Here is a 127,637-nt window from a genome sequence, read left to right as displayed (position 1 = left end):
AAATTAATTGCAGTGGGGAAGTAGAATAACAAAATGGTGCCTGCCTTTAATGCTTTGATAGATGTTTGAGGGTACTGTTAATTTTCTATGTCAGTTTGAACTGAAGAGCATAGGAAAAGTGTTTTGAATATGTGGTATACGAGTCTACTTGATCTCCTTAAGCTTTGAGTTCCTTTAGTTCTGAGTGCCCCAGAATGGTGTCTTCAGAAGTGCTCATGAATGAGCTAGTTGAGACTAATTGAGCTTTATTATCCAGAGGGTGTGGAATAAAAGTAGGTGTTTTACACTGGTTGAATAACCTGCAGGATTGTGTTCAGGTTTTCTTTTTCTTCTGAGAATGTCCCTTTCTTCTCCCTCTCTGTCTTGGGGTTCCTTGCAAGAGTGAAACAGATATGACTCTTGCACAAAACCACAGTTCTAACATAGAACAGGAACTCGAAATTTTTTCCTGGGCCCCACACATCTTCCAGACTAAGGGAGCCAAAGGCCCATTGGTGCTCTTGCAGCCTATTGTTTCTTTTCCTTCAGCCAGAGTAACTGAGGTTTGGCATAGGCTGTTCAGGAAGATCTGACGACTTCATCACTTCCCTGAAGTCAAATAGTAGGTGGCACAAAAAAGCTGTGAACTTCTCTCACTTGTCCTGATGTGAGCTGGTTACTTTCTGTTTCATCTGTGCTGCATTAATGTAATTTCTAAGTTTTCCCTTTTTCTGGTGTGACATAGTTAAGTGGAAGATGTGACACGCAAGTTGCATTGGGTTTCCCCCTACCAACTGTAAATTAGGTAATGAAGTGTAAATTACAAGCCTTGGGCAGATGTTTCTGAACCATTCTGCCAAATCTGAAATTTGTGCTGTCGTCATTCTTGCTGCAACTCTCAAATGTCAGCCCCAGAAAGACCCAGCTGCAGGACAGGTAGCGAGTTAATGACTGTAACTGATGGATTCATCAGTTCCAGGAGGTGATTGGATGGATGTCAGCCTGTGGCCAGAAAGTTGGGCAGGGCTGGAGACCCGATTCCTGAGATTCCAAGTTGCAAAGGCCCATGACAAGGTACCATGGATACTTGTAATGCCCCATGATATGACTGCTATGTGTAATGCATTGTAATGGTTGAGTTCTGGGGGGTGTCTCAAAGCTCACTCTTCAGGTATCCAGTTACCCAGACCAGGAGATGCAGATTTTGTAGATTTTAGTAATCTGTGGAGGTACCTGGAATCAGCTACTCTCTGAGCCATACTTTTGAGTTAAAAGGGCTCCTGCTCTGCTCTGACCTGGCACCACCATGATGCCACAGAATCATGTAACCTCCAGCACAGCAGTAGCTCTGAACACCACACTACCTGAGGAAGATAGGTCTGGGTTCAAATGTTCATCCTTTGTTTATTTTCTTGGTCTTTTTTTTTTGTGTGTTTGTTTTCTTTGATCAAGAAAAAAGTTTTTTCTTTTGGACCTGATAGAATAGATCCAGTTTTCATAGGGAGCAGAACATCAAACAGCTCAGTCATCCCGGGCCCTGAGCTGCAGGGCCCACCTGAAAGGAATATGAAATGAGTTTTTGGCTGTAACTATTATGTCTGTTTGAGAGGCCTTAAGCAGATCTTATCCCAGGAGAAGGTTTCCAACTATCCATGGCCTGTGCTCTACAGTGGAATAGCCATGTCCCTTTGTTACTCTATTCCTTATGGAACAGCTGGACCTCTTGGCAGGTTGGCCCTGTCTAGATGCCTGGTGCTGCTCTATCACTTCCCCTCACAGATGGGCAGGGGAGAGAAAACATAAGGAAAGGCTCAGGAGCTGAGATAACAACAGAGAGAGATCACTCACTGCTTACCATCGCCAGCAAAACAGACTTCACTTGGGTTGAATTTACTAGCAATCAAAATCAGAGCAGGATAATATGTAAAACAAATCCTAAAAACACCTTCTCCCTACCCCTCCTACCTTCCCGAGCTAAACTTTATTCCCAACTCTCTATCTCCTCCCACAAGTGGTGCAGGGAGTTGACGATTGGGGGTTAATGGTGAGTGCATCACACATTATTTCTCATGCTGCTCTCTCCTCAGGGAGAGGAGTCCTTCCCCTGCTCCACTGTGGGTCCCCACAGGGTCACAAGTCCTACTAGAAACTGCTCCAGCATGGGCTCTTCTCTCCATGGGTCTGCAGCTCCCTGCCAGGACCCTGCTCCAGCAGGGGCCTCCCAAGGGGTCACAGCCGCCTCTCAGGCATCCAATTATTCCAGTGTGGGGAATGTCAGTCCTGGCACCTGGAGGACCTCTTTCCTCACCTTCTCTCAATGTCTGCACAGTTGTTCCTCGCACATATTCTCACTCCTCTCTTCTCTGGCCATAGTTAATGTTTCACAAGAACTTTTCTCCTGTTTCAGAGGAAAACAGAGTCATTACTACCATCTCTGACTTGACCTTGGCCAGCAGAGGGTCCATCCAGGAGCCATCTGGCATTGGCTCTGTTGGACGTGGGAGAGGCTTCTGGTAGCTCCTCACAGAAGCCATCTCTGTAGTGCCCCCATTACCAGAACCTTGCCATGTAAACCAAATACAACTGCCCAATGCCCTGGGATTCCTGATGCTTATAGAGAGTTGCAAAGAGAACTTTTTCTTCCTTTGCACCCTGTTTCCACCCTTTCTTTATGCCTGAGCTCTCCTTTGGTGCCTCCCACTCACTGCACTTCTCTAACCCTAACAGTGCATCTCCATCTGCTGCCTCAGGCTGCAGCTGGCAGCCTTCCCAGCTCCCCTCCCTCCCTCTTTGCCTTCCCTGCCCAGGTGTGTGTAGGCACTTTGCTGTGCAGCAAACCGAATACACCCTCCTGAGGAGAGGACAGAGGGAGTGCATACCAGGTTATCCTCCACGGTTTCACCTGTCAGTGTGCAGAAGCAGAAAATCTCAGATGCCAACTAATAAACTGACCAACAAGGGCAGCTGTAGAAGGGAGGGAGCCTTTGCCTAAGGTGAGTGTCATGAGCCTGCAGGTTCAGCACAGCCTTGCTTCCCTGGGCTGGGCAGGGCAAGGGTAAAGCCACAGCAAGAATGTGGTCTTAAAACTATGTGGGCTTTGTGGATTTGCCCCTTGGTTCTAAGGAGATCTTGGATCTCCCTGCTTTTTGGGTTCTGTGTTTAGCCGGCTTAAATAGGGGAGAAAATGAAGGAAAATCCCAGACAGAAAATTACACAAAATTGAGACTAATGTAAATACTTTGGGGTAAAACACCAGCATGGAGAGACTTGTTGCTATTCTTCAAAACACTCTTTAGAAAACCCAAAACTTGAAGGCAATTAAAAAGCACAACAGAGGTGCCAGATTGCCTCTGCTGGTTTTTTTTTTTTTTTTTTTTTTTTTTTTTTGCCTGTTTTGCCACAGGCCAAAGCTCTCCAGCATTTGCCGTTCAGATTTAGTAAGAGTTGACTGGGAAGGAACGTATTCCAGTATCTTTCTCTCATCAGTGTAACCTTTTGAGGGGCAATGGAGATTTAACTCCACGTGCTGGTCAGCTTGGTGGATCTCAGGAAATTAACAACTCTTCCTTCTCAACTATATTGTCTCTGTTACAATGCAGCTGTGGGTGTTGGACAAAATGCTTTCTTAATGACTATTCTGAAGCCTGTTTCCAGGCCACCTGAGAGCACACACTGTGGGTAAAGACAAACCCAGCCACAACCAGTTGTACAAATGACTGGACATCTCATTATGCCACGAACACCTTGAACCATCAATACCCCCTAGGATCACCTCTTGCCTTTCTAAGGTGCTGAAGTCTCACTGGTTGCAGATTCTGGAGATTTTAAGGGACATTTTTGCCCATGGGTGGCAGTTTGGGAACAGCTACGCGGGCTTTCCTGTGCCTGTGCAGCTGTGGCTCTGACAGCATGACTCACAACAAGCTTTTCCCAATGCCTTACCAGTTAATTCTTTCAGTTTCTTTAAATGAGACACAGGGCAAATGTGACTCATTGTCATTTCTGGAAATGACAGACTTGCAAAGTGAGGCCCAGGGAAGTGTCTGCCTTGTGCCATGCAGCTGGGATCAATGGGCAATTGCCTCCTGACCTCACTCCCTTTCCCTTCTACTTTCAAAATTAGCATTCCTACTTGAGTTTTGACAGCCAATACCAGGAAAGACTTTCTGTTTTTCTCTGTTGACTTTGCGTGAAGTTAATGTTCTTGGTAGAAAGAAAGACAAATTGCTTGAATGGAAGAACTTGTCAAATTTTGTGCTGGTGTTTCTTTATTAAAACCACATACTTTGATTTATCTCTGCACACACCAGCCTTGCCAGGAAGGCAGATCTCTTCTTGGATAGATCCATGGCTGTTAGAACTGGTCACTGTGGTGCTGGCAGCTGGGCTAGTGCATGGTGTGTACCATTTTGTACTGTTTCTGACTGCTCCATGGCACTGCAGCAGCCCCTCCCTGGAGCAGGCACCCACAGCAGAACGTGTCCATCTGGCTTGCTGCTGGTACAGCAGCTGCAGCCTGACCTTTTGGTGTGTGGCTCTTCCCTGGTACTTCCCAAATTAAAAGCGTGTGGGCCTTCTGCAAAGCTGCTGCTTCACTCTAACAGTCCTCATGATCTACATTAGCACTGGTGTTAGTCCTGCCTAAACTTCTCCAGATGCAGAGCAAGCCATCTTTGCTATCAGGACACATAGAGAGCCCTTTAGGAATCTTTGCCCCACTGCTGTGTAACACAAAGGGTCAGGCAGCACTTTTGAGCTTTTTGGGCTGTGAGCTTAGGAGAGGTGAACAAAAAAGTAAAGAGAACAGAACACAACAGGGAACTTCATTTTATTCTTGCTCCTTAAGGTCTAAGTCAGGGCTTGCCCAGCTATGTGGTACCCAGCCAAACTGGACACACCACTGAGAGAATCACCAGAAGGATGAACCTGCATCTACCTTAACTAGACAATTTTGCACTGACAAGAAGACCTAGGTGGCTTTCCAGGCTGTTTCATGCACAGCCCTCTCCATGGTCACAGCTAATAATTTTATGTGGTGTGCATGTTCTTACGGGAACACAGCCCAGTGGAAAAAGACTGCCCACATAATTAAATGTAGCCCTCCCAAGTGACTGCTCTGCTTGCAAGGCACCTGCAGCTGGGTGAAAAAGATGAAACTTCAAGCCTCCACACATCTGGACTTGCAGCAGACTGTAGTCACTGCAGACTTAGACACAGGAGCTTAGCATATACAGAGGTTCACGAAAAGCAGGCGTGGTGTCTGCCCCCTCTCTTCACCTCCTGGTGCTTGCTGGTGGGCTGGGCATAGCTGGCACACCCTTTGGAAAGACTGCAGGTGGGTTTGGCAGCCTGGACGTCTCTGCATGTTTGCCAGTGCTGGGGAAGGAGGATGCAAAGGGCAGCAGTGCACACAAAGCTGTGTCCTCGTAACTTGGTCACCCCAGGGTGTGGGTGGAGTAAGCACAATGTTCAAGGCGCTGAAGTGGGAACCTGGGCAAACAGCAGTGAGGTAGTGTCTGAGACCACAGAGCAAATATTTGCCTGCAATGCATTAAGGGAGATAACTGAAAGGCAGCCAACAAAGGGTGGAGGAGTCTGGTGGAGACAAGGCCCTGCTTGTTTGCCCAGCAGTGCCAAGGACATAAATGCAAAATCAGGGCCATTTGGACCTCTCAAGAAGCTGTAAAAGGTGAAAAACAAGAGGGGGCCTGTTACAGCCCGTCTCCACGTGCCTAAATGCCCTCTGAGCCCTGGTTGCTCACCTGCCTCTCATCTGCTGGCTTGTACCTCTGAGAAGCAGCTTTCCAGGCAGGGACAGGGAGGTTAAAGGCTTTTCCTGTGCTGTCTCTCTTGCTCCACACCTGCAGAAGGAGCTGAGCTTTGCCTGGGAAGATGGAGGTGGGGGGTTGAGCGCAGCTGGCACCAGCTCCTGATCCCATCTTGAACTTCCAAATCTCACAGTTTGCATGGTCAAACAAACTGCATCTACCTCCTGCTGGATCTGTGGCATTAAGTTTTTCATGATCCACTCAGTTAGGAATCTTTGTTACCTGATTAGGATGCAGGAGCAGGATGCAAGAGTAGATCATGGACTTACCACCAAGGCAGAATTAGAGCCCCTTATGTTCAAGGAATTAGATTTTAAAAGGCAGAAAATATTTTTTGTGATGCTTTATTCTGAGCAGCAGCAAAACTCAGGCTCTGTCTGGACCAGACAGATGTTTGGGTTGGTGCCAAGTTGGTGACATCATTTTTTTAGTACCTGGTTTTGCTGTTCAACAATTCCATGTGTATCCTGCTTTCTCAGACAGATTTGGTAGCACAGGGAAGGCTTCATCCCGGTGGTGACAGCTGCCTTGGCCCCAGAAGTGGGAGTTTTGATGTAACTGTGTCTTCCTCAACATCACTGGAGCAAGAAGTCCTGGCTCCTGGCAAGGCAGAGATCACAAGGGCATCTCCTTTCACCCCGCTGCCCCTCTCCCAGAGCACTTTGGATGGTTTTCTTTCAGGTTTCTTCCACTTTTTTGCTATGAAAATCCTTGTTGAGTCAGACATCACCTTCATGTTCAGAGGTGAAAAACTGCTCATGTACTGCTCTACCCTTCAAGTGAAGCCTCCTGGCCTCTTTGGAAATGAAGAGGTGCTGGATGATACACTCCAACACCTGAAAAGAAAGAGTTATGTTCCCGAGGAATAATCAATTATGTCCCTGAGGAATGGTTAATCTTCCATGCCTGGACTGGATAACGCTTCCTTCCTTCAGTAACTGTTATGGGCAGAGGTAGGTAGCCCTGGTGAAGGGGCCAGCCACCAGAACCTGCCCTGCTCTCTGTGTCGTTGCATTTCTCCCCATCTCTGGGCTTCATGTAGGGGCTGTGCCCCCTGGGGAAAAGCCTGCCCTTCAAAGGCATCTACCTCACACCCATCCAAGAGAAACCTGGGAAAGAAGGGCTGATGGTAGTGTGGGAATTATGATTATTTTCTCAACTGATTTGGGTTGTTTTGCACTCCCTTTTTGTCCCAAAACTGTTGCAAGCTGGAAACATGGTACCAGGTTCTGCAAAACTGCTTGCTCAAGGACAGTGAGACTGTGGAGCCATTTGACACAGCTCCCTGGCTGACGGCAGCAGACACCTCAGAAAAGAGTATGATAAAATACCTTCCTTCAGCTACTGCTGATAAGCATTTGGGAACTTTTGGATGGAAAGGTTGTTCTGGGGCTTCCATGTTTATCAGTTCTCATGGAACTAATGTCACAGGTTTGTTTAGAAGCTTTGTGGAGCTGTAGAAACTCTTAACACCTCCGGTTCTGTCAGCAGAGGGTAACTGTGTGTCCTGTGGAGCAGCTCATCCTTTTGCTGAATTTAGAAACTATTCTCTGCTAACTCCCTCTGGTGTGACCCACACCTGCTGGTATCAGAAGAGGTGAGTAGTGGTTTTCCTGTCACATCTCCCATCAGAGTCCTGGTTTAAGATCTCTGCTGTACCTTCTCTGTTTGGCAGGTGAAGCATTCTAGTACCTTTGCTGTGTCCAGGCAGAGAACTGTGCTTTACTTCCAGTTTCCCAGAGTCTGCCCTCTCTTGTCACTGGACCCATCTTGAGATGGGGGGACCAGAACTAGCTGGAGGGCTCACAGTGAAGAAGAGTAAGAATTCTCTAGTCACATATACCAGAAGATTAAATTACCTTTATTACCTCTCTCATAATTCTCAGCCTTTTATTTGCTTTTCTAACCACCGCTGAGCACACCAAAACCTTCACAGCAGCTCTTGGGTCTCTTCCTGAGTGGCAACAGCTGACATGGAGTTCATCAGTCAGCACCCACGGAAAGGATTGCTTTTGTCCCGTGCCCACTACTTTGTGTTCATCAAAGCTGCATTTCATCTGCTAATTTATTGCCCAATTATTCTAACATTGTGGGCACATTCTGATGTTGTTAAGTAAAGAGACAGAGCTTGTTAGACTCTTGTCTGCCAGGTAAACCTTGGGAATATGAGTAAGGAGAGCAGGATCCTTGGCCTTGCAAAGCATCTGAAATAAGAGTGTAAAGGTATAACTTACCCTGTCCTCAATGAAGCTAATATTGCTACTTGTCAGAAAAACAGAGATCAAAGATTGATATATAGAGATCTACCAATCCACTCTGGTTTGAGTTGTTTTTCTTTTGGGTCAGCCTTTGGATCTGGTTATGCCTTTGGAAAACCTAAGGCTGCTCCAAATGCTGGATTGCACTTCAGCACCCAGTGTTGTTGCTGGGGAGTGGTGACTTTCCCCACAGCAGATGGAGCGCTCATGTGACACTTCGTACACTATGTATCATCTATTTACATCTTTTTTTACATTAGCAGCAGATGGCTTGGCATAATTATATTTTTTAAATTAGGGGGAATATGTATCTAAAACTTCACACATTTTCTAGAGCCTATTTTACTATTCCTTTTTACTTTTGCAGCAACAGCGCTGAGGTCTTAAGGAAGGACCTCCCTTGTCCTTCCATCACCTTCTGTGAAGAGGTGTCACACTAAACAGGCAGGTAGATACAGTATAGCAGTAAGCCAGCAGAAACTCCCCTGGTCCTGCAAAGGGAGAGGAAAAGGCAGCTTGGAAGGGAGCAACACAAAAGGGAGAAGAAACAGAATTATGGGCAGTAGTGGGAGGGAAGGGGAAAAAGAGAAGCACCAGGAGTGACAAAATATACCTTCAAAAGCTAATTGAACTCAAGCCCTACAAAAGCATAACCTTGCTTCAGAAATACAAAACCTAGCAAAACCTGAGTTCAGCAGTTAGTTTCTTCATGGTCCCTTTTTTTGGCATTTAAGGCTGTAAGCGTGGGGTCTCTGATACTGAATTTTTCTCAGGAAATATGAGACTTCTCGTGAAGAAGGGTTAATGTAAACCAGGACTTTTCCATGCTCATGTGACTCTCAAAGCTGGGGCTGTAAGCAGGGTGCCAAGGCTGCTTTGGTTTAGCAGTGCTGATGGTGTTAGAAGAAAATAAGAGGCACTTGTTAAGACTATGGGAAGAGATACAGCATAGACCATGAGCAGCCAAGATTCTGAAATCTCTTTATCAGACCACATTTGCCTGGAAAGTAAAAGGTCCTTGAACAACGAGGAGTGAAATCCATCCTCAACATTGCCAAATGAATCATCATTCTTGTGCACAATGTCAAACCTTGAACACCTGGCAATGCTCAAACTGCTGCCTTTTGTTGGGAAGGGACTGGGGTTTAGTGGGAGTGGGCCTTCAGAGAAGGGCAGGAGAATGCAATCGGGACAGCGCAGGTTTAATCTGCATTCTTTACTGCAAAGGGCTGTGTCAGAGGGAAAGGAGATCCACGGGGGAGCACATCTGTCCATCATTGCCAGAGTGCTGTCCATAGGCAAGTACATGATTTTTCTGGTGCCAAGAGGAAGAATTAGAGTACAGCTCTGGATGGAAACATCTCTCAGGCAATGGCCCATGGGCAGTACCAAGATCTGCAGACAGAGCTCTGGGCAAAGGCTGTGGTACCCCTTGGTGACCAGCAGGCTATGTGTTTGTAAGTAGATCTTTCCCAGCTCAGGCATGCACACCTGCTGAGATGTCATTCTTTTGCCAGATTACTTTGACCCATGCACCTTTGCTGCAGTGTATCAGATGATGTGCCTACTGGTTCTTGCTTGGTGTTTCTCAGCAAGCAAACATGGTATGGTGGGTGGATGCAAACCTAGTTTACATTTTTACACTACTTTTACTCCTCTGTAAATCCTACTCAGTAATGACTAATTCCCAAGCTGATTCCCCTTTCCCATTCGGATTATTTTATTTTTGCTAAATTTCTGTACTTGATAAAATTTAACCCTTTAGGGTCTTCTTGTTTTGATTTTTCACATGCTATATGGAAAAGTGGTTTGCTCTAAAGCAGTACCCCAATGGAGATTAAAGGACATATCCCTTCCAGGAAAGGATAAGTACCCAACAAGAATGTACAGAAAGTGCAGATTGAAAAAGAAACTATGGCAGATACCTACAAGGAGTCAGGTGAGGTATCTGGGTATAGGTGTACTTTCCAGAGGAGCCCACCTGTCCTGTGTCTGTTCCTGAATCTTCCCATGATGTCAGGGACAGCTTGGGCTATGCAGTCTCTACTTACCTGCCCTCATCTTTAAGATTGACACACACAGGAGTCACTGGGTAGTGACTGGCTGAAGCAAACAGTGCAGAAGGACAGAAGCAAGCTCATGTTAAGCTTCTCTGAAAAGCGTTGTGCAACCAATTCATTCCTGCTGGGCTCTGGACACTGTACCTGCAGCAGCTCAAAGAAGAAACAGATACCCTGAGAAGCCAGGTGGCGCCCAAAAAAGTTGGAAAGCCCTGCTGCAAGATGAAGGAGCACAGTGTGAGGACAACCCCACCAACTCACAGGGGTGAGGGCCAGCTGCCACCTCCAGCTCAGCCCTGTCTCTGGGGAATGGCTTTCCTCTGCAGTGTACAGCGAAGCTGCTCTGCAGTGCTGAGGGAGCAGTGGGGTGCGCCTTGCTTTGCTGCAGCACCCCTCCATTGGCTCACCAATGCTGAGGGCCAATGCCCAGCCCGCAGCTTCATCCTGGCCCTGCTTTTTGTCTGCCTCACCCTCCTCATGAGATCACCATGGGCCTCTGTTAGGATCTGACCTCACTACCCCTATACCTTGCTGGGAGCTGTTGTTTAGGGATTTCCTGGCCAGCTAGTGCTCCCCTGACTCCCTCTCTCTTTCAAAGGGTAAAGATCTCCCTGCTTTCTTCTTCCATTCCTGGCAATGAAACATCAGCAATTGGGGATTATGGGATGTTTCAGCTATCCCCTACACCCCTTTGCCCCAGATCTACCACTGCAGTGCCCCTGTGAGTCACTGAGGCCGTCACTGAGGGCAGCAGCCCACAGTGAGCAGGAGAACAGGAGGTAAGACAGAAGTTCTGCCAGGGCTGGGGCAGTGTGGCTAATTCTGCTGCTGATCTAACATCTCTAAAAAAATATTATCAATAACCTGTTTCTTCCAAGCAAAGTGAATCAAAAGGGAAAATCTGAATTCAGTGAAGGGTTTGCCCAGCAGCTCAGTATGGGAAATTCATGGGATTTCCAGAGAAGCGGCTTTGTTGGCACCATGTTGCCAGTCCTTGTGATTTTAATCAAGTATCTTACACGGTTGGTTTCTTTCCTAGGGTTCTTGCAGTTGCAGTATGATTACTGAGTTTTCTCTTCTTCTTTTCATATTGAGGCAATCTTTACTTGTGGGAGCTGTGAAAGAAATCATGAGAACAAGAAGCCCAGGGGCCCAAAATACCTATATGTAAATAAAGGTTAACACCACAGAGATTATTTTCAAAGCAATGCTTTGTTTTTCATCAAGAAAAGACTTGTACCTGACAACCTCAACAACAGAGAAAACCAGTCTCTCCAGATGTGACTGAAACTGAATGCAACTGCTCCTTAGTATGTGGGCTCTTCTCCAGCCTCCCAGGCGCAAACACAGCCTGCTTAAATAGGAGGTCTGTGTGATGCCTTGTTCCTTCTGGTGCTTCACTCTCCACTTGCAGCTACCAGACCAGGGAAGTTATAGGTGTAAGGAAAAAGTCTGCTGGACTTCAGATCCTGCACCTTTTTTTGGAAAAGGCACTGACCCAGAATGCCTAGCTGCTTGCACGGACAGGAGGCAGAACCACGGAGCTGTAGCAAACTGTCTTCAGGTTGCTGCATGAGGAGTTTTGCCCTTTAACAACAGACACATCTAGCTTCCCTCCATGCCTGTGAGATGCAAAAGCACTAAGGGGTTGGCTGGAATGGATATTCAGGGGTAAGGTGGGAACTGTTGCAGTGTATAAGCAAGCGATTCATCAAAATTTGTTTTGTGATCTTCATTTTGATCCTTACAGAGAACAGTAAGAAAGTAGGAGGGGAATGAACAAAACAGCCAAACCCTGCAAGGAAAAGAGAAATTAAACTGGAGCAGCTTCAGGTCACATTGGTCGGATGCTGAAGACCATAGACAAACCGTCATAAGCTAGCAAAATGATGAGGCATATTTTGGGTCAGCCTGCATTAAACTCATTACCATGACCCTCCTTAGAGCCCACACATAATAGCAACCACATCAGACAGCATCAAGTCCTGGCAACTAGACAGTAAAGAAGGCTGGAAGATAAAAATGTGACCTGCTCTGGAGAGTAAGGACACATCCCATGCAATGATGGGAAGCCTAACCCTGAAAAAGGTGGTTTACCAAGTGGTTCTTGACTGCCCTGTATAAAGTGTGGATTATTTTCAGGTTTTGCTTTATCCCCATCTTGGTAAAAGAAGAAATGAGTTTCCAGAATGAAGGCAAAAGGGGGAAGGGATAGAAAACAATTCTTGACTGTGAAGCACAGCATATGCTAGTGTGAAGATGAACAGCTTTCCATGAAACATATTCTAGCCAAGCTATTACTAACACCTGATACACCCATGGTCCCCCATCAGTTGCCTGCCAGCAGTGAGCAATGGACTCAATATTATCAATTTTGTTCCTTTCCCCTCTCCTTCTCTCCCACCAATTAATCATCTGTTAATCATGAGAAACAATCCTCTACTTGGAAAATATCGGACAAACAAGGAGTTTTGCCAATAAAATGGAATATCATAGTAAATAATCTTAGAGGTGTCCTGAAATAAGGTGCAGCCATATTGTTACGCCATAGATTTTAAACACTGCTATTAAGTAAAATTCCTGGGAAATGGTAAGCTGGTCAGGTCTGCCAGCTGATGCAGACAGGTAATGTGTGTCAGAAACACCATGACCAATAAATGATGAGATCAAGCTTCTTTGGTCTCACATCTACTAAGGCCCAGACAAGCTAGCTTGAAAGCAGCCACCTTTTCATTGTCCTGCCCTTTCCCCAGGCAGGACTAGCTGTGCAAAAAACAGTCCCTACAGGTGTCAGCCTGCCTTCAGAGGCCTCCCAGGAGAGGTTCCACAACACAAAATCTCCTCCCCAATCACTTTGGCAAATTTGTTCTAGTCAAAGTCTCATTTGCTATCATTCAAACTCTGGCCATATGGGTTTCTCCAGTCCTACATAACACAGAAAATACAATCTTGTTTTAACATAAATAAAGACTCATATCTTCATCAGTCTATCCAGCAGTCAAAATACCAGTTTCTTCAACCCTTATTTCTGGATTTATTTTATAGTCTTGTCACAATTCTTGCGCCTTCCATCTAGCATTAGCATAAACAAAGAGAGACAAGATATTCACATGTCCTCATATGAGGCCACGCAGTACCATGAGGGCCATACATACCAATGAGAGTATATTACACAGTTAGAAATTTACTTTAGGAGGACCCTTTACTTTAGGAGGACACCCCAACCTGCCACACCCTTTGATTTCACCTGTTCAGTAGAGCAGCCCTAACATTTGACATGAAGGTTGTGATAGAAATCCCATGGCAAGATCTGAGATTACTTATATCCTTTTATGTGGATGCCAAGGTGACAAACAGATAAGGCAGCATGGTACAGATGGGGCATACTAAGAGGCTGAATCCAAGCTGTAGAATATGAAATTGAGCTCTAAACTCCTGCTCTTTTCCCCTGCTTTAGCACTATTAATTATTTATTATTTGGATAGACTTCTCATGCCCTGAATGAAAAAAATTCTCACCTTACAGAAAGCACCTCTACTTACCACAGTGTCTAACGATGTGCTGTCCATATGGGAGTAGGACCTCGAGACCCAGGGCTGCTCTAATCCTCTATAAATCCCTAAGTTGAATAAGACTGAAATTCAGCAGCTTCTTCCCTAGTTTAAAAATTCAGCACGCACAACAGGGAAGAAGGCAACCTACTAGGACACCTAATCTCATAGAAATAGGGACAGTAAGACTTACTGCTCTGTCTCCATGGAATAAATGCCCATGTAGCTTTCAGTATGGGCGACTAACAGGCAGTTTTCTGTTTGGCTGACAGCTGGAAGCAGAAAAGCTACCCAAAACTGCAACAATACAACAGACCTCCTAAAAAATCCATGTCCTTTGGCAGCCTTGGCTGAGGAACTTTCAAGCGTTAAGATGAGCTTTTGCAAGCACATGGGCATCAGGTGTCAGGACAAGTGTAGCACGTTCATTCATCAAACATTCAACCTGATTTACAGCATCTTACCAGTTATTCAATTACACATTTTCTGTAAACACTGGAATTGTGTACAAAAGCAGGCTACAAAGTTAACAAAAGACTTGGCCCAACTTGGCACTGGACTTCCCAGCTATGATTTGTTAAGGCATTTCTTAGCAGAATGGATCATGTCTTCCTGATGCCTTAATTCTGGAAACTCATTTCTTCTTTTACCAAGATGGGGATAAAGCAAAACCTGAAAATAATCCACACTTTATACAGGGCAGTCAAGAACCACTTGGTAAACCACCGTTTTCAGGGATAGGCTTCCCATCATTGCATGGGATGTGTCATTACTCTCCAGAGCAGAAGGTCACATTTTTATCTTCCAGCCTTCTTTACTGTCTAGTTGCCAGGACTTGATGCTGTCTGATGTGGTTGCTATTATGTGTGGGCTCTAAGGAGGGTCATGGTAATGAGTTTAATGCAGGCTGACCCAAAATATGCCTCATCATTTTGCTAGCTTATGACGGTTTGTCTATGGTCTTCAGCATCCGACCAACGTGACCTGAAGCTGCTCTAGTTTAATTTCTCTTTTCCTTGCAGGGTTTGGCTGTTTTGTTCATTCCCCTCCTACTTTCTTACTGTTCTCTGTAAGGATCAAAATGAAGATCACAAAACAAATTTTGATGAATCGCTTGCTTATACACTGCAACAGTTCCCACCTTACCCCTGAATATCCATTCCAGCCAACCCCTTAGTGCTTTTGCATCTCGTGACATGAATTAAGAAAAGCTCAGGACTGCAGCACAGAGAAGGCACATCCAGTTCTTCCAAGCCCAATCTTCATCTTCCTATAAACTTATAGAGACTATTTTCTGTTTGCTTACAGTCTCATACACCTGGCTTTATGCTTGAGGATTGTTATGTGAAGGTGCTAACTGATCATCTGTACTGGTTTATCAGCCTGAAACCTCAGTGCTCATGGATCTGATGGAATGGGTTGGACTGCTAGGGAAGGACATCTGACGCACAATACGCTTCTGGGACTAAGATCTTAGAAACTTTGTAATCTTTATTTTGGCAATCATAAAGACGAAAACCACTGAGGTAACTCTAAACATCCTGACCACAGACACTACAACAAAAACAGATCACAACTGCAGAAAAGTTACTGCCTGTAGAATCCTAGGAGACAAGAGGGCTAATGTGTATGTCTCAAAAAGTGATAGCCAGATGGAGCTATGGATTGTTGGTGATAACAGCCAGGAATTATTGGTAATAATACACTGAGAAAGAACAGGATGTGGCTGGAGAAGAGGCCATAAGGAGGTAGAGCAGCACATTTCTGGGACAAACATTTTAGTTCTGGCTCCTGGAGATGAGCACAACACAGCACAAGTGCAGGGATGAGGCTGAGAAGTGGGCATGGACTGTAAGAGGGGATTGAGACCACCAAAGATCCCCAAAGCCATCCCCAACCCATTTCCAGAAAAGTCTAGAGGAATGGACTGCACAGGGTTGCTAATTTGCATAGAAAGTGAGACACTTATCTCCAAGGTGGGGACATTTATTTGTAAAAGGTATTCCAACCAAGCCCACATGTGTGGACATCCCCAGGACACCCTAGATGGATCAATGTTGGAGCTAGGACTGATGATCTCTCTTTCCCTCTCTCCTTTCTTCTCTTTCTCGCACTTTAATTAATTTCTCTCTTTCTCTCTCCCCTTTCACCGTATCCCTCTGTTCAAAACCCACTGCCATGTGTTCATAGAGGAGATAAGGTCCTAACTTATACCAATTTCCATGCCAAGTATGTAATTTACTAATAGAACTTTTAAAGTTTTTGTGGACCCTCTGACTTTTGTCATTCCTTTTGACCATGGGCACCTACAAATCTTGAGTACTCCCTTCCCCTCAAGGGTGGGACACCACACTTACAACTTTAATGCATGGAAGTGGAAAAAGGGGAAATAAAACAATATTGCATCCAGATAGTCAATAAAATAAAATAATTCAAGAGAATCTCTTTAACAGTAATTTATTATCATTAAAAGTAACAATAAGTAGTTTTAAATTCTTTTGTCTTAAAAATCTAGAGTAACATACTGCTACAGTTCTATGAAACTTACGGCAAAATTGTATCCCCAAACCACACTGCTGTGCCTGATCCTCACAGACATCAATGGTGTGGCACACAAATAGCACAGAAATGGATCGCTCTATACAGCGATGATCACTAGGCCTCAAGATGCTACAAGTTATTTTGTAAGAGCTATTAAGTATAATTTTTGTTTTCCTCTCTGTTAATATTGCTAGAACAATCAAATATTTCACATAGCTTTTGGTGCCCATGTAGTCTTTTAAGAACTGTGTTTTATCCCCATACATCTTCATGCTATAGTTTTCCTTTTTAACATTTTCCTCCCTTAGTGACATGCCTGCCCCACCACAGGAGACAAAACCACAGCAATGTTTGCAGTCACTCTGCACACAGCATCACATATTTCCTTCACATTCTGAAACCAGTGTTCAGCCCTAACCCTTACCTTTCACACTGCTGCCAGAACAACTAAGCAGCACACAGTTCAGGAATACTACATGCTCATATTTTAATCTCCAGCTTCTTGGGAGTTCTAGAGCTTAGGTTAAGCTCAAGCTAAGCACCCAAGACAGCTAACTTATAGCTATTTCAGATTTGTGGAAAGGATTAGCGGCCAAACATTGCAGGGCAGATGCATCTTTGCATTACACAAAAAGGCCTGAACAAGTCATAATACTGTTTATAATTGGCTTGCAGGACCAAAAAAGAACAGCCACAGGCAAGCACGCGTATCGCTGAAAAGAACAGTTATAATTCTGTCAAGCATTTAATGTGCTGAATTTAAGATTACAATGTTACTCAATACTCAAAAGCAAGCAGAAGCCTCTGAGTGAAACCCTTCTGGCTATCAGAAATGTACTGAAGAAAAAGAACATGGGGAAACTTCATATAGTCTTTCAGATGTGGTTTGTGTACGATTTCAGATACACAGGATCCCCTTAGATGGGATAGGAAATTTCCACATGAACTTCACAGTAGTGCATGGAATTGGGAAATTCAAAGACAACCAATCAGTAAGCAGCTTCATGTGCATCTATATCCACTCTGGATTTAGAGAGTCATGGGAAAATTATAATCATAGGGTAAAAGTATGGATGAAGTAGTAGATCAACAAACTCCATGAAGAAACTCTAATTACTCTACAAGAGCAGTTCACACTCTTCTCTAAGCAAACCTACAACTTGAACTCCAGGAGAAAAGAGGGTGTTAAATTTACTCAATCAAAAAAGAATTTTGGGGTTTGTTTTCAGCTAGATTTCTTGAGAAAGAAAATCCCCAAACCAAAAACAACACTTACAGTAAAACTGTGAAATCCTGTCTTACATAATATCCTAAACTACTGTCTTGCTTTGTAAATGAACCTAACAGCTTATGAATTTCTCATTCTTACTCAATAACACCTTAAAGAGCTTTAACTGAGGTAGCCACTAAAACATCACCATACATTAGCAATGCCAATACAAGGTGAAAAGCTCAACCAAGATGCTCAAGAAAAGTCAGCTAGCATTGCTTCCAAAAATGTAATTTTCTCTCTCACTCTTTTCTTCCAAATCTTACTTTACTTCCCTTTTCTCTTCTTGCCCATCTCTAACAAACAGCAACAAAGAAAAGTTTAGCTTTCCAGTTCATTTGTAAAATGTCCTCGGATTTCCAAAATGAAATTTTCAAATGAAGAATAGGTGAATTTAGTTTTAAATAAATGTCATTTAGAACACTGACACTGAAGGACAATCTGCACTCTCAATGACTGACACCTGATGTCTCAGCTCTAGCATCTTCCTGCACATGCTTAAGTTCTAGAAGCTGTAGAAAGACACCTGCAAGGGGAAAACACAGAAGCAGTGAAAAGGTCCCTTTTGTTTTAAGTCTCACCTATATATGTAAACACACAAAGAATCACCTATTAATTCCCTGTCTTTCAAGTACTCAGGAAGTTAAATTGCAATTATCAGTCCTCTAGCTAAAAAGTACAATGACCTGTCATATCCTGGACCTTTATAGTCACAATCATTGTTCAAAATGAAAGCATTTTCAAATTACTTGTACAGCTATGGTAGCCTATGCTCAAATTCAACATAAAAAACAACCAGCTTTAAGGATAATTAATATCCTGGTATTCTTGAAAACACTTTCAAGAATTTTTTACGGTCCTTTATCACAGACTATTTTTCAAAGTAATTCAGAACCTCGTCTATCAACGTCCAAATCAAAGAACCAACCAAACAAGAAAACTCCAACTGAAAATCACCCCAATATCTATGTTGTTTAGTACACATATATTGCAGAATGTACATGTGGGTAAACATCTACACTGTACACATACAAGTACATGTACTGTAAACATCCAGTTCTGACTTCTTTTTTTCAACCACTATTTGGAATTTGAGTGTCCTCTCCAATTGGCAGAATGTTTTAATGCATATATAGAAATGCAAAGTTACATTTCAGCCATATTGCATTGACCCAAAGCAGCCCAAAACCTCTGGTTCTAAGATATATACTTGCCAAATGAAAAAGTCTGAAGAGAAAAACCATGCTCTCGCTTAAAAAAATAGAGCACTAATGAGTGTGACGTGCCTAATACTGGTTTCTCAGTGTAGAGCAGATATTGTGTATATATTCCCAAATATAAAAATAAAATGGTACAAATTGCATGCAACTGTACATAGTGCAGTTCAAGCAATATCAAGGTATTATCCTTATTTTCTGAAGCATGTGGACAACAGCAAACTGCAAGGTGATAATTGTAATGTGGTCCTTGGGTTTCTTCTTCCACAGAGACAAAAAAGAGCAATTTTTATTTCAAAAAACTCTAGTCCACAACAGGGAGACATCAAACAATTTGACCATGATAACTGTACTGTGAAGAATTTCTGAATTTTCTTACACATCTAGATTATGCAAAGGGCTTATTGTTTGAAGTACTTTGCTAGAACTCCTTTTTCACAAACCACAACACGCCAAAGAAAGTGTTTCCTGCTTTCATTACACTCAGTTGTTAATCAGGTGGAAGTAGACGAAGGTGGTTTATTACAACATTATAAAAATAACCTCAACCTTATGAAGCATATGTAATGCACAAATTAAAGATTCCAGTTAAGCATCACCATATACTAACCCTTTATATTTGTATAACATAACCAGCTAAGAAATTGTTACTACTGAAATCATACACAGGCACATTGCTATATCATACTTACTTTATAGTTTTCTTTTTAAAACATTCCACAACTGACTTGGCTTTTAGGTCACTTTTGTCCATTTCATCTATTTAGACGCTGTGTTACCACTTCTCTGTACATGATAGAGATATATATCAGCAGCAGAAAAATGACAAAGAAATCATCCAAGAACCCCAGAATTCCAAACAAAGCTTCAGGAAGAAAATCCAGAGGTGAAGCCAGGTACAGCAAGGCTCCAATCAAGCAGAGGAATATCCTGATGCGAAACATCCAGAAGAGGCCCCCTACAGAAAACATCTCCCTGAAAGCATGTCGCAATAAAGTGGGGAGATCCATAATTCTTTCCAAAATCTATAAAGAAAGAATTTAAAAGTTAGTATTTTGCTTTAGCAACTCATCCATGCTAAACTGAAGTTTCTACTACTACATTACATCTTCGATTCTGTTAGTTTATAGGAATTAAAACAAAATCCGGGAAGAGTTATTGAGTTTAGTTTCACCAGGTAGAAAGGCATTAGAATATATATGTTTTCAAGAAACAGTTAAACTGTGTTATTCTACAATGAAAAGCATACACTTAATATACATTACGAGAAAATATACTGGCATCTATTATGAAGGAAAATAATAGAGGAAAACAAATGATTGGGAAAGTAAGAAACAGCAAACAGGTTAACTGGAGTAAAATATTGATCAGAATGCAAGACAAACCAGGATTGTGAGAAAAAACCTAATAGGCAAAGTAGAATAGGTTACAGTTTTTCAGAAACACAATACCCCCTCTCCTAGTTTATAACCAGTGATTCACACAAGTTTCCAAAGGATGGATGAAGCTTCAAAGTAAACTAAAGAAGCTTTAAATAAATCCATTCCTGCCTCCTTTCCATTTTGCTACTATGATTCTGCCAGCTTAGCAAGAGACTGCTCAGAAGAAAATATTCAGGTTTTTGTTGTGATGAGCAGGGAGGGGTGACCTTTAAAACTTCTTTTATACTGGCTCCCTTCTATGGTACACAATTTCTACACAGAGCTGTTAAACTCTAAATAGACTGACTTAGTGCCACAGCTGAAAAAGTTTTTGAGAAAGAAATTTTGTATGTGGTAACATTGTATAAATCAAAGACAATTTATCTAGTACAATTAGGGCTTTAGTGCAGATTTCTGGCATGACCTCAGACAGGTTACTGGGGACTAGACACAGCTCGCAGAGAGGTCTAATGGAGCCTGAAAGGCAGTTTCAACCTCTTCTGGACAAAACCCATACACTTTGCGGTTTAGAAAAATACTCCTCCCTCTTCTGTCTCTTTGTAATGTACATTTTTCTTTTAATGTCTTTTTACTATATCCAAATCCCATTACAAATGAAGACAAGCAGGGAGGTTACTAGTATGCGTGTGTGTGCATTTCACCTTGCGAAACAGGACACGCACACAGGAGATGGGCTCACAAGGCTGACTTTCTAACATTTGTAGAACTTTGAGCACCCCTCTTAGCTATTTACAGAAGAAAAATTATTTTTTCCTACACTCAGAAAGGAGAAAAAAGACTGTAATATAGGCTAGGGAAAAAAATCAAGACAACATACAGCTGTCTGAGGAGAAAGGCACAGAGTAGAACTTCATATTCTTCTTTAATCAGTGTAAAAAGACCAATGAAGTGAATATTCTTCCTTGCATGTAATTTATTTCATTAAGTATTTTTACTGACTAATTATCGATCCTTTCAAAATAATGACTCATATCTAAAAACCAACTTAACACATGAATACTTGAGAAAACTCAAGACTTTTTAGATTCTCACTTAAAAGAAAAAAGTAAGTTTCCCTACATTTTCATAAATGACAAATATATAATTTTGGGTTTGGCCTAACCATTTCAATATAAGTTTCCTAAAGAAAAGTTGCCTAGGCCCTAAGCATCAGGAAGAGAAAATCCATATCCCAGGGAAAGGAAAAAAAAGAAGGGGGGAAAAACCAAAAAAAATTGCTCTCAAACTCTCCTGACACCATTGACTTCCTAAATTTACCCAAAACTTACCGATCTGGGCTGTCCTGAAAATCTTCGATTGTAATCATTAACATCTTGAAACACTTGGGCTGCACCCTGCTGATCTTCACCGAAGAGTGGTAAGAATAGTGTTACCTAGGCACAGCAGGGAGATTATGTTACACATGCAAATGTAAAATAGTCATCTTTAGTTAACTATATAAACAAAAATATTTTGGTTTAGTTGAATAGTTAATAGGAGAATAACCTGAAAATTACTAGCATGGGTACTGCTATTAGATTTTAACTAATTAATTCCTTACAGCTCCTTACAGAATATTAATTTTTAAAGAGATTGTTAAAAAAAAAAAGCACAAAATAACCTTCCTTTTAAGAGAGGCTTCCTAAACACCTAAATGCTTTATGTTTCATAAGTGGGACAAATGATTTGGAGAACAAAGCTAATTAACCAAATTAATCTAATTTTCTTTTCTAAATTGGAAATAGAATAAAGCAATCAATGAGGCCTTTCTTTTCCTATTTTTAGGATTGCTTTGCATAACAACAAACATGCAGCAAAACTCATGGTTTCGCATATGGATCTTCATACCAAGACGAATTAAGAAAAATATATTAACCTTCAACTATTTTGTATGGACAGAGAACTTTGCTCTGTTCTTGGGTTAACTTTCATGCAAACATAGAGAAATAAGACATATGTGAGTATGACCTTACTCACATATATGTTATCTTTCTACATAGACGTTGCTGAGACTTCTATTTGGAAGCAATGTACAGGTAAAAAATGCAGATTATCAGGGGAAACATGGAAGGCATAGTGCTTTAAATTCTTATAGTCTTCAGAAGCTTCCTCTGTAACTGGCAACTAAATATAAATCTGTGTGGCAGTCACATTCAGAAACGAAAGCATGAGAAGATCTACATTCAACTTCTGGTCCTGCCACAAAGATCTACATTCAACTTCTGGTCCTGTTGTATGACTCATGTTCATGTATACATCTTTCCCTTCACCATTTAAAAATCAGGGTTAGAACGAATACATAACCATGCAAACAGTGCCACCTAATATACCTGTTACTCAGAAAAACATAAATGAAAATATACATAAGGAAAGACAATAAAGAAAATAACTTATTTTCCCCTTTTCCACACCTTCCCCACCTATTATTTGTGTCTTTTTCTTCACTGGCTACACTCTAAACCTATTCATTCTCCTTCCAGTCACATCTATTTTTTTTTCCTTCAACTGTCTTCTTACAGTCATTTGTCCTGCTGATACACACAATCAAAGTAGGATACAATGGAGGGACAAGGGCATGAGTTACATAATTCATTAGAAGTTACTAGCTCTGTAGTTTGTGCACTGTTAAAACAAAGATGTACTTTTGTTAAAACATACAGTATGAGACTCAGAGATCCTAAGCCTTAATGAGTTGCAGGAACATATTTCAAACTGACAATGTAAGTAAGTTGCGTAGGAAGTAAGTTAGTGCTTGCTCTACAAAGAATAAATTAAGAATACATACAAGTTAAAAATAAGACCAAAATAAGAAATTGACATGGATAGGTCTTTTGGTAGGGACAGAGGGAAGAGAGAGCATATTTCTCAGGAACCAGTAGTGTGCAGCCAAGCCTTTCAGATGCAAATTCTGGTAAAAGAAGTTAATAACATCTTCAACAGAAAGCATGAAAGGATCATAGTTTAAATCTTACAATTTTCTGTTTTCATATAGTCTTTACAGAAAAATAGCTGAGTTATCAGCTATTGCAGAACAACCTGAATTTTTGGAGCCATCTGTCAAAGCAAGAAGTTCAGAAAAACTGAATGTCGACCATTCCCGTCTCGCATATCCCTCTGTACTTTTTCGGTTTCTCAGACTTCTTTATCTGCCAGCCTCACTATTGCAGCTCACATGTAAGTGCCTTTTGGCAGGCTATCCTAGACAAAACTGACAGGTCGATGATGATTTAAAATATTACCGTCTGTCTGCAGATCGGACAGCGGATGGCACCCAGCCATGAGCCATACCTCCAGTAGGCAATAATGCAGGAACCTAGTGAAGGTAAGGTACACACACATTTAAACTCCTCAGATGAAAAATGCATCACCTGAAATAATACATTTAATGGCAAAGGAAACAACAAAAAGTGTATATAAGCAGTTAGGTTAAATCTACAGTTTCTGATGTGATTTTGTGTACAGCATTCACTGAAGATACCAAGAACTAAAGTCTTCAAATTCAATGCTATTAATGAGAAAACTTCTGAACAGGTTTCACATGAATCAGTAATTTTAAGGCATTATTTCTGGGAAACACAACAAATTTTTATTCATTAAGTGAAGAAGCAAATAATAAAAATTTTTGCCAGTTTAAAATGTAGAAGTCACAAAAATGTCATGAGATGTAAAATTTATCCTAAAAACTTGGCTTTATCGTCATCAGTTTCAACAGATGAAGACAAATATAAAAATGTAAGTATTTTATCTGTTTTCCAAACTTGCTTGTTTTTCATTTAAACAACTGGGCATGGTATATGCTATATACTTCAAAAAAAAACAGATGGAAGAATTCTACTGGGAACCTGAAGGAGAAGAAGCAAAATGCTACACAGGGTGTCAGTGAAATAAATATAGCCTCAACAAACCACAAAACCAAACACTTTAATCAATTTTGCACTTACTTATAATTCTGCAGAACTTCCAAGAAAAAATATTTTGTGAAATAAAGAATATTTTATTATTTCTAAAACAGTTTTTAAAAAAATGGTACATTCCCAAATGTTCTTCAACATCTTGAGTTTTTTACTAAACTGGAAACAAATTATACTCTTCAACATTTTAAAATTAAACAGTTTCATTCCTGATAGCATAGAAAACAATGCTGCACACTCCTAAAGTAATTGTTTATTTCTAAATGTATTTTCTCAACTATTTATAAAAAATTATTTATTTTGCAGATGCAATGATAAACAGTTAGAAGGAAACAAAGTTTTGATTTAGGATGCCTGAGCTAGTGCCAAAAATTTGTACTTCTGTTCTGTTTTTAACTTTGGTGCTAGGAGCTTTTCTTGCTTACCACAGAAGAGATGTCCACAGTTTGTTTCTATAGGAAACGTAGCCTGTTGCAAACAGACTGGACACGACATATCTGTATAGAAGCGATGCCGATCACCAGCAGAAGCATCCTGCTGGAACAGCAGGAAAACACAAAGTGTTGGAGATACTATGTTATATAAGTCTACTGAGTTCTAAAAAATAATAAATTGGTGTTCATTCACTATAAGTCAAACAGAACTATGTGAAATGAGAAATATATTTAAATGTAAAAATTAAACATAGTTAAATGCATTGATTCAATAAGCACGTTCTTGTGACAGGACCATTATTTTCCCTTCATCTGTTAAATAAGTGTGTGCTTCAAACCAGTTAAAGACCACAAAGAAGGAACCTCCTTTTGGTCCTTCACAATGAGTCAGGTTATACATGCTAGAGCATGAATAACAAACTTGGATCTATATTGTTGCTTCATTATCCTAAGTAGTTCTGTCCAGAGCCAGGTAACCAAACTGCGTTGCTTACTACCAGTTGCAGCACTTAGTGTTTCCAAGCCCAAACACAGATATCAACTTGCGTATGTCACTGTCATGAAACCATTTTTCTCCTCATTTTGCCATATTTGTCTTCCATATAAATATGCACTGTCATTATTTCAAGACATATCATGATACAAGACTTTTCAATATTCTCCAAAAGTATGGCATAGACTCTACCTGTTTAACTGGATGCTGTCACAGAACCATTGAATGGTCAGAGCTGGAAGGGCCTTTAAAGATCACTAAGTTCCAACTGTCCTGCCATAAGTAGGGACATCGTCCACCAGACCAGGCTGCTCAGAGCCCCATCCAACCCCGCCTTGAACATTTCCAGGGATGGGGCATTCATAACTTCTCTGGGCAGCCTGTCCCCAGTGCTTCACAGAAAAGAATTTCTTCCTTGCATCCCCCTAGCTTCTTTCAGTTTAAAACCACTACTCTCTGTCCTGTGACTAAAGGCTTTGCTAAAAAGTTCCTCTCTGTCAGTCTGTGCCTGGCTCCTGTTGCTGTGCCATTGTTCTGCTACACACTGCTTATCAGTCTAAACATCTATCCCTGTCCTCTCTCAGCAAACTGTACTCCAGATTTCCTTTCCTTTACCCTAAAGTTCCCAGGAACATTCCAGGAAGCACACAGCATACTCTAACATACTCCACCTTGTGGCAAAAGCTTATTTGAAAAAAGAACCAGCCAAAATTTAGTTTTAATTCCTTGATGCATCCATTAAAAAAGGGTACATTATCCCACTACTTGATGGATTTTAAGGATGCCTCTGTACAGTAAGTAAGCTCCCATAACTTTCAAGATCATCTTCTTCCAGAACCTCAGAGAAGACTGCAGCATCCCACATCAGAGAGCTGAATGATGCCAACGCTTGGTACAGCACCTGATCAGTCTGAAGCTGCTGACGAAGAGCTCGCACTAGCTCTTGATTTTCTGGGTGTATGTTCTGATGTTCATTTCTGTGAAAGGAAATACAAGCAATAAAAAGCCCTGTGATCCCACATTGAAAAATAACTCACTGAAACAAATATGAAACCTGAACAAAGGGCAAAAAAACATTATTTCCTGCTATAAAGGATTTTAAAGGAAGTACACAAATAATAAAGGAAACAGGAATTTATTCTGGATCCTAAAGTTACCTTGGACACTTAAAGCTGTACAGCAGCAGAATTTTTCAAAGACTCCCCAACCAATTACTAATCATGTTAAAATTAGATTTTAATCTGAGAAAAAAATTAAGCTTTGAACCTAAAAAAATGAAGTAGCTTGAAAGCTTTTTAATTAAAGACGCGTTTTTGTCTCCATTGCTAGTTTCTTATTTGTTGGTCTACTCAACAAATTACTCAATAAATTACTAGTTTTTCACTCACTGTCTAAGTCACAGAGTTGGAACCTCCTAATTACTTCAATTTTATCTGCTACATGACATTTGCATAAGAAGGGGTAGACAAACTTACATTTAGAATATTGAATTTATGTAACTATCAGCAGACTGGATATAAAAAGAACCCACTCTTTTAAAATCACTCTTTTTTAAAAAAAGAGGATTCTACAGGCAGGCAAACTGCAGGTTAGATATGCCAAGAGGAATCATTGGGAAGGGTCACACTGAAGAAGGAAGGATGGATATATTACAAATTTGAAATTCAAAAGCATAATGGGAGAGATTTGAAATTAAAAATGTGCTGACAGCAATCAGAGGTGTTGAGCTACAATAAATATGAGTCAATAGCATATGAATTTTTATGCTTTATTAATTCATATGGATTTGAATGATGATACATTCTGCTGAGCACTCTTGAGGTCTCAGCTGGATTCTGTTCACCATTTTGGGCTAAATGCATAGAAACACATAGAGAAGTTGAAGAAAGTTCAGAAGATAATAAGAACTACTGCCCACATTTTTTATACATTAGAGAAAGACTTAAGAAATGTCAGTGTATATAGAAGACTGTTCATGGAGTAAAAAGGGGACAGAAAAAGTCTTTCATTCTAAAAATATGAGCAATTATTTCCCACAGTTATCTAAGGCTTGTAGAAACACATTTCTAACTACATAATGTACAAAATCAGACAAGATTACTTTAGGCTACTTAGATTCATCCCTGACTAAAAGTTAAATCAAAAAACAGGTTGCAATGCTTCCAGGGATATTGAGGTAAGCTGACCATCTGTCAGAGATGAGGGCTGGACTGGCTGAACTTTCAGGACATTTTCTGGTTGCAGTTATATTATATAATTTCCTCAATGGCTCTAGAAGCTTCTGCAATATTTCCCTTCAGTTAATGTGGGCAATCATAATATTGCATTATTGCTCAAATGTTTATTGTGTTACTGCTAAAATGTTTAACATTTTGTCTGCCTCATTCTTTATACAAAGAAAAATAGACAAGTCCCATATTTTTCATGCTAATATTTACATGACTATCTGTAAAAAGAAAATTTATTTAATGCTAATGTGGGTGACCTATGAAAGTTATATGATAGAAAGCCTGTATGAAAACCCTTCTTATGCACCCTTGGTCTCCATGAATCAGATTTTGTGGATGTTGTCTGCCATGCATATTATATGTATAGAAGTATTTTTCTGTTTAGATGCTACAAAATAAATGTATTTCACATCTTCAGCTTGCCAGAATGTATGATATATATTGAAGTCCAATTTGATTCACACACAAGCGCAAGGCATGAATTGTAAGACAGTTTATTCTGATTTCTCCAAAAACAACTAAATTAGCAATAGCAAATTTGCTACTGCAAGTGTTCATTTACATGACCTTACCCTGGTATAACATACTATGCCAAAATCATGAGAGCATTTGCAGAGCTGTAGGGGTACACCATGTACAGTCACTTATGCATAAGACAGTGATGTAGCTGAAAACCATGCAATGTTCAAGAAGGGACAGGCAGAGTTCAAGGCATATCAAATTTATAACTTCTGTTATGCAATTAGTGTAAGAAGATAACTGAAATAAATGAAAACCAATATGGTGCCATGTCATTAGAGGCATTATCAAACACAAGCTAGAAAGAAATAAAGTTAGATGCAAAGGCCTTTTATTTCCCTATTTCTGACAGCTAGCACGCCAAAACTTGAGGGAAAAGGTCCCATGATGTGGAAAGATTTGTATTATGTACCACAGAGGGCCCAGCCAAACTATGATTGGAAGGAAGAAGACTCATTCAGTGTGCAGTCTCACACAAGGAAATAGAGGGACAGTACTTAAGGGGACTGGCACATCACTGTGCAGTGATGGACACTGTTAAATTCTAAGGACTAAGATCTCACTTCTGCTGAAAATAGTGACTTGCTCCTATAATCATACCATATGATGGATAGAAAAATTAGATGAAAAAATCTAAACCTGTAGGCCCATAAACATGGAACAGTTAAGTCATCTAGGTCAAATCCCTTGTAGGGAATGAAAGGATCAGGATTCCTTTAATTTGCTGAATACACTGAATTTTCACAATCTCATATGTAATGCGACAACCTACTCACCAGTTTAAAAGATGATGGAAAAAATCTGGCTTCATTTTATCAAAATTTATAACTCAAAAGCATACAGGCATCACAAAAGTATCATATAGTGCCTGAACTACATATCTGCAACTTGTTACAAATGTTAATTATGGCTTTTAAGTTTCTCCGCAAGAAGCATAAATGAAGCCTTGATGCGATGCTTCATTGACTTCTTTCACCTGGAAACAAGTACAACAATTATATCCCTTAACAGTTCTTTCCATATTCTGCTTCTGCCCCCTAAAATCTACTGCAACACATACTCCTTGCTGCTTATTTCCCTTTTGATTCAGCTCCTGCAGCTACTCATCACCTTGTAAACTTTCCTTCCTGTATACTTACCCATGACCTGTTCCAACTTAAGTATTTCAGTTCTGTTGATACAGAAGCATGAAAGGCAAGAAAAAAAACTGGGGTAATGAACACCATATAAGCAACACAAAGACCACTGTACTGTCTAAGGTAACTAGAGAAGAAAAAGAAAATACTCTTTTTCCTCCTCACTTCCCCCTCTCTGCTAAATAAATTAAAAGTACTATAATTTTTGTACTGTACAGATTTTCTATCATACTATGCAGATTTTGAGGGCAACAATACAAAGGAGAGAGATGAAGAGTGCTCCTGAATAGACACAATTTCAAAAGGTACCAGAAGGCAGAGCAGGGAGCTAAGAGGGAAAAGATAAGTCTTTCAGTTGTCAGTCATAGAATCACAGTCACAGAATATGCTGAGTTGGAAGGGGCCCATCAGCATCACTGAGTTAAACTCCTACGTGGACTGCTCAAGACATATATGCATGAGAGTATACATATGTATATAATATATAACATATATATATATACACATAGTATACATACATACATATATACATATACATATACATATAACACGAAGATGTGTTGCCCAAACACATTTTCAACTCTATCAGGCTGGTGCTGTGACTTCCCTGGGGAGCCTGCTCAACCTTCTGGGTGAAAAACTTTTTTCTGGTATTGTAACCTAAATCTTCTCTAACTCAGCTTCAAGTGTTTCCTCAAGTCCTGTCACTGGCCACAAATCATACAATGCAGACCTCCAAAGTCTGGAAGCTTTGTGTTTTCAGTTTGTTTGCCTCTCCAGAAAATAAACCATCAAGGCATGTAACAGGATTCACAGTCAACTTTTTACCTACCTCATTACTCTGCAGAGGCAGTCGATAAGTAGCGTTATCTTCCTCCCTAAGTAACTCCTCATAATTGACGCATCATCTCCTGAACTTAATTCTGACTGAACTCCTGCTACTCTTGTCCACTCTGACAACTGCTGACCCTTGTTCCACTCACTTTTTGTTTAATATTTCTTACTTGCCTTTCTAGAGTTCAAAAATAAAGTGTTAACTTTTAAACTAAAAGTCACAAATGCCAAAAATGTCAATATAAAGGATAGAGAAATCATAACAGAGCAGATAAAAAAGAGGCATTATTAAAGCAATCTGAGTAACTGAAACGGCATCGGGAAAAAAAAAGGCAAAGTGAAGTGAATGCCTTTCTTAAGATTCTTTTGTGATCTCCTGGTCCTTACAGCAGCACTGCCTTGCAGTCCAACCAAGTTTTTCTACTTATAGCTTATTTAGTAGCTTGCTCTCAAGTAACCCTGCCTTAGCAATATTTCTCACATGGACATATCTTCTTCAAGTTCCATGATGCCACTGTGTCACTAAAACTGAGTTCCCTTGATTTTGAAAACTGTTCTCTATTCAGAGGTTTACATACATCAATAATAAAATAAAATAAAATAAAATAAAATAAAATAAAATAAAATAAAATAAAATAAAATAAAATAAAATAAAATAAAATAAAATAAAATAAAATAAAATAAAATAAAATAAAATAAAGCCAATCTGAAGCTCATTTTCCCAAAACACATAGGCTAAGATGTTTGTTCGGATGCAAAGAAAAACTCTGAAATAAAAATAAGCTTTGATGACTTCATCATTAACGTTACTGAATTCTGAACTTAACATTTTCCTGTATGGAATGCACATCGCAGTCCACTGTTGTACAGCATACTCATTTGAAAAAAAAAATTAGTCAATTTATTTGGATTTGGGCTGTTGTTTGTTTGCTTTCTTGGAAGGAGACTTCAGCTAGAACATACATTGGAGGAATATATCCAATTTTAATCTTGGAGTCGTTGACAAACCTGTACTTTTTAACCAAATACAACAGAGCTGCCATACAGACTGTGAATTTAATCATTTTCAGTCTTAATGAACAATGAACACTACTAAGTTTGATTATCTGAAGATATGGAAGAGTTAAACTCCACTTTTGATTTTAGCTGTACCAACCAATTAGTTAAATATAGTAAGCAATCAAACAACCACTTCCTTACTATCACAAAATCACAGTTTTTATGTACCAATGCACACAATTGTGAAGAAAGTTAGGATTTTTATAAAAAAGGAATAATTCCTCTCAACACATTCTCACCTTAAAAGCGTATATACCAGAGCAGCAATGAAAGTGAAACTGAGCACAACTGCCACCAGTACCTGGTCACTTACTCCTTCTATAACTGAATCATTATCTAGCTTCAAACTCTGAACTTCTGCTTGGTGACTGGCCATCACAGCTCTAAAATGCAAAAAAAAAAAAGATAAATATACATATATTAAAATGTATGTGTCATGTCTTTTTATGTGCACAGATATTTTAAACACAGTTACAAACAATATGTAAACAGAATAGTCATTGTTGGGAGAAAAGAGTGGTACAAAAAGAAGGAATGTATCCATTTTTAACAAACACTGAGTTTGCTGTAGAGGTCTTATGCAGTAGCAAACAAATCTTAAATGTGTTATGTGTTATGATTTAAACATTAAAAAAATAGATAGTTTACCTTGAAATCTTTATAAGATAAATTGCATAGGAATAGGTCATTACTGAGCTGGCCATGTTCTAAGGACTGTCTATTGAAAAAAAATTTAAAAGACTGCATTACCAAGAATTTTAGCTGTTACACACCTCATCACTCCTGGTAGACTAAGCCAACACAGAAGCTTAATTTTCACCACTTACATGAATGAAGAAACAAGGACATCTTGGTTTTAGTGTTAAATGCTCATTTCGATACACAGGAATCACCCACTACATTTTAAACTTCATTTCCGTTTTCTGTGCATTACCAACCTTTAGCTGGAAACATGGGGAAAACTTGCAAGAAAAATAGTATTATCCTTAGTTAGACTCACTTGTTTTACATTTGTTTCATATTTGTAGCCATCAGTGACTAAGGTTAACATTTATTAACCCACAGCACTAACCTACAGCTGGAGACGTGAAATAAAATAGTTTCCAACCCACTGCTGAATCATTGCTGTTGCAATCAGGAAGTGAAATGAACTATGGCTATGAATTTTACGAAATCAGAACAGGGAAACTAACTCTGTCAAATGACACGAGAAGTTACATTGAAGCTCTGTCCATGTACAATTGAAGTATTTCCCATGAAGCTGTCATAAAATCCCACTAATGGTTTCTGAAGGCATCAAGACTGGTATCTTTTTCTGTTTCCTAGTCCAGCTTGCAAGCTTTCATCAATGTTTCACTACACTCCACAGCTCCTGTGTAATTTTTAATTTAAACCTCGCTGTCTAGAAAATATTACCAAACACCCTCTGGCCCTGAATTAATTGCAAAACTGAAATGGAGTACAAGTCATCAGGATTTTAGTGGATACCTGTAATGACTACCCTGACAAAATTTCAGCATGTCAGTCTATTGCTAATAAAAAAGCATAATTTTTCCCTAAGACAGCTACTCTCACCCTCCACATTTTTTCTAGTATGAGCAGTGGAGCTTTTTTCAAGCTTCCTTACGTTGGTGGCAGCGGCCTTCTGTAGCAGGAATACAAGGGAAGTTGATACATTCTAAGAGTATTGTTAAGAAGTGTAAGTGGTATAAGTAAGTACCATAAGACCAGAGCAAACTTGCGGAGAACAAGGGGAGATTTCATTAATTGTTGTATTTCTGGGCTTTCCCTGTGAAAGCTAAAATGGAATAATGAAGCATATATGAAGAGAAACAATAAACTAAGTTATCCTAAGTGTGCCAACCTGAACTGAGACTACTATTTCTGTAAGTATAGTCAAGTTTTTGCTAATTACAGCTTTCAACAAGCAACTGTGTCACAGTATTTGGAAAGAGTAACTTCTTTCAAAGGTGGAACACCAGTGACTCATAGAAAGGCATGTTTAAAGTAGGTCAGTGTTTACACACATTTCATATATACTAACAAATGAAAGACCGGATCTTCGTGGAAAGGTCTTACATAGGAACATAGGCCTACACAAGGAGTTAGAGCATTTCTCTGCATAGCTAGTTGCACAATTACATTCCTATAGCTAAAGCCACGAGGTTAAGATGTGAAATTTTTCTGATCAGTGGTTCCCTGGTGCTGAGGATCTGGACTGGCAGGTGTGCTGTGATGCCTCCCTAACCCAACATTACCTGCCTATATACTTAAGTTCTTTGCATATCCTGTCCTGAAGAAGCTTCTCTTTCTTACACTGCATCATTCTGAGACAGCCATTTTCCACAACTGTGCATGCTAATATCTTCCATTTCTGTTTTTCCTCCTTAAGTATCATTATCAGTTGGCTAATTTTTTACTCTGTCCCACTGTTTTTTTTCCAGGTTGACCACTCAGAACAAAATCAGACATAAATGCCAAGGAACTGGTATAATTCCTCCCTTGCTCCACATCAGTTCTGTTAGAATACGCCAACATGCCAATGACAACTACATCCCATTAAGTATTGCCCAGGGTTTTGGGTTTGGGTTTCTTTTCAAAAACGCCTATTGTGTCAGAGACATACAGACAATTTAACTGTACCTTTGGAAGGCAAATATTTCTTATATTAACACCTGAACTTCCTCTGTCACTGCATGCTTGCTGCACTTTGAAAACAACACCAAGATTATCAATATCAAACTAATTTAAATCAGTTTCCCTCAACAGCCTTCAAGACATCTACTTCAGCTCTTCCTTTTCTGTATGTTCCTTGCAACAACACTCCAAATTCTTATCTGCCTACCATCAATAGCATTCACTGCATCTGCTTGCCTTAATTTCTGCTCACTCATCTTTCCTGAAATACCAAACTAAGGTGCCAAAGTTAGCATCAGAACATGAAAACGAAGTACACAGATCCTCACTTTGTCTTCCTTCTTGCACATAATGCCAGTTACTTATATCTACTTCAGTCCTTCATTTTGAAATATATATGACTTTCCCAATAACCTTTTTGACATAAGCATAGTGTATAAGAAATATTATTGCACAGTCTTTCTCTCTGCATAAACACCCTGAGACACTTTGTCTTTACTTATGTATCAATACTGCAAAGACTATATAGAGGAGGAGTGGAATCTGCCTCAGTCTCATTCTCAGCTGCTTCTATCACTGAATTCTAGAGAAGACAAACTATCAATGCTTAATGCCCATGTTGTTCATATTTTAATTTACTTGCTGTTTCTGGACAGCTGACAAGTGCTCTGTATATTTTTCTTATTACTTCCAACACTTTCTCTCAATAAGATCATTGCACAGGAGAGCTGACAAGACTTGTGTTGACTAGGTACTACAAAACAGAGGCTATCACTTCAAAAGAACCAATACATACTTTCTCTGAATTCATGCCTCAGTAGAGACAGTACAAATCTCCTCCTCCTCCTCCTACCTCTAAGATAGCATGTTAAAAATGCAATGTGTACAAAGAAAATGTTAACATACACTAATAGAAAAAATGTCTGAAAGAGGAAGGAATTTTGTGAGTTCAAGGCTATCTTGAATGATTTCAAAAAAACCACCCAGAACTGGAGGCTTGCAGTTCATGTTTCTTCAAGTGCAACTACAACAGCCAAAGAGTGATCTGCAGTGGTTTGAATGTATGGTAACTAAAAACAGCTTCTAAGAAATCTTGCCTCACTGTGTGTGCGTTCAGCAATTGTTGCTCTTTCAGGTGGTGCAACTAAGAAGCAAGCTATAGGACATTTAAATAATGTAATGAAGACTCAGTCTTTGAAGACAGCCAGCCTTGATAAAGACCAAGTGTGTGTCAGAGAAACCTTCCAGAACCAGATTTTATTACATATATCTAACCACTCCTAAAATAGTCACTGTTAATAATTTGATGCAATTCAAGAGTGAGTTAGTATGGCTCATACTAAATTCCATCCATTGATTCATTACATTTTTCCAGTTATGAAAAAATGACAGCATTTCATCAACCTTTTCCTCAGATAATTATTTTCAGATCTGGGTTCTACATCACAGGCTTTTCAGACATTAAATTATTTTAAAAGTTTTCTTTCTTTCTTTTCTGTAGGTTACCTTGTTTCTTTCTAAAACTGCAAAGAAGGTTTGAATTATTTTCATTTCTCTGTTTCTATTTTTTAATACAATAAATTAATTCCTGTCTACACTAGGTCTGAGAAAAGTACCAACTGTATAAGATTACTTCAGTGGAAAAAAGGCAGTAATTGAAAATATATTAAATTCGGATAAATGATTTCTGGTTATACTTAAGACTTTTCCACTTTTGAGCCATTTCATAAAGATGGCTTTCTTAAATGCAAGCATAACTCCAGCCCATGAGAGGATGAAAACCATGAAACATCTAATAATACTCACATCAAAACTGGAATTCATACAACTAACTTCAGAATTTTAAAAATATCAATCGCAAACTTAAAAACTGACAAAAATGCTGGGCCTTTTTCCTACTTCAAAAGCAACACCACCAAAGCCCAAATCTTAAATTCCAGGTTTATTTAATCTTCAGACTACTGGCACTTGCTTCAAGTAAAACAACACAGAAAACGGGGAAAAAGACAAGGATTTACTCCTCCATTTGATTTGGGCTAGCTAAGTTACAGCCTGACATTGCATCCCAGACTGGGATCCTGTTCATTTCCATGAGAGTTCTGGATGGCTAGAGAGTATAAACAACCTCAGAGTAAATTCTCCACAAAAGGTTTTGCAATAGAAAGGAATGCAATTTACTGTTTGTAAAATCATACAGTTTTATTTGTAAATCTGCCAGTAATTAATCATCTGTACAGAAAATCATCTTGTTTATTGCAAGTTTTTCTCAGAGTGATCACTGACAGAAGGTAATACTAATTTATTTTTTTTTTACATTTCAAGAGTCTACAGACCTTTTTAAAGTTACATTTTCCCCTCTGTGGTTATGTATGAACAATGCACGCAGATTTAAGCAAAAAAAAAATGAGAACTATAATGAGCAATACTGCAAGTACAATGGCTTTTATTCTTGAAAATTCATACAGAACACATTGAAGTGTGAGGGAATTAAGACATATACTAGTGTGGATGTATTATTTCTTAATTTTTCAGATCTGAAAAGTATTATTAGGACTTTCAATGTTCAACATAAAGCACCGCTACAACAATACCCTATGCCATGACTCATAAAAACAATCCAGTCTTTACCATGATATGTTAAACAGCTGTCATCTATCCAAAGTCAGAACTTTTCCCATAGTTTTCTGAAGTATTTAAACTTTTCTGAGTTTATCAGGGAAGCACCATATGATAATATACTGTTAAAACCACAGAGATTTTTAGGACCCACTACCAAAGGAATGTGCCAGCACAGTGAAAAAGAAATACGAGGCTCTCTTGATGTCTGAGAAGTAAAAAATGAGGTAACACACAAGCAATACTGATGTGAGATACAAGTTATTAACCTTACTGTATTGACTTTGTGAGCATGGTACAATTTGCTCAACATCTGAAAGGTAATTTGGATAACAATGTGTCCTTTACGGGATGGGCTGGGAGTGAACTGGATAAGAAAAATAGAGTTTTGGATTTTCATTTATTTCAGTTTTATTTTGAGTGTTTTTCTCTAGATGCAGTACAGCCACCATCGGTTCTTCAAAAAATTATAAGTTAATTATAAAGTGATGGTGGGCCAGCGTGCAAGCCAGAACCTGTAATTCCTTCTGTCAGTTGCCTTTTATTAGCAAAAGCATCCCTCCCACCCTTTGAAAAAGCTGCTTAATTTGTAGAGGTTGTGTGTTTTCCAGGATAAGTTAATTCATCTCCAACTAGTCAAACACCACAAGTCACACTTTCTTAAGAACAAAAAGGCTTTAACTCCTCAAAATTTTCTTCTATGTAAGATAAACAAACAAAAAATTGGTTTCATTTTATAAAAAAGTTTCTAATAAGATTGTCCTGTTTCAGACAATATAAACCAACTTTTAAGAATTTGAGCATATTAAAATAGAGCATGCTTATTCTGTAATCTACCCCCTGAACACATATTAGCTTATGTTGAAATATCTATAGGGACAAATTTAGCACATTTTATTTAAGAGAAAAGCAGGCAAAAATTCCCAAAATAAAGACAAACTCTTAAATGTAGAGCAAAAATTGAGACCTGTCTCATCAGAAACTATCTAATTACTTCCTGTTCCAGTGCAGTACCAGGTCATGGTCCCCCTCTGTCATTGACAATGGGACTTTGGGAATGGACTTGACTCAGTGAACTGAATCCTATAGTTATTTGTGCATTCTGTCTTTAAGAGTCCAAAGATATGCCCAGACTGCATTCAGAAACAATTAACAACAGCAGGCACGAACTACACATCATGAACAGTGGAAGTGTTGAAGACTCTCTGAGTTTACTAGCCTAAATCCTGAGGTGATAGATTTTATCCACATTCCTTGGTGTACTAAAGTCAGGCTTTGAAGAAGCGGTGTAGACAAATATAACTTTATAGAACAGAAATAATGGAAATGATTGATGGCATACTTAGAAAAAGTGTTTCTTGAGGAAACAGGATTTATTAGCCTTTCATTTTTGTGAGCACAGTCATACTTGAATAAAGCACCAACAACAATCTCTAGTACTAAGTATCCCCCTACACTGTAAAAATCAGTGGGAGAAAATCCAAAGGGCACATTTACTAATGGAAATTTAAAAAAGTCTATAATATAGCAACATATAAATTGATGAGATATATATTCTGTGACAAGGCTGTCAAAACTGACTTGAGATTATCCTATTAGAATTTCATGCAGTCTGCTAATGCATCATTATCATGAGTTTGCATCAACTTTGGGTTTACAAATAAGTTCAGCTGGTACAAGAAATACAGCCAAACTCAGCTGTATAATATTTAGTTACATGCTTACCATGAACCACCTTTGCTTTCAGGACTGTGCTGACTGCATTCAAGTGTATGCATACCCTTTGCAAAAGAGAATGGTTAAGGTCTGAACAGTCTTGCTAAGAGAGGGGAGAGGGCAATTTCAGTAGGCAAACAATGATTTTGTTGAGTATATGTTACAAACTGACCAACTGAGACACTTGCCTGATAAAGCAGGTTTCTGCAGGGTATGAGGTCAGCAGTCTCTGAGGCACATTTTTTCCTAAAGAGAAAAAAAACCAAAAGAAGAAAAAAGAAAGTAGATATTCTACTTTTGCTGATGGAATCATGTTTTGCAAATTAAAAGTAATGCAGCTGCAAACAACAGGTGCAAGGCTGTGAGGGAAAATAATCCAAAATTAATATACCATTCTACTAGGAAAACAAAATATCTCAAATAGTTTTTCTCCTGAGTCCAAAACCACATGAATGACTTGAAGCAAGAAGACATGCAATGCCCTGTTTAGCATTACTATTCTGAATATCTGCCTGGGCGATGTATGACTTGTGTAAAACAATTCCTAACAAAGTTTTCCACCACTTTGTAAGGCAAAACCATACTGAAAGGTACAGAGTTCTGAACAAACCAGAGGGTGGAACTGAATTCATATGCAGATAGGAGCATGAGAAAGAGCCTGCGTTATGCCTTCAGCTTGGATACCTGACTTTCCTGGTCAGGCAGGAAGAAAAAGAAAATACTGTCACTTCTTTATAATAATGTTTAGTGGAATATGGTAGTACTTCAGCTAAGCATGAGGAGGCTTCAGATCTCTCTTAGGAAAGGTGCCCAGTGATTCCTTGTTGTAGAAAGCGCTACCTCCATACACAACCTCAAATCTGAAACAGACAGCAAGGCAAAAAAGTAATACAGCATTTGTTTGCGTCAACAAAATACAAGCTACACCTCGTGGCAATGGGCAAAGCAGAGTGGGAAATGAGGCACAGAGGAAGATATGATAGAAAAGCTTAAACCATGCAATGTACCTGTGAAAGCTGTCAAAAGTACCAAACATGTTGCTTAAAGCACACATTAAAACTTGGAATGGAAAGTTGGTAGTTGTGCAGTTCTGTAAAACTTTAAATTCATCCTGAAACTGAAAGTTACCTTTAAATGAAAACAGATTTTGTTTATAACTTACAGAGCAGATTATACAATGAGATCAGTAAGAAAGTACTTTCCTGGGAAAACTTGAAACTTTTCATAGCTCCTGCAATACTCTACAGTTCAAAAGAAGCTCACATAAAGGGAGCATTTAGCTTTTCTCCATGTTACTAATTCATTAAATGGAAAAAATGTGAGAAAAGAGGGAAAACAGTGGCAGTTTCGCATCTGTGACCCTTCCTGTTTATACGGCCCTCCACTGTTATCAGAGCTTTGTGCCTGCTCGTCCATGTCATTGCATGCCAGGCTCGTTGTTAACTGATAGGGAACTGCAGAACTTATCACAATGCCACACACTCTCATTGCAAACTTCAAATAGTCCAAAATCCAACACACTACTGTGTGAGAGAGAAAGAGTTGCTTGAACTCCTTAGGCAACCCATTTGCAGCATGATGGAGAGTTCCTCTGGTTGGAGCACGGCAAGGATGTAGGGGCACCCTGGCCACAGACAGACTCCTTGTTTTTGAGATAAAAAATTAATTAAATCACCTGAAGAATCACACAGAACCAACTAGACTGGAAAAACCACTGAGATCATCAAGTCCAATGTAAGACTGAACACCTCCCTGTTAACCACACCATGACACCAAGTGTCATGTCCAGTCTTTCCTTGAACACCCACTGGGATGGTGACTCCACCACCTCCACGGGCAGCCCATTTCAGTATCTAATCATCCTTCTTCCTAGTCACCACTTGCTACTAGTTCTAAGCAAGTAAGTCATAGAATTGTAGAATGTTAAGAGATTGGAAAGAACCTTAAAGATGATCCAGACCCAACATCCTGATGCCACAGACAGGGACACCTCTCACTAGACTAGGTTGCTCAAGTCTTATCCAAACTGGTTTTGAACAGTGCCAGGGGTGGGGCATCCACAACCACCTTTGACAACTTGTTCCAGCACCTCAACACCCCTGACAGTAAAAAACTCCTTCCTGCTACCTAGCCTAAATTTCCCTTCTTTAAGTTTAAACCCACTACTCCTTGTCACTACAGTTCCTAACAAAGCGTCTCTCTCTGACTTCCCTGCTGGTAGGCTGCCTGTTCATTAAATTTACTACAGCAGAGCTTCGTTGAAAAGAAGCTAACAAGTCGTTGTCTTGTCCAAAAACAGAGGAGAACGTCGTCAAGGCTGCTCCATACACAAGCCAAGCCACACTAGATACTAAGACTATGATATGTCTGTGAGTGCAGGGTCATTTCCCACTCCAAAAGGAGGAAAACTTTGTAGGGGCTGCTCCAGTCACAAACAGAAGGAAGTCTGCGGGTGAAAGGTCATTTTTCTACTCCAAAAAGAGAGAAAAACCTTGTAGGGGTCACTCCACCCAGAAGCCAAGCCACATTCCACACCAACGTGGATAACGCCTGTGGTACACCATCCTCACAAACCCACACTGCCAGCCCCGCCGGACACTCTCCTGAGCAGCTCCTCTGCGCCAAGACACACACACACACACAGACACACACACAGACACACAAACACACACACAAACACGCACACAAACACACACACACACAAACACGCACACACACAAACACACAAACACACACACACATGGAGCCGGGGAAGCACTGCACACCCCTCCTACCCCGAGGGCCCGGCGGCTTACGAGACGGCTCGGCGGGCACGCAACGGAGGGACTCGCGTCTCCCGGACCCTCCCCAGTGCCCCCTGGCCGGCTGCGAGGGGCGGACAGCCCAGCCCGGTGCGCTGCGGCCCCGCCCGCGCCCCCGCGGTACCTCAGCCGCCGCTCGCCGCCGGCCTCGCGGCCCCGCCCCGTCCCCCCGACGCCGCCGGGTCGCGCCGCGTCCCCCGCCCCGCCCCGCGGCTGCCGGGCGCAGGCGCGCGCGGCCGGTCCGTCAGGGCGCGGTGACGTGTCGGCGCCACCGCCCGGCCCGGGACGGGGCGGGGCGGGACCGGCGGTACCGACCCGGCCGCGGCCCCGCAGTCCCGCCATGTTCAACGTGGAGAGCCTGGAGCGCGCCGAGCTCGGCGAGAGCCTGCTCACCTGGGTGAGTGCGCGCTGCCCGCCCGCACCGAGTTGGGTTGCGGCTCAGGGCCGCGGCGCCGGGCGCCTCCCGCCGCGCCGCGGCTCCGTTCCGGTGATGGAGGCCCCGCGGCCCGCACCCCGGCCGGGCCGGGCCGGGCCCGGTCGGCGGAGCCCCGGCGGTTCGGTCTTGCTTTGTTTATGTCTTATCTTGGCGCATCGGGGGTGCCTGGGCAGGGCCGTGCTCCGCCTCAACGCTGCCCGTGCAGCGGGGGAACAAAGGCCCGGGGGTCCGGCGCGGGAGCGCCCCCAGGTGCGCCCGGGCTGGGCTGGCGAGCTGCAGGCCGGGGCTCGCGTCCCTCCTGTGCCGTCGGTATGGCAGTACTCCGTTGTTCGTACCTGCCTGTCTCCCTCTGACCAGCAAGGCCGCCTTTCTGACCGGAAACTTGCATTTCCGCCTGTTTATTTTTCTGTTTTTTAAGCAGAGGTTAAGTCTCGAGAGACAGAATTCACCGATGAGGCCGAGGATTTTACAGTATCAACCTAAGTGGTGATATATTTATTCCTGGAGGTGTTCAAGGCCGGGTTGGATGGGGCTCTGAGTAACCTGATCTAGCTGAAGGTGTCCCTGCTCATGGCAGGGGCATTGGAACCAGATGATTTACAAGGTTCTTTTCCAGGCCAAACCCTTTTATGGTTCTATGATCTTATGATAAAAATTACTTTATACTACTTTAATGTTTGTAGTTTTTTCCGTAAATGTCTTTTGGTTATGCTGTCACTCAAAGAGCAGCCAAAGTATGGTGGACATTAAACCTGGCTTTGCAGCTACCTGTAGTCTGATCAGTGACCGTAACACAGACGTGGAACTTAACTTTCTGTAGTAGCTGAGTTATAATTGGTCAATTGTTTGAAACCTCTGGATTTTTGTTTGAGGCTGGTTTGGATTTTTTCCCTTCTATACTCAGAATTGCCAAGTAAATACCTAGAATATGAAACTCTACAATACAACTGATTGTTAACTAGAAACAGAAATTTTCAGATATTTTTTTCTATGAGAAGCCAGAGCTGACTGAAGCTCTGATGGTGATGAGTAAGTTCCTGGGGAATAACAGGTTAGATTTCTCAATGAAAGTCAGAAAGGATGAGCAAGGGAAATAAATTATTGTTAGAGGTGAGCACATGGCCTGAAAAGTATAGAAGATGACAGTTTTGGGGAAGAGGTTTTCAGAGAAGTGCTTCACATAGGTCTGCAATAAGTCACTGAGTTTCACTTTCCTTCACATTCCTGCCAGCTTTTCCATATTTGTTATGAACAAGTGTTGGCCCCTTATTTTGCTTTGGGCTTTCCATGCTTTCTCTTTCAGGTGTGGGGAATAAAAAGTCCCAATATGAGTAAGTTGATACATGTTAATATTGGCAAAGAAAAGTTGAGTGAGAGGCTCAGTCTTTATAATCTGCAGTCCTGAAGCTGTGTGTACCCCGTGCAGCCTGGTCCTGTCTCTAGAAATGGTCCACACAGGTGCCTTTATGCTTCTCAAATATTGAGCTAATGAGGAGACTAGCTGCATCTCTTTTGGTTAGCAGAAATAAATAATCTTAAACAGCATTTGAATGGATCAGCTTTATTCTGAGATGAATGTATGAAGTTACAGGTTATTTTACAGTTTTGTCATTTATGTGGGAATGTGGCTTTGAAACAGATTCAGTAATAAAAAAATGAAGAAAGGTGACTTTACTTTATTCCAGCATACATGAAACTTGCAGAAGAGGCGGTGAAGTTTTTTGTTCCTCAGTGAAACTGACTGTGTATAAAGAAGATGCTTTTTTTGTTTGGCTTTCTCACAAGTCCCCTAATGATTCTTGGGAAACGGTTCATTTAGATTGGAGGGTAGAGCTGTCTTAATAACAGTGTATGCACATCTGGGAAGGGCAGTCATTTTCCATTATGCCAGGGAAGCTGGCTGTTTAGAACTGGTTTTGCCTCCCAGATTGCTTGCTTAACATTCATACAGAAGTACTTAAACTGGTTTGTCTGTGTTTTGAATAGATAAGGATTTCTCCAAGTCTGAGAACCTGTTTGGCCTAAAATGACTGTTTGCTCAGATGGATATAGGGTGAGAAGAAAGTGTTCCTCCCTCTACCAACTAATGATTTTAATTAAGGAGAATATCACTTAGGCTTTTTATCCTACATACCTGTGATTTCTCCTCTGCTGTCTTTAAGCTGGAGCAAGCTGCCTACCTCTGAATATGTTTTGGTTTATTTTTTAATATTCTGCCAATACCCATTTTTGTTGTTAGGCTTTGGCTCTAGCTAACTTCTTGTTTATTTTTCACCTCTCTGACAATGTCATCAAATGGCTTCCTAAGTAATTTTTGTTCAGGATTTTAAATAGCTGGATGAGTTTTGACTTAATACCTCTTTAGCAGGTGACCGTGATATTGTTTTGAGACAGCCACAGTAGTGGCAACTTGAGGAAAACTGAACGAAGGACTGGAGGCCAAGTACTGACCTCTCAAAACTGGTATTTGCACTTTGGCAGTGTTAGCAACTTACTATAATTGTAGAATTGTTGCTCTACCAAAAATCTCCCACAAAGCTCCCTTTTGAGACTATCCTATGCACTATAGGATTATTATCCAAGATGCAGTTCAGCCGAGATAGTTTATAAAAATGCAGCTGTGAGGTAAACTGCAGTAATACTAAAGTTGTTTCAATGTATCTAACAGAGATTGACAACTTCTTTTTCTGTTTAAAAGTTAAGACTGGTTTATATATGAACACATTGGGTTTTGGTGTTTGGTTTGGGTTGTTTTTGTGTGTGTGTAGTGCCAGGAGCACTCTCAACTTAGATACATAGCTGAGGCATTTCATAAAATGTGGAGAGCTGCCAAACATGGCTGTGCCAATTACACTTTAATGTGTATGAAATCATTGTGATAGCTACAGGCTTTTGCTGTGTAACCTGAGAAGTTTTCTTTTCTAGCGTAGAACTAAGATATGATACTGAAAAGATTGCTTAGCATTGGGATGTAAACAAAAAGGCTGCTGCTAAGTGGTTGTAAGTACTAAGTTGGTGGAGATGTCATAAACTTTCTTTCATTGTGATAAATATCACTTATTTTAGTATGTGCTGCCTCCACCAAACTGCATCTTGCCTGCTTTCTTTCTTTTCCAACCCTCAAGGCCAAATAGAGTTTCTGTTAAAACTTTAGTGATAAGTGAGAACTTTCTGAACATTGCAAGTCTCCTGTTTCAGCGTCCTCCACCTTTTAAGCACTTTGGTTATTTATATTGACCTTTCTCTCTTTTTGGCTGAAAAATTTCCTCAGTACAGTGTATCTCTGTCTTCTGTGTCATGGCCTATCCCCAACTGTAAGGATTTATCTGTAGTAGTATGAAGTATAGAGACCAACTACGTGTGACCAACTACTGAAACAGATTCCTCAGGACGGCTGCTTGCAAATGCTTGATAGGCACTCTAGTCAAAGAGGAATTACTAGGGGAGTCTACTGGGAAGGCTGTTTTTCCTCGCCATCCAGTTATATTCTTTTTAGATTACGCCATTATGCTGTTCTTCATCCTTGTGCATTTGCACTTTTAAGTAATTTTCTGGTTTCTTGTAGATGCCAAGATTGTAGGCAACTTGCTGTCCCTGTTTAAATTGTTTCTTCTTCCACTCCTTGGCCATTGACCACAAAGTTGTAGAGTTTCATTTACTTCTGATAATATAATTGCATCAACATGTCTTACCTCTTGAAAAAAAATATTTTAGGAGAGGTTGATTGTGCTGATGATGACAGGGAATCAAGAAAACTATTCTTTTGAATACAATGTGTTGTTGTTCAGAGGGCAAAACCACTTGAGCTTGTCTGCAATCGTGGAATATGGCTTGAGGAACCTTGCAGATCACAGCCCTTGCAACTAATATGAAAGACCAGTAAGCTGAGCAACCTTTTTTTATATTTTATGACCTCTCACTAAGATAGTCAAGAATCTGTTGCTTCAGCTTTTAAAGGGATAGTTGTCTAAGAATGTAATATTCTGCGTGTAACATTCATCATGTTTGAAGGAGCTGGAATGTCTAGCACCATTATTAGATAAGAGTGATTTTTTTAACATATTGCTGAGAAGTCAGGCAGAAACAGGAATTTCTCTTCAAGATTATATTGAAGAGCAAGTGATAGAAGGCTGATGATATAGAAATATAATAATTAAAGGTGATAGGGTATGGTTTGTATATGTTCCCTGCCATCGTCCCCCCAATTTTTAAGTCAGTCTGACTGAACAAAGAATCTGGAGGTGCTGGCATCATTCATCATGCATGCATTTTGACACTGTTAGATTTTCATTCTTTGGGGCCTTGTCCCACATTCTGCTTTTTTTCTTGTTTTCTCCTTCCTGAAGAGCTGTTCTGTACAGTATATATTTACAGTAAGTTCTCTGAAGAAAAAAGACATTTCCATGGGATTTAGTATGTGCTCAATTTCAGCTTCCAATTCTGCCCCCTCATCTTTTGGTGAGGGGTTGTGAGATGTTGGTGGAAAAGAAACAGACTTTGCTGCTGGGAACTATGAACCTTAGAGAGTGTAAAGGAAACAAGTTTTCTGTTAGCTTGTTAATCTCAAAGTGGGAGGTGTGGAGAGAAATCTGTTTCTGTCTTCTCTGAAATACTTAAACAGAGATGTTTTAAAGAGATCAAGTTAAACTGTGAATTTTGCACAACTCTCTGTCTTAATTGTGGTATTCTGGGGCTTGTAAACGTTGAGATTATCTTCTGTCCTTCTGTTCTTCACGGACGCTAGAAATCTTTGCTACAGAGTGTAGACATTCAAGTTGAGCCTTGGGTGTCTCCTCTCTCCCCTGCTACACAATTGCGCTTTCTGTTTTGGCTGACTCTTTCGCGTGGTCGTTTAGAAAGGTGTTTGCCTAAATTCACCTTTTTAAGTGCCCCAGCTTCAGAACCTAAGTCTGGGGTTTTAAAATCAATTTAATTTGCAAGTCCTAGCGATTAATTAGGAGAAAAACCCCAAACAACAGCGAGGTTATCTGTCACATGGCAACCAACAATAGCACAAGGCTGCAGCAGGAATGCATGGTTGAAAGTGAGGGGAAGAGAGTAGTAGTGTCCTTGTGGCTTTTCTTGCCAACAGCCTGGCAGGTCCTGCCATACAGGAAAGCGAGAAGGATTAACTCTTTCTTTATCCACTGGTAGTGGTTTCCTGCACTGCAGAGTATGCTTGTATTGTTTTTCTCTCTGCATTTGCCATGCCTAACTTAGACCATTCCCCCCTGTGAGTTCCTTAGTACTGCTCATTCAGAGCAGAGAACAAAGAGACAGCATGGAAAGGAGAAGGGTTTCAGTGAGGGGAAAAGCTCTCTGAGGTTAAGGGTGGGGGAGTCCAGCCAGTGCTCTGCTCCTGCCTGTGTCACGCAGAAGCTTCTGAATGGATACAAAGCTGGAGTTGTGTTTCAGTGGACTAGCTGGGGCCACAAAGGGATGGGATCTTTTCAAAGGGAGCACACAGGAAGTGGTACAGGTAGTGGAGCAAGTATTGCACAAGAAGATGCATTGTAAATCTGATGATAATGTGCTTTAGCCAAGGGATTCCTAGGACTCTTTCATGCCATTAAGCTGCAAGTTTCTTTGCAAAAGTGTGTCAAGCTGTAAGTGTAGTATTGCTTTGTATCCCTTGTGGACCTCCCATTTAAGCTGTCTCTCAAGGTAGCTAAGTTAAAATATTAAACAAGAAATGTGTATTTAACCACATGATTTATGCTTTGGGGACAACAGGTCAGGGAAATGAGCATCTGTAATTTATTCCGTGCAGTGTTGCTAAGTATTAAATGAATTATGACCTTTCTACATTTCAGGATTACATAAGATGAATCTTTAAGTGAATTTGTTTGCTATGGCAGCAATGTATCCATAGTTTCACTTCAGTGTAGGAATAAGTAGAAATAAGTGTGTGATTAACTGCAACAGAATTTATGTGTGGGTTTTTTGTTTCTTGATTTATTTTTGTGTGTTTTTCGTGTGCATGTTTGGTTTTGACTTTATAAATTCTACTGCCCCATTTGTGGTTAGAAAAAAAGCCCAGCATGGCTTGATCCCTCTGGCAGGGGTAATGATTAAATTTTATGGTCAATGTCAGAAGATGGCTGCCTGTTACATGGTAGCTACTGCCTTTTTTTATGGAATTTGGTCAGCCTCTGAAAAATCTTATTCTGTAGAAAATTCCACGAAGTTCAGGTAATTGTTTGTTAAAATATAAATAAAGAAAAGGAAAAGACTTAAACTAGGCAAGATATGCTAATTTTACAGATTACAGATACATCTGTTACCAGTCCTAGAATCTGTTGTCAGAAATTTCTTAACCTGCTGAAAATTTAGTGCCAGCTTTTTCTTAATCCTATCTTTTAGCTGCTAAATCTTTCTTACTCATGTGATCCTGTGAAAGTCTGTGTTTCCCCACGGGTCAGAAAGTTTATGCAGATGATATTTCAGTAGAACTTAGTGTTCTTGGATTCATGTTCTGTGCTTTTCAGGGAAGAGAGGTATTTCTCTCATCTGTCAATAGAGACTGTTTCTCATCTGTATTATAGGTGCAAAGTTTGGAACGATGGGCTTTAAATAGTTGTTCTTCTGTATTTCGCAAGGGGAAGGCTGTAATCTATTTTTTATTATTTGTTGGTTTGGCTTTGTTTATTTTTTTTTTCTTTTTTGGGGGAGGTTGATTTGTTCTGGTGTTTTTTGGTTTGTTTTCTTGTTTTGTTGTGTTGTAGTTTTTGTGGGTTTTTGTTTGGTTTTGTTTGGTTTTTTGTTTGTTTAAGTAACGTTAGAAATATGTATAAATTTCTACAGTTTTTCTAGCTAGCCACTAGCCAAGAAGTAAACTGACTTTTCTTGGCCGTGTACCCTTACAAAAATGCTGTATCTTGCTGCCTGGTACTTACTTTAGTCTGGATCTGTTTGGGCACATTTGCCTGATGTTGTTCAGATTTTACTAGCTTAGCCATCTTAATTCAGAATAGAAAGATTTTCACTCTTTCGTTCATTGAGCGCTGTTCTGCTATTTTTATTGAACACATACTTTTACAGAAAAGTTTCATTATCCTTTGGTGAGACTTCAGGTGTCCCAGTTCTGTGGGCTGGATTACTGTCTGGGCTTCTGTGAGTCAGAGTGCCAAAGGTAGAAGATATTCTACTTCTGTGTTTAATATGACATCATTATAAGTGTATTATTTTGTCTCTTCTGGGCAGTAGAGATGGAAAATTTTGTACATTGGTTAGCAAAGGAAGCTACTGGTTCCTGGAAAGCCTATCATTTGTGTTTTGGATATTTTTTGGGTTTTTTTTTTTCCCAAAAAAGAAAAGAAGATACTTCTAGTCTTAAAGGCACTTTTGAAGCTTTCTAAAATTCATTGGTGCTTGGTGCAGTGTGAATGTATGTATACCATAAATGTGGGTCTATTGATTTAATGTTTGGCAATTTTGCACTTTATTAGTGGCTTTTATTTTGAAAATTGACTGATACATATTACTTTTAAATAAAATGTGATTAAATTGATGAAGGCTTGAAAAGAACTGTTGGTTTATGTTGCTGTTTTAGGCCTTTTTTATGTATTATATATCTTCATTTTATCTTCATTACAAATGCTGTTTAGAATTCTTTTTCATCAGTTGGCTCATCTGGCTTTCAACTGAAAGTATGTATTCCTGAAAACAGGAATACATTAATTTTTACCACAGGAGTGGGTAGGTTAGATTGTGTTTTCATTAATGTTTCTGAAATGGTTAAACCAAAAACCATTCAGACTTGAGACTGTTCAGTGTATCTTAATAATATCTTAATAATTTGTCATACTTGAAGACGTCAGTTAGCAGCAATTTAGTGGCAATGCCAGGACAGTGTGGTAGTAGCTGGTTTTTGCTGTCATGGCTCTCCGGCTCTCTTATCTCTTAAATCCTTTAGTAAGTAAGCTTTAGTCAAGCTGTGTCTTCTGCTTTCTGCACTGTGTTTCTGCAAATGAAATATTTAATAACTGAAAAAGCATCATTTTGAATAAATACTTTGGTTGAGATATTTCATGGCTTTGGCCTATTCAGATATTTGGGTTTAAACACAATATATATTAAATGAGAGGCAAATTAATAAAAAAATAATATTCAAATTCTTCCCTAGAAGAATCCCCACCCTGAACAGTAATGTTAAAACCTTGTCATTTCATTGTTGGGCTAATTGAGTGTAGCTAACATTACAGCTGGATCACAAGTAACTTTTGAGATTGTAGTAATGAAGGTCTGACAACCTGAAAATCAGTGGAAACATTCACAAATTCATATCTTGGAATAAAGCTGCTGCTTGTTAGAGAATCTGTTTCCCCATTGTTTGTTTCACACAGTCTGCTGTTACCTTGGAAAGCATGAAAAAACAGCTTATGCCATGACCATGCAGGCAGAAGATTGCAGTGCTACGAACTGTGAGGAGAAAAATGGGCAAAGAAATCCTCAAGTTATCCTAAAGGACAAGATATGCTTTTAGGATGAAAATCCGCTTCTAATTTGAAAAGACTGTCTTAATACAAGAATTTTACATCTGAGGAAAAACAACTGTGTCTATCACTTAATTATCTCGCTGTTGTGCGGAGAATTATTCTGGTTTCCTCCAGGCAATGAAGCTAAGTAAATGTTTTAGTGAGATTCTTGCGGATCTTGTGAGTAATACAGGATACAGGATTAATGACAGAATTGTCCAGCTCACCTAATTCGTCTCTGCCAATGTGCTAATTGCATCCAACTAGTGAAGCTGGTTCCTTTCATGTCTCCTTTCACAGCCACTTCTCCCTGTCTTGTCTCTGTGATTTGTTTCGTCTGTACTAGTGTGGCATTGTTCATGGCTCTGCATAGCAACCAGCTGTAAGCTTGCATGGTCAGTTCCACAGATATAGGGAAATAGTGGATGAATAATTCTAAATTGGTGGTGCCATGGCTAAATCCTTGTTGGGAATTAAGGATCATACAATTTACTCGTTCTGCCACTGATTCCCCTGCGAAAGTGGAAGAAGAGGAATGGAAAAGAAAAGGTAAACCTTGCAGGTTGACATAAGAAAAATTTAGTCATTGAAATAAAATAACACAACAACAACAATAATAATAGGCTAGACATAACATAAATACAGAATAGTTCCAATAATTAATATAACATAGTACTAAATATGCTAATAACAACAACAATAATAATAATTGTTAATAATAGTTATAATGGTAAGGAGAGGGAAAGAGAGTGGTAAAACCTGACAGAAACAAGCAGGTTGGTCAGAATCTGTTGGCTTATGCTCAGTTTGTCCTCCACCTGTGACTGGGGAGTGCTTTGCTTGGATAAATTGGAAACTGGATGTTGCTGTTTGTTGTGTTTGGGCTTAAGGTAACCAGTCAGAGTTTTATATGCTAAGAACCACTAATAAGAATTTCAGGTATTATTCCAAAAGAATATTTAAGAGGTTTGTTATGTAACTCCATCATTAATAGAAAACAAGCCGTGTATATAATCACTGTGCAAAGAGCAAGTCTTTCATTATCCCTTAATGTTGAGAAGGAAAAGGTCATTGAGAATGTTTTTTGTCTTTGAGGTAGAATTAGTTTGCTTTGTTTGTTTTTTTACTTTTTTTCTTTTTCTCATTAAGTTTCATGGGATGCTGGATTCCCCATTACATTTTTATCCTGGTTTTCACCTAATGTCTTTGACAACTGAGTGTTTGTCCAGTTCACTGACCTTAATGTCAAAAGTATTTTTCATAAAATACATTTTCGCATCCTATCCCTAGTAGCTAACAAATCCTAACTAGTCATATATGTAACCAGGAATTCTTAACTCAAATTTTCTAAGATATTGTCTTCCTGAAGCAATTATTTAGTCCCCAGTGATAACCTCCTTTGCATTGTAACTGTAACCTGTTAATTCTTATTCTAAGGTTTTTATAAAATTTGACTCTCTGTGTCCATGTGGATCAGAGATCTGGATTAATATTCAGTAAAATTAATACCTTTTCTCTCATTGCAGGATAGTTGATGGAAAGTATGAAGGCCTATTAGACCTAGTGATTAAGTCAAGTGGCTGAGGTTTTTCCCTTTACCCCTTTCTTTTCCTCAGAGTCTTATGTGATAGGATCATAGTATAGTTTGTGTTGTAAGGGACCTTTAAATGTCACGTAGTCCAACCTTACCCTGCCCCTTTCCCCGGCTTTGAGCAGGAATGTGTTCAACTAGATCAGGTTGTACAGAGCCTAGCCCAGCCTTACTGGGGATAGGGCATCTACCACTTGTCTGATCCAGTGTTTCACCACCCTCTTCGTAGAATAATTCTTCCTTATCTACTCTGAATCTATGATTTTTCAATTTAAAACAGTTACTGCTTTTCTGTTTGCTACAGGGCCGATTTATAAGTGTGCCCTCATCTTCCCTTAGAGTACTGAAAGGCCACAGTGAGGTTTCACTGAAGCCTTCTCTTCTTGAGGCTGAACAACCCCAACTCTCCCAGCCTTTCATCATAGGAAGAAAGTCCTGCTCAGGGCCTGCTCAAACTTGTCTGTGTCTTCCTTGTACGAAGGACCCTAGAGCTGGCTGTAGCACTGAGAGTCATGGGGTCTCGTGAGAGAGTAGTAGAGGGTAAAAATCACCTTTAACCTGCTGACTATGCATATTTCTGACTAATGTTCAGCCTCACCCACCAACACCCCCAACTCCTTCTTGGCAGGGCTGCTCTCAATCTGTTCTTCCCCCAGCCTGTGTTGGTAGGGGAGGTTGCCCCAGCTCAGATGCAGTACTTGGCCTTGATCTTCATGAGATTCATGTGTGCCCACAGACATGACATACAGGCTCTGTGCAGCAGTTCAGGAAATGGGGGGAAAGCCCCAATAATCATAACAGCAAACAGAAATTATTTTTCAGTGTTGTGGAGCTAACGATGAGAACTGCCCTGCGAGCACTGAAGAAGTAGGAGCAGAGGAGCAGCTGGTACAGGAAGGGAGAGTAGTCTTCCAGGAGGAGACACATCACAATGCACAGGAAGAGCACTGTTTTAACAGCTGTTACTGAATAGCTGTTTAGAGGCACGCACACACAATTTGCTTGTCTCAATAGCTGGAACTCTGTGTCTTGCCACATTCCTATCATTTGCCACATTCTTATAATTTTCTCCCTTCTGGAAAGTGAATTCTTACTTTCCCTAGAGGGAAAGTGAACATATTGCCTTACTGAAGTTTAGCATATTGTAGAACTGGCAATGGTATAGGAGTTTAACTTTGATGTAAATTTGAAAAGCTATTTTGTGTAAAGTTTTTTGAAACTTTTGAAACATATCTCTGAAGGATATGAAAAGCATATAGTTCTTTATTTTTTAAGATTTGTGTAAATGTTTTGCAGTATAAATTTGGCACAATTGAAATCTGAAAACTAAATTTATAGTTTTTTTAACTGAACCTAAATATAAAAAATAAGTAAACTAAATGTAAAATTAAATTTCATTTATTATGAAATGTAAATGTTTATACAGATAAAAGACACATCAGTTTCTTTCTTTTCTTTGATGCCTAACTATGAGAAACATTATTTTCCTCCATGGAAATTTTACATGTATGTCTATGGGAGGAAGAAAGAGTTCAGATAGGTTAACTGAATCTTAATGGTAGTTTAGACCTTTTTTCTATGTAAAGTGTTAGGGAAGTATGATGATAAAATTATACAAAAAATAACAGAAAATGTGCATCATTGTCCTCTGTGTTTTGGAAATAGACTTGCTTATCTTTCTTTGACTTGCTCGTCTTTCAGTGTAGTGGTATCATCTACATACCCTTTTATTTAGTCAAGGAAGTGTTGTGTATATCAAGTTACAAAATAAATCTAAAACACCCTGGTTAGTTTGCACTCTGTAAATCTTAATTATGTTGCTATTGCTTGTTTGAAAAGAATATTTAACCTTGTCTACTTCTGGAAAACTGTATCAGTAGTAGTTCTTAAGGGATTTTTTGATTTGAGTCTTGTGCAGCAAAATTATTTCAATTTTCATCATTTAAATGTATAATACACAAAATTAGAAAAAAAGTTTTCATTGTCCGTGCTTGATAATTTTATCTTTTTAGCGTCTTAAACTTCTTCAAGCATGAGTATCCACAATGTTTTTGCAGATCTTATTGTTGTAGCTCTAAACTATTATATATTGTTTAATATTTTGCTGAATTGGGGACTCAGAGTTGTCTCTGTATTCCTTCAACATTGTTGCCACAAATCAGAAACTACTGGTAAATTCAATTTTCTGGCAAAATAGTAATTCAGTGTTGTATCCTGTTATGTTGTACTTTCATGCGTGGGTTTTTTTCCTCACCCACCCACTCTGATTTTCATCTAGTGTCCTGACAACCTATGATGGCTTCTTGATTTCTGGGGAGGCAGCTGTGGGGTTTTTTCAGGTAGTTCAGACCATGCTGTAAGAAAATCTGAATCAGAAGTGCAGAAGTCACTTTTGTCTGTCTTATATGCCACTCAGTAATTATTAATGTACTTTTGGAACATGGAGACATCATTCATTATTACTGACTGGTCACAGTTGACCAGGAAACATGCTCTGAGAGCTCAATTTTTGACTCTTCATTCATATAATGGCTTTTTTTTTCCTACTTGAGTATTAGTTTTTTTCTCCAGAATACAGGGAAAAAAGGAAAATTCACCTAGGTGCCTGTACTCCAAATTAATGTTAAATGGCATTGCTAGAATGTCTGCATTACTAATGTACCTTACATGACCTAGAGTTCTTATACCAAAGGTATAATAATTTACTCTTCCAAAGGTGTAAGGAGAATCTGGCTATTGTGCACTTGATTTTCTGAGAGCCTTCTCAGAGGAAGACCTCCAGAATTTCCCACTGAAACATGAATTATCTTTTATTGTAATACACACATATAAAGGGTATTTATTGGGAAATGACTAACAACTATTACTCTTCCAAATGCCACTAAAGCATGAATGGTTGCACATTATGTTCAGAAAAAAAATGATTGATTGTATGTAACATTTATGCACTCTGAAACTGCAAGTGCTTTTGTTGACTGCTTTATCCCTTGTGCATATGAAAAAATTTGCTTTCTACAAATAAGCCCAAGTTTCCTGTAGGAGGAGGATAGTAGCAGAGAGCACTAGACAGATACCCTCCAAATAGTACCATAAAAATTGTTGCAAACTCATTCACATCATTTAAAAATAATGTTATTTTAAAGTAAATTATCAAGTAACTTAAACCAGTTAAAAAGATCGTCCTGAAGTGGACTGATTCTTCTCATCAAGAGAGCAGGGAAGAAAAGAGCTTTGTGCGGACTGTGGTGCATGTCACTGGTGTTAGTACGTTAGCGTGAAATATTCAGAATTCTAGTAGTATATAGAGCAATCAGGGTTTAGCAATATTGTGTTCTTCTCTTCCATCTGATAGTAGGGATTAATCAAGTTTGGAATATGTATATCAATCTACATTTCATCTTGTCATTGTGGGGAGCTGAGCATTCTGTGGGATCACTGTTCCTTCTAAAACTTGAGTTTATTTTGTTGATTGAGAGGGTGTACTTGAATTGTACAAGATTATATGGAAGTACTTGAATGCACTGATGACTTTCAGTAAGTAGAAAATGCAGTAGAAAGTTTGCCTTTTGGAGAATGTAATACTGTTTTTTGTAGCAGTTTATTGAGAAAACAAGGATAAGAAGACAAGATGTTTGTGTCTTTGACTATTAAATATAAAGCTTTTTAAAACAAACGTGTATGCTAAATATGTGGAGTTTATTATTTTTGCTATTTGGTAGTATTTTTTTTCAAACCTTTGAGAATTCCTTTACATTGAAGGAAATAAGGATAACTTTTTCCTTTCTCACATAGATCCAGACATTTAATGTTGAGGCACCATGCCAGACCGTGGAAGATTTAACGAGTGGGGTTGTGATGGCCCAGGTTCTTCAAAAAATGTAAGTAATTGTTTGCTTAATGAATTAAATACAGAGGTTTTTTATATCTGTACATTTTTGTGTATTTACATGTGTTTTACCTTGGCTGGTATTCCCTAAGGATGTGGCTCACATGGTACTTTAAAGTGAAACATGACTAATGATTTTTTCCTCTGTAGTTTACAGATAACTATCTTAAATGAAAAAAAAAACCCAATTGTTTTAGAGAAGAGTTCATTCAAGTGTGAATTTACTGGAAAGTAACCTGAATTAAAACTAGACATACAGATTCACGCTTAAAATTGAAATCAGTGCAAGGTAAGATAATTGGCCCTGATTGTTGTTTGCAACTATAGTCAGTAGTGTTAGAAGTAGTTTAATGCAATAAAGTTTCAATGATGAACTGAATGGAACTGTCAGTTTAGTTTTTTGCAGTTGGAAGTACTTTTCAGTTTGTTTCCACTACCCCTTGTCTGTTAACCAGACACCACTGAGATTATGTGAGGGTATGAAGAAGAAGCCATCGGGTTATTTATACACAGGATTGATAAGATCTTACTGAGCCTTTTCTTCTTGAGGCGAAACAAACACAGCTCACTCAGTCTCACCTCACTTGACAGAAACTGCAGTCTGTTAATCATCTTAATTGCCCTTTGCTGAACTTCCGTGTATGTCCAAGTGTCTCTTACTGGGGAGGCCTGGATGCAGCAGCTCAGATGCGGTTTTAACAGATCTGAGCAGTACCTCCCTTGGCCTGCCGGCAGCCATCTTCCCAACACAGCCCAGGTTTTGGTTTGCTTTCTCTGCTGCAAGGACACATTGCTGGAGTGTGTTCCACTTGGTTTCTGCCTGGTTTCTTGTCTGCAAAGCTGTTTTCCAACCACTTACCCTCCTTATATACTGGTGAATAGGGTTTGTTGCATTTAACTTTTCTGAAATGTGTAAGGTTACTCTCAGCTTGTTTTTCCAGCTTGTCAAATTTCTCCTAAATGGCAATGCAGCTATCAGGTGTGTCAAACATGCCTTCCATTTTTATATTATATGAAAAATTGCTCTCTGTCCCTTCATCTAGGTTCCTACTAGAGACATTTAATACTCTTGACCCCTTGGATATGCTGCTAGTGAATCCAGCTGGATTTCATGCTTCTGAAACCTTTGAGCCTAGCATTTCAGCCATTTTCCAGCCCACCTTGCTATCCAGTTACCCCTGTAATGCTTCATCAGTTCTATGAGGATGTCATCCTGATTAGGCAGTCTATAGCAGGAATCTGTAGCAGTGTCACTCATGTTGATCTGCTTAGTCATTCTGACTAGTAATCTCTCAGCTGGCTCAAACCCGTCCTAAGGCAGGGCTCATTCATTCCCTTTGGTCTGTTGCAGAAAGGGCATCTTTCTGTCACTGCCTTCTTAGCTTGTTCTTCCTAAGGAGCCTGTATATGTTCATGTCAGCAGCTTTGGCATGTGAGCTATCTGTGACTTCATGATCCCAGTGGGTCTGTGACCTTGCAACTACATATAGAACTCTGTTTATTCCTATTTGTTCTCCATGCTGCCTGCATTAGTGCACAAGCACTCCACATATGCATCCAGCTGTAGACGTGATTTTCTGTAGCGATATTTTCTGAAAAACCTCTTTGCTAGGATTTTTCTCCTGAGAAGCTGAGAGGCCTCAGGAACAAAATGTAAACAATAATTATCTGCTGCTGTGGAATGCAACAGGTGGATTTTTAATTGGTCTCATGTGGTTGTTTCTAATTAATGGCCAGTCACAGTCCAGCTGTATTGGACTCTCTGGTCAGACACAGGATTTTGTTATCATTCCATCCTCTGCTTTCTTTGCTAGCCTTCTGATGAAATCCTTCCTTCTATTCTTTTAGTATAGTTTTAATATAATATGTATCATGAAATAATTAATCAAGCTTTCTGAAACATGGAGTCAGATCCTCATCTCTTCCCTCTTCCTGGGACCTCTGTGAACACCACCACATCCAGTCTTTCTGATTCCCAAGAATGAAGCTTTCCCCAGAGTGTTCTTCTTTAGGCCTTTCTATATTTATGTGCATATGCTTGGAGTGATCTCACTTTACCCATACCTGTTTTGTTGACTATGAGGTGTCTTTTGTTCATATAATTCCTCACCCCTAATTGTTCAACAGAGTTCACTACTTTGTAACTTAATGTTCACTTTTTATTTTTTGTATAAAACTGTTCTTACCACCTTGGCCAGCCTGTTCATGAAGATGCATCTGTCCACCATAGCCTGGTGGATCCCGTCTCTTCTAAGCAGTCCTTATTCTCAAAAGGGTTTAATGGTTATCAAAACTAAAACTTTATTGCCAACACTATCTCACAGGTGGTTGCTGACCTGCAGGGTTTATCTGCTGCTCAAACCTCTACTTCACTAACTGTTGCAACAGCGAAGAACACCACTTGAGCCTTGACCATACCTTCCAAAGCTGCATAACCACATTTGGTACTTTGCAGGTTTCCCTTCCTGTACAGCTCGTGCCCAGGTGTAAGAGCTGAAGAAATAATAATGTGAGGGCTGGACACGCTTCAGCAGTCTTTCAACAATGCCCGGAATTCAAACCCTGAGCAAACAACAGCCTTTCTTGATATCAGTCAGAAGATGAGGGTCCTCCATCCTGTTTGAGTGTTTAGCACTTCCCTCTTATGCTGCTGTGTGGCTCAGGTTTACTGAACACAGCTGATTTGTTTGACAGAGCTCCTAGGGCTCTAACTGCTTGAGGGAACTGAGTCTCTTGTTTAGTTGCAGATTCTCAGGAGCAGGAGCCTTCCTCCTAGTGAGAGAAGGAACTGCCAGATCACAGAAAGAACAAAAAAGGGGAAAAGGGAAATCTCAGAGCAGTCAAATATTTCAAAGCAAGACTTTTTAGCATGTGGTTCTGAGATACTGTTTTCAGCTGATGAACTGAACTTTAAAAATAAATATGCAGTACAAAAATTGCATTTCTGTATCATGATTTTAAAATATGTAAATATCTCCTAGACAATTTATAATTCTTTCTTTATGTCCTATATAATAATTTGAACATGCCAAAATTAGTGTTTAATTATCTTACTTTATGGTAGTTATGCTTCAGATTTAACATTTAGCATACTTATGTAATGAACAGACATATTCTCATCCTGAAATTTAGCAACAGTATTGCTAAATCTTGACTGCATTCCTGTTGAGCAGCAGCAATCTGATCTTGGATTGTACAACAGGAATGATAACATGAACAATCTTTGAGAGAAAATACTGCTTTTTTGTTTGTTTGTTTGTTTGTTTTAAATAGAATAAACAGAAGGTAAGTAGTATAAGATAAGAGGTGTAACAGAAGATTAGTCTAATGGATTTTTGAAGTAGAAACCAGGGATTGTAGAATAGCCAAATATTTTCTCTTTCCCTGGACATGATAGTGGAATATAGGTCAAATATAAGGATCAGCATTTGTGTAGCTGACTCGAAAACTAATCAGGAGCATGTTGGCAAAGCCATTTTAAATATTCTTTCTTGAAAATAAACCCAAATTCAACACTGTTGGTCCTTTGAACAAAGACAACAGGAAGACTACTTCACTGCGAGTTAGGGCATGTTCAACAATGCGAAGCAAGTCTAGAGCAGGCTTTTTTGCCTTTTTCTTTTTATATTAGCAACACGGGTTCCCCCTCTGCCCCAAGAAAGATAATAATATAGAATACAGTTTTTGCAGAAAGACAGCTGTATGCTTAAGGTTACTTGGAAAAGTCTTGCAGTAATGTTAAATAGCAAGGAGCAAGCCTGAAAGCATCAGGTCACTGCAAACATATCATTTGCAGTGAAAACTTGAATAGTTGCATTTGACATAAAAATCTCTCCAAAAGTTAATCTTCAAAGGAAAAATGTGTTGTTTTGACTGTAGACACAACTTAAATGCCATTACTCTTATTCTATTGAGAAGGATAAACCACTGTTTTTGTAATTTTCCAAGGAAGAAAAAAAACCAGGTGTTTCTAGTCTAGGTGCTTGTTAAAGGTTCGTTTAAGTGTGTGTTCTTTGAGCCTTTACCTGATTAGGTAAAGGTAGGGAGGGGAAGGTTCTGGCAACTTTGTGTGAATCAGGATTTTACTATAGTAAATTAATTAATGTTTTAAAATTTTAAAGAGCAAATTAATATATCCAGTAAAGAAGAGCATTGATGAAAATTTAAAGGTGTTGGAGTGGACTAATGTTCTGGATATAGTTCCAGATAGGGGAGTAAGGATAGCATTTCTTCCAAAAAATTAAAGGTTTAATAGTGAGTTCTATTATTTCTATTTTTTTTCCTTACATCTGCCTTCTTAGGAAAAGTCCACTGGTACTTATGAGGGTGGGAGATAGTAGGTCATGATGAGGAGCAGTTTTTGAGAGATCCCTGGCTCAGGAAGTTAGTTGTTTTAGACAAAATTTGCATAAAACAGAACTGTAGGATTTAGTCAGAAAAAGAAAGAAAAGAGGAAAGAGAAGAGGAAGAACATTGCTTGCTCATCAGCTGACAAAAGCCAGCTGTGCCTTGTACCAAGTGGAGGGGGCTGACAGTTTCTTCTATGGTTCTTAATTTTTCGTACATCATGCTTAATATTTTTTACATTCACAGTAGCAGCCCATTTGTAGGTAAGACATCAAAACAGATGCAGCAGAATTTTCTTTAACAAAACTGCTGGAATAAGCTGTGAGAAGAAAAGGTTGCAGAGGAAATTACTGACACCTTCAGAAGGTTTTTGCTATTGATGTAGTGTGTGACAGCAAATACCAGAAACATGTTCTATGTAACCAAGCATGAAAATTTTGCTTGCAGTCTCAGCTGTTAAAAAACAGGTGCTGTCAAATTCCTGAGGACATTTTCTTCCTTTATATCATTAAAACTTTATCTTTGAATTTCAGCTAAAAATACCATTTAATGTAATTCTCTAGTGCTAACTGTGTTATCTTGGAGGAAGAAACTCAGCCTATGTTTTAGTTTAACTTTTGTGTATTATTCTGTAAGATTCATTGTTTCTATTCAGATGTGGTAATCCCTCTGACTAGCATTGATATGAAGTACAGTAAGAAGAAATGCCTGTACACTTTCAGTGTTGATGATTATTTTAAAGAATGTTGTACTGCAGGAGTAAAGAGTGGAAGCAAAATAAAATGTTTGATTTTTTATGAGTAGACTGTTGGCCTAAAGTTGTAGCTTATGCTGGTACGAGTGCCATAGCTTGCTTCTGAATCACATCCTTTTTTTTTTTTTATAGCTTGCAATGATTTTACTTATGTTTTCACTGTCCACTGATATCCCTGTAATAGCAGGATTTCCTGTTTTAAAATTTTCCTTTCATCCCACTCTGGAGACTGTTTAGTGCCAGGTGTCCCTCTTGTTTTGATTCTTTCTTCCTCTGTCATACTGGCCTTGGTAAATGTAAGAATTTGTATATATTTTCTTCTGTCATCTCTGCATTGTGCCCCTCTCAGTGAATTATTCATTTGTTCTATTATACATTGCAACACAATGTATGCATTTTGACACATGCAAAACACAAAAGCCATGCTTTTGTATATCACTGAGGGAGGGAAATTTTTTGTAAACACATTTTTTGATGCAGCTTACTGTACCACTGTTATAATGAGTAATCATCATGAGTTATACTACATGCTCTGTGGGTTGGTTTTCTTTAGAAGAGTATTTCTGTCTCTTGGCATCTGTGATGGAGAGAGATGATTGCTTAAATAAAGGAAAATTTGCATACAAAATAAGATGGAGATGGTATAAATAAGCACTGCTGAAAACATCACATGAAGTGATAGAGCATTAGCAACAGCATAAGTATCTTCTGCTCTGAAGAAAAGTCCCAGTTATCTGCAGTACTACTGAGGTAGTAGGCAGCAATCAACTGATACACAAATACCTTTCTAATCCTCAAAGTTAGCCAGTTTGGGTCTAGGCTCAGGAACTTAGTGAATTCAAAATACTTAGTTCATGTATGAGTTGTCTCATGGCAATGAAGATGCTCCAGTTAATTTTCTAATAGTATAGCTGCTCACTTCTCAGCCACACATTTTTGTATTTGCTTAGGTGGTGCTTTTTCAAACACTGTAAGAAGAATGCTGTTGCTTCTAAATGAAATGGCCTAAGATGACCTGAATTTGATTGAATTATGGTTCCCAGAAATATAGCAAAAGGAGACTTTTTTGCAGCAAGGGCTGTGAATGATCTAACATCTGGAAACCCCTTTTTAAAAGTATGTTTAGAAGTAACTGTGGAAAAATTTCAGGTTTGATTTCCAATAGTTTGTTATATAGAGAGAGCATTGCAGTTGTTACTAGTAATGAACTTCAATGAGACTTTTGAAGAGAAAGAAAATTATAATGGTGATGAGGTTGAGGAAAGGATGATCATTCTAGATTTGATTAGTGTTGATACCCAACCTTTTGCTTTTCTGCTTATTGTGTTCCTGGCAAAGTGTTTTTGCAGTGTGTTATTAATTATTGTGTAACCTGTATGACGCTTCTCTAAAAAAACTGTTGGTGCTACTTTGACCATTGTTACATGATACTGATTTCAACTGGATTGCTTATCAGCTGCTGGACCCTTGGATGCTTCCATGAGGTTTGTATACATACAAATGAAAAAGCAAATGGATCTGTGGAAGAGGACTACCACAGTGAGTTTAGATGTATTTCTCAGGGACCTTCCTTAAGTATGTCTGATGATGTATATCAGGGTTTAGGTAGCCTATGACTTTCATCAGAACTGTAAAAGACAATTGCTGATCCCTGTGTTCCTTTTATTACAGTAGTAGCTGAGAAAAGCTGCTTAGTTTCTGCTGAATTTCAGGCTTTCAGAGTGAAGTAAGATGGACCTAACTCTGAAGTCTTGTTAGCGTTCCTCAGCTGATTCGCTTACTGGTGCTGTTATTGTTGAAAACTGGATCTTCAATATCTGCTACCCAGTCTGTCCAAATATAATTTTGCTTATGGGATGTTGTTTATACCTGCTCATGTTGTTTCCTAGAACCATGAAAATGGTATGTCAAGGATTGATATATTTATGGCACTACAGCCTTGAAGCAGCTAAAGATGTTAGTGGCCAAGTGCAACCCTTAAAATTTTAAGATTCCTTAAGGAAGCCCTGTTGTTTTTTTTTTTTTTTTATGAGGAAGCACTGGTCATACCTGCTTAATCTCTCAGCTGCATAAATACTTTATAATTGTGAGTCTCTTGTTAAGCTAGCTTATTTGTGTATCGGCAATTCTCAGAAGACCTATTTGACAGTCATTAGCGTATTTTTTGAACCACACACCTAAAATGGATTTGAACTGTCGTTCTTTTCATTAGTGTCCAGATGATTTTGTTGTGATTGGGTGGAAATTAGGCAAATGAAGGATTTTTAATTAAGGCTTTTTGCAAGGAGAGCTATTTGTTTCATGTAAAAGCTGAATGTAAACTTTTTTCATGTGTCAGAGATCTTACATGTACTTGAATCAATGTCATTCTTAAGTTTACCTGTCTTCTTGTGGCGGAGAGGCCATTTGAAAGCTATTTGAAAATATATATTTCAAAACCAGTGATAGTCTGGATAAGACATTACTTTTCTATTTTGTAATTTAAGCTTCTGTCATCTATGCTAGAACTGTACTGTTTTTGAATGGAAGTAATTTGGAGTCATCAACTTAACTAGTAATTAAAGCTGTTCTTCCAGATATATGTTTGCAGGTGCAATGACAAGGAAACGAAATATGCTGTAATCTTCACCAGAGTCTGTAACAAAGTGTGAAAAAATAGCAATGAAAATGTGTCAGTAGAGAAACATTGCTATTTATGATCTTCCTCCATTGCTGTGTATTGTAGTTGCAGTACAGCTTGCAGACTTTAATGCATGGTGAAGACGCTGTGGAGAAGATGAAACACAGCATGTACTGTGCATCAGATGCAAAGTGTGGCTGCAAAGTTTGTGCTCTAATAAAAGTTCTGATGTAGTTGCTGGTTTACAGTATATATGATACGGATGTTATTTGACTCTCCAGGCATATTCAGAGTTCTCTTGAAATTTTGCCATAAGATCTCATGGCGCCTTGCCCTTGAAAAAAGAAATCAGTCCAGAACACTTCTATGTGTAGAAGGTGCAGCAGTAAATCTAATAAGTAATCAGTGGCAAATGCAGCAGTCCAGAAAATAGAGTACTTCACCTGAAACTGTAACACAAACACTTAAGAGCATTTTGCTAACAATAAAAAGGTGGTTTTTTCATTCTGGCTGTATTGACTTCATATGTTGGATGAAATAGAAACCTTTCCTTGTGTTTTCCTACTCCTTTAAAACCAGTTATATATAGTACATTATTTCTTCTTAATTCTGATCATAGCATTTTCAAAATTCCCTATAATAAAGGGAAAATTTGAATTGAGCAGTAGAAAATGTTAGCCTTTTAGATGATCTTTGAGTTTGGTAGCAGGAGAGAGAATCTCAGGAGGTGTCTTGAAGAAGCAGCTTGTGGAAGATGCTTTGAGAAAAATTAATAGGAAGAAGTTATGCATAGAAATAGTTCTTTGTTCTTTTTCTTGATTGCCTTGTCAAAAGTGCAGAGAATAGAAAAGCTTCTAAGGAAGGGTGTTCACAAAAAGATTTGTGTAGGGTTACTGTGAAAAGAGGATTTAAAAAACTGATAGTGTTTGGTAGATCAAATAGTGAAGTGTGTTCTTAGGCATAAAAACTTCAGTGATGTTTCCTAGCTCTTCTCACTCTATCAAGACAGCATGTGTATTGTTTAGTTTCAGGCTTTTATTTTAGCAGCTGAATAGTTGTAAGCAGTGTGCAATGGTAGGGATGCATAATGTGTGGAAAAGTAATAATTTTTAATATTTTTAAGAAATGCAAGTAAATATTGCTGCAACACCAAAGAAGTTAAGAGGTAGGACTTATGGAGGGAAAACTGGCAAAATGCATTCAAAATACAAAGATGCTTCCTCAAAAGCATAAGCTCCTCATGGCACACAGATGAACCTGTGCTGTCAATAGGGTGAAAGTTCTTAGAAAAATGAGTAGTAACAGGTTTCTGAACTACTGCATTCAGGCCATGTGTCAGATGCAAGAGGTAGTCATTTAAATTAACTCAAACCTGAGATGGGAGCTTAATGATGAATGCGTACTCAAAATTTCTGTAATTGTGTTTTTAATAAATGCACTTTTTATTTTTCAGAGATCCAGCTTATTTTGATGAAAATTGGCTGAACAGAATCAAAACAGAAGTGGGAGATAATTGGAGGCTAAAGGTATTTGACTTACTTTGCGTGTCTGTGAGTCTGTATTTCAGTACTTAATACAATATTGTGTCTAAATATTCTCACATTTCTGGATTAGGATCTTGCTTTATAGATAGCATTTTGAATTTTGTATCGTTTTAATTACACTTGCTTTTTTTAATGTTGTATTGTCCTGCACAATTTTAGCAAAGACATTTTGAATTTGTGAACAGGTTTTTAACGATTTAAAAGGAAAATATTCAAGTAAATGTTATACATTAATTACCTTTTGTTTTTCAAATATTGAATGAGAGATTTTTTTTTTTAATGTACAGTGTGAAAGCAGCTTTTAAAAAAGCAGCTTTTTTGAGAAACAACTGCCTAAAAATAGGAACATAAACAATATGTTTAAAGAAAAATGGCAACATGTTGCTTCCTTTTACTTTGTCAGCTCTGCAGAGCTACTGAGTTTTAAGGGAGGAAGTCATGTTTTTTCTGTGTTTCTACTCAGGATGATTTTTAATCACAGTCTGTTTGCTGGGTTGTTTGTATCACTTGGCATTCTAGCACTTCTCTGCAAACCTGAAGGAAACAGAATTTTCAAGAACTATGAATGAGGAATATTTTGCTTTAGAATGTGAAAAACACAGTCTCACATGCAGATGTTAGTGTAGTTTTTGAGTAGTTTTCTTCAGTGAATGATCTATGTGCTTTTTTAAATTTCCATTTTCAGCCTGACTAATTTGGGGGAAGAAAAATAGTTAAGAATTTACTGTTAGTTCTTGTTTCCTGTAAAACCATTTTGTTCCAGCCACCAAAACTCATTCTGAGCATCTGGGGAAGGACTAAAACTGTGAAATGCTGTAGTACTTACAGGCTTCTCTACATCAATTTCTGAATTGCAGGGACACTCAGAGACAGAATGCTGCCTGAAACAACAAAAAAGATGGAGCACACCACTGCTGTTTATGTTTTGACTTGACCAGGAAACATGTATCAGCATAGTTTCTGCTGTCTGACCAGCTCTGTGAAGTCTGGAATGTTTTAGAGTGTTTTGTCTACCAGGGCTGCCAGCAAAAAGTGAGGGTACATTGATGAGGATATATTGAGTGATTGCTGAATAAGAGACATCATCCCTAAAAAACATTTAGGACTCCTTTGGCGTCTGTTGAATGTAGAGCACTTAATTTATATTAACTTCTCAAAGAATTGTATGGAATTGCAAGCGAACAGCTGGATACAAGATCTTACTTTTCTGTAAAATATTTTTTGGGTTTTTCCCCTAAGGAATATTGAAATCTTGGCTGTTAAATGTGGAGGATAACAAACTGAGAACTGTTGGTTATATTAGCATTTCAGCTGATTGAATGTGGAGCAGCAGCTTCTATAACTATCTTATGGAGTTTGAGGAATAAATATTTTATTTTTATGTCTTGCACTAATTTGGCAGATGTAAAAAAGAAACACCTTCCTAGTAGATGTGAAAAAAAAAAAAGCTGAGCAATCTAGTAACTTCCTTATGTGACTTAGGTTGGCAAAACATCAGGTCAAATTTCAGTTTCTTGCTGATGTCATTCCATCTTGTTTTTCAAGTGTCCATGTGAAGAACAACTAAAGACTGATTTTTTTGTTGTGTTTTGTTTAAGAAGTACGTATAATTCGGCTTTTTGTATACATTTTTATAGACCACTTCCCTTTTCATGAAGATTCTAAAAGGCACATGTGTGATACTTCAACTCTTGTTTTTTAATCTGTAAGTGATCTTATACCTTGCCAACTGTTCTTTATGTGAGTAAACATTATTAGTAGTCTAGTTTTCCAAATGTCTATCATCCAGTCCTTCATTTAAAGTCTGGCTTGTAGGAACACTTCAATCTGTGCATTTCTATGAATAGAATTGTTCAGCTTGGAAAAGACTTAAGATCAAGTTAACTCTACTAGGTCCACACTAAACGATGTGCTGAGCTCCACATGTACACTTCTTTTAAATGCTTTCAGGGATAGTAACTCGGCTGTTTCCCTGGGCAGCCTTTTCCAATGCTTGACAAAGCCTTTGGTGAAGAAATTTTTCATAATTCCCAATTTTAACTCCTCATGGGCCATTTCCTCTTGTCCTGTCACTTGCTTACTGGGAGAAGAGACTGACCCCCACCTCACTACAATCTCCTTTTAGAAATATATTCATTACTGGATTTAAGATGTGGGCATCATATTTGCATGATTCTAGAGTATATCTTTCCCTTTGTACATTAGGAAGTGCCATGAGAAGTGATAATTGAATTATCTCATGTGTTGTGGTAATGAGCTACATAATTTTCTTGTTGCTAAACATGGTCACTCTTTGATGCCATCAGAACCATCTGGTGTAACAGTCATCACTTGTATAAACTCTTGGTATCATGAACCACATAAAGGAGCTGGTCTAGAAGGGGAAATACAGAAAGACAATATAAATGTAATGTGTAGGAAGTTTTGTGAAACAGTGGGGGCTGGTAGAGATTAGTGTAGGTCTTGTACAGCCCACCTAACCACTGTTCATGGAAGTACTCCGAAAATGATAGAATCATAGAGTTGTTAAGTTTGGGAAACACCTTTAAGATTGAGTCCAGCTATCAACCTAGCACCACCACTGTGTTCACCGCAACCCATTATGTCACCAAGTGGCATATCTGCCCATTTTTTAACACTTCCATGGGCAATGACTCTATTATTTTGCTAGGCAGTGTGTTCCAATGCTCTACAACACTTTCTGTGAAAATCTTTTACCTAACATTTAGCCTAAAACTTATCTGATGCCACTTGAGACAGTTTCTCATTGTTCTGTCACTTGTTACCTGAGAACAAGGGAGAAGGTAATGAGTGGTGTAATTGTTAATTTTGAATTGTGTGTTGTCCTCTTTGGAGAAGAAGCAAGAACATAAGGCTGAGATTTTTTTGGGGAGGAGGCGGGAGGGAGATGCACAGGTTTGGTTAGTTTGGTTTTTTTAGCATTTTGCTTTCTAATAACTGCAATGTTTTTGCTGTTGCTATACCATTTGAAAAAAAACTCGCTGGGATGTTTTTAAATTCTTGGTTACAGGGCAGGTTGCCGGACTTGAGAAATTGAGCAATGCACAGGAGAGAAAAAGGGAAATGCTAAAACTTGGGGAGCTTGGAAAATAGAAACTATTCAGCAAGCATTATGGTTCTTAGAGTTAACCATATCTTTGTCTACTCTACTGTATTTAATAGAGAAATGTTATTTCACCAGGGTTAAAATTTCACGCTTGTAGCATACATCAATGTACGTAGTAGTGTGTGTTTTCCCTTGGGCAACAAAAAGACTTTTCACTGCTGCCTTTGCAATTTTATGCTGGTTTACAAAAATAAAAAAGCAAAGCCATTAACTTCTTCCTCATGTACAATGAACACTTCTATGTAGTCCAGATTTAAATTGTATTTCATGACTGAGGAAGATGACATCTGGAACATAAAACACATACTGAAAGTGAAAAGCAGCTTAGAAAATAATTTGGTTGCCAAAATTTTTCAGGGATAAAATTCCCTAATCAAGGAAATCACTGATTTATTCATGTGCATCAGTTTTGGGCAATTACAGAATAAACTGTTGACTCTTTGAGGCATGGCATAAAAGCCCCCCTTTCTCTCCTATCTTTTTTCATTCAGTGTGGAAAGCTTAGGAAGGAAAGGAAACACATTGTTCAGCTTGATTTTCTTTGAACTTTTCATTTTGGCATTCAGACAGCATCAATTTGAAGTACAGTTTTATTAGTGTTTATAGTAGCTGTTGCAGTGTAGCAAGCTGTGTTAGTCTTGGGAACCTTCACTACCTAGTCTTTCTCTGGGTTACACCTCTCATCAGTGATGAGAGACATTGCTGCAGAATGCAATTTAAATCAAAAACCGTATGCCTGTGAGAGTGGTAGAAACAATGAACGCAGGTGCTCCCCGTCCTTCTTGGTGTGTGCGCACACACACCCCCACATGCCCCTGCCCACCTACCTACCCCCCACCCCACCTGTTAACTGCAAATGGATAAAAATGTACCATAATGAGATATCCAAAACTTATTGGTTAAGAATTCCCACACCACTTGAAAGCATGTGCTAGCAGCATTTCTAGAGGTTATGCAAGATTTAAAATTAAAAAAAAGAAAAGCCAATTTACACAGAGCCTCCAGCACAAACAGGGTTTCAGTCATACATGTGATATAACGGTAATGCAAAAGTGGAGATTGGCTGCCATAATGTTGGAGAAAAAACAGGAAGTTAGATAACCCATGCTCTCTTTTTGTCAACAATCACAAGCTTAAGGGCATTTTCTATTGCCCACGTCACTGGCTTTTCCCTTTGTTATTCAACTATGTTAGTAAAGAGAGAAATCTAGACAGACTGCACTTACAAACCTGAGATTGGAAACAGTAAACAAGTTGTAATTAATAAAGATTTTATATGACAAGTGAGAATAAAGAAAAGCAGGAGAAAAACCAGGTAACCACTAAGTCTTATGGTGTTGGCAGATCACATGATCTCTGCTTTCATACCAGTCAGTTTATCAAGTTAATGTTGTGTCATAAGGGTCAGTGTCATACTGAGCACATGTGGTACTGTACTAAGCCAAGCTGGCTGTTAACAGGGAGGTTAATGATATTTTAACATAGGGAACACCCACACAGATCTGGTGTGGATATTAGTGAAATTTAGGTGTTCAAAGGACTGAGAATATTGAGGTTTCATCATTATTCTCAGATGGTAAAGAGATGGAAAATTGATAGAGATTTGTCTAGAAATACTTACTGATCCATCTATTGTGCATTAGATGCAACAGATTTCTGAGGTGAAACAAAGCAACAAATTTCTAGGTGAAATAAAGCATAGTTGTTACTTTTTTTACCCCAGTAAACTTCACATCTTTTCCAGCAGAAGTATGGCTGTAGGGGAATGAATGTTAAAGTTGTTGGGAGGGTAGCATGTATATTTTCATGGAAAAGCCAGAACTCATGTTGCTGATGCAAGCAAATAAGCTTCCCATGTGGTCATGGGCTGACATCTGAACAATGATTTAATATTTTATAGTCATAATCTGTATTGACAATTCTGCCTATTGTGGTCTGGCATTATATAATTTAATGGTCATTGTTAACTACAGTTAGGTTTTCTTATGTGCTTAAGAAAGTGAAAAGTAATTCTGAACAACTGTCGCCTCTGTGACCTAGAATTCTGATCTAATTGATTGTCTTTTAACACTTTCTTAGGCTGTTGTTGGTTTTCATTTAGCTGCTTGAGGTCCTCATTTCATATGCTTTGACGTCATAAATGTTGCTGGAACTACTCAGTTCAATTTCAAAGTACAAAATATTAGTGGTAGTTTCCCTGTGATGTTCGTCTCTCTGCCAGGGACAGTAAAACCATCTAAGTTTATTAACCGCAAGCAAGTTAGGAAAAAATTGCGAGCTGTCTGAGTAATACTGAAAATCATGGTTAAGTTTAAGTCAGTCTTAGTCTTAAAATAAGTATAAAGAAGCTGCTTTAACCTCACAATTGTCTGGTTGTGTACCAAATACAAAGATGGTACAGTTAATTCTTAAAAGCAAGGTACCCTGGTACTGTTGATTGGCAGTGGGGTGAAATAGGATGGCAAAGATTTCTTTTTCAGTTTATGTGCTGTTCTCTTGTTTCAAGGATGCTGCCCTATAAGCTCTTTTTCATTATGAATTTTGATCAATATTGGCTTTGTTTCAGTGTCTCAACTCCACGCACTATGAAAGTTACATAGCAGAAGGTGGCTCTTTGTGTTTAAGGAATTTTAATTCAAAAATGCTTACAAGGAGAAGGGGAAAGAGGTATTTCACAGGTTTCCAGTTGGTTTCTCAATTTTTTGGGATTATGTTCAAGTTCAAGGTTCCTCACAAATGTTCTCATCGGTAAACTGGACTTAAATTCTGCAACATGGCCCTTGCGTTTCCATGGCTCTTTCTGCAGCAGATTCAGGTAAATTATAAACCAGAAGATTTTAGTTAATCAAGTTTGAAAATAATATTCCAATCAATGCAGTATTCTTTGCGATGATTTGATATGAAAGTAATTTTCTTAATTTCTTTAAATTCTTAAATCTGTTGCAGATTTTGGTTATGATTATGCATTGCCTTTGAGAGGTAGTCTTGGTTGCTGACACCTAGGAAATAGTTGCAGCTCTTACAGAACCATGTTGTGTGTAATAGTACAGGAAAAGTATGTGCTTTGGTGTAGAAAGTGTAAATTGTCTGTTATGCCATTTTGGGAGTGACAAGAAATGTTCTCATATACATGCTATAATGTAGCGTCTCCAGTTCTAGTTTGTCAGGATATTTGATGTGTCACCTTTCAGGTCCAAATGAACTTTTGTTTCTTGTATGACTTAAAATTCAGTGATTATGGAGACAGTCAGAATGTTCCTATATCTTAATAAGGAATCAACTTATGACACTTCTTTCCAAAAGAGAGTAGATTAATAGGAGTCAGGTAATCAGATTATCATTTTGATTTTCTTGGCAAAAATCTTCTAGTGTGTGTATCCTGTTTCTTTCTTGACTCTGGAATTTACTTTCATCACCTCATTTTATTTGTTGACCATATTGAAGTGTTGTGTTTGTCCCTGAATTTCAGTATCATGTTTCTTAACAACCATCAGGTCGTTTGAAAGGTAAATAATTTCTGTTGGTGGACAGAGTCTCCTAACTGGATATTTCTGGAATGCAGTCAAGAGTATAAAATTTATGGTGGGCTTCAAAGGCATTTAAAACTTGCGAGGTTTTGCTCTCCCTTCATTGCAGTTCCACAGTTTGCTGCTGTGGCTGCTGCTGTCAGCGAGAGAACTTTGTGAATCCTGTTTATATCAGTTTTAGTCTTTGCAGATTCTGTTTAAACTTCAGTCATACAATCATTGAGGTTGGTAAAGATCCTTAAGATCATAGAATCCAACCATGAACTGCCAAGTCCACCAATGAGTAATGTCTCAGTGTACCACATCTACACAGCTCTTTGCACACCACAAGGATAGTGACTCAGTCATGTCCTGGGTAGCCTGTTACAATGCTTGATAACCATTTCTGATAAAGAGATGTTTTCTGGTACTCTTCCTGGCAAAAAAAACACTTCCTGGCAAAACTTGAAGCCTTTTCCTCTTGTCCCATCTCTTATTACTTGGGAGAAGAGGCGGACCCCCACCTGGCTACAGCCTCCTTTTAGGGAGTTGTAGAGAGTTATAAGGTCGCCCCTGAGCTTCCTTTTCTCCAAGCTAAACAACCCCACCTCTCTCAGCCTCTTCTCTGTCCCAGGAAACAGTGTGCTGCTTCTATTATCTAAATTTCCTAAATACTTGAACAGTATTTTTTTATAGTTTCTAGCAGTTACTTTCAGCAAAGATTCCTTTTTTTTCCTCTGAATTTCAGCTGTGAGACCCACGGGCATTTTTATAATTTTAAATACACTGTTTCCAGAGACTTGATGCAAATGGATTTTTTTTGCTGGAAGGGGGGCAACAGTACTGGAGGAATGTGACACACATTCTGTAGAGCAGGAGGTACTTAACTGATGCCATTGGTTATGCGAGTGAACAGAAGCTACCTTTGTATAGCAGTGAATTCATCTTGGAGAAATGTAAATTTTGCCAGATACTGTAAGGCAGACATTCATTTGTAAAAACTGGGAGGAGAGACAGAGACTGACAAGAACAAAAATAAAAGAGCTAAGAGGAATAATTAATGATAAAAACAACCAATTGAACTTATATGGCTTGAGAATAAAGGATGATATTGAGCAGTAGCTGGTTTTGGTTTGAAAGAAGAGGTTTATCTCTGCAGAAAGTAGATTATTGCAATACTTCAAGGGAAGAAATGAGGGAAGTAATGTTTCAACTTCTGGATATAAAGATAATCCTAAGATAAACAAGTATATAAAAACATTTATGCCGTAGGATCTGATATAAAGCCTATCCAAGACAATGTTATATTTTTCATAAATTTAAATGAATTCCTAAAGATTTGTAATCACATCTGGAAGTCTGGTCATAAGGGCCTCTTGCATAACTTTCATGATTCTAAATTTAACTGTGCATAAATTGATGTAATTATATCCTTTTGTGTGATTCTTCCGTGATTGCCCACTTTATGATCATTTCTCTATAAAATACTCCCTGTATTTATTGTATTTCCTCTTTCTTGTCAAATAGGTAAGCAACCTGAAGAAAATTTTAAAAGGAATACTGGATTACAACCATGAGGTAAGAACCATTTGAACTAATCTTCATCTGCTTGCCTTTTGAATTATGTATTTTAGTTAACCTGTGGAAGATAAATTATATTCTGCAAGTTAAGTTCTGACGTTTTCTTGCAAGCCTTTTGGCATATATGTTGATTCATGGCCTGTTCCCTAGTCTTGGCCTTCTTTAAACCTTCTCACCTACTTTATTGAATACTTGGGAGTACCAGTAAAGCCTGATATGCAAATTTTTTCATGTGAAGAATAGATAGCTTTACTGACTATTATGTTCTGATGATGGACTTTGTGTCTGATGTACTTTAATGTACCTGAGTCTGATGTTTTTTTCCTTCCTCATCTGCAGCTGAAGTCTGCTCTTTTCCTTTTTTTTCTCTTGAGGAGAGTGAAGGAAGAGCATTTCTAGCCCCTCCCCACATTAAGATTTTCATTAAATATTTTAATTCAGATGTATTGGACTCAGTCTTTGTCATTCTCTCTTATTTTGGGCAAACTCAGCACTTAATTATTCCAGAGGAGACAATATTTTTTCTTTCAGTGGTGAATCTTCAGCTGAAATATGCTTTCAGTGATGTTTGAGACAAATTGATCTGTATAAGTGGCAGCAGAAAATCCATAATATGCATGTTCTAGACATTGCTTGTTTCAAAATACTGTCTTCTCATAAATACTACAGAGATTAGTTTATTTTTTAATAAATTGAAGTACTTCAAGAAAATAAATTTAAGTTAATAAATTCAAGTACTTCAAGAAAGAAAAAATTAAGTCTTAGGAGGTTGTCTTCAGCAAATGATTAGGTATCCATGTTTAAATAAATGTTGAAAAGTGATTATTAAGCAAGCTGGTTATGACTGGGAACACTAAAAAGAGACAGATCAGGTTTTTTTTATGGAAAATTAATATTAGTAAGACTAAGTGATGCAAGCTTCTTTTTGGTTAATATTGGTTAGTATGTATGATGATTAAGTGTCTGGTGTCAAAATTTTACTATTAGGCAAGTTCTGAGCAGATTCAAGCTGATTAATTTCTCTAAAGGTAGTGCATGTTTATAAATCTCACTGGATTTTGGTTTAGGTTGATATTTTTCCTGCTGAGGCAGTGCTGGAGCTGTTAGTAGGGGTAATCTGGATTCTACTAATGAATCCTGCTGATGTTTTCCTCAACATTATTCCCTCCTCCACTACAAAAATATAGATATGTGTATGCATTTTACCTGATGTAGTAAAAGCATTTGAAAAATGTGTATAATACTAATCCTGTTCACCCTCAAAAATTCAGAAATTTTTATTGTGTTCAGAAGAACAATCAGTCAAACTGCTACATTTGCTGTCATTGTCAGTTAAAGTATAGAAGAACAAGAAGCCTAAGTAACTGACTGGAGCTTTCATGCTTTGTTCTGGCTCAGTTAATCTTGCTGCAGATCTCTGCTGCTCTGGAACTACAACTTTTAATTTTTTTGTAAATGTATAAATCTTTTGTCTTTTGAAAATGGGTTAAATGCTCTTTTTCATCTCAAGACAGTTATTATAGGGTCTGTCCTTTCTTTTCATATTTCTTTCAGGGCTTTTGATGGATATTTTTGGCTCTTTTTCTTTAAATTTTTTTTCTCTTGTTTATTTCAAACTCTGTTCACACCTTCACATCCTTGGCTTCTTCCTAGTGCCTGCCAATTTACCTGTTCACTTCGGCTTTCCTCAACAGGAGTTCTCTTGTCAGTGACTGTGAAGTCACTGTAGTGCTGTTAACTTAAACCCAGCATTGCATTTGAAAGAAATTCAGGAACTACAGATCAATATATAAATGCATACCAGAATCAAAACTCATTGTATTTTCTGTTAATGCAGTCTGTGTATGGTAGTAATATTTTCCACTGTGGTTGATGTATTGACCTAAGAATTCTTTTGACCTAAAGAAAGTCTTTTCCAACAAGAGTGAATCTGTGTGCTTTAAAGCATGCGGAGGTTTTTAGTAGTGTTAATTCTTTGAGAAAACGGCTTAAAAATCCTACTGTTCCACAACACAAAACAAACGGTACATAATCAGAACAAAACCACAACACTTCAACAAAACCCAACACTACTTAACTTTACAATAGCTTGTTTTTTTGTATTCCTCCTATATGCTATGTTTTTTATAAATGCCTTAACCTGATTTCTGTTTTTCTTGGGTATTGCATGAGCATGCAGCAAACACATGACTGATTCCCTCTATATAGTCATTGTTTCCTTATTACACCCTGTTTAAGAAGTTACAGTTTCTTTTTATCTGCAATTAATGTGTCAGTGATGTGTTTAATTCCAAATTTCATATTCATATTTTCAACCCTCTGTTCAGTAAAGAGCTATTTAGCAGAATTGTCTAGTTCCTTCTACTGCCAATCATTAATCCTTAATGATCTTTAATGATAAATCAGATAACACTAATAGCGAGTCACACGGGCTTTTGTTTTGCAGGGTTTTTTCTTTCTTTCTGCATGTGGGCTGTTTAATTACATATCATTGTACTACTACCTCAGAGTCTCTTCCATGGAGCAGCTTTCTTAGCTGTAAGACTTGCTAGATATCCTTGAATTTACTAGAAGTGTGAGGTCTAGTGGTCTGAGTTTTTTGGTGTCTTGTATTTTTCTCCTATCAGTGTTAGATATATGTATTGTATAGGTGAAACATTTAATGTTTCAACATCTAATTCTTTAAGAAAGAATCTTGCTAAGTGTTTCTCACAGTTGCTAGTGAGTTGAGACAGTCATGTTTATCTTTTCCCAAATATTATTTGTATCAAACAGTATGATTTTATAGTGAGATGTTATGTTAAGCAATTTGGTTTGTTTTGAAGGTGTATTCAAAACTATAGTAAAGTAAGAATGAATTGCTGTTGTTGATTATGAATCATCTTCGTATGAAATAAATTGATTTGTATATGTGCAGCGATACAGCCGTGTATGTGCCTTGTCTTTGTGCAGATTCTAGGGCAGCAGATAAATGACTTCACCCTTCCTGATGTTAACCTGATTGGAGAACATGCTGATGCTGCGGAGCTTGGGAGAATGCTTCAACTTATTTTGGGATGTGCAGTGAATTGTGAACAGAAGCAAGGTAATACATTTTGGAAACATGTTTTCTTGGTTATTGTGCAACTGTTAAGGAGAAGAATTATATTTCTTGGGTTTCTGTCAGAAACAGATTTATTTTTTTTAATAATAATGATGACATTAGTTTGTTGTACAGATAGTGACTGTTTTGGTGTAAGCATCACTGCTTTTGGAGACTCAGACTGGAATTGAATTTACTTCCAAGATACATATTTTCAGTTTTGGTTTGCTAAGCTGAAAAATCAGTCTATAAAGAAAAAAAATTCTTGGGTACACCTTTTAACCATTTATGAGGTAGATCAGGATAGTTAAGAATGGAAAAATGTGATTATTACATTATTCAGCATAACTCTTGGTTGCAGAGATGCATTCCAGGCACCATTTAATACATGGCCAAAAGCCATCAGTATTATTTGTGCTTCGTCTGATTAAATGTCTGGTGTGAACTGGGTTTCTGTAGTTTCTAAGATTTGTCTATGGGGTTGGCAAATAGGAACAAGTAATGCTGGCAGCCATGCCCTTTTGGGCAACTGCTGAAGATGGAGCACAATAGAGTCATCCAAAAAGTCACTTCAGGCCGATTGCCAGACAATTGAATCCCACTTTAGCAGTCCCTGAAGGAGACTTCTATCCCTCTACCCAAGTGGCACTGACTGTAATTCAGACCTGCACAAATACCGTAGAGACCCATTCATCTTTCTTGAGGGTGCCAGAGAGGATGTGAGGAACAATGGAGATGTTTGTTTAAGTGTGCTACTTCTCATGTTCTAAACTTGCCTCAAGTGTAGGCTGTAGATTGTTACCGAGTTACCTTAAATTACTCTTCATTCAAGCCAGATGAAGGTAACATAATGGCAGATGCGAACATTTACTCTAAATACTTTAAACAGGAAACATAGTCATGTGCTGGAAAATAAGGCTGTTTTTACTGTAATTGTGTGACAGTTGCATTAAATAAGTGTATCCTCTACATATAGCTAATTTTGTGTTTGATGGCTGCCAGGATTTTAGGCCTGTTGGCTTCCCCGTGCTTGGTGCATCTTAACTTTACAGGTAGTTCCCCTTTTTCAGTTTTCCTAGGTGACTAAATCACTTTAGTTTCTCCTTCTGAAATTACTTCTGTTCTCTTAACCAGGAAGTTGTCTCCTATTAATCAAAATAGGAGTAGTGTTCTTCCACAAGTGCATAAATAACTCTGGTTTATTAAACCTCCTATCATCTCTGTTTTATATAAAATTATCTTCCTTTTGGTGTCTATTTTTCATTTTCAAGTGGCAAGTATATCTTGATCTTGTGTCCCCTTAACTCTTTCAGTCTGGATATTAAAAATGCACATTTGAAATACCAGAACAATCTGCACTTTGAGTAAGATTCAGCATGAGCAAATTACCCAATTGAAGGTGACTTTATCCCCAGTGTCTTTCTCTTAATCACATCATTAAAAGAGTAAATGAGATGATGTTTGACTAGAAACTGTATTATACTGGGCAAGTCGTTTACTCCTTGACTTAGTCTAAATGTCAGAATTTGTTCTTCTGGCTACTGTATCATCTTACAAGGTACCTCTTGTGTAGCTCGCATGTACACAGAGCTGAGAACTTAAAAGTGGAGGGGACTTAATTTGTGATGTACTAGAGAAATAAGAACAGACACCAAAAATGAACATGAAAGTACTTGAAAATGAGGATGCTGTAGGAAGGCAGGTTGTTACTATTACACTTACAGAAAAGGACAACCTATGCATGGATCATGTACTTCAAGAGCCTGAACAGTTTGGGAACAAAGTGAGAAAAGGATAAAAGTAGTTATTTCAGAAGTGTGAGATGCCAGGGGAGGAAGAAAGGTAATAATGTACTTTTTTCATTGTTGTAGAGTTCAAATAAGCCTGGATTTGTATCTGAACAGGCTTGTGATAAAATCTTGTTGAATTTGTTGAAGTGGAACTTGACTGGTGCTTATACATTTCAGTGTCATCCATGGCATCTAGTCATTTTGTAGGAAGGATGCAGCTTCTGGTCTTACCTTCTATGACTTGAGTTTCAACATTGACATTTCAGAATGCTTTTATTTTCAGAGTACATCCAGACCATAATGATGATGGAAGAATCAGTTCAACATGTTGTCATGACAGCCATTCAGGAGGTATGCTGGAATGCCCACAGTGTGTGAAAGTTCAGTGTTATTTTACAGTAGTATGCTTTTTCCCACTTAGGAAAAACTTAGTTGAAAGTAAAGAAAATAAGGGGCATAGATTTTGCCTTTTAACAGTGAAAAATTTCTTATTTTTCCTTAGAAAAATCTTGCTTTATGTCAAAGAACTCTGGTTGAATGTCCCACTTTTCTTTAAATCTAGAAGACTGAAACTTCTAGATATTTCTGATACTGGGTTCCCTTTCCTTTTCTTTTCCCACCCTGTGAATCCTGAATTTTCTGTGGATAACCAATTACTGTAGAATTTTGTCAAAATTTCATAAACTTTTTTTTTTTTTATTTAGTAGACGAAAGAGAATTGGGTAACAGTATTGTTTTGTCAGCTGTAGTGTTATGACTTGGGTAATGATATGTAAGATGAACATATATGAATAATACAGTAGGCTGGTATGTTTTTACAAGTCAGTGAGTATACTGCAGTCCATTTTGTAGACGTGCTCTTCTGTTGTAAATTAAAACCACGGTGTTAGCCACTGAAGTCCCCCTGTGACTTACAAGAGGTCCGGAGTGTTTATAATAGAAATGCCTAACGGTCTGTAGATGTTTACTGCAGGCCACTAGCTAGGGCAGGCCACTAGCTAAGGAAGGCAGGAAGCCACCAGTAATCCCATTTCTTCTGAACCAGAAGAAGAGAAACTCAATTCCACATTGAGCTTTAGAGCAATTTCTCATCTCTGTAATGTCTGAATAGAGAAAGAAATATCAGTGAGCCTACAAGGAAATCTCTCCACAGTCAGCACTTTGACCAGTGCTGTATCCATGCAGTCTACATTCAGTTGTATGTACATTCTGTGTGCAGACTGCTGGATGTAACACAGCCGAGAGGACTTTGGAAATGAGCATCAAAAGAATTATCTAAATCATCTTCTAGTCAGTGCTGGCAAGCACCAGCTTGCTGGAGTTTTGGCATATTTTACTTTTTTGTAAGTTTTGTAACTGTAATATACAGTATTCTGGGGGGGTTTTCTAGTTTTTTTATTAAACCCAAATTGCAGCATCCCTATCTTCTGCACCATCTTGAAATAGAAAAAACTTCTTTTATCTTCCTTCTTTATGTTGAAAATCTATTCAATTTTTATAAAAGTCTCTGTTATTTAATAAAATAGCCCATTGAAGCAGCCCACAGTTCTCAACACTTAATGAGTAAACTTTGAACTTGTTCAGTGTGTATGCCCTTTTGCTGACATGATGAGTAGAAGTAGGAGGTCATCACAGCATAAGAGTATGTTCTTCTGGAACAGATTTTTAAAATGCAGTGAATCAAAAATTTTAGTATTCAGATACTGACACAGTTCTGAGTGATTTTAATGCTACTTTGCAAGCTTAGAAATCTAAGGCATTTCAGGACCAAATCTCAAGTGCTTGATAAAGAGTTGAGAAAGTGTCTCAGACTGAGGTTTTGGAGAACAAGGCCTCTCTCTGTTATTTTTCAATGGGCTTGGAGTTTGGAGAGGTCCCAGTCATCTGGTAGCTAGCAAATATTATTCCAGTTTTCAAGAAGAGAAAGAAGTAAAATGCTGTCAGTTACAGGTCTGTCTCACTTCAGTGCCTGGCAAAATTACGGAGAAGGTTACTCTGGGAGTTGGATCATAGCCAGCATAGATTGGTACGGGAAGAGTTTAATGGGGTGAGACTTCATGGGATTTTGTAAGGAGGTTTTTCTATTTCTTAGACTAATAGCAGCTCCTAGAATTCAAGTGACTTAGAAAAAGCAGTATGTAAGAAATTAGCTGTATATGAATATTTGAAAAGTTGGTATATCATCTAATCCAAACATTTTAAAGCATTTGACATTGTGGGTAGTCTTCAAAGTTTGGTATGTCAGAAGATCTCTCTAGGCTTTACTGATGTATTGTGTAATTATTTTTCTGTTTCAGCTGAGCACGTACAAATTTTTTTGATGCTTCTTGGATTATCATAAATCATTTTGTCATGAAAGTATTTCACAAGGCACAGTAGAACAAGTTTTCTGTTAGTTTTTCAGTGTAGTCAATTTGGTCTGGTGTGTTATCACCACTTAGAATCTGTGATGCTAATCTGTAGATGTAGGTATCAAAATGCAAGTTGTGCACAAAATACTAGACTGAATACATTCCTATGCGTAATATAACAGGGTTTTTTTATTTTGTTATTTTCAGATTTTTAAAGGCCCAAAGAATTTTTTAGAGAAATTATTTTGCCCATTATGTATTTCTCTTTCTCCCTTCCCCTTCCGTCATTTTTTCCAAGTCTCTTCCTGGAGTAGCCAAGTTCATTATTGATGAAGGTAGTAATAAGTAAACAAATTGTTTGCCTTGCTGTTTAGAACATCTCTAAATTGGATCACTTAGCAGGTCAAGTTGAGAGTCAGAATAGTGTGAAGAGTAGTTTCAAAACTTGCCAAGGGGGGAGTAGGAAAAGGTGCATACTGTTTGGGATAACACCAATGGTGTTACTTCCACTTTTTGGTTTTGTGCTGTTTTTCCCTCCTCTGTTTTTTCTTAGCTGTTTAAAGATTTATCTTGTCTGAAGTAAAATTATTTTTTGAATAGTTAGGAAATGATATAAAAGTATTTTATTGGGTCTATCAACAGATAGACTGGAGGTAGACTGGGTATCAACTGGAGGAAGAAGAAATTCCAGCTGCTTTAAAGGATATACAGTGTCAAACATAGCCATGATTCTTAAAAACTAACATAAAGATGTTCTAAGAAAGAAAAAGAACGTGAGTACAGAAGCTAGGTTTTGACATTGCTTTGTGGGCACTTAAGTGAGCTTATACAGTATTATTAACTGTAGAAAAAGCATTTCAGATAAAGCAAGTGTTTTGGATTTCAAAATCATCAAGTAAATAGAGCAACTGTGTTTGCAAAATCATGTGTGGGGGGAAAAAAAGCTTTCATAATTCATGTTATTCATGCATACAGGTTTTGTGATAGCTCTACCCCTTCCCTAATCTTCATGTATCCATGACAACACAGTTTGTTCATATTTTACAGTGAAAGCAGTTAAAAAGTGAAGGTTTTCATAATATAGGATTAGAAGACCTACAAGTATTATGAGCATGAAAAAATATAGATGTAAAGGATTAACAGGGAATGACAGCTGCTGCTTATAAAACTACACAAAGAACTGTAAGAATTGTCATGTTGCAGGTAATTTGCACCATTTAAAATTCATACTGACCGCTATGCAAAATAAACCAGAAAAAGAGCAAGACTGCAAATGCTAGTTGCCAGTTTATTTCACTCTGGGAAGCTCTTAAGCAGGATTTTCTTCTCCTGCAGAGATCTAATGCAATCGCTTGAATTTGCAAGCGCATTTTTAATGTTTCCCTTTTTATAATCTCTGCACATCATCCTCCATTAAAGTTATGTGTGAAAATAGGTGACTATACTATATTTACACTGAATTATAAATTTGGAAATGAAAGTCAGTTCCAGTACTGCAAAATTGTGGAGGTAAACCTTTATTTTTGTAGTCTGGTCCTGAAGAAAACTTGCAGATGTGAAGGGAAAATGAGAAGGACACTTCCTCATGGTTTTTATTCTCTTGACTGATTTGAAATACAAGTGAAATAGAGTTTGCCCCTCTAAACTCAAAAGTATTACCATTGATCGGTACCTCTCAAGACCACGTACTTTAGTGTCATGCTTGCAGGTTGCATGTGAAGCTCTGAAATTATATCAGCTTTTCATGAATTTTTTCTGACTGAGCTTTTAAATAAAGGAAATAGATAGAAGAAAACAGTATGGAAATTTGCTTTCAATATTATTAAAAGTATTGTAAGATTAGTAATAAATAATGCAGAAAAAGCTGATGTTCTATTGAGCAGATAACTGATTGAGCATTTTGCAACTCTAAATTTCAGTAATACCAGAGAATGCTGATTGACCAGAAACAAAGTCAAGAATAGGGAAAATTAGGCGAGCCTCTTGCATTTTTTAGGTGGAAGGTGTAGTATGTGTTTCAAGTTGATATACCTATCTGTGTGAAAGCTGGCCTATCTGTATGAAATCTTAAAACATTGCATTCAGTAAAAGTTTTCTTGAAATTTTCAAAAAATCTGAAAGAGAGAGGAGTTTGGGTGGGTGAGTGGAGTTGTATGCTCTGTTAGCTGTTCTATTTATGATGTTTTTACCTCTCAGTGAGGAGAAGTTGTGTACAGGAATCCTGAAGCAGAGTGTGGTCAAGACATTTTCTTGCATAAACAATTTACATATTTACAGTATGTGGGGAGATGTGTAGGGAAAAGATGGAAGCACTCCTTTGCCATGATAGTTCTGCCTTTACATCCCACTTCTTACAGTTGTTTCATTGTTAACTGATGATAAGAAGTTGGATTCCTGTGTTCCTTTTGAGTTACCTAATGATCTCGTTCTTCGTCTGATTGTGGTACTGGACACAAAATGATCCCTTAAATTTCGTCTTTAGCTTTTCCACTATACATACCACAGACCATCCAATTGCAAGGTGCTTTCTATTGCACTGAGTCATGTGAGATACATCTGCACATGTATCTGTGGCTTTTGCCCTTGGTACCTCGTTCACTTTTCCTCATCACATTCTTAATGTACCTTGTGGAGTGAAATTCACACCTGTAACGTGCATTCATGGTACACCCAGAATATATATCTCCAGTACCTAATCCTACTCCAGATAATGTCTTCTTTTCTGGAGATTTCTGCTAAGAATTCTCAAGGACAGGATGTTTTGGGAAAGATGGCAAAACTTGCTGAAGAAAATAGGGATTATATTATTAGCCATGGCCTGCCTTCTGGCAAGTCCCAGAAAGCAGTGACACCACAGTGGCCTCTAGTGGGTTGTGTGGTTGCTTGTATTCCGTCTACTTTAAGTGTTGTACAGGCCTTTTGAGCTGGTTTCTCAAAGAGGAAGTTGTGTTAGGGCCAGAAAGGGGTGGTGGCTGTTAGGGACATGTTGTACCATGCAAGCTACATGCAGCATGAGACCTGCCTGTTGGAAAGTGCTGACTTTGCAGGCAGAACTTATTTGCATGTGTGTGAGTACATATGTCCTAAGTGTGTTTGTGAACGGCATTGTGGAATATAAAATACTGAGAGGAGTTCAGTATTTGGCTAATATGGGATATCCCTGTTAGTCATCTGGAAAAGGTGGTGAAATCCAGTATTCAAAATGTGCATGAACATCACAGAAGCAGGGAGGGATTGGGAGGTTTTGTTTAAATGATAATCAACTTAGAAAATAGGCTCTAAATTGAAGATAAGTTTGTAATGCCATTATATATGGTAATGAAAAAGGCAAGACTTCATTTTTCAGGGGACAGCTCTGAGGCTAGGGACTTTCTAATTATTGTTGCAGAGTGCAGCCTTGATGTAATGCTTCTTCATGGAGTAGTTTGTCATTGTAAAGATGTAGAAGAAAATGGAAGAAATTCGGCAAATGTTGTCAAGGTGTGAGGAGGACTGCTGAGGAGAGATAAATTAATTTAAATAATGCAGCTAAATCCTAGTTAAGGAGATGGGGATAGTGGGAGAAATGTGAGTGTATGATTTGAATTATGTAAATGTCAAACAGATTTTTCACTTGTACACGGTGATAATAGACAGGATTGAGAAGTGAAGGCCCTGTGTATCCCAAAAGATTTTGCTAAGGAAAATAGTGCAAAAGCACTGATTTCTAGAAGGGGTAAAGGAAGTACTGTCTCTGAAGAGAGTTACCAGGCTAGACAGGAGATTCCAGGGAGGAAAACTTGTCCTGATTTTGGTTAGGATAGGGCCTTTTTAATTGTAACTTCCATGAATCGAGTCATTAGAGAGCTCTTAGAACATTATGCGTTTGGACAGAAACCTTCAGTGCCATTCTGTAATGATGCCTTTTGAATTAGCTACAGTGTATTTATCATTTCCAAGACTCTTCCTGTTTTTTTCTTACAGCTTTTAGTAAGAACATTACTTTATTATGTTTACTTGAACTGTGTGGGAAGAGGTTGCTGAGCTACAAGTTTTGCTAGGCTTGATTTCACTTTTACCAACTGGTGCAGCTGGCTGTTAGGTTACTATAAGAAAACAGCTTTTTTCTTCATTTTGATCAGTACATCAGTCAGTTTTGTAGGACTAACTTGAGGGTTTGTGTTGAAGGTTTGGCTGAAGTTGTTTTTTGTTTTGTTTTGTTGCTTTGGTTTTTTTAATAATCTAGGCCAAAACCACTATCAGCTATTCCTGCACTGAAGTAGTACACAAGGAATTGTAATATTCATTTCAGGAATGCACTCTACTGAATTACTTTTTAATGTTGAAAATTAAGGCAGCTCCAGGACAGAATTTTTGTCAGCTTTGTTTTGCAGTAGTAGTTGAGATAAATATGTCTTGGAGTTGAGTGAAATAAATAAATTAATTGATGTTAATGTCCAGGTAATGGACATATGTAAAAGCCAGTCACTAGCAGAGAAAAATTAAAGCCAGGTCTTGTGTGGTGTCTTGATGTCTACTATCATTCCAATGCCACTAGAGTAAAATCTTTAGTGGGATGTTCTGTAGGCTTATCATAGACAAAGAATGTGCATTGTCAAAAGAAAAAGAGATAATGTAAGGTTTCTTTTATAGGTTTTTAAGGCTTCTTATATTCTTTATATAAGTTTTTTTTCTTTTTCTTGTTTCTGAATATGTCATATATAAAAATGACGTTAAAAACTTTCAAATTAATTTGCATTAAAGCTTCCAAAGTAAAAATCAGCTTGGTATTTCATTGAAACATAGGTTTAAATATAAAAGTAAATCTTTGCTTTTTCTAATCCAGTGTAATCTAATTGCAGTTGATGAGTAAAGAGTCTCCAGTCTCTGTTGGAAATGATGCTTACGTTGACCTTGATCGGCAGGTATCTAGTCTTAGATGTTTCTTTTCTTTTGATCATAGCATGTCAGTGATCATAATAACTGCATCTTTTTTTTTTTTTTTCTTTAATCATTAAAGGGTGTTGTGGAAAAGTAAAATAAGAAGCGAAGAATTAAATCTCAGTATTTCAAGTCCTTTAGCTTTGTAAATCGAGTTTGATTCTATTGTGTATTTAAAGGATATAGAAAAGTTGATTTGAGAAACCAGTCTAGCTGTATGATATAATAGTACAAAACTGCAGATTGGTACAACTCTTTAGGCATGGAGAAAGAAAGAAAGATAAAAAGATCTACTATTTGAATAAATGTTTTTATCTGAGTTCCTATTTCCAAAGTCAGTTAAAAAAAAAAAAACAAAACACCAAAACAACTGCTTCTAGGAGATCCCTGGAACTGCTGCAAAATGGAAGTTTTCAAATACAATCATTCCTGGTCTGATAGATTTTAAAAATTTACAAACGAAAAATTTTTGACTAGCTTGTCCTCATGCTAACACTGTCCTCCTTCCTCAGATTTTTTCTAATTGAGAAGAAGAATAGCACAGTGGTGCTCACTGTATTCATCCATTATGCTTTCTCTGCAGAAAAATGTAAATTCTTGCAGATTAAATTAATTCTTTGTATGTAAACAGGCCCATAAGAAATTAACTTGCAAATGCAAGGTATGATGCTGTTTGAGAAAGATCATTTCAACTTCATCATATATAATAGTACATATATATCTGTACCTAAATATATAACATGCATGCACCTGTTTTATCAGACTAGTTTTCTTGTAACTATGTTTTCTATGTTATCTTAACTGCATTCATTTGCAGGCCAGTGAGACATGTATCTTTAAACATTCAGCTTTTGAAGGGAAGTATCAGAATATTTCCCACTGCTTATAAGGTTCAGTGCCCTTTTTTAAAGAGTAGGCTTCTCATGTCACAATCTAGTTTTATTCCTATTGTGCACTAGAAGTAGCTTCCAGAGGCTAGAAGGATTTTACCCTAATTGTTCATTCCCTGTATTCCACCTTCCACCCTTTTTTATTTCAAATGTAGATTGAAAATTGAAATTACACACTCTTTGCATCTGTAAAGAAAAGTGGTATTGACAGGTTTTTTTTGGTGTAGAGATTTCTCCTGGAGTTTTTGACTCAATTTATAGAGTAGATGTGATAATTCTAATACAAAAGGAAATGTTACTTTTAGGTATATTTTCTTTTTACTGATACACAAACTAAACAGTATTCACGTCTGCTCTTTTTTTTTTTCCTTTATATGAATGGAATTGCTCAGTTTTTAAAAATGTTATGTATTACCCCAATGTAAAAATAATTTTACAGGCTGTAGTCCAGAATATTTTTAAATGGATCACAGAGAGTGATGAAAATTTAAACATTTCTTGTTTATGGTAGCTGAAGAAAACTACAGAAGAATTAAATGAAGCACTTGCAACAAAAGAAGAAATTGCCCAGAGATGTCATGAGTTAGATATGCAGGTAAGTTTGCTATAGAATCTGTATCAATTTTGAAGTGGAGAAAAGTTTTGTGGTGGCTGAAAATAAGTACTAGCGTATTGAAACACAATTTATAGAAGGGGGATGAAAATGTCACAGTAATTGTTTTGTTTTCACTTGTGCTAGCAGAATGAATATCATTGTTTTCTTATCTTGTTGCTGTGTTGTCAGTATTATGACTCATACTAGCAAAACTGCTTTTCATTCAGTTAGGAAGTGTTTGACCTGTGTGGTAAAACTTTTGCCATAGAGAACTAATACAAGTTCTGATGCTGTAGTTAAATCCCAGTCAGACGTTGCTGTGGACCATTAAATGTGTATGGGTTTAGACTAAGTCTTACTGTAAGCAAATCAATACTCATCAGGAAGACATGAGGAGTGTGAAAGAGGAGCACTGAAAGGTGTTGCTATTGCAATCCTTCTTTGAAATATTAATTCAGATTTCTTGTAGTTCAGTAACTGTTGGAATTAGTAAAGCTGATCTTTGTTTGTTGTGGTTAATATATGAACCCATGTTTCAGGTCTTGGAGCACTTTGAGTTCTTTCCCTCTTTGGGACTGTGTTCCTGTTTCAGGCCTGCTTGCAGATGGCCTTTACTGTGAGGAGCTAGTTTTATTTGTTGTTAGGGAAAGGATGCAGATTTTATTATAATAAGTACCTGCTGTCAGAATAGACTTTTTCTTTAAATGCTTATGTGAAATGCATAAAATAATAGTTATGTTTCCTGAGTTTTAACTCTGCCCCTAATGTTGCAATATGTTGGTTACACCACATAGCAATTGAATACCTATTAAATTATACAACGTATTCTTGTGAAATGTGATTAGTGAAGCCTGCATGTTTCTGTTTGTGGCGTCTGTTGATATTTCATTATGAACATGAGAAAATACTGCTCTCTGTACGTGGGTAGGTTAATTTTTCCTCTTCATACTTTTATTACAACAGGTTGCAGCCCTCCAAGAGGAGAAGAGCAGCCTGCTTGCCGAGAACCAGATTTTGATGGAACGTTTAAATCAGTCTGATTCCATTGAAGATCCTAACAGTCCTGCAGGTCGTAGACACCTGCAGCTGCAGACACAACTAGAACAGCTCCAAGAGGAAACATTTAGGTAGAAAAGCTACACTAGGTTAAGGTGTTTGTTTGTAGCTGGCAATAGAGGTGACTTAAGTATTTCTGGTTCTGCTGCAAATGTGAATTAGTATAATGGATGGTGTATAGCCACAGTAGTACAGTTTTTAAAGTGATGTATACATTAAAATTTCACTCTTTACAAGATCCAGCATTTAAAAAAGCACAGTTTCTTAGTGATGAAGTGCTTTATATGTCACTCTACTGTGAGTTACTTTGAATTGTTTGTATGCAGTCATTTCACCCATGTTTTGCAAAGTCAGTGAGAATGAAGAGTAGCATGCTTTCCTTTTTGCAAATTATTCTGATTGTATTTTTAAGGTCTAGTAATTCCTAGATGAAAGTTTGCTATAGGCTGTACTGCTGATGGCATTATCAACATAGGAAAATATGTCCTCACCTGAATCTGAAAACAAATTTCAGAGATAATGAAAGATAGAGATTATCCATCTGAGTTCTGCACTTCATTTGCATTTCCCCAGTGTGTTAAAATGCAGTTCCTCTTTAAACATCCTTACTGATCCTCTTGACTGTTGCTTTCAGACTGTGTCAGCCTGTTCTGCTGAAGAAAGCTGGTTCACTTAAACATCACCTTTTCATTCTTTTTCCCATACTTTCCTTCTCCTTTGTGAGTGTAATTATAGTATTTCTTTCTTTACACTGCCAGCTTTTCTTTTGCTATCTTCCTCTCATTGCCTTTTTCCAATTCTTACAATATATGCCGTATTAATTTCCTTCTTTTTTCTGTTTTCCAATTCCTCTTGCTAAGCCTCCTTTCCTGCTTGTTCTGACATATCATCTCCTATCAGTTCCTTGAAAAACATTCTGTGTTTCTCTTTCACAGCAACTAATGCCTGGATTTTTTTCTTTTTATATGTCTACCATGTAAAGGAATAAAGTAATGGTGATGTCCCCTTTTATCTCTTCTGATTCATCTCCATGGTCTGCCCTTTTATCTCTTCTGATTCATCTCCATGGTCTGCAGTGATTCCTACTTGAGTCTGGTATCAGTACTGTTCAAACAGATATTGTCCCTGTGTTCAATATTTGCACTGTCTGTTACTGTAGTTTCAGGTTCTGATGGTCATTCTAAACTGTTTTCATATGTGAGACTCATTCCTGGTCTCCTTTACCTCTTTCCCCTGTCTTCATATTATGTGGCTTGTAATGGCAATTTGTATGTGTTGCTTCCAGCTCTACCTGATCAAGCAGGAAATTTGCACAGTTTAAGTGGTGCCTTGTGCAGTACACCACTTTTCCTCCTAGTCTTGCTTCTTTGTGCTTTGACTGTCATGGTCTGTCATGATCCAAATCTTCATTGTTTCTGCTTTGGATGACTCAAAAGATTTTCTCTTGTCTCCATTCTTGTAGATGGTTTTTGGACTCCTTGACTTTGTTTTTCCCTCATGTCCTTATCTCCTTTCCTGGATTGTTTTTGTTTTAATTTCAGAGCAAAATCACAGTGGGACTTTGTTTCAGGTTGCATCTTCTTCTGTTCATTCAAAATACGTTGAAAAAGTTTATTGCTTACTCCGTTTGTTCACTGTCAGGTTCATAGAGCTTTGGCTATGCATAGTGTATGCAAGCAGCTCAGCAACTTTTACTTGCTAACTAGATAGCCTGGTTCTCCAGATGTACTGGTCATGAACAGGTTCTTTATGAGAAAATAAATAAAGCCGCTTCAGTGAGAGGTCTACGGCATTTATAACATCTTACAATCAGGTCAACATTTTTGGAGGTAGATGAGTTGGACAGCTGAACAGAATAGAATAAAGATGTTATGTTCAAACTCTGGGTGTCCGAAGATGAAAAAAGATTGAAATTTCTCCTTAAGCTTCCCTTGTGTTAAACTACAATTATAGAAGGAAACCTCAGGTTTTGTTTTTATGGGAACATAGGTTACCTTGTGAATTTTCAAGTAGAAAGACTTATATTAAATTGGGAGCATTGATAAAGTCAGTCTGCTTTTACCTTTTGAATAAGCATATTGTGTTGTTTTACTTCACTGCAGCAGGAGGCCATTTCATGTGTTCTTAGATGGGCTGATGGCTCAGGATGAGAAAATATTTCCTGGGTTTCTTTCCATTCTTACAGATTAGAAGCTGCAAAAGATGACTATCGAATACGCTGTGAGGAACTAGAAAAGGAAATTGCGGAATTGAGACAACAAACAGAAGAGCTTACTACACTGGCAGACGAGGCTCAGTCTTTGAAGGATGAGATAGATGTACTCAGGTAAATTTTGTTTTGTTAACTCTTTTAACTACTACCTTTTAATCTGTATAATTTGGGTACTTAATCTACATTATCTTTTAAGTAATTTATATTAAACACTTTCAATGCCAAGATTCTTTGGATCCTCCAGTTTAAGTACACAGACTGACACACAATTCGGCTTGAGTAAAATAGTTGCTTATTTTGTCAATCAATAACTATAATTCATCAACAACTATTGTCAATCAATAACTATTATTAAACTTAATAATTCTATGCCAGTTAATGGTTATAACAGGGCACCCAGTGGTCTGTTTGAGTATGCAGTATTCACCTTCATCATGCCTCAGGTATCTGTTCTCATCAGAAAACTAGGCTGTTTCCTGTCCTGGGTTTGCATTGTTTGGACTTTGAGTGATGCTTTTGGTTTACCATTTAATATTAGTATGAACAACATCTGTTGCAGCTCTCATTCCCACTGCATTTTAGCAATGAAAGTTGTCATGATTTGATGATACTAGGGGTTTGTAGAATGGGACAGCCACTTTACTGTGGAGCACATTCCTTCAGTATTGGCATCTATTTCCATGGATTATTCAGAGCGGAGAGATTACTCATTCTCTCCGGCAAGACTTATTTAATACTGCTATTCCTGATTCACTGGCAGCCTTCTACCAAATCTATCTGTCTTTATCCCTTCTGTCATTAATATAAGAAATGAACCCATCAGAGTGCATAAACTGTCTGGGTGGCATGGGTTCAAAGAGCCATTTCCTTGTCCCAAGAGAGAGGCCCTGCACCTCACTGAGGATTAAACAGAGCTGGCTTGCCTCAATGTCCCATAAACCGACACATTAATTCAGTGGGAGGTTCCCTGGGTTTCACAGGAAATTGAGTCTGTAAACTGGTTGATTCTAAAATGAAACTGGGAAAAGTAATAGTAGCAGAGGTCTTTGAGGGAAGTGAGGTCCATTTTGTAATCTTGAAAGTGCAGCAGGTAGATTGGTAAAACTCTGAAAAGCTGAAGCCTGGTGTTTCTTTTTCTTTTGTCCTTTTTTTTTTTTAGAAGGAGTCAAGTTTCAAAACTCTTACTGTTCTTCTGTGTCACCAAGTACAATTTATCTAGCAGAGAGATCTTTATTATTTTAGTCCTGGTTATCATTAAAACAAACTGAATGGCAGAAACTTTTCTTCTTTACCCTTGAAAAATTTAGGACAGAACATAATCTAGAATTGAAAGGTAATGAGTGGGAGTGAGGTTGTTTTAGCTATTATTTTAAGATTGAAAGCAGATAAGAAAGATGTGTTAGGAAGAGGGATAGAGGGTCTAAGAGAAACTTCAGCAGCAACTTTTAGAGTTGACAAATAATTAGGGGAAGAAAACAGACAATTAAAAGTGAAAACATCAGTAATAGGAAGATATGATTGCTTTATTTTTTTCCCCATGAATGTCTTCTGCATTAAGAAAAAACTGTGAAGAAGCATTTTAAATTTTGTTAGTTTTGTTAGTTTTTGGAGTTCAAATTTGATACAAATCTGTCCCTTCAGGCATTCTTCTGATAAAGTAGCCAAGTTAGAAAGCCAAGTAGAGTCATACAAAAAGAAATTGGAGGACCTGGGTGATTTGCGGCGGCAAGTGAAGCTTTTAGAAGAGAAGAATACAATGTACATGCAAAATACGGTGAGCCTGGAGGAAGAATTAAGGAAGGCCAACGCAGCACGCAGTCAGTTGGAAACATACAAGAGACAGGTGAGGACATCAGTGCTATAGTACTCTGTATTGTTCAGCACTTTGTCTTCATCACATGGCTAGTGCTTCAAAGTAAGAAAAAGCTATGTAAAAAATAACTCCTGTTTAAAAGACTTCCGTGTTTTATAGGTACTTGCTACCTTTTGTCCTTCTTTCCTGCAGCTTGTCATTACTACAGGTTTGTTACTTTTTCAAAAAGCAGTATTTCTTGCATTTAAAAACTTAACAGATGTAAAGCTTCTTTTTTCTAAAATGGTTCCAAATTCATATTCAATAGTTGGGCTTGAATTAGAGGCTGTCCTTTCAGAAAAAGTATTCATTTTCACTTACAATTTTCCAGCAGTGAGGAACACACCACAGCTGAGGTAAGTTGTTCCTGTGGTTAAATAACTTCTTTTTTTAAGGTTCTAGTTTCTCTGATACATATGAATTTTTCCACTTAAGAAGAGAGAAGTACATATGTCATCCTTGTTGTTTATATACACCTAGTTGAATACAAAATGTGTCAGCAGCACACTCTGTGGAGTGAAAAGCACCTGTTTATCCTCTTGCTTGTTCAAGTGCCATGTGATGCTGTTTGTGTAAAGGTGCATCATGTGCTTAATCTTCTTTCTGCTTCTTTACTTCAGGGACACGATGATGTTCTGTTATTCTTGTTACAGGGCTGGACAGAGTATGGTTTAGAAAAGCAGTAGTGCCTGCTCTGTATTTCTGCCTGATTGAACAATCACAGAAGAGGGGTCCCTGTATGTCAGTTTATCATAGAATAAAGTATAGAAATAAACACTGAACAATACTGAAAGCCCAGGAATTATGTGTCTCCCTAAGACTTGATAGACTCTTTCCCTGCAGTTCGTGATCTCGGTGTTTAAAACAAATGGTTTCAGCCGATGTGGGCTAATTTTAAATACAGCCCAAATGATTTTACCAGAAAAAAAAGGTTAGAGAAGAAAAATGGTCCAAGGGGCAAAGAGAAATGCAATGTAGAAAGGAATGGCCTTCCATTCCTACCAATGAGTAGTATCAAGTTTACTGGCAACCCAATATTTCACTCCGTTAAACAGCTGAGCATGTGATATTGTTGTGTAATCTCAATATCTGCATTTGATTCTTCTTATTTCACCAACCAGAAGGATTTTGGAAGGCCCAGTCCCATCAGTTGTGCTGCTAAAGTACTCCTTTTCTTCGGTGTGTTTTATATGTAGGGCTTCCTGTATGAGGAGCTGTTGTTTGCTGCAAAAATGCTTACTGGCTGAGACTGGAATAAGCCTCAGGTGTCCTGTGGCAGATGTGTTTTTCTTCACCTAACTATGGTGTCTCAAAATGAACACTCTGTGTTTGTCTTCAGTGTCTGTAAGACTGGGCTCCTTTTGAAACCTGCCTGTGATTCATAAGCCACAAAATTCTTTTTCTGGGAATCCTAAATTGTGCTATCAGAAGTAAGTTGGATATAAGGCTTGTGATGTTATGATGTTATGTCACTGCTGAGTACTAGTGTGTTCCTGTAATGGAATCTGTCTTGTCTGGTGCTTGAAGGATCCAACCTGACTCATGAGGACACCATTAGAGAGTTATTTCTTTGGCTTAGAATCATTGTGCTGTGCACATGAAAGTGGGTCGTCCAAATTCCTCTAGTAATCTGCAAGGAAATTGCATCTTCACTACATAGAGCAGTCTCTGTGAGGTGAGGTTGAGTGGTAGTGTTTTGTTTTTGCTCTTCTGAGAGCAAGCACAAGCCTTTTCTAAAAAACTTTATTTTGGAGTAAAGAATTGAAATGTGAAGACTGCAGGATGTTTTTTTTTGTAATTTTAATTCAGCCCCTTTGTGCATGTGCTTTCTGATACATAGTTAACAGTATGTCTTGCTTTTCTTTGTTGCAAGATTCCTGCTTTACTCATTCCATACACAGATAATGCTTAGTGAATGTGATGGCAGTTAATTTTCTTTTAATCTTCTGCATTACCATGAAACTGTATGTTTTTCTATACAATCACAAGTCTTATTTCCTGCAGTGTTTTTATGCATACCATTACCTTAGCATGATTGGTTACAAACATAAATGCATTTCTTTCCATTTGAGGTGAAAATACTAATATTTTGCAAGTTGTGGCACTGTCACTGGTGAAGGTCTGCAGTTGTTTTGTTATAGCTGCAGTTATTCTGATGGTCTCAGTGATAAATGTCACATTTGAAAAATGAAATATTTTCATATCTAACATGTTCATTTCTTTAATCTCAGAAAATGCAGGCCTGTGCTGATTTTGCAGCCTTTAATTTAGGAAAAGCAGCAGCAAAGTCCTTCTCTAAGTCTTAGGACCATGCATATTTTAGGCCTTGTAGTTATTTTGCTATAGTTGTACACATTGAAAATAAAAGGCCATTAGAACCACTAGGGGATCTTGATGTAGATATGGCTACTGCTTTAATCACTTCCCCTTATATCTAAAAGCCATGAAAAAGCCTTCTTATAAACTGATTCAGAAGAAGCTGTATATCTTTAGCTGAGTCTTCATTCAGCTTTTGTATTTGCAGGTCAGTCTTTATTTAGCTTTTTTGCGCTCATGCTCTCTCCATTGTGAGCTTTACTAGTGTTCTGGGAATGAATCTTGGTTAGTAAAGGCTGAAAGTTTTGAAAAGGCAAGACTTCACTGATATACCTTCTGTTGTGCTTGGCTTTCACATTTCTGCTCACTTAATTTTAAGAGTTCTTTACTGATTTGTAGTTGAAAGCATACATGTGGCAGTGTTTCTCACTGAAATAAAAAAACCTGTTTGGGGCCTGTGGCTGAATCTTTGTGTTAGCGTATTAAAAATATTAGGACATCTCAGGTTAGGGAATGTTAGGAATGTTACCTGGCTGCTTAAACTAGTAGCTGAATTCTGAGTGAGGCTTATGAAGTAAAGTTAACGAAAAATGTAGATAATTGGCTTTCTTCAGAGTCTGTTCTTTTTACTAGGCTTTTCAGAATGCAGAAAAAAATTTCTGCTGTTTCTAATCTTGATTTTTAGAACTACATGGGGTTTTTTTCTGTAAACCTTAAGTTTAAATTCTTGTTTTAGATGTAGTGAAAATACTTCACATTTTTTTCTTCTTTTGCTTGCACTAAGACCTAATATTTGAATGCTTTTTATTTATTTTGCTGAAACACAGAACAACTGATGAAAGAAGTTTTTGTATGTCCTATAAGTAACTATTTAAATTGTTTTACAACATGAGTTGTGGTGCATTGTAGTTGGCTACTTTGTCTTGTGTATTTTGTTTTAACATTTGCAGACACATTATTGATTCTTGTTCTCACAGGCAGTTGAACTACAAAACAGGTTATCTGAAGAATCCAAGAAAGCTGATAAATTAGATTATGAATGCAAACGACTGAAAGAAAAAGTAGACAGCCTCCAAAAAGAAAAAGATGTAAGTGCCAAGGTGTTATTTTTTTTAGTAACAATAGCAACTTTGTATCATTTATAACACAGAGATATGGTAATTATAGTTAGCAGTCTTTTTAAATTAGGAAGTCTTTTTTCCTCCAAAATTTTCTAATGTTTGTGTACAAAATAGTTTTTAAACCTAAGAGTTGTACAGCATGGAATAAAGTGACTGTACAAAATCATATGCAACCTATTTTTAAGAGGAAAAGCCTTAATATTTGGCATCTGAAGTTGTTTCCTGACCATTTACCATGAGAAAGTTAATAAATACCCAGAGTAATTATTGTGTATTCTGAAAAGCTATTTACAACAGGGTTTCTGCAGTATCATCCTAGAACTAAATTCCTGTTGCTTTTTTTCCCTAAGGCATTCTTTGAGGTACTATAAGCATGGTTCTGTTAGTGGACTCATCAGTAGTATAGGAAGAGGCTTAGAAGTTGTGTAGAGGGAAATGTCCTTTGTGGCAATCTCAGCTTTTATGACAGCTCATTGTTGACCTGTCTTGTACTGCCAATGTGGAACACACAGGGTAGATACGAATTTATCCCCTTCCTCTTGTGTCATTTGCTGCTAGTGATTCTGTGATTAATTGCTTTGTACTCTCTTCCCAAGACTGATCCTTCAGACTTGTCTTACACACTGTTGTTTCTCAACAGTTAATTTCAGCTTATTTCTTATGAATGTATATGCAGGAGGTTCAAACTACAAAAATCAGCGTCAGCAATTGCAGCTAGCAGTTTCTTAGGCTTGTTTTAATTATAAGTCCATTGATCAAACTATCAGAAACTCTGCAGGCTTTTTCCTCAATAGTCATGGTTTCATGTCCAGTTATTTCCAAGATTTCCAAGCCCAGCACTTAAATATGATTTGAACTGAAAGTTGTCAGTTACTTTAGGTTCATAGGCGATTGATTCCCATTTTTTATTAAATTTTCAAGCTCTGATGGACACTTGACCTTCACATCACTTCCATCTGCCCTTCAAATCAGGCTGGAATGCTCATAATAACTGTGTTGGTATTGTGCTTTGGCTTTCTTTCCTGCTTTTTATTTTTAAATTGGGTTTTTTTGTTTTTTTTTTTAATTCTTTTATGTTGAACAATGGTAAAGTTGTTTCTGTGGCTTATCCATGGCTCAGTGGACCATTTCACCTTGCACAAAGGATCTGAATTGCAGGCCATTGTCATATAGTTTTCGGATTTACCCCCTGGCAAACAGCTTGTTTTTTGAGCCAGATGTTGTTCTTAAGTACATTCTTTTGAATGGATATGCACCTGTGAGAAGTAAATTACAGCTATAATTCCCTCATTACATGAGTTTAGTGATTCACTGTATTACCTGCTCTTTCTGTTCTCTGTTGTCAATATGTATCAGTAAAGTAGCCCACCACAGTCACAAACTAGTTGTATTTTGTCAGTTCTGTCTTCTAAATAGTTACTGAAATTGATTATGTTCTTTTCCTTATGTTCTGGCAAAGCATGATAGTGTTTGATATCTTCATCAAAGTAGCTTGGAAATTTACCTCTGTGTTGTGTTATAAGTACTATAATTATTGAGCTGCTTGTACCAGTGAAGCCCTAGAGCTTTTTCTAGTCACTAAAATATTCTGCCATTTGGCAATCAACTGTTTGTAAAATGAAATGCTGTCAGCCAACACAACTCCATACCTATACATAGGCAAGGTCTATCTTGGACCATTTAGTAATACTGAACATGTCTGATTTTGGAGCAAACTACATTTTGGATCATTACATAGTAGCAAATTTCTTTCCTTTTTTTTTTTGACTCTTGGCAACCTTCTGGACAAAAACTTGGTGTTATCTGTAGATTCTCATTTTTTTATTGCCAAAAGGGTAGTTGTGCCAAATTGAAAGAGTATTTGCCTGATGCTACTGAAAGCTCATCTGTCTGGATCCCAAGGTGATCAAGTCCTGTTCTTCAGTTCTCTTTGGACCAAATCTTAAGCAACAAGTTTTCTTTTATAGCCAAGGTGCTGATGAATGACAAGAACAGCAGACACACAGGAGGAATGCGATATGAAAATGTTGCTCACACTTTCAGTGGTGAAAGACAAACAAGTGAAGTAAAAGCAGTTTGTTATGTTGACTCTGTACTTACCTGCTCGTTATTTCACTGCTGGCTGAATATTTGATTCATGGTGAGGGAAAAATCTGTGGTCTCTCAACTGTCTTTCATTTCTCTTGGAATCAACCCCAATGAAGGGAAAACAGCTGAGTGGCCCTATGGATACTGTTTACTACCTGATACCAGAACTTTGTGATACTAATACCTTGTTTTTATAAGCTTATTCCCCTGCTATTTTCAGTCCAGTAAGATCAGCAACCCTTCTCCCAGAAAGACCCCAAACCACTGCTCCTGTGGAATATATATTACTTACATTTATTCCGTTATGGAATAGACTGAGATACCTTAATTTTAAAGTAATTTCTAGAGTTACATTGAATGATTTTTAAAATTTTGAAGGCTGTTGGAGATGGATTTGGACTACCAAGACTGATATTCATTCTCTTTCCAATTATTCAGAGATTAAGAACAGAAAGGGATTCTTTGAAAGAAACTATTGAAGAACTTAGATGTGTACAAGCTCAGGAGGGTCAACTCACCACTACAGGTAAAGGACAAATAAGGAGATTAAATGCCTCTTTTCTAAAGTGTACATGAGTTTTCTGTAGAGTATTAAAGATGCTTTTGTTTAGCACAGAATAAATTTAAGCTCTTCTAGAATCAGCAGTGTAAAACTTCAACTATTCATAGCTTCATAAACAAGCAAAAGCTTTGAATGTTATTTGCATCAATCAGAATTTTAGTCTCCTCTCCAGTGGGATATTTTTATAGTGTATATCTGATTTCTGTATAGTTACATAGTTTTCTTTAGAGACATATTTTCTCATGATGTTACAGTTAATTTGTATGTGTAATCTTGCGTACCGTTGTAGTTCTTATATAATAAGATAATGAGCAGGAAATAAACTGTAACATTATTTCTTCAGAATGGATGAAATCAGATGTAATGGTTCACCAAATGAAATGCTTTTTGTCTGTCAGTCTTTCTGTAGCCTGACTTTGTGTCATTTTACATTGTCTAGCAGTAGTGTGAAGCTTCTAGAACAATGTCTACTTCTTGTCATGTGAAAAAGTCAGTGGTATGCTTTTCCTTACTCAGGATTGATGCCTCTGGGAAGACAAGAGCCTTCAGACAGTTTAGCAGCAGAAATCATTACTCCTGAAATAAAGTAAGCTAATGCATGCTTTGTTTTACTAACCTCTGCAATGGTCATGGACAAGTTGAACATTGGCCTGGCAGCAATGGCCTGGCAGCCAGGAGGCCCAGCTGTGTCTTTGAGGGCATCAGGCACAGCATCAGCAGCCAGGCAAGGGAAGGGATTGTCCTGTTCTGCTCTGCTCTGCACTAGAGCAGAATCCTGTGTACAGTTTTGGGTGCCACAATATGAAAAAGACATAAGGCTCTTAGCATCCTAAAGAGGGCCAAAAGCATGGTGAAGGGCCTTGAGGGAAGCCCTGTGATGAGCAGCTGAGGTTACTTGATCTGTTCAGCCTGAAGAGGAGGAGACTTAGCAGAGATTTTATCCTTCCTCTTGAGACGAAGAGGAAGGGTTAACACTCATCTCTTCTCTGTTGTGACCAGTGGCAGGACCCAAGGGAATGGTCTGAATTTGTGTCAAGGAAAGGTTTATGTTGGATATTAGAAAAAGTTACTTGTTTGTTGCCCTGTTCTGATTGCCTGTAGCTTGATGATGGTACCAAAAGATTTGAGTATTTTTGAGTAAGAATTAAGGGGAAGGCTACAAGGCAGATATTCTGGTGGGTGTGTTATAGACCACTTGTCTAGGATACTATGCTATAAGCAGCTGGGAGAGGTCTTGAGATTGCTGGCCCTTCTTCTTATGGAGGACTTCAATTTACCATATGGCTACTGCAAATGCAGCACAGCAGAAAGGGATCAGTCTAGAAGGTTCTTCAACTGTGTGGAAGATAACACAGCTGCTGAGCAAGCCAGCTAGGGAAGATGTGGACTCACTGTGAACAGGAAAGGACTGTAGATGTGATATGATGATCAGAGGCCTTCTTGGGCACAGCAACCACTGAATGATAGAGTTTTTGATTCACAGAGAACTAAGGAGAGAGGCCAGCAGAACCTCGCCTTTGGAATTCTGTAGGGCAGACTATGACCCGTTTACCAAGCATGGTCTGGTTTACAGAGTTGCTTGGAAGTCAGTCCTGAAGGGCAAAGGAGTCTGGGAGGGCAGGAAGGAACTGTTAAGGTGCAGGAGCAGCTGGCTGTCTCCATGTGCCAAATGGTGAGCCAGGAAGACTGGCCTGGCTGCACAGAGAGCTTTGGCCAGAACTCGGGATAAAAAAGATTGTATCGTGTTTGGAAGAAGGGGCAAAGTTACTCAGGAGGTATACAGAGATGTTGTGCTGTTATGCAGGGAGAAAATTAGATGACCCTGAGCCCAACTAGATCTTATTCTGGCTACTGCCAATAAAAGACAATTAAAAATGTTTCTATAAATACATCCACTTAAATAAATGAGGGTTAAGGAGAATCTCAATCCCTTATTGATTGCAAGGAGAACCATACCAGTAAAGGCTAAGAGAAAGTTGATCTATTTAAAGCCTCCATTGCCACAGTCTTTGATATTAACACCACTGATCTGGAAGACAGATGCAAGAAACTTAATAAAGTTGCTGGAATAGAGGAGGAAACCGCTCTGCTATGCCTGCTTACAGCTATGCTACCTGCTGTGCCACTAAGGCACCTGCAATTCCATGGGCCTGGCTGGCATCCACTGAAGGGTACTGAGGGAGTGGCTGCCTATGGGTGTTGCAAAATTCACTCTTAAACAGTTTTTGATTGCGAAAGAGAGCATCTTGACTTGCTACTGTAGCAAGTAGGGGCAAGAAATAACTAAGAGTCCACCAGAGTGTGGACTCTGAGAATGATTCTGCCTGAGTGCTTCAACTTTTAAAGAGCCCGGGGCAACCTCCCAGCCCCTGCCCCACCATTCTGTTTTCCAGCTGCAGAAGGAGAGTAACAATTTTGGTCACAGATAGATATGGAATACAATAACATTTTGGGTTACTCAGGACAGTGTTGATCTGCTGGAGGGTTGAAAGGCACTGCAGAGGAATCTGAACAGGTTGTATCCGTGGACAGAGGATAGTTGTATGAAGTTCAGCATGGCCAAGGTCCTGCCCTTGCATCACAATAATGTGTACAGTGCTGCAGGCTTGGAGAAGAGTGGCTGAAAAGATGCACAGTGGGTAGTAATTGTCGAGTCATAGAACAGCTTGGGTTGGACAGGACCTTAAAGATCATCTTGTTCCACCTACTGTGCCATTGGCAAGGATACCTTCCAGTAGACCAGGTTGCTCAAATTTCCATCCAACCTAGCCTGGAATACTGCCAGGTATGGGGCATCCAGAACTCCCTTTGTTATTGCCTCCAAACCCTCAAAGTAAAGAATTTCTATTTCATATCTAATCTAAACCACCCTTTTCCAGTTTAACCTTTGTCTTATAAAAAATCTCTCTCCGTCTCTCTTGTTCGCTCCTTTCAGGCACTGTAAAGTTGCTCTAAGGTATCCCTGGAGTCTGATCTACAACTGCAACTTCAGCTCTCTCAGTCTGCTTTAATAGAGGTGCTTCATCTCTGTGATCACCTTAGCAGCTTCCTCTGGACTCACTTGAATTAGTTGACATACTTCCTGTGCTGGGAGCCCAGAGCTGGATGCAGGTTCCAGGTGGGCTCTCCCCAGAGCAGAGCAGAGCAGAGGGGCAGAATCCCCTCCCTGCCCTGCTGCCCACGCTGCTCTGGATGCAGCCCAGGACACGTTTGGCTCTCTGGGCTGGGAGTGCCCATGGCTGGCTCATGTCCAGCCTCTCACCCACCAGCACCCCCAAGTCCTTCTCACAGGGCTGCTCTGCATCTGCTCATGCCCAGCCTGTGCTGATACATGGGATTGCCATAGGCTAAGTGCAGGACGTTACACTTGGCCTTGTTGAACATCATGAGGTTTTCATGCCCAACTTCTTCAGTTTGTCCAGGTCTCTGTGGATGGCACCTGTTGTTCTGGTGTGGATTTGGTGGTGTTGGGTGACAGCAGCTGAACATGAACCATTGAGTGCCCAGGCGATCGAGAAGGCCAGTGGCATCCTGGCCTGTATCAGCAATAGAGGGGCCAGCAGGACCAGGTCAGGGATTGTCCCCCTGTAATTGGCATTGGTGAGGGCACCCCTCAAATCCCATGTCCAGTTTTGCACCCTCTCACTACAAGAAGGTAGTGAGAGGGTGCAAAACTGGACTGGGATTTGATGGGCTGGAGCATGTCCAGGGAAGGACAGTAGAGCTAGAGAAGAGTCTAGAGCGTTAAGTCCTATGAGGAGCAGGAGGTTGTTTATCCTGGAGAAAAAGGAGGCTCAGGGGTGAGCTTATAATTCTCTACAACTACCTGAAAGGAGGTTGTAATGAGGGGGGGGTTGGTCTTTTTTCCTGATGCTGTGCCAGGGAGGTTTAGATTGGATATTAGGAATAATTTCTTCACCAGGTGGGGTTATCAAGCATTGAACCCAGGGAAGTGATTAAGTCATCATCCCTGGTAGTATTTAAAAGATGTGTAGACATGGTGCTTAAGGGACATGATTCTGTGGTGGACTTGGCAGTGCTGGGTTTATGTTGGATCTTGATGATCTTAGGAGTGTTTTCAACCCAAAAGTTTCTGTGATTCTGTGTAAAAAGACTAAGACTTGAAATTACTTGCTCAGGATAATGCAGTAGTTTAGTGGCAGCTGAGATTACAGTCTTTCTTCACACTTGGTATTAAGTTTTGCATTCTCGGTTCTCCCTATATATTTGTTGAGCTGTATTCTGAGATCTGATGGGAGAGTACTGAGGTAATTTCTTTGTGTATGTCTTCTGCAATTACAATTTAGGTTGGGTTTGTATTTGGATGTTTGAAGATATGATTGTTGTTGCAGCATCTGCCTTAAAAAGATGATATTTATGTTGTTATTTTACTTCCTATGGTAAACTGTTTTCTGTGTTGTAGATATTGATATTCCTTTTTTTAAAAAAAATTGTGTTGTATGTCTTTAGGGAGAAACTCATCCGCCTTCAACATGAGAACAAGATGTTAAAATTGAACCAAGAAGGTTCTGACAATGAGAAGATTGCCTTGTTGCAGAGCCTTCTTGATGATGCAAACTTACGGAAGAATGAACTGGAGACAGAAAACAGGTAAGAAATTTTGTCCTCTGCTTCAGTTGACCTTCCTACAGGCATCTGCAGGAGAAGAAAGATATGGATTTAATGGAATCAGTCCTGTGAAAGGCCCCAAGGATGTTATTATAGGACTGTAGAGTCTTTTGTATGAGTAAAGTCTGAGGGATAGAGACTATGTAGCCTGGAAAAGAGAAGGCTTAGGTTAGATCTTATCAATGTATCTTATCAAAGTATATGATGGGAAAGTCTAAAGAAGGTGGAGATAGACTCTTGTCAGTAACACTCAGTAACATGGCAAGAGGATGTGAGCAGAGCTTAAAACACATTATATTTCATCTGAATGTGAGAATATACCTTTTTTTTTTTCACTGTGAGGGCTGCTGGACACTGGAGTATGTAGCCCAGAGAGGTTGTCTCCGTCCTTGTAGATATTTAAAACTCAACAGGACATGTTCCTTGGCAGCCTTCTCTAGCTGACCCTGCTGATTGAACCAATCAGCATAGAGACATCTGTGAGACCAGACAGAGTGCATCAGAGCATGCCACAGTATTTGGCGGATAGTGATGTGAAGCTGCTTTGTATCTAAGCTTTGAGTCTGAATCTGTTACTTATCTAATCTTCCCCAGTCTTCCCCTTCAACTGGGGGAGTTGCCTGATGCCTGAGAAAAGGTAAATACTGCACTCACCTTCAAGAAGGACAAGAAAAAGAGCATGAGGAACTATTGAGATTGGTCAGCCACAGCTCGCTTTCTGGAAATTTTGCAAAGCAAGTCCATGTGGAATTTATTTTCAGCTGCATGAGGGACAGGAAAGTAATTAGCAAATGCCAATATGAATTTATTCAGAGCAAATCATGCCTAACTAATCCAGTTGCCTTGACAATGAAATGACTGCGTATGTGAAGAAGGGTGAGAGGACGATATTTAGCTTTAGCAAAGCCTTTGTTAAAGTGTCCCGTGTTATCCTTATGTTCAGAATACTTGGATATAAACTAAATAAGTGGACAGTTAACTGGTGAGCAAAAAAAAATTGATTGAACAGTGAACAGACAGCTGAGCCTAAAGTAGTATCGTGAGTGAACTGAAACCCAGCCGGTAACCAATTCCTCAGTCATCAGTACCAGCACCGTTCGTTACTTTTATTGATAACTTCACTGATGAAAGGGGCTACTCTTAGCAAGTTTGAGAATGATACCACTTCGGGATGTCCTTTTGAAAGGGAAAACTGTTATTCAGAGGAGCTCAACAGTCCAGAGAAAGGAACTGATGAGACCCCTGTCCCTGGCTGTGGAGCAGCAGAGCTGGGGTCCTAGTGGGTGGAAAGGAGGATGTGTTATCTGGGGACCTTGCAGTTGACTGTGATCTGAACAGTCCTCACTGAGGTGCAGGCTGTCAGTCTGTGAAAATGATTGTTCACCTCATCAGAACTTATAATGATGATCAATACTTATCACATCTGGACAGAGCATGTAATTTTGGATTCCACAGTACCAGAGAAATGTGGATGTATAGAAGTGCAGCAGAATACTGCTGAGGTGAGAGACGATGTAATGTGTGATAGGTGGGATAAAACTGAGAACTGGGTTTGTCCAGGCCAAAGGAAAGGTGACATAGATGAGAGTACTGTGAACTGCATCTGCCTGATGGGAAGGTAGAAAGAAGACAGATTTGGGCTATTCTCAAGAGATTATTAGTGGGAGGACAAGAGGCAACAGACAAAATATGGAGTATGGTCCAAACTCTAGTAGAGAAGCCCAAAGAGACTGTTAGACCTCTGTCCTTACAAGTGCTTGAACCTGGTACTGGATATGATTCCCAGCAATCTACTGTAAATGCACCTGCTTTAAGGAGGAGGTTGGATCTAGGCAACCTGTGGACATCTCTTCCAACCTACAGGTTTATAGCATTCTGTGATGATGTAGAAGCAAAAGCTAGCAGCTCTCTCACAGTAAAACTGACTGTTAAAATGTCTTCTTTCATGTATATAGAACTGATTTCTGCATGCATTTATATTGTCCTTGAGGAATATGAGAATGTTCTGGATGAACATCTGGGTATTATAATCTCTGGAACTGCTGTAAACTCTTAACTCCTGCTGTAATTTTCTTGTGAGTAATTTATAGTATTGCATTTTTTTGTGTAGATGATCTGAAAACACTGGACACTAAAAATTGATAAAAATCTGAGACTGCCTTTTGCAGTTTGTTTTTTTTTTCTGAAAAAGAAATTATGTCTCTTTCCTAGATTGGTAAATCAGAGGCTTCTGGAAGTACAGTCCCAGGTTGAAGAACTACAAAAATCTTTGCAGGATCAAGGTTCAAAAGCTGAAGATGTAAGTAGAAATGTACATCAAACTTACATTCAATTAGTTACCATATTTGAAACTTTCACCTTTTTGTAAAAAAAAAAAAAAAAAAAAAAAAGTAAAAGAATTATACAAACTGAGATTTCTCGTAGTTTTGCATATTTACTTGTATGGTCTTACCAATAAATTGTGCTTCTCTAACTAGGGTGTAAGACAATTGTCTAGAAGAAAAAACCATCCTATGTAGAGAAGGTGTCATGCATGTTTAATTTGAATAATTGTGTCTGTTGCAATAGAAAACTCAGCATTTAAATTATTTAATTAGAGTAGAGAGTTTTGCAGGGAATTGAGAAAATGTTGATTCTCCATGAATAAAACATCTGAAGTTGTTTTGGGTTTAGTTTTCTTAATGAAAGGCCTTTCCAGCCACTGAAAGGTCCGTAGTTCTTCCTGTAAATGTAATCTCAGAATGAAAAAAGCCAGACAGTCCAAAACTGAAAAAGAAATCAAATAATTAGGCCCTCAATACAATGCAGCTTTTTCTGTTTCTGTATACAGGATTAACTTTATTTTAAATGTAAGAATACACATTGTAGCTGAGTTAGCGTGGAAAACAACTTTCAGTCTTCCACTAAAAAATGGTTTATCTCCTGTATTTCAAAAAAGAAGCTCTATAACTTTATTGAAAGCAGCGATTTTTTGGACTGTACTTGCATAGTGTATGCTCACAATCTCAGTGTATCATGTTGCTAACTGGCAACAAACTGTAATGTGCTACTTTCTCTTTTTGTGGGTTTGTTTTAACTAATTTATATAAAATAGTGAAAGTTTTTTTTTATTAGATGCTTATGTAAATTTAAATTTAAGAGTATGTTAAATTTAGTTTACCCTTTAAATTTTCAGAATAAACTATATGAATGTTAAACACCTAGTTGATTTTCATCAAGATTATTTTCCTGAGTAACTTACAATGTGTTTTAGAATGCACATTAAAATAGGTCTATTCTGAGATGTTCTTTGTTGTCTTGATTATTGGCCAAAATCTTTTCAGGGTGAACACAACTATGAAAGAATTATTCTCAGATACTGAGTATTGTAAATGATCTCTGTCAAGTTGTAGTCAGCTTTATTTACAGCAATTTCAATTTTGTCCGTTTAGAGGCTCCGGTTGGGTCAGTAATTTAGGGTGTGTCTGCAATCATGGCTTCTGTGTTGGTCTGACCATAGCATGGTGATCCCATAGCATGTTTTGCTGAGTTCAATCTGTAGAATTTAATTTACTCTTAAGGAAGTAAAAGAGTGAGTGTAGACTCAGGGAAATATTGAAGATGCAAGAACCATTGTGGTCTCCTCATGCAATCTCCCTTGTAAAGCAGAGCAAACATCAGAAGTTAAACCCAGCTGCTCAAGTGGGTTGAATTTGGGCTGCGACTACCTGAGTTATCTGGAGGATAGGCATACAAAAAGAGTGATTCTTCAGAAACATAAGAAAAAGCAGTAGGAGAGACATAGCATACAGTTTACCAGTACATCATTTTCAGCTCTTTTCCTCTGTTTTTTGCTATTTTTATGCAAAATTACACTGAGGTTCATATTTTTATGTACTTATACTGGAAATGTGCTCAATCCTTAAAATTCATTTTAATTCAGTCCTGAAATGTATGGTGAGAGCTCAGTTTGTTGGGTTTTTTTGTTTGTTTGTTGGTTTAGTTTGGTTTTTTAAAGTTTTGTTTTGTTTTAAAGCTGAAGTTATTTTTAGACATGCCCAAAAAGGGGTAGAGGTAGTGTCGTAACCCAGGCAAGTGTCCTTGTAGTGTTACATGCTCTGTGCCAAGGTCCACAAAGGCAAACAGCTTTGATTTTGTACTGAAGTGCAGTGGAAAACAGCTGTGTGCCATTGAGCCTGTAATGGGCACTGGCACATTCTGTTGGGATGCATGATTAGTCCATTTGGAGTGTTACCCTGCCAGCTAGGCAAAGGCCTCCTTACCACCATCTTTCAGACTACAGAATCAACTCAGATGTGTCTGGTGTGCTCAGAATAGGTTTGATTTATTGTCCCCCAGAATGCAGTAGTCATGTGGGGCTACTCAACAGTTATCTGAACAGCTTTGACTACATAATTTGCATGTCTTATCACTGTCTTTTATCATCCTCATTCTCCTGTTCTCTGCCCTAATCCCTTCCTATATATACACCCTTCCTTTAGTTATTTCTGAACCACTTGTTAAATCCATCCCACACCTAATATTTTTTATAATGTAACATATGCACTCTTGGCCTTACATGCTGTTACTGATAAACACCTCCCTAAAAGGTCCCCAGAATTCTGTTGCCTCTTCAGTTAGCCATGAGGTTCAGTCGCTTTTTCATTTGGTGAGACACTGGAACAAGTTACCCAGGGAAGCTGTGGATGACCCATCCATGGAATATTCAAGGTGAGGTTGGACAGGGCATTGAGCAACCTGATCTAGTTGAGGGAGTCCCTGCTTGTTGAAGGGGTTGGACTGTGTGACCCTTAAAAGTCCATTCTAACCCAAACCATTCTATCATTACTCTCAGCATTCTTGAAAATCTGACCATCCATCAGGGTGTTGTTTTGTGACTTACAGCGCCTCATAGTGTTGCTGATCTCATCCAGTAGTCCTCTGACATGATGACCCACACCCTGCTAAGTTAGCTTAACCTCAGGCCGGAACCTAACCATCTGCCCCTAACTTTAACATCTAAAAGTAAACCAAATTTTGCCCTGACAAAGGACAGACATGTTCCTTTGGTTTGTTTAAGCATTAAAGGAACTTCAAGCAAAAAGACTTTTCTTTCTGTAGTGTTCAGGAGACTTGTCTTCCTATGAGAGAGCGAAAATTATAGCAATTACTCTTTTAGATTTTTATCAGTCTTTAAAGCTTACTTTTGATACTGCAAAAATCCCAGAAGTAGTCTTTGCCCATTTTTAGAGTCATCTGTCTGACTTTATCTGCCAAGTATATACAGGGTCTTTGGGTACCTAGAATGGCACATTGAGTGTTTTAGTCTCTTTCTTAATCATGTGTCTTGGGTCAGTTAATGTGGGTAAACTCATTTCTACTTATTTTAATTATTTGGGCTGTTTATCACAATTAGTTTCTTGTGTATGAAAACATGATCTGTGTAGCTGGGAGAGAGGTTACCCCCTCAGCAGTGCAGATACTAGGTAAATAATACACCAGGGGAATCAGTGTTGAGTACTAGTTGTGTCTGTTTCAAGATAAACCCAAGTGCAATAAAAGGATGCAAAAAAAAAGTTGAGTTCGATTTTGTTATCTTAGGGAAATGGGCACTGCTTCCAGGTTTTTCCCCTTCCCAGGCAGCCAGTAGTCCCCTAAATGATCAGGTACAAGTGATAGGGCCAGTTCAAATGATTTGTGACTGATAAAGATGCATACAAATATTTTTGGTTACATAAAGGGTAGTGTTGCTGCAGCTGTTCAGAGTACTGCAAAAAAGAAAAAAGTCAGTGGTCAAAACCTGCAGATCCTTAGCTGCTGCAGATTTCTGACTGTGAAATCAGTAGAGCTGTGTTGACTTGTTCTTATGGCTCCCCACCTTTCTTGTCATGCAATAAGAAAATCTCTTGTAATAATGTAAAAACGTGCCCCAGGAATGTGATCAAAGACAATATTTTGAAGTATAACCAAAGTAAAAAGCTTTTTGAGTGCACACAGTAATTTTTTCTGTTAGCAAGGTGACTAAATCTTTGTAGAAAGAACATTGGAGAAAAAACAATGAAGTAATTTTGCTGATTACTTTATCTTGTATTTTGATGGTGTTGTGGACCATCAGTCATGTCCTAACCCTTCCATGTGATTAATAGTGTATAAACACAAATTAAAAAGGCAGTTGCAGATTTAAATATTCTACATTTGCTTTGTATTCAATCAGTGTGGCAATAACACAATTCAGCATCACATCACAAAAACGCCTGCCATCTCTTAATTCTAGTAGCCCAACAGACTGGCTATTTTCTTTGGTTTTCTTAGTTATATGATTTTTGTTTTAAAATTACTTTTCTAAATAGAAGTTGCTTTCCTTTGAAATTCTGATTTAAACACAATGATTTGTAAATGTGCTTCTTTATTCTTTTTATATTTTTGGGTTTAGTGCCATGCTTTAGAAAATGTTACAAGATGAGAATTGCTCATGAGAACAGAGGAAGAAATTGCACATGCGTGAAAAATGCATAGCTTTAACTTTTTCTGTTCATGACTTTCTAAATAGTTTCTTCTGTTGGCTGCTGTTTTGCTTTATACTAATGTCATCTCTGTTTCTTGGCATGGGCTTCTGCTCAAGGCTATTGTGAGTATGGCTTTCTATTTACTTAACACTACTTTCAGTTCATAAACATTTATTGAGTTTGGTTTTTTTTTTCCTTTTGAAAAATACTCACTGTGTATGAAGTGAGTTTAAAGTTTAAAAGTTAGTTCTAAAGTTTTTATTCAAGGAGCTTATCTAAATGTGATTTAACCAGGAAGTGGAACACTGTAAGTTGTGTGGTGATTTTTATGTGTCTGTAATCAATAAAGATAAGAAATACAAAAAAGGTGACATTTTTGCTACACTGCAGTTAGAATACTCTACTCCTTCTAGTTTCTGTGGGGATGGGAATTTATTTCAACTAATTTGCTACATGACTTCATGCAAGTTGCAATGCAATATCGGTAGAACAGCTTTCCATGCAAATTTTGCTGCACTTTCCAATACAAAGTACTGAACAAATTATAACAACTGCCTTCAAATTCTGTCATTTATGGATTTTACTTTTATTGATCTAGTTCCTGGGAAAATACTTGTAAAGTTCTGAAGGGTTCTAATTTTACTAAAGTCACACGGCTGTGAAGAGAAAGGTACTACAGATGCTTTACAGTTGTGATTTAAAACTGAAGTAAAAAAGTTGGATTTTGGTGGGAATGTCAAAATTGCATGTTTTAAAATAATTTTAAAAATACATTAAAGCTTCACAGTATATTAAAATAAAACATTTAACTTTCTGTTTTAGTCAGTTCTTCTGAAAAAGAAACTTGAAGAACATCTGTAAGTATTTTTGTTTCCCTATTTTGTTTAGAGTTTGAAATTATGTGTTTTTCTATATAGTGAGGAAGGCAGTCATTTGTGATGGATCTGGAAAATATGCAATAAGAGAGGTTAGATAACACAGGAATATTTGGGAATCTGCTGTTCAGATTCTAATTTTTCCATAGAAAACCATTGTGAAATTAAGGGCAATGAGGGAACCATCATCTTGTGTTGGGTAGAAAGCTTTGCTTAACATTGTGCAAATCTTTGCTCAAGAGAACAAAGTAATTTTTTTCTGAGGGAAGCATGTTAATATGAACAAAATTAGTTTGTTTATTATTTATTATACGTTATGTCATAGAAGTAATACTTTAGGAAGTGCTGCCATTTTATTGTGCTATTTTTGCGCATCTTTTACTTCCCTAAAAGAATATTTGCTTTTTGACTGTCTTGCAAAAAGAAGTTTCTGTTGCTTTTGGGTTTAGCCATTCTTTCCTCAATGTAATACAGTTATGAGTATTCATTTTAGGCTCTCATTGTACAATTAACTCTAAGTTCTATATTAAGTACAGTTATTGACAAAGAAATTGTTTGCTGTTGCAGTTATCCATACAGAACAATGTTTTTAATCCTAACTAACAAGTTTTTCTACAGTGATATTGTCACTTGTCCTCATGCTCTGTAGAAAAAAAAAATCTATCATGTCCATAGAAATAATCTCTCGCTGAGGATTTTCTGTTCTGCTTAGCACTCATTTCAAGCACAGTAATACTGCTGGGGAAACAATATGTGCTTCTGTGGTTTGTAACAGAGAGAAGCTCCACGAAGCTAACAACGAGCTACAGAAGAAACGAGCTATCATTGAAGATTTGGAACCAAGATGCAACAACAGTTGTGAGTTACATGTGCAGTCCATTTCTTTTCTTTGTAAATTATTTCAGGTGCAACATCTTTAATTATAATGCCTAAAGGAGGTGTCAGGTAAGCAAAATGTACTTTTTTAATGGAAGTGACATGTTAAATTTCTCTGGAAACTAGGATGACCAAAAAGATGCTTTTAACACATGAAATGCATGGGAATCACATTTTAGAAACACTATAGTAAGAAATCATAGAATTGTAGAATGAGGTTAGAATGAGCCTTAAAGAGGTTAGAACAAAGCCTAAGGATCATCTAGTCCCAAACCCCAGTGGCATTGGCTGTAGAAATACCAGCTCACTGCCATTGAACCTCAGCTGTCCAGAATTGTCATGTCTCATAAGACTCTAATTTAGAAGATCCTTGCTGTTTTCACTGACTCACTTTTACTTCCAATGTATATTCCTTCAATGTGTTTTCAAAAACGTGTTGTAATTAGAGCAAATTTTCCGTTACTGGTCAAAGAATGTAAGATATGCATCATATTGCTCAGAGGGTATTCAGAACCCAGCATCTAGTTGGTTTTTAGCACATTATTACTATGTTTTTTCCAGAACAGTAATGAGGGAGGTAGTCTGGATTTTTCAAAAGACTAGTTATTCTAGAATAAGGCAAGAGATTGTAACCAAGGGAAGCTTTTCTGGTTTGTGGTAAAATTATTTTATTCATAGTGAGATGGAGCAAAAAATAGTAAAATATCATGTTGTTTTCTGAGATCTGAGAAGTTGTGTAGAAGATGTAGAAGTAATAGTGGCTTGATATATTCTTAAACCAACACAGGAAAAATCTGTGCAATTAAATTGTCCTACTGGTCTCAACTGCTGCTTAAGAAAATGTGAGGAGAAAATTATAGTTCGTATTTCCATGTTACAGTTTAGTAGATTCCAGCAGGAGTTGTGCCTCTTAGGAATTATTCCACTTCCATAAAACAAAAAAAATCATATTTGCCTGTAATACATGCTAAGATATTATAGTAGCTGTAAGTCATCAGTAAACCTGTTTTCTAAGTGTGTTCAGTGATGTGATAGCTTTATGATTCCATTTCTGTTTATTTGGGAGAATTTTTGAAAGCAAGATTATATCCCAAAAAATCCATTTTATGAGGTTTTATAGGAGTACATATTTTTAATGTGTTTGAGCTATACAGTAATTAAATCTGTGATACCTGCCACATCAGATTTCTTGTCAGCTTTTCTTAACTAAAATATGTTTTAGCTGTGTCTTAAGTGTCTGTTGTAAAATATAAAAATATGCATAATAAACTGATGTTATTTTCCAATGTGTGCATCTCCTGACATAAAGCACTTAAAATTGAGGAATTGCAAGAAGCTCTACGGAAAAAGGAGGAGGAAATGAAACAAATGGAAGAACGATACAAAAAATATTTGGAAAAGGCCAAGAGTGTAAGTTGATATGTTCCACACCTGTCTAACAGAGACTGTATTATGTGTCCACTGTGTGGGAATAAAAATGAAGTAGTTATCTGTATACACACTAATAAGTTAAAGAGAAGGAAGCTCCATTGATTGTCATATTATTGTTTTAGTATTTAATATGGATAAATTCTGCAAAAGATTACCCCATTTTTGAGACTCTTTTATTGATGCTTTTTTGCAGTAAAGTCATCTTTTTGACTGAATTGCCTTCAGTAGTTGTTAGATTTCTCTGATGATGTTCAGCATTCTCTTTTGCCTTTATTGCTTATTATATGCTTCTGTCAAGAGGATGACTAAAATTTAAGTGTTGGGGATAGGGGTATACTACTAGCTTTGAAATGGCAATACTGTGGTCTTACTCCTAGTCCCATTTCTTCTCTTACTATACTTTGTTATTTTGAGTATCTTAAAAGCATATCAGTGTCTTTAAACGCATTCCATTACATTGGAATCTGTAAGTAGGTTCCTAATTTGCCAAAATTTTGCTTTCTTACTTTACTTCTTTGGAGTTTCCTGAATGATTTCTTGTGAAATGTCTCAGGAAGTCTAAAAAAATTTCTCCTGTCCCCCCTGCCCTCACATTTTATATTGGCTGTTGTTGTCTTAGAGTATATTCCACTGAAAGACAGCATTTCCCTTTTCAGTAAGATTTGTATATTTGTGTGTACAGTTTTGCTAAACGGTGTTTTATAGGACAGTCGCATTAATTACTTAGGTTAACTTTTTGTTATCATCTTATCAGCTTTCATTTTATTTGTGTTTGGGTTGGCTGGGTTTTTTTGTTTCTTTTTGTTGTTATTGATGGGTTTTGTTGCACGGGGTTTTTTTTTGTAGAATCAATATAGTCTTCCACTATGGAAGGTATATCCAGGTCTAATGAGTATTTTCTTAGAAAAATAAAATGCTTTTATAGAATAGAAACAGAATCATTTAGGTTGGAAAAGATCTCCAAGATCATCACGTCAGCTTTTGACTGATCATAACTCTGTTATCTAGACCATGGCATTAGGTGCCACATCCAATTCCATGAATGCCTCCAAGGATGTGTACACTACCTCCCTAGGCAACCCATTCCCATGTTTAACAATTCAACCTGAACCTTCCCTGCTGCAGCTTGTGGCCATGTTGTCTCATGCTGTCACTGGTTGCTTGGGAGAAGAGGCCACAGCTCCCACCTGGCTACAACCTCCTTTCAAGCAGATAGTGATAAGGGCTCCCAGAGTTATCTTTTCTCCAGGCTAAACACCCCCAGTTCCCTCAGCCACTCCTCATAGGATTTATATGTTTACCATACAGTAAAAAGATCTCACTTAAATTTAAAGCATTCTTTTATTTCAGCATCTGGACACAACTCTGAAATAGGTAGAAAGATAAAAGAAGTCTGTTTCTATATAGCCAGAGGTTGTTAAAGAGTTTCAAGCCATTTTCTGTTAAAGGCTTAATAATTCAGGCAATTTGCTGGATTTGTTCTTGGTTTAGCTCTGTTTGCTAGCACTCTTGGATGACACATACAACTGTATGTGTCCCTTCATCTTTTTAGTAGCATAACAATTATGCATGTACCACAGACTGCTTGGCTTAACAGAGCTACCTAGAAGTTACAGCACCTGGTACCCCAGGTAGGTGAAGCGTGGCAAGTATCCATAAGGACAGAAGCAGTCCTTCCTCAAGCAGGAGAAATTGACAGGCAGGAAAATCATAGCATGAAAAGAGAAACCTTATAGAAGTTGTTTGTGTCACTATGGCCCCAAGGAAATGTAGCCTGGGTTAGGAACTGCAAATATCAGTCTGGGATACTGAACCATTTAGGTATCACATTTTGTTGTCAGTAGTTTTGTTTCCCTGTCCTGTAAAAGAAGGTTCAGATGCTCTAATATGTCACAGTTGATGAGAGAGGTAGACATATTTTAAGTTACTTTTTTTTTTTTTAACCCTGATTTAAAAGGCTTTAATTCCTTAACAAGATTGCTTTTCCAGGATTTAATAAAAATCAAACGGTTTTCTTTAACAGGTCATCCGCACATTAGATCCTAAACAGAACCAGGGTGCTGCTCCAGAGATTCAGGCACTGAAAAATCAGTTGCAGGAGCGGGACAGAATGCTTCATTCGCTGGAGGTAGTAATTGTTGTGGTTTTGTGGTAAAAACTCATTGTTTTTAGTTAGAGACTAATACGTCTATTATACTTTGGCTTTAAATATATGGATTTTTTTGTTTTATAGAAAGAGTATGAGAAAACAAAAAGTCAAAGAGAAATGGAGGAGAAATATATTGTTAGTGCCTGGTACAACATGGTAAGAATCTCACAAACCTTTTAATTGAAAATATAAAAAAAAGAAACTATTAATATTATTTGTTTCTGGCATGTTTATAACAGTATTTTTGTTTGATAAGCATTTTCCAGCACACATACACAGAAGCAATTTTTAGTAATCTTAAGTTATCTCTATGTAAGAGTCTGTTCGTATAATAATCTTCTGCAAAAAAGAAGTTCATAATTTTCAGGTTTTAAAATCAGAAATGGCTCAGATCACTATTTTGTAATCCCAGCCCTTCACTTATGCAAATTACAGTCCTCAAATTTACTTTGATTCACCACTTTCCAGTCTTCCAGTTGTTTCTAATGAAGGGGCACAATCAAAGCAATTCATCTTACTTGCAATTCAGTTGGAGTGCTCAGAGAAATGACCCCTTTAACTTGAGTGCAAATTTAGCCCTATGTAAAGAGTGAGGACGTCAGCAAAACCCTCACTTAAATTATTCAAAGAAAAGTTTGGATAGAAGATGGAGTCTGTGCAACCATAGAGCTTTTGCTGGGCCTGTGTGCCAGGAGAGTTGTCACCCACATCAGATGTGTTCAGGACTTCCCTTTGGCAGACTGGTTGGTTGCATTGAAACTGCTCTTCACCTGTAACTTGACATCTGCTCTAGACATCTATAGATAACATCTATATAGACATCTATAACTTCAAGGTTTTATTCTGCTCAATCATAGAATTCAAATTCCTCCTCTCTGTATTCCTTTGGAAGAGTTTTCTTCTTGCTGTTCTACATCCTTCTTGTCTTCATGAATAGCAAGTCTAAACTCAAGCAGAGTGTTTGAATTGTTTACATATTGAAGGTACTTTCAAATGACCACTGTCCTTGGCCAGTTTTATAATATTAGTCCCCCTGATAAGTAGAAGACAAGCCTGAGGTAGGACTCACAGTTCAGTGATCTGTCATGAAGATGGACACTGATAGCTTTGTCTGTATCATTCTTTCATTAGCCTCTGCTTTTATGCACAGCTGCACAACCCACCACAGCTTCTCAATTTCCTCATTGCGTTTTTGCCTGATGAGAACATACTCTCTCCCAAAATGTGCTTCTGACACAGGAGTTGGTGTTTCCACAGATGATGACAATACTGAAACTTTTTTCAGAAGAAAAGTACTTTTCTAGGTCAACGTCCTGAAAGGAGCCAGGAATTGGGGAAAGTCCTTTTGAAAAGATTTGTCCAATTGCCATGAGAAGCATATATTGTGTTCTTAGGTGGTTACTCTAAACCTGGAGAATGACAGCAGGGAAGAAGAAGAGTTCCACCCAGAGTATTAAGAAGAATATCTTACCTTTGTCCTTGAAAATAAGATGCTTTGTGTATGGAATTCAAACTAGTTTAGTCAGTGTGAAGACAAGTAATGAACAAAATGTAAATTAATAAAGATGTTTTGTATTGGTATTCACTGTAAAATTCTCTTTGTCCATAGGGGATGACTCTGCATAAAAAAGCAGCAGAAGACAGACTGGCTAGTACAGGCTCAGGACAGTCCTTCCTGGCTAGACAAAGGCAAGCCACGAGCACAAGGAGATCTTACCCTGGTCATGTCCAGCCAGCAACAGCAAGGTAGAGAAGCCTTGCCCTTAGAAAAACTGCCCTGTGATCCAGGCCACTTCTATTGCAAGTGACAACATTCAAGGAAAATAAACCAGCATCCTTTCTCTTTCTCCCTTGTTACTGCTATTATTTACCATTCAGGAAAGGGTTATATTATGCTTTCTCATTGCTCTGTTATGCCCCTTGCTTATATTTTTTGGAGTTTATTTCTCTCTGCATTTTCTGAATGTGCCAAAATTTTGAAAACATCTAGAGGAGTGCTGTATAATAACAGTCTTATTTGTATGAAGCCTGGTCTCTTACAAAAAACTCATGTGGACCATATGACAATGTAGATTTCTTATCACAGTTGGTACTTTTGTGCCTGTAAGGGTTGTTATGCTTTATGAGACTGTTTTTGTTCAAAGGGAATTGCTTTTTATTTCATCTCCTACTCTGTTGCTTCAGAAAAATGCTGAAATCTCATTACAGAAATGCAAAGTTGGATTATAATATTGTGAAATATATTTCATGCTAAAAATTTACCAATGCAAAAAAGAAAGATTGGGGATTTTTTTCATCTCCTAAGTGCAAAGTTTGCTCTTATTTTTGGCGTTTAGGGAAGCAGGATGATCTTTTTCCAGGTTTTTCTTTATCAGCTGGTATTACCTCTTTTGCTGGTAGAAATTAATATTTTCAAATGGTTTATTCCACTCTTTGTCGAGCAAATGCTTAAATACGTATCCTAAAAAGGTGGAGAAATATTTAGGATGTGCTAATCTGCTACTCCATCATCATTTAAAAAGGACATTTGTTTTAAAATTTTATGATTATGGATGAACAATATGTAATGGATCAAGGCCCCAGTTAATATTGTTAAAGTACTCCAGTTGTCATCCCCTACTAAAAGACTTGCTTTTAATATATTGATTCAGGGTATAATTGTATCAGTTGCCTTACTAATGGTACCAGTGCCTTCAGGTGAGTTTATTGCTGACTTTGTTGGAAACTGGCTGTGATTTGTTGTACTGCCTTTTTAGTGCATAGCTGATTAATTGTTGTAACACCTTCATGTTGATCAATGGATGGAGGCTCCTCTAATTAGGTTCTGTTCCTACAAAGTTGTGCTTTTTTTCCTGACCAATTCTATGCATTCCCTATCATTTTTGTCAAAGAATTGATGGACACAGAGAACATGAGCATTGGCCTGAAGTTTCCTATTTATACATCTTGTTGTAATTCAGTTTTAAATTTAGAGACTGGTTTTTAATTTAGGTTTTTATTTAGAGACTGTTTGGACTCTAATGCACGGGCAGTCCATTTTTAAATTTATTTTTTCACCTGATTTTAACGCCCTTCTAAGTGGAGATGTTTCTTTTTGCATAAATCCCTTTAGAGAAAAGATACTAGCATTTATCAATCATCTGATTGTCTGTTTTAATTCAAACTTGGGTAGAATGAGCAATGGATAATTAAAACAAGCACTCCTAGATTAAAAGGTAATAAAAAGAATGACATTTTTAGGTACTATTGGTTTATCCTCAAGTGCATCATCTGTTTTAATCTGGGCTAAGAAATGCATTCAGTATGTGTCTGAAAAATATTTTCAGTTCCAGTTACACCCACACACACACCCCCCTATGCACTCCACCCAGAAAACAGATGCTGAATTCTACATATAGTTTTAAATGTTATTCCTCACATTTAGGAAAAAATGGTTTTCTAAAACTTTTCTGTACTTACGCAGTATATAACTGGTATGGGCTTGCAAAAATGAGATGAGACTTGGCAGGTTTCTTGTGTGCAGAAAGATAACAATGCAAAGGAAGTTGCAGATAATTTCTGTAGTTCAGTGAGGTGATATGCTCAATCTGCTGTCTCTTACTGAGATACAAAATGCTCTTTATACAAAATGCTTTCTGTACTCATCTAGATGATTACAGTTGATGTGCGATAGCTTTTACTGATTTTGTTGTGCAGTCAATTTTAATAACTTGAAGAACTCTTTACTACAAGCTGTATGTGAACAGGAGCAAGACCAGTCCTCAAGGGGAATTTGATGTTCCTGCTTGAGGTTACAGCATTTTATATCCTCCAGAACAAGAACCTAAGAATACCTAAAGCTCCATTTTAATTTTTTCATTTTAATCTAGCTAATTTTTCTGTTACAAAACTGCCAAGGGCTGTTTGTGAAAGAAAGGGATGGAACCTTAATGGGAAGTTTTTTCTCTCAATTTTGTCTGGTAATCTAATTTTAAAATTACTTATTGCTATTATTTAGGTGCAGATCTAAAGGAACTTGAACACAATCAGCACACTAGAATAAAAGTAATTGCTTTTATAATTATTATGTTAATATTTGTTTTACTGTTTTGCCTCCAAAGTTTTGAGGACAGGCTAATGCCACTGAGGGTTAGGAGATGAACAGATGCTGGTTAGAAGCCTTGTCTTAGGCTTTTACTTTCCAGTCTCTCATAGCTTCTTTTGCTTCTTGGTAGTTGTTGGCTTTTCTCCTCTTTGTGAGTCTGTCTTTCCTTTTCCCTTGAAGATAAGACACTGAAGTGTTTTCTGTAGTTCTCTTCAAAAATAGATAGCATCATTATATAGCATCAGAGATCAACACAAAACTCATATTGCTTCTGAGCTTTATTATTGCCCATAGTAATTGTTAGGCAAGTGAACAATCATTTTGTCTTTGAGAATTTACAAACATGCAGAAATTCTGGTATTTCCCAGAATTTGTGCTGACTATAAAAGCCTAAAAAGGTACTGCAGTCTTTAAGAAATATACTCCGTTACTGTCTGGTTCTAGCAAGTCATTTGTTATGTCTTCTATTAGTAGTTAAGAGGAGTTCAATCCATTTTTCTTCAGTGCTTTACTTCTTTAATTTGCTGCATACATCCATTCTTAGTCTCTGTGTGTGGATGAATGCAGGTGGTGAACATCATTAAACCTCTTTCACAAGAACACCTTCTTTATTCAAAGGGTTCAGCTTCATTATTTTGCTTGCTTGATGGCTTTTTTTAGGATAAATATTTTCGCTGTTTAGAGCTGAAGCTTAGTTCCTCACCTAAAAGGATGATGGGTTCAGATGTGCAGTCCAGTTCATGTACTTTTGTGGAGAGTTGAGTTTTTAGCATTTCCAGTCAGACATTAGAGAAAAAAAAGATTCAAGTTCCCTCTTTTCTTGATAGAAACATAACCACTTGGATCATAACATGTATTTTCTAAGTGCTGTGAAAACTGAAGTAATTTAATTTAAAGGTTGTGTGTTCCATCCACAGTGCAAAGGTGTCTCCCCGAGAAAAAAGTGCAGCCAGAGGCTACTCTCCTCTCCCGACTTCAGCCACTTTCTTTTGTCTTTGTTAAGTATCCATCCCATAAGTATTCATAAGTACCCAGTAGTTAGTTTCTTAGCAACTTACTGGGAAAAAAAATCCATAAGTAAAAGAAAAAAAAAGAAAGAAACTCAACTCCCCCTAAAAAGGTAAACACACATATGGAACATACAACTTTGCATATACAAAATGAAGGAAATATATAATGGCTACATGATGCCTTTTATTTTGTTTGGAAATAATCAAATGGCAACCTTGTCCTGTTCAAGTGTCATTCGTGTTAGCAGCAATGCTAACAGCCACAAGTTTTTTGTGGCTCTCTGTTCTGTGAGGAGCACTGGCATTTTTATGTGTATGAAAGAATGAACCGTGAATATTCCTAGTACTGCTTTATTATGATCTCAAACAGTAAGTGGTATGTGTAAGCTTTCAAGAAAATTTAAAAGTTTTTTGCAATTTTAAAGTCCTTGGTATTTCGACTTGTGCAAATAGCTTTTACTTTTCCTGTGTTCCCTAATATATGAGACTATACACTTAACAGCTTCCTGAATGATTTTGAGTGGGTTTAATTTTCCCGATGTGTTGACATTTTCTGTGATTTGATAGTTGTAAGATATTTTAATGTCACGACTTGATTTTCCTCTTCTTAGTGATTTGGAGGGAGACTACCCTGAATGTGGATAACTTTCCTTTTTCTTATGAAGCAAAACAGTATTTCAGTTTTACTTACTGTATAGAGATATTTTTTATTCTTGTCCAACATATTGACTTTTTGCAAGGATTGATGAGGGAGGTATTTTTGCACTCAGTCAGCTATGCAATACTGACTTCTTATGGGGTTTTGCACATGTGTTTTAGGTAGAATGTGGACTCTGTGTTTTGCAGTAAGATTGTACTGATGAACTTCAGTATCTCCTAACCAAATTTAGCAGGCATTTCTCTCAGCTAGCATTGCATAAATAAATAGCTAAAAGGATCTATCGGGTTATACTTCCAGGTGGTGAGGGTTTTTGGAGCTAATGTCATATTGTAGGTAGGATCCTAGCCATGCCTCCAGTTTGTCGCTCTTAAGGAATCAAGAACATATCCTGTCATGTCTGATTGGATTTCCTTAGTCCTGTGGTCCTCCTTCCCTCTGGAAGTCCGGAAAAGTAGCGGAAGTTTGTCAATGATCTTGCAGGCTGTGACTAACAATAAGGTGTGATTTCTTTGGTCTGAAAGTGGAGGAAACAGATGCAAGCAACTAGTCAGTACAACAATGAGAAGAGCATTCTTTCAGCATCTTGCATTTGGTTTCATTTCAAAATGAATGATGAAGAACCTGAGCTTTTTCAGCTAGAAAAAAGATTTTTATCTTTTTAATTCAATTTTAGTTTTAATTGAGTAACTCTTAGAGATTTTACCCATCTATAAGGCAGAAGCTGTCATTATCAGTCACCACAACCTCAGACTTCCTGCGTCTGGTACAGTGAAACCCTGTAAAGATTCTCGGCTACCAGCTCCATTGAACCATTTGGAGACACTGAGGACTTAGCTGGTTTCATCCTGTTTTTCTTTGATTTTTTTTTTTTTTTGGTTTCATAAAGATACTGGGATATAAAGTTCATTTTTAAAATGTGTCAGCTCATTGAATTAGGCAGTGAACGAATGTTGACTGGAGGGCTCTAGGAAACTTGACAAATCATACTATCCTGTGGGGCACTGAGACAGCACCTGACAGTGTAGTCAAGACAGCTTCCCAGACGAATTGTCCTGGTGTCAGATGGTAGTCAGTGGATCAGTAGGAGCTAGTGCTGACTGCTGTAAGTGGAGTCCTCATCTGCTGGAGGATGGTATTGCTGTCAGCTTCACTGTGATCTAGATTCCATCTTCACCTTTGGGCCTTGCCAAGGTTGTGCAGGACTACCCTGAAGGATATTTCTGCATTAGTTGGCTTTGGTGGCAAATCAGGAGTTTCCTCTGTTGCTGTTTGCTGTGCATGTAAAGTTGTTTGGAAAATTGCATATCTTTCTGTCTCCTTTGCATATGGTGTCATTTCTGGACTGAAAATAGATTCCATTTGTCAGATAAAAATTTCTTGTGGCTGTCTTGCTGCTATGGGTCTCAGAGACTGATCCATACAACATGAAAAATACTGCTAGTAGAGGGAGATACAGGTCAGTTGGGCAGCCTTTCCTTTCTGGTGCTGACTATTAATTGCTTTGCATTAGAGAGGTGCTTCACAATCCGATGAGGTGATTTCAGAAAGAGGAACAGTGGTTGTTTTAATTGTTAAAAAAGCAGACATTTGTCAGCACTGAAGAACTGCTAACTACTGTAGCATGGCACAAATCTGAAACTACAAAAGCAAGTATTCCCACTTGGTATAGATTACAGTATAGAGGTATAGAGTAGTTTATTCTGGAAATGGGAATTGAATCCCTAATGATTATACATGACTTGAAGAGAAAAGAGCTAACATAAAAGTCCAGTGGTTAGCATGCTCATTTTGTTAACCTGATCATGAAAGTGGATGGAATTTTAAGAGAAAATCCCCAGTAGTGTAGTATTTATGGGGTTATAAAATAGTTGTAATGAGACCATCAGACTTTTGACTTGGATTTGAATGTAAAATCAGCTATATAATTTAAAATATTATAAAGCAGAGGTTATTGTTCACAGCCACAAAAGGTTAGTAAGCTGGAGAGTAAAAGTATTTCCTGGAGGCATCAGTGGTTTTGAGAGCGATTTTAAAGCTTATGTTTGGCATTATCAGTAAAGTCTCAGAATAATTATAAGCATTACATTAAAGGTCACAATTTTTAAAATTTATAATCTGCCTTGTCTTCTCTGTGTCACTCTCTAAGATGCTGCAGATGCAGTGACAGGTTATGCTCAGTGAATTTACCCTCACATCTTGCATTGCTGTTTTCTTCTATGTCTTGCTACCTCAACAGGTAGCTTTAGAATAGAGAAATTGGCAGACAACTATTTTTAGAACATGGTAAGAATTTCTAGTCAGGAAAGGGCACTTACAGATGAATTTTTACATCCTTGAAAGTCAGTACAGTGTCCTGAGTTTACAAGACCTCTCAAAAGTACTATTGACTCAAAGAGAAGCCTGAAGTGTCACTTCTGTGTATGCTCAAAATGCACTTGGAGGACACTTGAAGTGCTACTAAATAGTAAGTTTGAGCTAAATAATAGCCAGAGGGTTGACTGAAGGAATACATTGTATTCATTTATACACAATAGAATAGGTACATGCTTATGTAGATTGAATTTTTAATTTTTTATAGAACAACTACAGTGATCTTCATATTAATCTTGAACTGTGTAACTTTTTGCACCAAGCAGTGCCAAGCAAACTTAGAAGACAATGATTGCTCAAAATACACACCCTCAAGATCTTTGAATGTGTTAATTTTTTTTTTTATTCCATTTGATATGCGTCTCTGTGTTTCTATTTGTTTTTCTGTTATGGTTAGTATTCTGAGTGGATGAATGAGAAGGGAAGAAAGAGGGATACACAAGCTACAGGACTTGTAGCATAAATACCCTTTTTTATCTCTTTAACCTGGGTTGTCCCATCGCAAGAAGCTTTCTTAGAATAATTTTTGACTACTGCAATACAGGGGAGAAGGAAGTGGGGAAGCAGGCTCTAATTTCTGTTTGGTGAAGCCACTTTGCTCTTTTGCAATATGAAAACAAAAATGCCTGTTTAGTGCTGTGCCAGTGCTGTGTAAGGATAAATCTGTTACCTGGGGAAGCAGCTGTGTCAGTAAAGCATCCCATTCCAGTTACACTGGAATGTACACAGGAAAAAGGTTGCATCAGTGAGGATGGAGTACTGTGCCAACCTCTCTGATTCTCTTCCAAACTTAGATTCCCTTCCTCAGTATTGTGGTATGCTCTCTTGACTGCTTGGTGACTCTGACTCAGCTTACTTTAGCAAGAACATGTGTCATTTTCTGGCAATTCAAACCTGTATTTGCAGGCCAGAGATAGAACTTGCCAGTGCAATGGGGCAGTGATGCTGAACCTCATGCACAGGATGAGCTCTGATGAAATTTAAATGCCTTCAGTGGTGCTCAGAGCTCATGACAGTTGATGTGACTGATTGTCTTTTAGCATGTAAACACATGCAGAATTGGGTGGGCACCTTTCACTTTATCTTGCTTTAACAGTTGTACTCACAGACAGCAGGAATTCCTGAGACTTGCTCATTGCTGTGTAAACTTACTTCCCATAGCTTTATTAGTCCAGAATGGTGCCCTGAAGAATTTTACTCAGAAATGTGTGAAGTTTAATTACAGCTAAACTTAGATATTGACCAAGGCTGTTTTGTTGCTTTTCCAATTATTGGCCTATAACCTTCCTGTTAATTTGAACAGTTGCTTGGCAAAGGTATTTTCCCTGTGAATTTGCACAACTCTTAAATAGAGGTGGCCTTACTAAACTGCTTTGAAAAAGACCTGTTCTGTTCTCTGTTTTGGTTTCTTTTGGCTTTTGGGTTTTTTTTTTTCAACAGTAATATGTTATCTGCTTTTTAACTCTCTTCTTTATTCTTTTATTTGCAGTGATGTGGTTGCATGACCTGCAGCATTATTATAACAGGGACTGTTCAGTGCATGACTTGCTTTTCTGTCCAGACTGCATAACCAAAACTTAACCAGTTCTACACTTAAGACTCATGGCCATCTGATTTCAAAGGGGGATCTACTTGCAGAGAAGTTTACCATCCTGGGGAGCTTTCCCATTTCCCACTTCCACTTACTCTTTCTCTTCACAAAAAGTCTCCTATGAGGCTAGAAGAGAGGAAATCCTGTATTCACAACTCAACAGGAGGCGTTCTGCAAAGTGACAGAGCAGTGTCAGCTCTCCATCTTACTTCCGCCTGTCCACTTTATTTAATTCTGATTAACAGTATTAACACACAGACTTCCTGCAACATTTTCATATACTGAACTATAAAAATCTAGTCTTAACGAGTTCCTAAAAAAGGCCTTTTGGTTACTGTTAAAATTTCAAAGCACCCGCACCCTTAAAGGATCCACTTTGAATCTTTAAACAAATAAAGTAAAGCGAAGGAGGTGTTTTACGAGGAGAAATGACTAATGAATTGCTGCTTGGCGATCCCAACTTCCTTAGAAAACCAAGCAAGTTTCATCTGATAATCTCCGAGCCAGGCAAACTACCGGGTGGTATTTTGTTCACAGGCACTGCCTGCTTCCTTAATATGTATATACACAGTAGCTCGTGGCTGTTGTATTTTTATCTCTACATTTGAGCTGTGTTGTTGGTTTCTTTCGGAAACTTTTTTTTCCAATCTGTGTACAATTGTTAAAACAATCTGAGGAAAGACCATGAATGGAGATAAGTATGAAAGTCATCTATACTTTCAGTATTATGCAGACTGTCCTTGCCAGTTTATAATTTGGATCGTTTATTTTTCACCTGTACTGTTTTTTTCCTTTCTTTTTTTCTTTCTCTTGTCACAGTCTTAGCTATTTAATTTCCAATTGCACTAGCTTGGCTGTTTCTTTGTATTTTGAAGTTTAGATATAAGATTTGCCATATGTAGACAGTGTAACTCAAAATGCTTTGTACTGCCTATATTAATTTAAAAAGCTGCTTATTTAATATTCCTAAATATCTGCACATTTGTACTACTGTATCTTTGTTTTGTATTGGACATCCAGTACTGGCAAGATTCAGAAGACAAGGGAGTGCTGTAGTGTTGTAAGTTAAGAGGTTTATTGTATAGGAGTTAGTACATAACAAACAGGGAAAGGGGCTTTCAAGCCATAGGATTTGCTGGAAAAACTGAAAAGTCTGAATGCTGCATCCCGTAAGAGGTTTGATTTAAATCCAGTTAAAGAGAAACCTCATTCTTGCTCACCTGGATCTTAATCCTGGCAGAAATATTGATACGAACTGTGCTGCCTCCAGGAATAGTTTTACTTACTTGGGCAGTAGGAGAACCTCCAGCCCTGCTTGCGGTGGGAGCACGCGCGCGCTGAAGAAGCGTTGTGTCCACTTGTCTCTGCAGTCTCTTCTGGTCACACACACAGTGCCTGCCTCGTCCCTGGCCCCTCCGGTGGGCTTTGACAGAGCCACACCTTGGGCACAGAGACACGCGCTTGTGTTCAGTCCTCAGGGATCCTGATCCCACAGTGTCCGTGGCCTTGTGCAGAATGACGTGGAGAAAGGACAGATGTGTGCCCCACCAGAGCATGGTGGTCTGTGCTGCCTGGCAGTGGGATGGGCAGGTAGGAATGGACTCCAAGCAGGCCAGGCAGCAAAGTGAAGGATAAAACTAGGATCCCAGTGAGAGCTGTGGTGTTTTCCCTTCTGGATACTGTATCAGTGCTGTGGCTACCAGGTGCACTGGCTGACAGCTGTCCGTAAAGGCTTCAGATGGGGATATATGTCTTTCCTGGTCCACCAGGGCCAGGGACAGTGAAGTCTTACGTGGCCTGCAGCCAGCATCTGGGGTTTAGTGATAATGAGTCAAGTACTGATGCAGCAGAGGCAGCAGCATTTCATCAGACTGAGTGCAGCAGAGAGCTGAAGGATTTGTGTCTTTCCAGGTCCTAGCCATTGATCCCTTGTTATGTGTCAGGGCAAGCGTTACTAGTAAAACTTCTTTTAGCTGGGTGTTAAAGGCATGGTATGTTTTTCATTTGCTAGTGCTGCTTCGGCTGGGACCACACCCTGCCCCAAGCCAGGCTGGGTGCAGGATCCCTGAAATCAGGGCACTGTGCTGGGCAGGAGGGGATTGCTTTTTTTGTGCACCTGCCTCCACAGCTGTCCCAAAGTGATGCCGAGCAGTACCTCCTTTCTCCAAGTGGTCTGTGCAGATTAGAGACTAAGTATCAGTTGTTCTTGAGCCTTGATGACATTTATATGTAAGTGTGTTTAGCTTGACAAAAGTTGTTAGAGTTTACTAATGCAACAGAGAGATGCCAGGTGGAGCCAGTCAAGGAGCTGGCTACTTTAACTAGATTAGCCTGGCATCTCTGTCATGAAGTGGTTGTGAGCTCTCAACTCAGAGCAGATCTCCAGCATGTCTCTGATATACTAACTTCATTTGTGCTGCATAGAAACTCTCATACCTTCTTAGTAGCAGCTTGTTTGACAGTCCTGAATTAAATGTTGATCAATTATCAAAGTAATAACTGTTTGTGAAGTTGCCAGTGATATATTTTCTGTAAAAGAATGAATTCTTAGAGTGTCAAAACATTAATTTCCCATTTCAGTTCATCTACAAATTGTGTAACTACCAGATTGTTATGGTAGCAATATTAATATACATACCTGTATATAGACAAAAAAACCTCACTAATGATAATTGGAATCAAAAAGTTTAATATTTTTTCCCAGTCAAATACACTAATGCTTCCAAGGTGATAGAAGAGTGTACAGTTGTTAAACAAGTTGTAAATAAACGCTTATATAAAACGTAAATGTTTGTCTCTCCTTTATTTGGTACTTGGTTGTGAACTGTGTTTCCTGGGGCTCTGCAAAGGAGGGTGCATCAGAAAGCACAACCTCCTCACTGCTGCTGGGACACACCCCGCCTGCGGTGCGTGCTGCTGCTGCTTTGCTTCTCCAAGGGTCAAGGCTCGGTCACTGAAGTAAGAAAATTTTCCCTTGCCAATGGAAGATTGGTAAAAACAGATAGCACCAAAGGTGGGGAAAAGAGACACTGCTAATGTGGACAGGAACAACTGTCCTGCCATCCTGCACTAATGAACAGCTCTGGCATCTGGGGAAGGAGGCCTGGGTCAGTCTCAGACCAAATCCTGATCTTTGTGAAAGAGAAGGCAACAGCCTGTGAGAGATTCTGAGCCCATGAGCATGGTGCGTGCTGCTGGGGTTAAGAATGATGTGCAGAGACCCTGACACAGCCTTTCAGGGGCTGCTCTGTAAAAGGGACAGGATCAGAAAGGGGAGGGTGCCCTCATGGCAGCACTGCCAGCCTTCGTGACTGGAGAGCTTGTGAGGCTGGCCTGCAGTGTTTGCTGTCTGCGAAGGGCAGGAGAGAACCAAAGGTGCTGGCCAGCTTCCTCTTGCACTACAGGCAGTGAATGGTGGAAGCAGGAAAGCTCCCAGAGCCTCACTTCCAGCTGCTTGTGATTCATTGTGGTCCTTTGCCCTCCTCAGTCCCACCTGCCACTCCTCGTCTTTGGCATAACTAGCATTTTCTGCCTCTGAAACATCAGATCATCATTCCCTGTCCTATTGTTTTTGCTATGCATCTTTTTCCTTTTCCAGCTCTCCCACCCTTGCAGTGTGCATTGGTTTCCCTCATTCTGGCCTCCATGCCCTGCTCTCTGCAAGGCCATGTGCTCCAGATGGTATGAGGGGAATTGTGCCCCTGGCCCCACACTTCACACTGCCCCGCCTCAGGTGCTGGCCCCGCAGGGAGGATGCAGCTCTGCAGGTTCTTTCCCCATGATAGCTCCCCTTCACACCCCACAGCTGCAGGGCCCTACTTTTACCCACAAGGGTGTTTGTGTTGCATTAGCTGTTGCAGGAGGTGACAGCCAGGGCTGACTTGAAAAGTGTGATGGAAGCACACTCCAGAAGCTGCACAGTTCCCCTTTTCTACTCTATTTGTTCACAAATAACTTTTGAGCACCTATATATTGTGTACATGATGTATAATAAACATTGCAAATAAATCCTTGTGCCCATTGCCTGTCTCAAGACCCTTTCATCTTCTTTAGGAGATAAAACAATTAAACAGCCTCAAAACAGCAAAGTACCCATGCAGCAAAACAGGCTGACTGGAAGTGAAGGTCAGCTATGCCAGGGAAAAGAAGATGAAGTGATGCAGCTGCAAGGCCTTCACACACTGTACACCGTACCTATGCACACACTGCTCCCTGGTTTAGGTCTGAGAGCCTGAGAGGCAGTGGAGCCTTTCTGCATGTTGG

The 127,637-nt window shown here is 38.5% G+C and overlaps 2 protein-coding genes across 16 annotated transcripts; one reads left to right on the top strand and one right to left on the bottom strand.

Moving 5' to 3' along the window:
* Positions 1–16,117: 16,117 nt before the first annotated feature.
* On the bottom strand, positions 16,118–40,681 carry RNF170 (ring finger protein 170). Of its 11 annotated transcripts, XR_010031330.1 has the most exons (9): positions 40,634–40,681; positions 37,897–37,954; positions 30,979–31,122; positions 25,865–25,940; positions 24,462–24,573; positions 23,365–23,438; positions 21,415–21,519; positions 19,397–19,729; positions 16,118–18,013 (listed from the first exon to the last, which is right to left on the bottom strand). XR_010031330.1 is itself a non-coding variant. In XM_063181116.1 (8 exons), exons 3-8 carry the CDS (start codon positions 31,113–31,115, stop codon positions 19,460–19,462), a joined length of 774 nt encoding a protein of 257 aa, XP_063037186.1. In that variant the 5' UTR covers positions 31,116–31,122; positions 37,897–37,954; positions 40,634–40,681; the 3' UTR covers positions 16,118–19,459. The 11 variants fall into 11 exon arrangements, 10 of the variants coding, with proteins under 10 accessions (XP_063037186.1, XP_063037192.1, XP_063037187.1 ...); XM_063181116.1 differs by having other exon boundaries at positions 16,118–19,729; XM_063181122.1 differs by having other exon boundaries at positions 16,118–19,729; positions 24,462–24,570.
* Positions 40,682–40,804: 123 nt separating this feature from the next.
* On the top strand, positions 40,805–126,162 carry HOOK3 (hook microtubule tethering protein 3). Of its 5 annotated transcripts, none has more exons than XM_063181291.1 (23): positions 40,805–40,906; positions 54,806–54,891; positions 64,074–64,146; positions 72,325–72,375; positions 75,331–75,463; positions 77,534–77,601; positions 84,443–84,505; positions 85,923–86,006; positions 86,970–87,133; positions 89,248–89,388; positions 90,916–91,117; positions 94,420–94,530; positions 97,090–97,177; positions 97,730–97,799; positions 101,684–101,824; positions 104,054–104,141; positions 109,150–109,184; positions 109,978–110,060; positions 111,388–111,488; positions 113,533–113,637; positions 113,743–113,814; positions 115,268–115,404; positions 123,273–126,162. In XM_063181291.1, exons 1-23 carry the CDS (start codon positions 40,850–40,852, stop codon positions 123,286–123,288), a joined length of 2,169 nt encoding a protein of 722 aa, XP_063037361.1. In that variant the 5' UTR covers positions 40,805–40,849; the 3' UTR covers positions 123,289–126,162. The 5 variants fall into 5 exon arrangements, with proteins under 5 accessions (XP_063037361.1, XP_063037363.1, XP_063037362.1 ...); XM_063181294.1 differs by lacking the exon at positions 40,805–40,906 and adding an exon at positions 70,011–70,106 and having other exon boundaries at positions 54,874–54,891; XM_063181293.1 differs by lacking the exon at positions 94,420–94,530 and having other exon boundaries at positions 40,835–40,906.
* The last annotated feature ends 1,475 nt before the right edge of the window (positions 126,163–127,637 follow it).

This window comes from Melospiza melodia, chromosome Z (assembly GCF_035770615.1).
Source record: "Melospiza melodia melodia isolate bMelMel2 chromosome Z, bMelMel2.pri, whole genome shotgun sequence".
NCBI lineage: Eukaryota > Metazoa > Chordata > Aves > Passeriformes > Passerellidae > Melospiza > Melospiza melodia.
The sequence above is the reverse complement of the archived record's forward strand: the minus strand, read 5'-3'. Positions and strand labels throughout refer to the sequence as shown.

Coding starts and splice junctions, on each gene's coding strand:
- RNF170 (XM_063181116.1), bottom strand. CDS start 31,115: ATGGCCAGTCACCAAGCAGAAGTTCAGAGTTTGAAGCTAGATAATGAT. Junction 23,439..24,461: donor CTGTGGACATCTCTTCTGTG/GTAAGCAAGAAA, acceptor TACCTTCACTAG/GTTCCTGCATTATTGCCTAC. Junction 19,730..21,414: donor TTTCAGGACAGCCCAGATCG/GTAAGTTTTGGG, acceptor CTTTCTTTATAG/ATTTTGGAAAGAATTATGGA.
- HOOK3 (XM_063181291.1), top strand. CDS start 40,850: ATGTTCAACGTGGAGAGCCTGGAGCGCGCCGAGCTCGGCGAGAGCCTG. Junction 72,376..75,330: donor TACTGGATTACAACCATGAG/GTAAGAACCATT, acceptor GTCTTTGTGCAG/ATTCTAGGGCAGCAGATAAA. Junction 75,464..77,533: donor GAATTGTGAACAGAAGCAAG/GTAATACATTTT, acceptor TTTTATTTTCAG/AGTACATCCAGACCATAATG.